Source organism: Dermochelys coriacea, chromosome 20 (assembly GCF_009764565.3).
Source record: "Dermochelys coriacea isolate rDerCor1 chromosome 20, rDerCor1.pri.v4, whole genome shotgun sequence".
Lineage (NCBI taxonomy): Eukaryota > Metazoa > Chordata > Testudines > Dermochelyidae > Dermochelys > Dermochelys coriacea.
This window is the reverse complement of record NC_050087.2, coordinates 996,635-1,115,882: the sequence shown is the minus strand read 5'-3', so window position 1 is coordinate 1,115,882 and position 119,248 is coordinate 996,635. Positions and strand designations below refer to the sequence as shown.

General features: G+C 52.5%; 3 protein-coding genes across 5 annotated transcripts; all 3 read right to left on the bottom strand.

Annotated features, from left to right (window-relative positions):
- Window positions 1–26,154: 26,154 nt before the first annotated feature.
- On the bottom strand, window positions 26,155–46,599 carry TAMALIN (trafficking regulator and scaffold protein tamalin). Its single transcript, XM_038378965.2, has 8 exons — window positions 46,413–46,599; window positions 36,732–36,781; window positions 31,117–31,171; window positions 30,194–30,296; window positions 29,343–29,436; window positions 28,617–28,683; window positions 28,464–28,530; window positions 26,155–28,211 (listed from the first exon to the last, which is right to left on the bottom strand). The coding sequence occupies exons 1-8, from the start codon at window positions 46,590–46,592 to the stop codon at window positions 27,748–27,750; spliced, it is 1,080 nt and encodes a 359-aa protein (XP_038234893.1). The 5' UTR covers window positions 46,593–46,599; the 3' UTR covers window positions 26,155–27,747.
- An 8,389-nt stretch (window positions 46,600–54,988) lies between these two features.
- On the bottom strand, window positions 54,989–86,726 carry ACVR1B (activin A receptor type 1B). The gene is made up of 9 exons (XM_038378795.2): window positions 86,393–86,726; window positions 66,993–67,232; window positions 65,025–65,273; window positions 62,873–63,103; window positions 61,910–62,077; window positions 60,982–61,138; window positions 59,836–59,960; window positions 59,028–59,158; window positions 54,989–58,134 (listed from the first exon to the last, which is right to left on the bottom strand). The coding sequence occupies exons 1-9, from the start codon at window positions 86,505–86,507 to the stop codon at window positions 58,009–58,011; spliced, it is 1,542 nt and encodes a 513-aa protein (XP_038234723.1). The 5' UTR covers window positions 86,508–86,726; the 3' UTR covers window positions 54,989–58,008.
- A 4,265-nt stretch (window positions 86,727–90,991) lies between these two features.
- ACVRL1 (activin A receptor like type 1) lies at window positions 90,992–118,254 on the bottom strand. 3 transcript variants are annotated; one of them, XR_006278329.1, is made up of 11 exons: window positions 117,621–118,254; window positions 107,794–107,865; window positions 106,009–106,233; window positions 105,152–105,366; window positions 103,025–103,124; window positions 101,999–102,145; window positions 101,634–101,909; window positions 100,816–101,013; window positions 97,701–97,831; window positions 93,673–94,372; window positions 90,992–92,743 (listed from the first exon to the last, which is right to left on the bottom strand). XR_006278329.1 is itself a non-coding variant. In XM_038379248.2 (10 exons), exons 2-10 carry the CDS (start codon window positions 107,858–107,860, stop codon window positions 94,238–94,240), a joined length of 1,494 nt encoding a protein of 497 aa, XP_038235176.1. In that variant the 5' UTR covers window positions 107,861–107,865; window positions 117,621–118,254; the 3' UTR covers window positions 90,992–94,237. The 3 variants fall into 3 exon arrangements, 2 of the variants coding, with proteins under 2 accessions (XP_038235176.1, XP_043362362.1); XM_038379248.2 differs by having other exon boundaries at window positions 90,992–94,372; XM_043506427.1 differs by lacking the exon at window positions 117,621–118,254 and adding an exon at window positions 117,148–117,569 and having other exon boundaries at window positions 90,992–94,372.
- Window positions 118,255–119,248: the final 994 nt, after the last annotated feature.

The following is a 119,248-nucleotide window of genomic DNA, read 5'->3' as shown; positions in this document are numbered from 1 at the left end:
GACCTGGGGAGCCCCCCAGCCCCCCTCCCTGCACGTGACTGGCCTGATCCTGGGGGAACCCGCAGCCCCCCTCCCTGCACGTGGCTGGCCTGATCCTGGGGAGCCCCCCAGCCCCCTCCCTGCACGTGACTGGCCTGATCCTGGGGGAACCCGCAGCCCCCCTCCCTGCACGTGGCTGGCCTGATCCTGGGGAGCCCCCCAGCCCCCTCCCTGCACGTGACTGGCCTGATCCTGGGGGAACCCGCAGCCCCCTCCCTGCACGTGGCTGGCCTGATCCTGGGGGAACCCGCAGCCCCCCTCCCTGCACGTGGCTGGCCTGACCTGGGGTGCCCCCCAGCCCCCCTCCCTGCAAGTGACTGGCCTGATCCTGGGGAGCCCCCCAGCCCCCTCCCTGCACGTGACTGGCCTGATCCTGGGGGAACCCGCAGCCCCCTCCCTGCACGTGGCTGGCCTGATCCTGGGGGAACCCGCAGCCCCCCTCCCTGCACGTGGCTGGCCTGACCTGGGGAGCCCCCCAGCCCCCCTCCCTGCAAGTGACTGGCCTGATCCTGGGGAGCCCCCCAGCCCCCTCCCTGCACGTGACTGGCCTGATCCTGGGGGAACCCGCAGCCCCCTCCCTGCACGTGGCTGGCCTGATCCTGGGGGAACCCGCAGCCCCCCTCCCTGCACGTGGCTGGCCTGACCTGGGGAGCCCCCCAGCCCCCCTCCCTGCAAGTGACTGGCCTGATCCTGGGGAGCCCCCCAGCCCCCTCCCTGCACGTGACTGGCCTGATCCTGGGGGAACCCGCAGCCCCCTCCCTGCACGTGGCTGGCCTGATCCTGGGGAGCCCCCCAGCCCCCTCCCTGCACGTGACTGGCCTGATCCTGGGGGAACCCGCAGCCCCCTCCCTGCACGTGGCTGGCCTGATCCTGGGGGAACCCGCAGCCCCCCTCCCTGCACGTGGCTGGCCTGACCTGGGGAGCCCCCCAGCCCCCCTCCCTGCACGTGACTGGCCTGATCCTGGGGAGCCCCCCAGCCCCCTCCCTGCACGTGACTGGCCTGATCCTGGGGGAACCCGCAGCCCCCTCCCTGCACGTGGCTGGCCTGATCCTGGGGGAACCCGCAGCCCCCCTCCCTGCACGTGGCTGGCCTGACCTGGGGAGCCCCCCAGCCCCCCTCCCTGCAAGTGACTGGCCTGATCCTGGGGAGCCCCCCAGCCCCCTCCCTGCACGTGACTGGCCTGATCCTGGGGGAACCCGCAGCCCCCTCCCTGCACGTGGCTGGCCTGATCCTGGGGGAACCCGCAGCCCCCCTCCCTGCACGTGGCTGGCCTGAGCGGGGGGGCCCCCCCGCCCCCCTCCCTGCAAGTGACTGGCCTGATCCTGGGGAGCCCCCCAGCCCCCTCCCTGCACGTGACTGGCCTGATCCTGGGGGAACCCGCAGCCCCCTCCCTGCACGTGGCTGGCCTGATCCTGGGGGAACCCGCAGCCCCCTCCCTGCACGTGACTGGCCTGATCCTGGGGGAACCCGCAGCCCCCTCCTTGCACGTGGCTGGCCTGACCTGGGGAGCCCCCCAGGCCCCCTCCCTGCACGTGACTGGCCTGATCCTGGGGGAACCCGCAGCCCCCCTCCCTGCACGTGGCTGGCCTGACCTGGGGAGCCCCCCAGCCCCCCTCCCTGCAAGTGACTGGCCTGATCCTGGGGGAACCCGCAGCCCCCTCCCTGCACGTGGCTGGCCTGATCCTGGGGGAACCCGCAGCCCCCCTCCCTGCACGTGGCTGGCCTGACCTGGGGAGCCCCCCAGCCCCCCTCCCTGCAAGTGACTGGCCTGATCCTGGGGAGCCCCCCAGCCCCCTCCCTGCACGTGACTGGCCTGATCCTGGGGGAACCCGCAGCCCCCTCCCTGCACGTGGCTGGCCTGACCTGGGGAGCCCCCCAGCCCCCCTCCCTGCAAGTGACTGGCCTGATCCTGGGGAGCCCCCCAGCCCCCTCCCTGCACGTGACTGGCCTGATCCTGGGGGAACCCGCAGCCCCCCTCCCTGCACGTGGCTGGCCTGATCCTGGGGGAACCCCCAGCCCCCTCCCTGCACGTGGCTGGCCTGACCTGGGGAGCCCCCCAGCCCCCCTCCCTGCAAGTGACTGGCCTGATCCTGGGGGAACCCCCAGCCCCCCTCCCTGCACGTGGCTGGCCTGATCCTGGGGGAACCCGCAGCCCCCCTCTCTGCAAGTGACTGGCCTGATCCTGGGGGAACCCCCAGCCCCCCTCCCTGCACGTGGCTGGCCTGACCTGGGGAGCCCCCCAGCCCCCTCCCTGCACGTGACTGGCCTGATCCTGGGGGAACCCGCAGCCCCCTCCCTGCACGTGGCTGGCCTGATCCTGGGGGAACCCGCAGCCCCCTCCCTGCACGTGGCTGGCCTGATCCTGGGGAGCCCCCCAGCCCCCCTCCCTGCAAGTGACTGGCCTGATCCTGGGGAGCCCCCCAGCCCCCTCCCTGCACGTGACTGGCCTGATCCTGGGGGAACCCGCAGCCCCCCTCTCTGCAAGTGACTGGCCTGATCCTGGGGGAACCCCCAGCCCCCCTCCCTGCACGTGGCTGGCCTGACCTGGGGAGCCCCCCAGCCCCCCTCCCTGCAAGTGACTGGCCTGATCCTGGGGAGCCCCCCAGCCCCCCTCCCTGCACGTGACTGGCCTGATCCTGGGGGAAACCCCCAACCCCCTCCCTGCACGTGACTGGCCTGATCCTGGGGGAACCCGCAGCCCCCCTCCCTGCACGTGGCTGGCCTGATCCTGGGGGAACCCCCAGCCCCCTCCCTGCACGTGGCTGGCCTGACCTGGGGAGCCCCCCAGCCCCCCTCCCTGCAAGTGACTGGCCTGATCCTGGGGAGCCCCCCAGCCCCCCTCCCTGCACGTGACTGGCCTGATCCTGGGGGAACCCGCAGCCCCCCTCCCTGCACGTGGCTGGCCTGACCTGGGGAGCCCCCCAGCCCCCCTCCCTGCAAGTGACTGGCCTGATCCTGGGGAGCCCCCCAGCCCCCCTCCCTGCACGTGACTGGCCTGATCCTGGGGGAAACCCCCAACCCCCTCCCTGCACGTGACTGGCCTGATCCTGGGGGAACCCGCAGCCCCCCTCCCTGCACGTGGCTGGCCTGATCCTGGGGGAACCCGCAGCCCCCCTCCCTGCACGTGGCTGGCCTGATCCTGGGGGAACCCCCAGCCCCCCTCCCTGCACGTGGCTGGCCTGACCTGGGGAGCCCCCCAGCCCCCCTCCCTGCAAGTGACTGGCCTGATCCTGGGGAGCCCCCCAGCCCCCCTCCCTGCACGTGACTGGCCTGATCCTGGGGGAACCCGCAGCCCCCCTCCCTGCACGTGGCTGGCCTGACCTGGGGAGCCCCCCAGCCCCCCTCCCTGCAAGTGACTGGCCTGATCCTGGGGAGCCCCCCAGCCCCCTCCCTGCACGTGACTGGCCTGATCCTGGGGGAACCCGCAGCCCCCCTCTCTGCAAGTGACTGGCCTGATCCTGGGGGAACCCCCAGCCCCCCTCCCTGCACGTGGCTGGCCTGACCTGGGGAGCCCCCCAGCCCCCCTCCCTGCAAGTGACTGGCCTGATCCTGGGGAGCCCCCCAGCCCCCCTCCCTGCACGTGACTGGCCTGATCCTGGGGGAACCCGCAGCCCCCCTCCCTGCACGTGGCTGGCCTGACCTGGGGAGCCCCCCAGCCCCCCTCCCTGCACGTGACTGGCCTGATCCTGGGGAGCCCCCCAGCCCCCCTCCCTGCACGTGACTGGCCTGATCCTGGGGGAAACCCCCAACCCCCTCCCTGCACGTGACTGGCCTGATCCTGGGGGAACCCCCAGCCCCCTCCCTGCACGTGGCTGGCCTGACCTGGGGAGCCCCCCAGCCCCCCTCCCTGCAAGTGACTGGCCTGATCCTGGGGAGCCCCCCAGCCCCCCTCCCTGCACGTGACTGGCCTGATCCTGGGGGAACCCGCAGCCCCCCTCTCTGCAAGTGACTGGCCTGATCCTGGGGGAACCCCCAGCCCCCCTCCCTGCACGTGGCTGGCCTGACCTGGGGAGCCCCCCCAGCCCCCTCCCTGCACCTGACTGGCCTGATCCTGGGGGAACCCGCAGCCTCCCTCCCTGCACGTGGCTGACCTGATCCTGGGGAGCCCCCCAGCCCCCCTCCCTGCAAGTGACTGGCCTGATCCTGGGGAGCCCCCCAGCCCCCCTCCCTGCACGTGACTGGCCTGATCCTGGGGGAAACCCCCAACCCCCTCCCTGCACGTGACTGGCCTGATCCTGGGGAGCCCCCCACCCCCCTCCCTGCACGTGACTGGCCTGATCCTGGGGAGCCCCCCAGCCCCCTCCCTGCACGTGACTGGCCTGATCCTGGGGGAAACCCCCAACCCCCTCCCTGCACGTGACTGGCCTGATCCTGGGGAGCCCCCCAGCCCCCCTCCCTGCACGTGACTGGCCTGATCCTGGGGGAAACCCCCAACCCCCTCCCTGCACGTGACTGGCCTGATCCTGGGGGAACCCGCAGCCCCCCTCCGTGCATGTGACTGGCCTGATCCTGGGGGAACCCCCCAACCCCCTCCCTGCACGTGATTGGCCTGATCCTGGGGGAACCCCCAGCCCCCCTCCCTGCACGTGGCTGGCCTGATCCTGGGGAGCCCCCCTCCCTGCAAGTGACTGGCCTGATGCTGGGGGAACCCCCAGTCCCCCTCCCTGCACCTTACTGGCCTGATTCTGGGGAGCCCCCCAGCCCCCCTCCCTGCATGTGGCTGGCCTGACCTGGGGGAACCCCCAGCTAGGGTGACCAGACAGCAAGTGTGAAAAATCGGGACAGGGGGTGGGGGGTAATAGGAGCCTATACAAGAAAAAGACCCCTAAAGTGGGACTGTCCCTATGAAATTGGGACATCTGGTCACCCTATCCCCAGCCCTCCTCTCTGCACAGTGGCTGGCCTGACCTTGTTGGGGCCCCCGCCCAGCGGGGCAGTCCCTGGCACCCCTGGGGCCAGATGGGGAGAAACCCCAGGGCAGCGGTAGTGGGGGAGGAGCCCTGTGCACTAGGGGGCCAGCCAGGGTCTTTCTTCTGCTGCTTGGGATTCACTTGGGGGGTTAACACAGAGCTGTCTTACTGCTTTGCTTCCAGGGGGGTTGTGCCAGGGCCACCCCAAACTCCCTGTGGGGCTCTCCCGGGGCAGAGCATGTGCAACTCCCTCTGTTTTTCACTGTGGCCTAGGCTCACCTCAAAAACATGAGCTATGTCTCCCCCACATTAACCCCCCAAATCAGGCTTGTCCCAAACTGAGCACCCTTAGACTCACCCTCAAAACTCAGGGACCCCTAACTCCCCCGGCCTGCCCCCAAAAACTCCAGCACCCCCCATATCTTGCCTAATGGCTCAGACCCTCCCCAGCCTGAACCAGTCCACACAAGAGATCCACTTCCTGGACACTACGGTGCTAATAAGCGATGGTCACATAAACACCACCCTATATCGGAAACCTACTGACCGCTATTCCTACCTACATGCCTCTAGCTTTCATCCAGATCATACCACTCGATCCATTGTCTACAGCCAAGCGCTACGATATAACCGCATTTGCTCCAACCCCTCAGACAGAGACAAACACCTACAAGATCTCTATCATGCATTCCTACAACTACAATACCCACCTGCTGAAGTGAAGAAACAGATTGACAGAGCCAGAAGAGTACCCAGAAGTCACCTACTACAGGACAGGCCCAACAAAGAAAACAACAGAACGCCACTAGCCATCACCTTCAGCCCCCAACTAAAACCTCTCCAACGCATCATCAAGGATCTACAACCTATCCTGAAGGACGAGCCATCACTCTCACAGATCTTGGGAGACAGACCAGTCCTTGCTTACAGACAGCCCCCCAATCTGAAGCAAATACTCACCAGCAACCACACACCACACAACAGAACCACTAACCCAGGAACCTATCCTTGCAACAAAGCCCGTTGCCAACTCTGTCCACATATCTATTCAGGGGACACCATCATAGGGCCTAATCACATCAGCCACACTATCAGAGGCTCGTTCACCTGCGCATCTACCAATGTGATATATGCCATCATGTGCCAGCAATGCCCCTCTGCCATGTACATTGGCCAAACTGGACAGTCTCTACGTAAAAGAATGAATGGACACAAATCAGACGTCAAGAATTATAACATTCAAAAACCAGTTGGAGAACACTTCAATCTCTCTGGTCACTCGATCACAGACCTAAGAGTGGCTATACTTCAACAAAAAAGCTTCAAAAACAGACTCCAAGGAGAGACTGCTGAATTGGAATTAATTTGCAAACTGGATACAATTAACTTAGGCTTGAATAGAGACTGGGAATGGATGAGTCATTACACAAAGTAAAACTATTTCCCCATGGTATTTCTCCCTCCCACCCCACCCCCCACTGTTCCTCTGATATTCTTGTTAACTGCTGGAATTAGCCTACCTGCTTGTCACCATGAAAGGTTTTCCTCCTTTCCCCCCCCCTGCTGCTGGTGATGGCTTATCTTAAGTGATCACTCTCCTTACAGTGTGTATGATAAACCCATTGTTTCATGTTCTCTGTGTGTGTGTATATAAATCTCTACTCTGTTTTTTCCACCAAATGCATCCGATGAAGTGAGCTGTAGCTCACGAAAGCTTATGCTCTAATAAATTTGTTAGTCTCTAAGGTGCCACAAGTACTCCTTTTCTTTTTGCGAATACAGACTAACACGGCTGCTACTCTGAAACCGGTCAAAATGAGGCCTCTCAGTCCTAGAATTCATCCCAAGAATTAAATCTTCCCCACACAATATCCCGTTGCAAACAGTCTGGTGAAGCTCCATCGGGGATATGAGTGTGTGTGAGAGGTGGGGCAACTGCCTGTGTGTGTGCATGGAGAAAGCGTGGGGGTGCAGGGAAGGGATTGTGTGTGTGGTATGCACGGAGGCAGGATGTGCTTGGGGGTGGGTGGGTGCACGTGGAGGTGATGGACGTGTCTGTCTGTGGCCATGTGGGGTCAAGGTGTGCGGGTGAGTTCCTGTGCCTTCACAGCCCTTAGCAGCCTGGCCACAGCACAAGTGCCAGGAGGGGAGGGACTTTGTGCACACTGGCCTGCAGGAAATCGATCTGTCCCACAAACGTGGCAGCGCGGTGCCAAGGGCTCAGGCTGGGTTTATATTTTACTCCCAAATCCAGGCTCCTCCTGCTGGGCAGACCCCTGCCAGATTCCCCTCTCGGTAGAACACCCCGGTGACTTGTGTGCCAGAGAAAGCTGGTGGCAGACAGCGCTGGAGACAAAACCCTCTGTCCAGGGACACTCCAGGCAGGAGTGCCACATACTGCCCTGGTGTGCTGTTGCCCTAGGGGCCCCTCAACCCGGACCTCACTCTTCCTGGCCCATTCAGTCCTCGGTCTCGCTCCTGGGACTGCCAACACCAGTGAGGGTGGCTTCGGTGATGTGGACACGCCTGTTCTGCAAGGAACTGGTCTGAGACCCATCAAACTCATTGCATGCATGGGCCATGAGAAAATAGCCCATTTCAGCCACTACCAAACCAGGCTGGATTTGAACCAGTGACTTAGAGGCTGGGGGGAGGGGAGGGGTCAGAGACTCCTAAATCACACTCCATAAATCACATTGTTAATTTAGTAAGAGACTCCGGGCAGCTTCTCTCCAGAAAATAAACCAGTTAATATTTTGGGGGGGGGTCGCTCATGAATTGGGACCCACCATCCCAGAGCTCACTAGCTCCCAAAGGGTTAATATGCACCATCTCCACCGGTAGCAGCCTGCATTAGGCCCCTGAGGTTGCATGGATTAACTGTATCTCCAGTCCCGGCTAGTTACTAGGAAACCAGCCGTCTCCTAGGTGAGAGCAGAACAGGTAGGGTTTCCTGCTAATAAACCAAACCTTACCACCCTGGCATGCCATAATCCAGTTCAGTCCTCTGGTGACACAGGCCAGCAGCACCCCCTGCGCCCCATGGTAACAAACACCCAGTTTGCCGCAGCAGAAGAGTAGCCTTGAGACACAAACCACTCACAAGCCTCTGCTCTGGAGTGATTCCCGGGCCCCCACCCTGCACTGCCCTAGGCTCAGGACTACACGGGGTGCAGGGCAAGGCAGCTTCAGCTACACAAGGAAGTTGCTCCAGTTTAACTTTCATATGAAACCGGCGCCAGCATGGGTGGACACTCTGAGTTTGGTTCCAGGAGGGGCTTTGTTGGGTTCAGCTTAAGCCAGTTCCAAACTGATTTGAGTTCAATGAAAATAAGCCTCATTTAAACCAAGAGGAGAGTGTCCACATGGGAGGTGGCCTGGTTTGCCGACACTGGTTTAAAACCACAGGTGCAACTTCCTCGTGTGGACAAGCCCAGAGGACATGGCCTGTGGGGTCAGGGCTGTGCATGCAGGGAGCTGGTCATTGGAACATGGAGCTTCTGGCTTTTGCAGCACCTGTTCCAACCTAGTCCAGGTCAAGACCCTTGCAGTGCAATGAGTTTGAATGGTCTCAGCTCAGGCTTCTTTGTTGACAGCCCCAGTGGAGGGGTCCAAGGGCTGAAGGGCCACAGTGGCTGAGAGCTAGGAGGAGCCCATCCCCAAGGTATCATGGCAGCAGGTAGAGGGAGGATACCGACCTCCAGGCTGGCTGTTCCACCAGTCCCCAAATTACCTTGGGAGACATTTCATAATTAAAAGACAGAAAGGGATGGAGGCAGCTGCACCCGGAGGGAGAACACCAGGCTGATTACAGGGCTGCCCACTGCCTAGCATCCTGCCCAGAGCTCTGCACTCCCTGGCCAGTTCGGGAGGCACCGTGGCTCCTGGCACCATCTCCATGGACATGGGCCTATATTTGTCTGTAATTATGGGTTCTCCGAGCTGGGGAGCCTGGAAGCCTTTTGTGTGGGACAGAGGGGCGTTCCCAAGGTGCCATGCCAAGGGCCCAGCCATGCCCATCTCCCTGTGAGGGGCCAGGGCAGCTGCTGACAAGGGACCATCCACACCACTGCCATCCATATAACCCTCCACCTTGAGGTCCCTCTAACTTGGGCATTCAGCTCCGTGGGGCAGGTGGGACCCAGGAAGAGGGTTGGAACTGGCTGGGTGCAGGGAGATTCCTGGGTCCCAGTGCCGAGACACTGGAGATGCTGACTGCCAAGGAGTCCCCGGGCAATGCTCTGGAATTGCTCCCTATGAAGCCAGTCAGGACTCTGGGGAAATCTCCTTTCTGTGAGCAGACTGACTGCAGGGCAAAAAGCTCACCCGGCTTCCACCTTCCTGGGTCTGACCTTGGAGCATTCAGCATCCTCTGCCCCTCCGTGTGCTTCCCACAGCGAGTCTGCTCAGACGGGGCTCCTGGGGAAGCCAGAGGGTCCTGCCCCCCAACTCCGCAGTCAGACGTGACTCTCAGCCAGCCAGTAAAACAGAAGGTTTATTAGACGACAGGAACATGGTCTAACACAGAACTTGTAAAAAGAAAAGGAGTACTTGTGGCACCTTAGAGACTAACAAATTTATTAGAGCATAAGCTTTCGTGAGCTACAGCTCACTTCACGAAAGCTTATGCTCTAATAAATTTGTTAGTCTCTAAGGTGCCACAAGTACTCCTTTTCTTTTTGCAAATACAGACTAACACGGCTGCTACTCTGAAACCTGTGATTATAACAGAACTTGTAGATGCAGAGAACAGGACCCCCCCCCCCCGGAGCCTTGTCCCTTTACCCGGGCCAGTAGGTCACCGGATTCCTTTGTTCTCCAACCCTTTAGCTCTCACCTTGCAGGGGGGAAGGGCCCAGGCCATCAGTGGCCAGGAAACAGGGTGTCGGCCATTCTCTGTGTCCAGACCCCTGCACACACCTGCCCTCTAGGGCTCTGCAAGGATCATACACCCTTATCCCACTCCCTAAATACTTAAGAACTGCATAGGGGAAACTGAGGCACCCCCACAATATTCAGAGGAAACATGAAGAACAGTCCCACTTCGTCACAGGCAGGGCTAACCACACTGGGCCAGGTGGGCCCACCAGGCCCTCCCTGGGGATACCCCAGCAAGGCACCCCTGCTGCTAGGTGAAGGCCAGCTCTGGACACAGCCCCGGGCCCGAGGAAGGGGGGCATAGTGGGGCATGTGCCATGGTTTCCTAACATGACCTGCTGCAGAGGAACAGATAATGGTGTCCTGACCCGGCATGGGGGGCACTGAATAGGGATCCCTGGGCTGCACCAGGGGGTTTTCTAAAGGCTGGTTCTTGGGATTCGAACTGCCTTTGTCACTGCCCCGCATGACCGTGCACAGAGGGTGCGCGCCTGGCTCGGATTGCTACCCCAGCGACAGCCCTGGTGAGCCCTGGGCTACCCTCGGCCTGCAACTCACCTGCAGTCCCAGAGTATCTCCTGGCCCCATGTGATGGGAGGGCAGCACGCCTGGCTTCAGCCATGTGCTGCTGGTACCGTCCTGTCCTGCTCCTGGGACCCTCCTGTTGCCTCTGGTCCTGGGGTGGGTGGGGGACCTTGGGGAGGGGGCTGGTTCTTTGCTGAGCACCCCCAAGGGCACTGCTATCCCCACCAGGTTCGGAGCCAGACCTGGGCAGGCTCCCTAGCCCATTATCCCTTGAGTGCCAATGTGCTGCTGCTTCCAGATGACAGAGCTGGCCTGCACCCCCACACCCCACACTGACAGCAGGGGCTTCTGTCTGGTGCATGGCCCCCTCTTGGCTCTGTGCCTACTCCATCTCCTTCCCACCTCTCCCTCACTGCTCCAGCTTCCCCATTCTGGCTATCTCCCTGACACATACACATAGCCTTTCCTGCCTGAAATTATCCCAGCACAAAGGGTTCAACTCCCCACCTGCATCCTGGGCTCCAGCTGGCAGGCTGGTGACGCTGCACCTCCAGGACTCTCACAGTAAGAGCCCCAGCTCCACCTGTACCAGGAGCCCAGCAGGTGCCTGGTGAACCCATTCACTGATCTTGAATGAATTAACCTCACACCCACCAGCCCCTCCCTGGGAGGCAGCGGAGACGTTGGAGAGTATTAGGGGATCACGGGGGGGCTGCTGACACAAGGTCACTTGCAAGGTCAAGCAGTGTCAGTGGAACAGCAAGGAGCAGAACCCAGAGAAAGCTTGACTTCCAGTCCTATTGCCTTCCACTCAGCCTCACTTCCTCCAGGGCTGGGCTAGACCCCAGGAGTCCTGCACCCCAATCCATCTCTGATCTAACTACTACACCCCCTGCCTTCCCAGGGCTGGGGCTAGAACCCAGGACTCCTGCGGCCCCCGTTCTAACCACTCAGCCAACGCTGCATGTGACCGGGGAAGGGATTGGGCAGGGGGCAGCCAAATTACACTTTGCCTGATCTGAAATCCCGTCTAATAAAAGCCCAGCCCCTTATCGTGACAGGTCACCTGCTCCGAAGGGAAATTTCCATGGAAAAGCCCTGTTTAGAAGGGGTGCAGTATAATCAGAAAGGTATCTGGCAGGGGGGAGGGAGCTGCCCCGGCTGGGTCTGCTGCTTGGTGCCAGCAATCAGGTTCTGCTGGGAGTCTTGGCAGGAAAATGCCTGGCTCTGGATTTAGCTGTGCCCTTGACTGTGAAAAGAACGTATCTGTAACCCATACCATAAATGTCCAGCCACACAGCCATTCTGGAACCAGTACAAGCCGTAAGAGCAGCCCTGAGCCCGTGCGCTCAGACACACACAGAGCAACTCACACAGGGGTGTGCGTGTGTGCGCGCGCACACACACACACACACTCTCATGCATATCCACAGCCCTTCACCCTGCTCAGCTTGGGCTCGGACTGATCAGCAGCAGCCCTTGGCTCAGGGGCTGGGAGGGGGGCACCAGCCTGTAATGTTAGACCCCTAATTCCACACTCAGGCAGCCGCTGGGGGAGCTGACGCAGGAGGCCAGTTCCTGGGGGAGGAAGGCAGGAGTTTCTGTAGGGACTCACTGGTTGCAGGAGAGCCGAGCCCATCTTGTGGGTGATTTACCAGTGGGGGCAGCGGTGTCCATGCTGGATGGGTCTCCCAAGGCCGGGAAAAGTCACCTGTGAACTGAGCTTTAATAGAAACCATCTCAGCAGCAGGCCTGGCTGTCAGACCTGAGGGACAATCCCAGGCAGCTGGGTGCTCTGGGGGGGAGTCACCCCGCTCCCTGCCCGTTAGACACATGGGGAGTGACGTGCCTTGTGCCAAGCCCTGGCGGGGATCCAGTCCCTAGTGGTTACAGCCCTGCGGTGCTGATAGTCGGATTAGCATACCAGCAACACTGGGGGACCCCCACTCATGGCCCCGGCATTCCAGGTGCTACACAGACACAGTGCCAGACAGTCCATGCTCTGGAGCTCATAAGCTAAATAGACAAGGGCCAGAGGGAAAACTGGGCACAGGGAGGGGAAGGGACTTGCCTAAAGTCTTGCAACAAGTCAGTGTCAGAGTAGGAACAGAACTCAGGTCTTCCAGGCCAGTATCCCATCCACTAGACCACCCTGCGTCCTAGCCCAGTCCCGCCCCCACAGCAGAGGTGGATTAGGGGTTTGTGAGGCCCTGGGCCAAAGCAAATGGGGGCCCCTCCCCACCCCTTCTTCCTGCAGCCCCCCCCCCCGGTGCTCCCACCAGGAAGTTGGATCAGGGCATGGGGACTTGCCCTGCTCTGCCTGCCCCGCGCTCCTGCTGGGTAGTGAGGTTGGGGCACAGGGGCTTCCCTCGCTCCTCAGCACAGGTGCCAGGCAGGTGAAGTGGGTCAGGGACAGGGACACCCATGTTCTGGGGGGACCCCCAATTGGCTGGGGCCCCTGGGCACTGGCCCGGTTGGCCCAGTGCCTAATCCACCACTGCCTAGCAGGGAGTGTATTTTATTGGGCAGAGCAGGCAATTGGGAGCCAGGACTCCTGGGTTCTATTCCCAGTTCAGCCTCTGACTGTGTGACCTGGGGCAAGTCCCAGCTTGACTCTGCCTCGATTTCTCCTGCTGTAAAATGGAGATTGTGACACCTTTGCGTTGGGGGCTCCCCTGCCACATTTCTCACCAGGGCTCTGGAACAGCCAAGGCCAAGCATGGGCCCAAATGTCTATCCTGGGTTTTATGTTGAGCCAGGCACTGGCTGGGATAGACACAACCCTGCCCTGGGGCGGGGCAAAGGGGAGGCCACACCTGCCTCCCTCATTCAAGGACTCTGGGGGATGGTGCATCCTCGGCCTGCCCTGGACCTCCCCACCACACACACCATGATGCAGACCTGGTGCACAGGGCAGTTCCCTGGGCGGTGAGTGAGGTTTGCCCTGCAGGCCCTTTGCCCCAGTCTAGCCATCGGGTGTGGAGCAATGACCCGTCCAGACGGGAGTTCAGCCAGGGGTGCGTGGATCCCTGTGCAGAGCAAATGTGAGCCACAAAGCTCTGCCAGGCCCCAACCTGCTGAATCAGGCCCCAGAGGCGCCTGGCAGGGATGATGTCCGGCCCCCTGGGCGCTGCGTTCTGAGTGCGCTCGGTGAAAGGTTGCAGAAAGGGCTACCCAGCAGCAGTGTTACCCTATCCCCTCTTCTCCCCACCCCAGCCAGGAATGGGTAAAAGGGACGGACATGGAAAGGCTGGCCAGCCCCCTCGGGGCATATCTGCTGGGAAGGGGCAGTGCAGCTCCCCAAAGCACGTGTCTGGGCAGGGACAGAAGGGTGGCCGCAGTGGAGGATGGATCCAACCCAGCTCACTGCATTGCCCCCTGCCCCTCTCCCCCAGGGCTGTATTCGACTCACAGACCCCTGTGGTGCCCTATGGCAGTGGAGGCGGCTGGAACAAAAGCCAAGGTGCCAAGCATGGGGCTGCCAGTGCCCCCGCTGTACGGGTGCAAACCCCTTGCACAGATGTGCCGCACTGGTGCAAAAGCGGCTTGCACCGGTGCGGCTCAGCCCAGCACGTCTGCACCAGCAGGTTGCAGAGGGGTGAAGAGCCCCCCTTGGGCCAACGAGCCCAGAGCCCAGCAGCCAGCCCTGTCATGTGAGGCTGCAATGCCCTCTCGTGGGCGGTCAAAGGCAGCGTGTAACTCAGAGCTGTTTATCCGGTGTCTTTACTTCCAGGGGGCGTCGGGCCCAATCCCTAAAGGCCGGGGCTGCTCCAAACAGCTGCTCTGCAGAGATGTGCCAGGGGCCAGATCTGCTCGATTTACAAGAGGGCAAAGGCTAAGGGGGCAGCCAGCCCCACACTTACAGCTGGGCTGGTTCGAGGGCTGCAGCATCACCCATGACAAAGGACGCTGGGGGCTGACGCCTCCTCGTAGGCCTCTACTGCCCCCCTGCCTTCAGCTTCTGCCCCTATTGGTGCGCTGGCAGAACCTGCCTGCTGTCCCAGGAGCCCCCTAGAGCCCAGCCCCCTCTCCCACCACAGCAGGCGCATCGAGAAGAAGACCCCAGCACTCACTGAGGGCTTGGGTCCATTTCTTCTTACATGATTAATTGAGGGCAATTGGAAGGAAACAACAGAGACACACCTGCAGCCCTGTGGCAAGGCCTCGGAGCAGCCCTCTTCCGAGTCTTGGGGGTGGGGGTGACGTCTTGTTTGGGTGCTTCAGAGCAGCCCAGTACTGCACGGAGCCGTCCGGCGACCGCCTAGCACTGCACAGAGCCGTCCAGCAACTGCCCAGCACTGCACAGAGCCATCCAGTGACTGCCCAGTGCTGCACAGAGCCGTCCGGCGACTGCCCAGCACTGCACAGAACCATCCAGTGACTGCCCAGTGCTGCACGGAGCCGTCCGACAACCACCCAGCACTGCACGGAGCCGTCCGGCAACCGCCTAGCACTGTACAGAGCCATCCGGTGACCGCCCATCACTGCACAGAGCCATCCAGTGACTGCCCAGTGCTGCACAGACTCATCCAGCAACTGCCCATCACTGCACGGAGCTGTCCGGCGACCGCCTAGCACTGCACAGAGCCGTCCAGCAACTGCCCAGCACTGCACAGAACCATCCAGTGACTGCCTAGTGCTGCACGGAGCCGTCCGGCGACCACCCAGCACTGCACGGAGCTGTCCGGCGACCGCCTAGCATTGTACAGAGCTGTCCGGCGACCGCCCATCACTGCACAGAGCCATCCAGTGACTGCCCAGTGCTGCACGGACCCATCCAGCAACTGCCCATCACTGCACGGAGCTGTCCGGTGACCGCCTAGCACTGCACAGAGCCGTCCAGCAACGGCCCAGCACTGCACAGAACCATCCAGTGACTGCCCAGTGCTGCACAGAGCCGTCCGGCAACCGCCTAGCACTGCACAGAGCCGTCTGGTGACCGCCCATCACTGCATAGAGCCATCCAGTGACTACCCAGTGCTGCACGGACCTATCCAGCAACTGCCCATCACTGCACGGAGCCGTCCGGCGACCACCCAGCAATGCATGGAGCCATCCGGCGACCGTCCAGCACTGCATGGAGCCGTCCGGCAACCGCTTAGCACTGCATGGAGCCATCCAGTGACTGCCCAGTGCTGCACGAAGCCATCTGGCAAACGGGACCAGGAGGACCAAACCTGCCCATTTCTCCATGGTACGATACACGGGGGCCTGTCAGTCCCTTGGCACCTGTGCAGGCAGAGGCACCCGGAGGCCTAAGCTGGTGAGATTTCCCGCCCCTGGTTCAGAAGGTCCAAGGAGAGGGCTGATCTGAACGCATCCCACCCCCATCCCCTCAGCTGGTTCAGGGTCCTCATGTCACCCCCACTTTCTCCACTAGATGGGGCCAGATGCTGCCCCCCCAACGCCCAATCCAGCACCACCAGGGCTCTGAGCTGGGCCCAGCCCCAGTCTGGGAGCGGGTGGCTCTGGGCACAGAGTCCAGAGCTGCGGACTGGGAATCTGGGACCCGGATCAGAACTTTCCCAGTGGCTGAGGGGCTTTGTGTCTGTAGTACCAGGCCACGCCCAGCTGGGCCTTTCTACAGGGTCGGGCTCGCCCTTCACGCACCCTTCCCCCCCATCTCACCCACTGCAGGAGGTGGGGAAGGGGGTCAGTCCGCGCTGGCCCCAGTGTGCTGCTTGGGGAAAACCAGGGCATTTTGATTTCCTAGCTCTCACATTACTGGGAATGACAGCGTGATGAACGGGGATGGTGTTTCCCGGACTAAAGAGAAGAGACTTGCCCACCCCCCGGCCACATCTCCCCCCAATCCTCGCTGCACAAAGAACAGCCATTCCGGCTCCAAAGTGCTTTAAAGACATTTTTAGCAAACCCAGCCCCTCGGATTCCCGTTGGCTGCAGCCCCTTGGAGGACTCCACTCCACTGCAACCAGGGCTCGTCCTGCAGGAAAGGCGCAGGGGTGGGAACCTCCTTCAGAATATTTCGCAAGATCCCAGAGGAAGCAAGTCAGGAAAAGGGGCTGGAGAAGGCCCAGAAAAACTCTCCGCAAGTTCCAGGTGCGGCCTCAAGAGATGGGACACCCCATCAGCTTCGCTCCAGGCAGAGCCACACGTTGCCTTCTGGACACCTGGATGGGGAGGGAGGGGAGACCCAGTAACAAACCCCAAATAAATGGAGCGTCCGGCTGTGCGGGGTAAGACCCACCCGGGGAGCGATTGGGGAGCTGCTGTTGGAGTGCACCGAGCAGGGGGGCTGCTCAATCCACCAGGGCCGGATTCTGCTCACTGGGATCGCTAGATGTGTTGGAGTGAGCGAGGGCAGGAACTGCCCCATAACACACTGAGCACCACACACAGTGCAAACAATTGCCTTGCAAAGCCCTGCCTCCTGGCCCCAGCACCCACATTGCAGTTGGGCCCACGGATAAGGGGCTTGTTTAACATCATGCAGGACATCTGTGCTGACAGAACCCAGCAGCGCTGATCCCCTGCCTCGCCCCTGCTCTCACCACTAGCCCCCACTCCTCTCCCAGAGCTGGGGTCCTGGCTCCAACCTCACCCTGCTCTAACCGCTCGTCCCCACTTCCCTCCTGCACCTGGGAGCGGAACCCAGGAGTCCCCAGTTCCACCTACTGGCGTGCTCTCTGGCTGCCCCCCAGGGACCCACCGCGTGCTGCAGGAACCCCACCTCCTGCTGGGAAGGCTGCCTCGTAGCCACCCCTGTTACAGAGGAAGCAAGTTCTTTTGGCTGCCAAGAGCAGCATTTCCTGTGTCTTGGTGTGCCCTCCCCCTCTCCCTCCTCTCCAAGCTCCTCCACCCCCAGCCCCCCAGCCCACGGAACAAAGGCTTGGACCGAACAGACACATGGGGTCCATTCTCTGCCAAGGTAGCTGAACCTGCCCCAGGCTGAGCGTACGAGCTAAGGGCTGGATCGGTGCTAGGACAGGAGGCCTCTGAGGAAGACCTAATGATGCTGAGTCAGTCGGAGGGGCTCTGCCCTCTAAGCCAGGCAGGAACCGATGCCCTAATGCACAGTTAGGGGGCACTGGAGGTGCTGCCTTTCTCGTGAAATGTAAAGCCACGGTCCTGATCATCTGACTGGCAAAAGCCCAGAGCATTTCATTGCGCAGGGAGGTGGGATGTGAACGCTGGTGTTCTGCCAAATTCCAGTCCAGCTAATTCCATTCGGCGTCCTGAATTCCCTTTGCAGTTTCGATTGGATGCAAGCTTGTCTCCTTCACTTCCTGGCCTAAAACTGGCGTCTCAAGTTGCTGTCAAACAACTGCTGTGTCCCACCCCAGAGGTGGTAGCATTTCAGTGCAGGGCAAAGACATCCCAGTATAGCTCTGTTTAACATTGTAAAGTGCTTTGGGTGATGAATGGCTCCCTGGCAGCAGACTGACACCTCAGGCTGCCAGCCCACCTTCCCTCACCTGCTCAAGGAGGCAGAAAAATCCTTCTGTGTGAAGCTGTTTGCAGCTCCCTGAGCTAGAGCAGAAGCACAGCCGCAGCTGCACTTGGGATTAGGGCACCTGCAGGCTGCAGCCATCAGATGGTGCCACCCTATACCAGCACCCATGCGGGTTTGACATCACCCGCCAGGGAGAACAGTGAGATCACAAGAGCTGCTCTCAGAGAAAGGAAGTCAGGATTCCTGGGTCCTATCCCCAGCTCTGCCACCGACTCACTGGGGAGCCCTGGGCAAGTCGTCCCTCTGCACCTGTTTGCCCTCTCTAAATGGAGCGCGTGACCCGAACCTGCTCCAGAGTGGGTGTGAGTATTAGAGCCCATAGGTGCTGTAGGGCTGGGGCTGGACAGGGGTTTTCTGCAGCCGGGCTTCTGGGTTATTGTGGCTGGTGAGGGCTGGGGCATTGCGCGAGGGAAAGTCACAGGCTCGGAGCGGCTAAAGCCTTTGAACACACACAGTGCCGGCTCCTCCAGCCCCGCACCGTGCGTGCTAGCCGTGTGCTTGTCTGCCACCTGCACGCACTGCACGCTAGCAGGCCGCTCCACCATATGGCCCCAGCCCCCCACCGCCAGCCGTTCTCCCCAGCCCAGGGACCCGCTATTGAGCGGGGATAAGGCCTCACTTAGAGTCAGGTGCCCAGTGACCCTGGCCCACTTGCTGCCCCATTCTCTCTTTGCCTGGTTTAAGTTACCCCCTCAACCCTCTGCCCAAGGTACTGCCTCCACCTCAGCTCCCCGGGGGGCTGCCAGAGGCTGCTCCAAAAGATCCCTCTTGCTGTGGGGGCTGAGCCTGGCCTGCCCACCCCCTGGCCGCCTCCCTGCTCCACCTGCCCTTGTAAACAGAGCCAGTGCTGTGGGCAGAAGGGCCGGGTCTGGGCACAGGCCGGGTTTTGGTTCAGCCTCCTCCAGAATCCCCCTGTTGGTATTTGGGAGATTCAAGCACAGGAGTGCCCCGTTTTCCTCTGTCTCTCGCCCAAGTCTGCCAGGAGACAGACCCCACGTGCCCGGCCCGCCCCCCCCCCGATTGACCCCAGCCCTGCAGCAGTGCAGGTACCTGGCCTGACCCCAAACGCTCAGCGGCGCCCCGCTAGAGACACAAGGACATGCTTGCCTTGCACACGCACCGGGGCGCATGCACAACTAGACGTGCCATGTACACAGTCATATGCACTGTACGTGCCGGGCACCCCCAGCGCTCTTGGGCTAAGCAACCTTGAAAATCAGCCACTCCATAGAGAACAATGGAGAACCCCCCTTCCCCCACAGAACAATGGGAGTCGCTGGCTACTGAGCTCTTTGAAGCTCTGGCCGCACACGTGCAGCCGGGCTCTGTGTTAAAGCCCAGTGAAACTGGAGGGGGAGAACTGCTGAGCTGGGGGGGGGGTTGCTTTCTCTGATCACCCCCCTGCCCAATAGCAGTCCTCCCCCAGCCCATCCATGTACACACACATACACGCCTAGATCCATGCAGGCTGTCACACAGAGCCACACCCACTTGCACACCCCCACACCAGAGACTTGCACAAGCGGCAGGCTGGGATCTATTCCTAGCCAGTGCACTTGGCTGGGTGTGCATGGCCCTCAGCCCAGAGGCAGCTGTGCAGGGGATTAGACCGAGCCGGCCCCCTGCACCAGGCCCCAGGGGCAGGACTGAGCAGTGAGGGGCCTGGGAGAGGAATGTACAGCTGGGGCTGGGTGGGAGTGCAGGAGACAGATGGGGTGAGAGGTGGGTGGCAGCCCCATGCTGGTGCCGCCTGGCCTGACAGCCCCTCCAGGAGCTGCCCCGCAGCATGGTCCCCCCTGGGGCAAGTCAGTACCCCACTGGGGTCACCCCGGTTCCGTTTCTTTCTGCTTCCCCAGAACCTCCCCGTGACAGCTCCTGCCCTGACACGCTGGTTCTTCGGGGGGCCTCCCACCAGCCTTGCGGTTTCGTTGCTCTCCTCGCCTCCTGGCTTCCCCCGGTCTTATCTTGCCACAGTATCCTCGGCAGCAGCAGTGCCCCGCGCCATGGCACAACGGAACCAAGAGATGAGCAAGAGGTGAGGGGAGCCACCCCACTCTGGCTTTCGGGCTTGGGGATACCCAGAGCCAGCGGAGACGGGCCACTCCAGTCCCCTCCAGCACCATCCCCGGGGATTCTGACTGGCCACAGCTCAGAGCACTGGGAAACACCTGCCCCCAGAAAAAACACCAGCTAAAAAATAATCCCAGCTTTCCTGGGTTTGTGCCTTAGAGCGACTGGCCTGGCCAGGGTGGCTCTCCAGGGCGGGCGGCTTGCACCCATACAGGCCAGCAAGACGCCTGGGGGTTTCTCCTCTACCAGGTCTGCGCGCCATGAACTTCACGGGAGGAGCCCAACCTTGCTGGACATGGAATGTGCGGCCCAAATCGAGGCTGAGTCTGCCCCATGCCCCAGCGCTGGGGTTGGACCCCGACAGACCCTAGAGCAGAGCCCACGGAGCCAGTCTCAGCCTGGCTCACGGCAGGTGGCATCTGCAGCCGTGGCTGCCCATATGTTCCGCTGCTTTGCCTGTCCTCCAAGAGTGTCATTTCCCCCCCCCCATGTGCAGGGTCCTGGTGCATCTCTTCATCTGGCATTACAGGGCCAAAGGACTAAACTCTTCAAGCCAGGGGCTGTGCTTTCCTGGGGGTCTGTACAGTGGCTGATGCTCCCGGGTGACAGTGCAAACCCAATCAGCCCTAGAGGCAGGGCTGGGCCAGCCCACTTTGCGCTTACATTGCATGCCATGCACACAGAGCAATGCTGATCCAGGCTAGAACAGCAGGACAGTTTATGAAGCTGCAAACTGATGGTTGCTTGGTCTGATTAACCTTTGAGGGGTGGGAAACGCAGGTCAGCAGGGAGGAAGCCAGTTTGCAACAGGGTTTCGCTTCTTCCTTGCTTGGATTTCAATCTATCACTTTACGGAGCACCGCAAAGTCTGGCTAGGGAGAGGTTTGGCAGCAAAAGACACACAAGCCATTTCCTGTCTGAAACAGGGATATTCTAGCTCTTCACTTACACATTGGGTCTTGCTGGGGTGCTTGCTAGAGCCTGCTGGCTGTGATTTGGCCAGGGAGGGCGTCTCACTCAGTGCTCTGAGGGGGCCAGGAGCTGGGATTACAAAAAACAAAAAAACTGAAACAAGGATACATAAAATCATGGCTCAGATTTACTTTTCTCATTAAAGAGCGTTTGCACATGAGCCTGTTCTGCCAATTCAATTATCTCATCTTTCCCATTAGTCATTTCATGTCACCCTCCTACAGCGTCAGGAGACACTCAGCAGACTTAATAATGCAGGTTTCAGGGACCCAGGTGATGAAGGATTTTAATATTCATGCTGGAGGTGCCACAAATAAACCTCTCCAGGATCATTTTGTTCAGTGCACGAGCTGCTCTTGATTCCCTTGTTTCATTTCACTGCAGTGGGGAAGCCGTAGGAGGATCTGAAATGGCTCCAGGTGCAGAAGGCTCCTGGGAGAGGATGTTGGGATGCTGCTCTGGTGGATCAGACCCCTCGTCCCGCTCGTCCAGTCTCTGATAAGGACCAGTGCCAGATTAGTCAGAACAAGGTGCAAGAAACCTCCTCTTCCCTAGTGTTCGAGATTAGCTAAAAACCTAACATTTAATCACTTCCCAAACATACCTGAGCATTAACTCCAGCCAGTTGTGTGACCCCTGCTACAATGTGTTCAATGCTTCTTTGAACCTTGCTCCATTCTTGACTTCTGGGACATCATGTGGCAAGGAGTTCCACAGGCTAATTACACAGCGACATGGGGGAGAGGGAGTATTTCTCTATTTTTTGTATTTGCTATCTTTTAGCTTGAAGGATTATGTCCCTCCTCTCCCCCTGATTTCCCCCAAGGACGTGAATGGAAGCAACAGGAAGGCGCTCTCACCCAGCAGACCCAGCTCAATGCTGCTACTAACGTAACCAGCCATGAAGCACTTACTCCTAACACTAGCTAAAGCCTTGCCCCTGAAGCTGATTTCACCCACCCAGGGCTCAGGGCACATTTGGGAGCTGGAACTGCCACCATTAGGCTCCCGATTCATCACCACAAGAAAGCCCCGGGTCGCACGCCCCATTCTCCCTGGCCAAGGAGAGAGAACGAACCCTGCCCTAAGCAGCATGACTAAAGCTGTCCGGTGCAGCTGGAAGGTGCTCCCCTGCTTAGGACTGGAAAGCCCCTGTACTGGGGAGAAGGGCTGGTCCCTGCTGAGACCATGGGCTGAAGCCCAGCACTATAGCGGCAGGCAGCTTTCTGAAGACTTACAAAGCAGCTCCCAGCAAGGCAGGGTCCTACCCGCCCGAGTGCAGCATAGCAATGGCCCCATCCTCAGTGCCCCAGGCCGGGCAGAGGGTCTGCTTCCAGCCAGGCCCCTAGGCCACGGAAAGCTGGTGCTTAAGCCTGCTCCTTTAGCTGTCACCAGGGAATGAGCCTGGATAGCATCATGCACCATCCTAGAAGCATCACAGCTCTGTGGATACGCCAACCTCTCTATCCTCCAGCAGGACCAGAGGCCCCAACTTGGTGCTGTCAGCACAGCTGATGAAGGAGAGACATTTGTCATGCTCAGAACCCTCTAAACCACACTCCAGCTGCTTGCAACAAACTGAGGGGAAAATTAGCCAGTCTGACATTTCTAACAAGCCTTCAGCCCATAGGATTCCAGAGCATGGTGTCCAGCATCTAACTTTGCACCTACCACGGAAATACAGCCACCTCAGGGGAGGATAAGTCACATAGCTGTGGACTACAACAGCTTAAGGCAGGAAATCTCCTATGCAAACTCCAAGGAGAAGTTTAGGCAGGTAGAATGTAGTTACTGAGATTTGGCCAGGACACCAAGGCCTTGGCTATGTTATCATTACATCAGCTTGAATTTTCTTCGCATAGAGAGTATGTTACTTATAATTTTGCAATAGGGTCCAATGAGCACAAGGACCCAGGGCTTCTGCACAGGAAAGATGCTCCAGAAGCTAAATGCATAAAGGAGGCAGAATAGCAGCAAGCGCATTTCCCTTCTGAGAGCCTGGAGCGGCTCCTGGTAATATATTTAGCCCCAGCCAGCGACATGGCTACTTCCAGTGGTTTAGAAAACAGATTAGAGGTCAGAACAAATCTGCAGCCTTGTGGCAGCTGCAGGGCCAGAATTCAGACTCTCCTGCTCCAAAAGCACAGCCCTGTTAGCACCTAAGCTGAGGGGGAACCTCCATTAGCAGTACAGGGGCCATGACCCACACTTGAGTTCTGCTTCCATCTGATCCAGGGCAACGTAAGCAATATCTACCTAGCAACTACTGCTAAACCCTTTGGAGGCGTTGGGCCAATGGCTGCAGTTTATTTGCCAAGTCCAGTATAACTCCCCACCCATTAGAGGCTGCAAATTAGATAAGGTCACACAAGCATCGCCCTTGTCTGCAGGGGGAGTCAGCTCAGACTCCCACCCGCTGCCATCTGATCCCAGAAAGACCCAGTTCAGCACTGAAGGATCTGGAGAGAACATCAGACCCAGCAATTCTCAGCTCCCCCCTGGGCAAAACCTCTCTGTACAAAAGGCTTTCTGCCCCAGCCGGCGCATGGCTGCCTTCCTTGCTTTGCACAAGGCCCCGCAGCTGTAAAAACAACGGGGCAGCCAGCGTGTGAGGATGGTTTTAACAACGAACCCCTGGGAACGGCAGGGCCATGGGACACAGTGTGTGCACGGGCAGGGGGGCACCAGGGAGAGGGGCCCTGCTGCAGCAGGTCATGTTCCCCTTTGAGAGAGGCCTGAAGGGGGTTTTGAGGGGAGGGGTAATTCCCACTCAGGCTGCTGCTCGCTTGGCTCAGGCCCCAAAGGGAGGTTGGAGTGTCAGGCAGCCCCAGGCAGGGAGCCTGCAAGCCTAGCGTTCACAGGGTGCCGTACATGAAGCTACTCTGACTCCAGCAGAGAAGCCAGGGGCTGCAGCATGGAGCTGGCTGCTGGCGGATTCGTGCCACGCTGCGCAGTTTGGGAATAAATCCACCCCCCGCTCGGCCTCGGGTCTGCGCTGCAGCAGGAGGCAGGGCGACCGTCTGCTTCAGGAGCTCAGACCCTGCCCCTCCACCTGCAGGGGGTGCTGTTAGCAGCACAGTGCCCATGCCATCGAGCGGAGCAGCTCGGAGCCTGCACCAGAGCCACTGGCTGCAGCCCCCTGGCTACGTGTTGTACCCGCCCCGGGCCGGGGAAACGCAAGCAAGGCCTTTTCCAGAGAGCTCCAAGGATGCTTCCCTAGGCACCAGCCCCAAAGGCCCAGCTGAGCCCAGTCTGGGGGGGTTCACCGCAGACATCTCCAGGCTCATCCCGGAGGGATAGGGCAGGCTGGGTGTTTATTCCCTGCAGAAAGCCTGGGAACAGCATCAGCTAGTGGTCAGGAGGGAGTCAGGATTCTTAGGCTCTAGGCCCAGCTCGGTCATTGACCTGTGACCTCAGGCAAGCCCCTTTGCCTCCTTGGGACTCAGTTTCTCCATCTACTTCCCTGGCTCCAGCACTACAGCATCTGCTAGCCTCACACCCCCTGTGGGGCAGGACACCTGTCCCTGCTGTACAGAGGGGACCCGAGGCCGGGAGAGGCAGAGTGGCTGGCCCAGCAGTAGAGATGGGGACTCCATGGCACAGCAAGGAATTTCCCAGCTCTCCCCCATCCCAGGACCCACCAGGAGGCCCCCAAACTTGAAACTCTCCCAGTGGGGTTCTACGCCCACCTCTGCCCCAGCAGGGTGGGGTGGCGCAGCCCCCAGCCAGGTGCGTTCTGCTATAAAGACAGGGCAGGCGCTCCCCACACAGGCAGTTGGTGCTGCACCGTCATTCACCGCCCACCCCTCCCCAGCACTGCGTTCCCAGGCCTTGGCCAGGGAGTGAGCCACCAGAGCAAACAGGAGCCGCAAAGAAAGCGGCCGGGGGCTGGCGTGAGCAGGAGGGACCTGGGCTGGTCTCTGGAGAGTGCCACACGGATAGGATGGCTCCGGGGGCACCACACATCACCAGCCCTGGTTGGATCACCATTGCGCCATCTGCAGCAACCCGCCCCTGAACCGCCACTGCTGGGGCTCACTGCTACCTCCACCCTGCCCCATAAGACGGCCCCTCCCCCTCCATTCCCCCCAATTACCAGCTGTACCTCCAGCAGGAAGTTTTCCACAGAGGGAGGCCCATGGCACTCGGGTGCCTTGCTGCAGCGGGCTCTGATGAGCCGGGGTGGGCCCCAGCCTTCCCTGGGCAGCTGCGTGCCCCCCCCCCCCCACACACACAGCCGCGTCCCTGCCCCAGGCTCTTCCTCCTGCTGCCTCAGGGACTGGCGCTCCGATCCAAAATCAACTCCCAGTCTCCAGGTGTAACCCTGGGCAAGCTGCTCAGTTCCCCACCTGGATGTGAGGGGGTTATCCCCCCCTTTGTCTGTTCAGACTGGAGCTCACTGGGGCAGGGCCTGACTGTGCATCACCTGGGCCCATGGAGCTTGGCTTTCAGCTGGGCCCTAGAAGCAGGAGCAACATCCTTGTTACCACCCATCCCCCCCGCCCCCAGGTCTGTGTCCACCCTCCTGCACATCACTAGCCCTGTGGAACCCCCATCCAGGAGCTGGAGCAGCCTAGTCTGTGTCCAGCTGAGTGCAGGGCTGGCTTGCAGCCCCATCACGATGGGAAGACCTCCCCAGAGTCCACTCCTTGCCCTAACATTAGCTGGGTTGCTGTGGATGCAGGGCTATTTTAGGGCACGGCCCACATGCAATTAGACCGTTAGCCACAGGAACACCGGGTCCCAGCTCCAGGCAGAGCTGGAGGAGAGCAGCTCCCAGCAAGGGGCTGGCCTGAGGCACCTGCAGGCTGGGAATTCGGAGAGCAGACCCCACTGACAGTAGGAGGAAGCCTGTCCTGATCAGCAGGATCCGCCTCTCCCACCCGCCTCCATTTGATTTCATTTACAGTGCAGGAAGGGCTGCTGCACATTGTCAGTTTCCATCCCGTCTTTGCCCCCCAGTGTGTGGGGGGGTGACTGTGCTGGAGAGCGCTTATCCAAGGGCTAAGCTTGGCCCCCCCATAGACACAGACACTCATGGGGGGGTTAACAGAGAAGCTTAATGGAGACATCCTCTGAGCCACTCAGCCCATGCAAAGCTGACAGGTGCATGGGCTGGGAGTCCGGACACCTGGGTTCCATAGCCAGGTCTGCCACTGACCCCAGGGGAGCATCTTCTCACCTCCCCGCTCCTCCGACCCACCCCATCCCCCTCAGGGGCACAGAGGGTTCCCCATCTCTGGGAGCAAGCAATCCAAGGTGAAAGTACAACAGCCACACGCGAATGCAAAACAGTCTCATTGTATTGATCAGAATCCGTGCCAAGCATTTTAACAGTGACATCCGTGTCTGTACAAAACCTCACTTCCCCCCACCACAGCTAACCACACCCGTGTCCCAGCCGCAGCCCTGCCCCACTCTGCTGTCTAGTGCAGCTTGGGGGATGGGGACTCCATTTTAGAGCCCTCACTTGCTGAGCCACCCTCTTCCGTGGCTATTTCCTGAGATAAGAACCAGCTTTGCTGGGAAGTTCCCCTCTGCTCCGTGGAACCAATTTCTCTCCCCTCCCCCTGCAAGAGGGACTGAGCACATGAGGATGGAGACATAAAGCCTTTTCCTGAAGGGCTGCAAGTCACCAAGAACCCAGAGTCCCCCTCAGCCATACAGCCCCATCCTGCTCCCAGGCCAGGGCTGTCCCTTTGCGCTGACTCCTCGGCCCAGAGAACAGACATGCCCCAGTAAGATGCTAGCTTGCCTCTGGGCCAGCCATCCCCAGGGTCTGATCCTGCAGGGTGCTCAGCAGCCTGGGTATTCTCTCCCGGCCACACAACAGCCTCCACACTGCAGTCTAGCACGTCCCAGGCCAGAGTGACTAGCAGTTCTGCTGGCGTCAGGAGGTTACAAAGGGATCTTCCATCTCAGGCCTAATGCGTCACCGGGCTGAGCGGTGTGGTGGAGAGACACGGACAGCCCCACGGTTCAGTCACCTGTGGGCCGAGAACCGGTGCCAGAAATGGGACTGACAAGAGCACCAGACTTCGCAGGAAGTCACGCAGAGCCCTGACGTTGCAGAGACAGGAGGAGGATGTGGCTGGAACAGAGCAGAGCTGCTGGCTGCCTTCCAGGGGACCCCACACTTTTCTGGGCCAGGAAGCTCCCTGCTGCGTCAGGGGAAGGGCTGCCTGCTCCGAGATCCCTCTGACTACAGCTCCATTTGGAGCACTTGTCGTGGCTGCTGCGAGCCTCTGGGGTAGCACCAGGATCCCCCTCTTCCCGGGACAGCCCTGGCCCCCTGGAGACACAGGGCAGGGGCACAGCCAGCTTCTCCCACGCCTCATGCCGGAGGCGCTGCCTGGGGAAGGAACAGTTGCTCTCTCCTCCCACAGCCTCCCTGCCTCAGGACAGAGCTTGTTTTGATGCAGCTTCAAACAGGCTCTGACCCATCAGCACATCTGTTCCCCACTTCCCCCCAGCTACTGGAGGGGTTTGGTCACATGAGGCCTGGAAACAAAGGGCCCTTTCCCCCAGGATACCTGAAAAATCACCCCTAACCGCGCAGTGGGGCCCAGCTCCCTCCTCCAGCAGTTCCCACGAGCAGGCACCCAGGCTGCCGCTGGGGCTAGATCCAGCTCCTGCTGTCCACCCATCCCCTTACGCGTTTCTCCTTTGGGGTGGGGGGAGCGAAAATCCCCTCTGCCCTTCACAGCAGAGCCTCCCCCCACCAGCACTGAAACCCAGGCCCTGGCCCCACGCTCTGCCAGGGCGCTGGCACCACTCGGGATAATAAATAAATAAATAAATAAACCAAACTTCTTAAAACTTGGCCACTCTGTGGCCCCCCATGGCCTCTGTGTCCCCACCTCTGCAGCCAGCACCCCCTACAGGTGGCTCTCCTCCTCCTCGAGAGAGCGGTTCAGTCCTGGGATGAACTTGAGGAGCCTTTTCCGGAAGCTGGTGTGTTTGCTCTTGCGGGGCGTGACCAGGCAGTTCTTTTGGTCACCTGGCCGGTCCCAGAAGTGGCCCACGGCCCCATGGCTGCTGCTGCTGCATTTAACGCTGGCACTGCGGGTCAGGGCGGGCCGGCGCTGGGAGAGGGCTGGGGGGGCGCTGCCCCCATCCTGCCCAGGGTGCCCATCCAGGGAATCGGCCGAGTCAAAGAAGCAGGCCTGGTAGACAGAGTCCTCGCTCTCCTCGGTGGCGGTGCTGACGCAGCTGGACGTACTACCTGCGTCTAACAGCATCTTCCCAAAGGAGATGGAGCCGCTCGTGAGCCCAGCGCTGTGCAGGCAGGAACGGACGGATTCTAGCGTGTCGTAGATACTGGGGTCTTTTGCCACGATCCCTGGGGGGACGAAGGGCGTTAGAACAGGCCAGGCACTGGGACGCACAGTGCAGCGGCCAGCCCAGGAGCCAGGCAAGAGATTCGGGGACTCGGCCACCAGACTAGTCCCCTCCCCGACTGGTCTCAGCAGTTCCCAGATGGTCCCATTTAGCCAGCACTCTGGGTATGAGAAAGGGGAGGTTCCCACCCTGCTCCAGCTGCTTTCCACTCCCACAGCAAAACATGTACCCACAGCCCAGCACCCCCACTCACCACGCACCAGCCTCTGCTCCTGGACCATCAGCGAGCGGTACTCCCCCCACTTCTCATACAGGCTTTGCTGCAAGACAGACAGGCCAGTTAGAGCCGCCCGGTGGGGACCTGGCTGCGGATGGGTGGGTCACTCACTCCAGGTCACAGCCTCACCTTTAGGTACTGCAGCCGAGCCTCCAGCTCTGCTCTCCGAATGGACGTCCCGTACAGCGTCTCCAGCCTGCAAGAGACAAGCTTCCAGTAGTGATCAACTGAATCGCAGCTCCCCCTGGAGAAAGGGGGTCCCCCTGCCAGCCTCCCCCGCCCCACGACAAAGGGGGTGTTCTCTGAAGACGCCTCCCCCAAACCCCTGCAGCAAAAGGTCATTTGACGTTTTTTCAGCTCTCCAGAGTTCAGGCCAGCACAGGAAACCTTCTCACCAGGTGGGGTCCTTGGGCTGTCCTGGGACCAGCTCATCCACCTCCTGCCCCCTGGGCCTGACATAGTCCCGCAACAGAGGGCTCGTTACCAGGCAAAGGGGGCAGAGCTGGAGCAGGCTCCCTCGCAGCCAGGGGCACTCCAAGGGTGGCCCATCCCCCGCAGGCTACGTGCCCCCCAGTCAACAGGGGATGAGCGGGAGCTGCTCTAAGCAACATGCTGGGTTCCGGGAGCCAGGCCACACCAGGGCAGCCCTCGGTCCCTCTGAGGCAGGGGTTATTTTCTGAGGAAGCCGGTTCCCGTGAGCACTGGCTGCTTCTGCCTGTCCCCCTGGCCTGGCCCCATCTCCGGTACAAGCCAGCCAGGCTCCAGAGCACTGGGGCAGCGGATCCCCACCTCCCACACGGAGCATGGGAAACGCACCCCAGGCCCAGCTCTCCGGGGTGGCTGCAGGCATCTCACCTGAGCACGTTCCCAGAGGCCTTGATGATTTCCACGATCTCACGGTGTCGGACACCCTCCACGTTCAGCCCGTTCACCGCAGTGATGGTGTCTCCTGCGAAGTAGACAGAGCATAAGAGCCGCCCACACCTGTGGGCACGAACATCAGCTCAGTGCCCCCGCAGGGGACTGGCTGACACAGCTGCACCCTTCCCAGTCCCATGGATCTCCAACACTAACCCCGAGCTCTGCACAAAGGGGGTAGGGAAGCCTGAGCCACATGGCACAGAAGAGACTTTCCCCAGGTTAAACTCAAGGCACAACTGGACAAGAACCCACAGTCCTGGCTCCCGGCCACCACAGCTCTAACCACTAGCCCCCAACCCCTTCCCTGGGCCAGGGACAGAACTCAGGAGTCCTGGCTTTCAGCTGGAATCTGGCTGGCTGGGAGCATCACAAGAACCGGCCCATGGCAGAGCTCAGAGCTACCCCACCCCAACCTGTCTGCTCCTGGAAGGCCCCATGCCCCCAATGAAGTTTGCAGAGTCACTTCCTGCGCTGGGCTGCACCAGGCAGTGGCATGTGTGGTGACATGATAAGGTGGGGGACACTGCCTGTGTGCCTGGCACCCGCCAGGGGCTGCATGCAAACAGGAGCGATTGCGAAGGGCAGTGCTTTTGACTTTCCCCTCACACCTGCCCCTGGAAGCCAGGACACCTGGGTCCCTCAGGCTGCTGGATGCCTTGGTCCTACCCCTGGTTTGGACAGGCCCCCCGTGCAATCATGGGCTGGCCTCCCCCAGCTCCATATCTCATCCTGCCCTGGTGTGAGAGAGGGGACCGAGCTCCGAGGAGCTGCCGCGACGCACTTACCGGGTATGAGCCCTGCTAACTGGGCTGGGCTCCCCTCGTGGACCCGGCAGACAAAGGTGAACATTTCCACGCTGTTCTTGTCTTGGTGGTGGAGTCCATAGGTCTGGAATGAGCAGCCACCACCAGTTTGTTAGTGGGAGGGGCTGAGCGAGCCCTGGCCGGCCAACTAGATACACAGGAAGCCTCCAGCCCCGAGGTTAGCACCATCCATCTCCCAGCGCCACGTTACCTCCCCAGGTCTCTACTGCTGAGGATCCAGGGGCTGCCTACGCTCCCTCCCCCAGCTCCGCGTCCCTACACCAGCCTCCTGCACGTCAGGAGCCACCACCCCAAACGATCTGTATTTAACCAGCATTTGCATAGTGCTTAGCAACGCACAGCAACGGGGGCCCCCACATGGGCCCCCAAACCCAGTCCGCTCCAGATGGCTGCTTTGCGTGAGCTGCCGGCCCCCTCCTGCCATCTGAACCGTGACTGAATCGGGGGCGGTTTCTGTAACTTCGGCATCATCACAGCTAAAAATAAACTCTGGCTCAGAGGCAGTTTAAAAATACTGTAAATGCAGAGCATGGTCTGAAACCAGGGCAGCTCCTCCACCCCGCGAGCGCGCTACTGCTCTGGGGAGCAGCACTGCCTGCAACAGCCGATCACGGCCACAGGGCAACCCCACCCCCATGCCCGAGAGCTCTGAACGGCTGCGCACTGCTCCGCTGGGGCTGGGCACCTACACCGGGCCGTGTGGCACACTAGCTGGCCCCCAGCACCACCAGCCAGGAGAAGTGGCTAGGAGAGGCAGCCTTTGGTCCCCAGGGGGCCTGCCTGGCCAGCGCTGCCTGGTAGAACCATGATCCGAATCCCACTTCGGGTCGATTTTCTTAGAGCAAGTGCCAGCTGATTTCTCTGCCCTCGGGGAGGGCACTCACCTGGATCTCAAACCCAAACGTCTCCTCTGCCTCCTTCTCCAGCGTGATCACCCTCCTGGGGAGAGAACGGGTCATCAGCAGCGGCCCGAGACTCCCCGTTCCGCCCTGCCCCGCCCCACCCATGGCCGCGTGCCCAGAATGGAGCCATGGCCCCCAGGGCAGCGTCTCACCCATGTCACTGCTACTGTTCACTGCAGCACCGGGGATATCCCTCTGTCCCCCAGCGGCGTCTCGGTGGCAGGGAGCACCGCTACCAAACTCAACGCCCCTTGTCACAAAGCGCATTCAAATCCCAGTGACGCTTCCTCTCTCCCAGGGGCCTTGAGCCAGTGCCTGAGGCGCAGAAGGGTTAAGTGACTTGCCCAAGGTTACACAACAGGTCAGTAGCAGAGCCAGGACAAGGACCCAGGAGTCCTAGCTCTTGGTCCCCCTGCTCCAGGCACTGGACTGCAATCCTGCCAAGAGCAGGGGCTAGAACCCAGGAGTCCCAGCTCCTGGATTTAAAGCAGGAATGATCTATTTGAGGCCAGGGCCATGTTTAATTGTGCAGCTTTCCCAGCAAGGGGCGGGCGGAGTGGTGGGGGGGAAAGAGACAGCGACACAGATGTGATTACTTCAGCATTGGCCCAACCCAGAGCTGAACCCCCCCCACCATCACCACGAAAGGGGAATCCACCCTGACTCTCCCTGCCAGGCTCTGTGTCCCAAGCCTCAGGCCGCACCCCGCAGGCCACCCCGTTTCATAGCTGCCCCTGGGTTGGCCCCACCGCTCCCCAAAGCGTGTTATTTAACAAGCTGCGTAAGCATCTCCTGCCCGCAGCTCAGCGATTACGGCCCAAATGGGTTTATTCCCGTGCTTCAGAACAATGCAGCAGGCAGGCGGGCAGCAGGAAAGCGCGTCGTGCCCCTTGGCCAAGCAGCTGGTTCAGTGTTTTCACTGAATTAAAGCCGTCACAGAACACCTCCCTTCCGAGATTCAGTGCGAGTCATTGGCCTTCTCCGGGGCTTCAGGGGGTGCACAGATAAAGGAACTATCCGCAAACCTGGAGGAGCACCGAGGATAATCGCTGGTGTCAGGAAACAGAGTCTGACACTGTCTGGTGCTGTGATCTTGGGAATGTTCCTTAACCTCTCTGCACCTCATGTCCCACCCCCACCACTGAAAATGGGGATAGTGGTGCAGCCCTGGCAGAAAGCCTTGGAGGACATGACATGGGATGGCTCACAAGCCCTGCCCCCCCCATGTGCTGCCCAAGGGTTACCATCCTAGTCTCTGCTGGAAGGAGCCTGGATTGATGGCAGGTTTCTGCTGGTCCCATTTCTGGCACCCAAAATAGTGGGGCTGTGATTGGTTTTACTTTCCCCAGGAGGCGACTCGTCTAGGGCACTCAGGATCTCTGTTCCAGCGTAGCTACTAGGGCAAACCCCCGGTTTTGACACTATACTAGTGTAACACATTTATGAGGGTAAAGCACCACTCACACTAGGGCAACAGACCGCCCCCATGTCTGGGCTCCCAGCGCGGACACGTAACCCAACTGCAAGCCCCGCTTTAAAGCCAGCGGCTCTGTGTCGCCAGCAGAGATTCCCAGGCTCCTAATGCAGACAAGCTCTTCAGTTTAGAATTAACCCAAGGTGCCCCTTCCCGAAGCGGATGCAGCTTTTCCATGTGTAACCGGCAGGAAAACAGCTGCACTTCCAGCCGTCCCATTGATTCTATCGAATGGCCATGCCAGCCCCACCGAGGGGACAGCCCGAGCCCCTGGGAAGCAGCAAGTCTGCGGGGGTCGTGTAGGGTGAGTTAGGACACCACTGCGTACAGCCGGTTTGCAGCCTATGACAAATCAGGTCCCAAGCACCACCTCACACTCCAGCAGGACTCCACGCTGAGGAGCCTGAGGGCTGAGATTTTTCCAAAGCCCTCTCAGAGTCCATGTGTGAGAGACAGTGACTCAGCTGCCAGCTGAATCCTTCTGGTACTTGGATAATTAAAGCCGGCTTTGAATTTCTCTTACATGCACCACGGAGGCAGGAGAGGAGAGACCTCGCTGGGTCAGAGCCCAGCCCTTGCAACAGCAGGAGTCAGAGTCCTAGGAGGGGAAAAGCCCCCATCACACACCTGGTTTGCACCGATCAGGCAGGACAGCAGCAGCCGCCACCAGCACAAAATCTGAGGGGCCCTTTCCCAGCTCTGGTGTCAGCCTTGGAAAGGGAAATGATCCCCACACCATCAGGTTGCTGGCAATCCAGAGACCATTGACAATCTCACCTGCGATGTGTCATGCCTGCCCCATAGCAGGTACTTAACAAGCTCTGCTAGAGGGCCCCCAGCCACTCATCTGGCTCATAATGGGTCTTATTTAACTTGGGAGAATTTCACCCTCTGGTAAAGAAAATTCATCATTTCCCCCTGCCCCCATGTAATCACCTGCCACGGCTAACTGCTCAAAATAGCCTTTATTTATAGACTCCTCTTTGTGGTTCAAACAATGCTTCTGCAACTCGTTCATTGCTGTCACGGCCTTGCTAAAGGCCCAGTCCTGAGCAGAGCTTGCAGCTTCCAACCTGGTGGGACTGAGTGGTGAACAGTCACCCTGAATCCCCAGGAAGGCAGAGAGAAAAGCCAGCAAGTGAGCAAATCCAGCGCTCAGAGAAGCTGCAGCCTTCTGGGGCTTTTCAGCTTTTTGCCCGAAGCCCAAAGGTTAATGGATTTTCCTGGCACGCAGCCTTGGTTTTATGATGCAGGCTGGATTTCTGGGCATGCTGGGGATCCACCCTGTGGAGTGTGTTCAGATCCTCTGACAGTCAGGTCCTCGGCCCTGCAAGGCCCCCACCCTGTGTGCTCTGATCCCTTGCTGACTGCATACCTTTCCAACACCTTGGTGTGCAGAACTATCCCACTGCGTAGAAAAGATAGGAAGTATGGCAAGAGACCACCCTGACTTAACCAGGAGATCTTCAGTGATCTAAAGCTCAAAAAAAGAGTCCTACAAAAAGTGGAAACTCGGTCAAATTACAAAGATGAATGTAAACAAAGATTAGAAATGGACAAAATTAGAAAGGCCACGGAACAAAATGAGATCAAACTAGCTAGGGACATAAAGGGTAACAAGAAAACATTCTACAAATACATTGAAGCAAGAGGAAGACCAAGGACAGAGTAGGCCCGTTACTCAATGAGGGGGGAAAGACAACAGAAAATGTGGAAATGGCAGAGATGCTTAATGACCTCTTTGTTTCAGTTTTCACCAAGAAGGTTGGTGGCGATTGGACGTCTAAGATAGTGAATGCCAGCGAGAATGAGGTAGGATCAGAGTCTAAAATAGGGAAAGAACAAGTCAAAAATTACCTAGACAAGTTAGATGTTTTCAAATCACCAGGGCCTGATGAAATGCATCCTAGAATACTTAAAGAGCTGACTGAGGAGATATCTGAGCCATTAGCAATTATCTTTGAGAAGTCATAGAACACGGGAGAGATTCCAGAAGATTGGAAAAGGGCAAATATAGTGCCCATCTATTAAAAGGGAAATAAGGACAACCCAGGGAATTACAGACCAGTTAGCTTAACTTCTGTATCCCGAAAGAGAATGGAGCAAATAATTAAAATTCAATTTGCAAAACACCTAGAAGATAATGAGGTGATAAGTAACAGTCAGCATGGATTTGTCACGAACAAATCGTGTCAAACCAACCGCTAGTTTTCTTTGACAGGATAACAAGCCTTGTGGATGGGGGGAAGCAGGAGATATGGTATATCTTGACTTTAGTAAGGCTTTTGTTACTGTCTCGCATGACCTTCTCATAAACTAGGGAAATACAACCTAGATACCGAGATGGAGCTACTATAAGGTGGGTGCAAAACTGGTTGGAAAATCGTTCCAAGACAGTAGTTATCAGTAGTTCACAGTCAAGCTGGAAAAGCGTAACAAGTGGCGTCCCACAGGGATCAGTTCTGAGTCCAGTTCTGTTCAATATCTTCATCAATGATTTAGATAATGGCATACAGAGTACACTTAATGTTTGCGGATAATACCAAGCTGGGAGTGGTTGCAAGTGCTTTGGAGGATAGGATTAAAATTCAAAATGATCTGGACAAATTGGAGAAATGGTCTGAACTAAATAGGATGAAACTGAATAAGGACAAGTGCAAAGTGCTCCACTTCGGAAGGAGCAATCAGTTGCACACGTACAAAATGGGAAATGACTGCCTAGGAAGGATACTGCAGAAAGGGAGCTGGGGATTATAGTGCATCACAAGCTAAATATGAGTCAACTGTGTAACGCTGTTGCAAAAAAAGCAAACATCATTTGGGGATGTATTAGCAGGAGTATTGTGAGCAGGACATGAGAAGTAATTCTTCTGCTCTACTCCACGCTGATTAGGCCTCAACTGTAGTATTGTGTCCAGTTCTGGGCACCACATTTCAGGAAGGATGTGAACAAATTGGAGAGAGTCCAGAGAAGAGCAACAAAAATTATTAAAGGTCTAGAAAACATGACCTATGAGGGAAGATTGAAAAAAATTAGGTATGTTTAGTCTGAAAAAGAAGACAGGGGACATGAGAACAGTTTTCAAGTATATAGAAGGTTGTTACAAGGAGGAGGGAGAAAAATTGTTCTTAACCTCTGAGGATAGGAGAAGCAGCAATGGGCTTAAATTGCAGCAAGGGCAGTTCTGGTTGGACATTAGGGAAAAACTTCCTAACTGTCAGGGTTAAGCACTGGAATAAATTGCCCAGGGAGGTTGTGGAATCTCCATCATTGGGGATTTTTAAGAGCAGGTTGGACAAACACCTGTCAGGGATGGTCTAGATAATACGTAGTCCTGCCATGAGTGCAGGGAACTGGACTCTCAAGATCCCTTCCAGTCCTATGATTGCATGAACTCCCACAAGGCCAAGCTACATGTTGGTCCCCAGCCCCAACGGCCCCTTAGCAAATCCACCTGCCTCCAGCCAGGGGAGCTAGTAACAAATGGTACTCTTCTGAGGCACTAATTGACTTTGCAGCTCAATGCTGGTTCACTCCTGGCATCCCCATTCAGCTTGGCCCGTTCCCAGGGGTTGAGAGCACAGAAGGAACTAGCGTTCCTGCCCAAGCCCAGTGCAGCTGCGTTTGGGGCGCAGAGGGAACATTTAAACTTCCCTGAAGCTTTAGGAATTCATGAAACTTCTCTGATATTAGGCTGTTTGTTTTTTTTTGTTTTGTTGTTAGTTTTTTGTTTTTTTTTAATTAAAAAAAACCCACACACCACACAATTAGCCTCCCTCCCTGGCTGGCAGGCCACCATGGGGTTGTTTCCCTTATCCCCTGCCCTGGCCCAGCCCCACAGACCACAAGCTGGTTTGCATGCCTGATCTGGGACAGCTGAGGAATGGGCACCACCTGGCATGACAGCCACAACCGGGGGAAGTGCCCTTGATTGTTAATGGCCGACACCCAAGAGCTGATCAGAAACCAGAGGCTGCTTTTTATGAGCCTGTTGAGATGCTAACGAGTAGCCAGAGGCTGGTCTGACTGGGAGAGGGGGAAGGAGGCTGCTGTGCTCAGAGGTCAGAAGAGACTTTTGCTGACCCCGGTTATTGTTTGGGCTATGGAAGCAGTGTGGCTTACCGGTGCTGCTCCGGGGACTGGCTCAGAGGTTTCCATCGGAATCCAGAGCCCTAGGAGAGAGTGAGAAAACAGACCAACGTTAGACAGGCCAATCCCTTCCTCCCTGCGCTCGGCGTGCAATCGCAGACGCTTCCACCATGGGACCCCAGAGCATTGCTGCAGAACTGCCAGGTGACAGAGCACATGGCCCTTCCATAGCACCTGGCAGGTGAGCCCCTGAGCCCCCTAACCCCGCTTCCCTGCCCCCGGGGAAGGCAGCCAGGCTGGGGCTGGCAGAGAGTGAGTGACCTGGCCCAGCGATCATGGCTAACAGTGTGGCAGGGATATAAAGCCCAGCAAGCTGGGGGATGACCTCAGTCTTGTTGGCCCCTGCTGGAGCCAGGACACGGGACTGAAGGGACCCTCAGGTCTGACCCAGCCCAGCCAGTCACAAAGCTAGTCAATGGCTGGGCCAGGCACCAGGGATCCCAACTGCCAGATGGAGAGCCAATGCCATCCCGGGCCCTAGCTGCAGGGCACGTGTGAACGTGGAGGGAGGGGCGGCAGGTTCTGCCTTCCCACAGGGCTGCCACCCAGCATACAGTGAGGTTCCACGCTGTGACACGTCTCTGAGTACCCAGGGGACCTGGGCAGAGCTCACCTCTACCCAAGGCCACCAAAACAGCTCCCCTGTGCCCCACCTTTTCCCAAGCCACAGATTCACCAGGGCACAATCACTGCACCAGTGTCAGGCGCAACCAAGCGTAAAATCTGCCTCCCCTGCAGCTCCAGCGGGCTCTTAGAAAGGGCTCAAGGGGCATTGGGAAGAGAGGCCAGGCTCTGCCCCTATGGAGCTGTTCGAGGTCAGGCAGCCACCCCCTGCCCAGCTGCTATGTCCCAGGTGGGCACCAGCAGACACTGCCCAGCTCAAGCAGGTGTTTTAAGACCCCTCCCAATGTGGAGCCCCCTGCTCTCCAGCATCCGCCTCCCATTCCATGACCAGTGGAGCCCCTTAGCGGCTGCCCCGATGGGGAGTGCCAGGCTGCAGCAGCAAGACAAGACACAGCTATTTACTCCTGAGCCCGGGTCAGCTGACACCCGTCGGCAGGGCTCTGGCTGCGGCACCAGACTGAGCAGTGCAGACCCAGGGGCTGTAGCCCAGGCTCTCCGCCCCAGGCCCTCTCATGGTTTCAAAGCCAGGGCCTGACCCTGATCAGTTCCACTACAATGTTCAATCCTGCAGCTTGAGTCAGCTGACCCAGCCAGGGCTCTTTTACTGCAGGGTACATGGACCTCGAACACTGCAGGTACTGCCCGAGCCTGCGACCTGCCAGTGTCTCACAGTATGCAGCCCAGTCACTGCTCGCATCACGAGACTTGCCAACTGCCCCAGGAGGTGTCAAGCCAGCCACGTCCTGGCTCCATTCCCGCCCCAGCCCGATGCTAGGAGCAGATCTCGCAGCAGGGGGCACTGCCCCTTCGGTGAGATGAGACACCAAAGTCCCGCGGTGCTTTCAGATCCCATTGTGCCTCTTCACAAGAGGGACAGCAACCTCGGGAAATTTTAGCTGGGCAATTACCTGCCCTCCTCCCCCCCCAGCTTTCCTAGTCCTGTCTGCAGGGAAACGGTGCACTGGATTCCAGAATGTGCAGTGCGGATGGGTCATTTCAACAGTGGCTGCACGTCACCCCAGACGCAATTGCATTTTGGTAGCGGAGCAAGTGTCACCTTGACAGAGTTCTTGAAGCACTTGGGAACGAGATGTGCTACAGAGGACAAACAGCAGGCCCTGCTCTAGCCACAAGAAGACCCGACCAGGCCAGGGCTGCACCAGGGGACAGATCAAATCATGCTTTGATTAAGGCTGGAGCTTGCATCTGTTTAACACTTGTCCCCCGTTCTGACGTCAAACGGAATCGCTGGATCCTGTCACGTTCTGTACATTGCGTGCCATGGCAAGCGCTTTGTGGGGCTGGAAGATGAAAGCCCCGTGGACAGAAAGCCCTCTTTGTTTTACTCTAAAGTCAGATTTTTAATGCAAAAATTCAACAATCCCCCTCATTGTTGATCATTTAAAAAATGGGGAACCAACGCCTGACAGGAGGCAGTGGCAAGGCAGATGAATTAGCATAAATGGATCCCTCCAGAGGTGGGCGACCCCAGGACCCATTTCATAGTCAGCCGTAAGAATTTCAGATATCTTGGCTGAGGCACAAACAGCGGCTGACTATAAAGACGGGGCTTTGTCACCAAGTGTCTTTTTTTTGCTGCTCTTTGGTTCAACCCGATCCCCACTCGCAGCGGCCACAAAGCAGACAGCAGGTTTTTATTAAACTGCCTTTGAAAAGCCCAGCCGCCCCCCACCCCACACAAGTGGAATTCGGTTTGAAAATAAACACGGGCTAGAACGTTGCCCCAAGCTCCCCGGATCGCCGGCCAAAGCCTCTGTCTTCCCCCGCAGCTTGACTGTACCCTCAGCCCAATGTACCTCTCCCACTTAGCACCCTCGCAAGTTGGGCTCATCTTCCTTTCTAACAGGTTTCAGAGTAGCAGCCGTGTTAGTCTGTATTCGCAAAAAGAAAAGGAGTACTTGTGGCACCTTAGAGACTAACAAATTTAAATTTGTTAGTCTCTAAGGTGCCACAAGTACTCCTTTTCTTCCTTTCTAAGGCTGGGTCAGAGAGAAGGGCTGCCCCACGGGCTCTGCTGGCTGGGCTGCCACCTACCAAACGCCACCCTGGCCAATTCCATGGTGCTAGCGGGCAGGATGGGTACGCACAGCCAGCCCGGTCAGGGACGTCGCTAAGACGCGAGCTGGTCAGCCAGCTGAAGCCCAGGGAGCCCCTGCAGCCACCAGATTCACCAAGCTCCTGCATCACGGGAGAAAAGAGCACAGAGAATAAATAAATACTCCAGAGGCCTGGCCACAGCCCTTTCTGAGTGGAGCAGAGCGACGCAGCTTCAGACGGCAGCCAGCTGGGAGCTGCTGCTTTATCTCCAAAGATAAAATTTACACACACACCCCCATTTGGTCCCTGGCAGAATCAAACAATTAAGCAGCGACCATGGACCTGGTGTTGCCCCACGTAATTAAACCGACTCTTGTGTAAACATGTGCTTCCAACATGTAGCCCAAGGCAGCACGGACAGACACCACGGCCTGGGGGTGGGGGGCCATTGTTACTTCTGCTGGGCAGGCATGCGGGTAACCATCATAGAACCATAGAATATCCGGGTTGGAAGGGACCTCAGGAAGTATCTAGTCCAACCCCCTGCTCGAGGCAGGACCAATCCCCAACTGAATCATCCTGGCCAGGGCTGTGTCAAGCCTGACCTGAAAAACCTCGAAGGAAGGAGATTCCACCACCTCCCTAGGTAATGATGGGTCCCACCTGCCAAGTCTATTCTCCCCAGCTGGGACATGCTGGAGTCAGAGTGGAAATTTAATCCCTTCCCCCTCTCTCCCCCCCCAAAACAAGGGAGGGAGCTCTGTGCTCCGAGGAGCCAGGTGCTGATAAATTTACATCAAAACTGACCATGCAAATGGCTCTGCACCTCCTATTGAAATCCAGGTTTTGAAAGTGAAATGGGCCAGTCCTGCTTCCCGACAGCTCCATAAACAAACCACACGGTTCATCCACTCGCCAGCAGAGCTGGTTTCCTGCCTGGGGCTAGAGGCAGCAGCGCCTGGGTGGGGCCTGGTTTGCCACTATCCGGCTTTCTTCACGTTTCTGCACAGCTGAGTCTCAGCCTGGTATACCCCAGACCATGCACACAAGAGCGCTCACAAGCCACTGGAGTGCAACTGGCTCAGGGGTGACAGGCAGCGTCAGGAGGCAGAACAGTGCGGGGGGGGTTGAGTGGGGGAGATTTGGGTAAAGGATCAGGGGAAGGCAGGCTGTTATCATTAGCATCCTAGCAGAGAAGTGCTGGGTCTTCCCACTGTGACCTGCCCAGAACACACATCTCTGTCCTCCAGAGGTGCTGAGGAGCTAAATGGCATAGACCCAATGCACTGTGCAGCCAACCCCCTGGACACATACCCCGTGCTCTGGGGATTAAGCCCCAGACACACTGAAACCCTGTTCTGGCTGATGCTTGCTAGGTTGTATTTCCCTCTGGCACCAACAAAAGGCCTGCTGTCCCCTTTGCACTTTGGCAGCCTTTTGACTGTTCCTTCTGCCAGCTCCAGGACTCTGCATTGAGTCAGCCCTCCTGGGCTTGGAACCCACTGCTCCAGGAAGTCCCACCATTTCAAACATGATGATCAGACCATGAAGCCATCCCCTCCAGCAGTGACCCCCCCCGCCCCAGGAAGTTTGATGTGGAAACTATTGCACCCCACCCCTCCTCACCAGGAAGCTAAGAGTGCAACTCCGCAGAAGCTACATCCACGACCTCCTAGTTTAACTTCGAGTTTCTTGGCAGAGCATCAGCCTCTAGATTCACTTCTCTTCTGAAGATCTTTGCATCACTGGCCTCTCGGTTCCCCCTCCCTCTGCCCCATCTAGCCCCAAGCCACTTTCAGGAAGTTTCCTCTGAGACTGAAAGTCTCACTTGCTTTGAGGGATGGCTAGGAAAGTTTGTGCAATGCCTCTGAGTGACGTCTGTCTGTGCCCCGAGCGCCAGCCTATGGCTCAGCATGGAAGGGGCGTCCCCCACAGCTTGAGCTGCCAGGAGCCTGAGTTACACCCAAGAACGAGTGCGTAAAGCACACAGAGTCCTAGAAAGAGAGTCAGAGTGTAAGGCCAAGAGCTCCCACGCTCCGGGGGGACCATAGCATGGCCAGCTGAAGGCAAAAGGGCCAGTCTGCCCTGCTAAGTCAACACCCGCTGCCTTCAGAGCCCTCTCGGGTGCCTTCCCTCCTGGCCACACGAGTCAATACTCCAGTGACTCTCTCCTGCCGGCCTCCAGCACATCCTGTCTGATCTGCCTCGCTCAGACTTGTGGTCCTGGCCTAGTGCTCAGAGCCGGCACCAGCAGCCTGCACCCAGTAACACCCCACTCCTGTTGCACTCTTCACCCAGGGGGGCCAGAGGAACATGCAGAGTGGTATTATCCTGCTTTCCGGCTGGGGAAGCTGATGTGAAGGGGACATGCCCTACTCAGGGTCACAGCCAGTCAGCAGCAGTGCTGGGTGCTGACCTGAGAGCCCTGACGCCCAGCTCTGCACCAACGCGCAGCCTGCGCCACGGGGGGCTGGAATCTGAGAAGATGCTGTTTGAGCGACAGGTTGGTGCGTCTGTATCATTCACTTCCAACTGGTTCAGCTTGTGACACAGGAGTTCTCAGCTAGGGTTGCAAACTCAGCTTTCTACGTGGGCACCGAGGGGGGGAACAGCATAACTTCGCGGATACATAAATCCCCCACAACCGCATGAGATTCCAGCATCCGTATTTAGGCGACAGATTTTCTGTCTTGGCAGGAGACAAGAGAATCCGCTTTACTCTTCGGCAGCTCTTGACATCTCCGACTATACAGAGAGCGCCTAAAAACCACCCCCACCTCAGCAAGTTACATTGATGTGGCTTAGTCACAGAGATCAAAAATGCAACTAGACATGGCTTCCACACCTCTGTTCCTGACCTCACACACGTTAGCCACCTCATTGAGAAAAGCTTATTAAAAAAGGGAACCTGAGAAGTCATTTGTTTTTGTCTCCCCCACCAATTGTTTCATGATGTTCCTCACTTCCTGGACAATTGCGTCACCGTGTCCTGAAGCGGTGGTGACACTCTGATACCCAGAGCCAAGCCTGCTGCGCCATCACAGGCACCCCCAAAAGATACAATCACATGCTCCCAAAAGTTGATCGCTTAAGAACTTGCAGCCTCTGAGAGAGGACTGCATTCACAGCTCCTGGTGATCAGCAGCTGAGTGTTTCCAGGCTGCCATGGGGGTGGGAAAGCTGGGCAGGAAGCGAGTCCTTATTTCTCCAGTAATGCCTTTTTTCTCTCTCTCTCACTCACTCACTCACACACACACACACACACCTCCAGTGCCTGCGTCTCACTCTGTAAAAAGCACATAACTGACAGGTGAACTCCCCGCTAGAGGATATTACTAAGGGAAGCAAGTGGTTTCAACAGCTGTCAGAAGAGGACTGAACACTGGACTGTAGCCAACAACCCCAACAAGGGGTGTTCACACTAAAAACACAGCCTGTGTTCTGATCCTAACCCCCATCCCATCCTGTGCTGGGTCTAACTTGGTGGGCATTTTTTTGGACCCGTCTTTGCCTGCAAAGCACTAGTGCTGTAGGAATGGTATGAAAAACAGCATCCATTGTCCCAAGGTGACTTAGGCGAGCGTTAGAAGTGTTCTCGATCCTCATGCTTCTGGCCATGGCTGCCAGCAGGGGTCAGGAAGGAATTTCTCCTCCTCTGCTTGTCACTTGGAAATCTGCACAGCTAGGGGACGTTGTGGGGTTTTATGGCTTCCCCTGAAGCACTGGCCACAGGAAATTGCTCCAAAACAGGTACTAGCTTCCAGTTCCTTTCCAGGTGGAATTTAAGGGGTTTGATGTGACCTGACTAAAACCCTACAGGTTGAGGGATATCAAAGGCAACTATTGATGGCAAGTTGATTATAGGTACAATTTATATTGTGAGAGACAGCGTCTGTTTTGGGGCGGATGGGAGAGAGTTATGGCAGCTTGTCCCTATGCTCATTGACTTCTAGCACGTGCACAAGCATCCAGAGCCCTGAATAAGTGCTTTTGACACAAATACATGCTGAAGAGATAGGAATGCTCACACTAGAGCAAACTGTGGGCTACGCTCCCGTAGTTCTGCCGACTCGGCCCTTTCTTTCCCACTGACAGCCAGTTCTCTCTGGGCAAAGTTTTGATAACTTGGTTCAAGACATAGCAAACTTTTTAAACTAAGACATTTCAAACACTTCACTTGCCAGCACCCTAATATTTACTCTCCCATCATGCCCAGCAGATTAAGCCAGTTACCAACTTAAACCCCAGTTTTGGAAGCAATCCTTTAACATGGAATGCCAGGATTTTTTTCCAAGGACCAGCCTAAGTCAGTTGACAGCCTTAGACAGAACGTCTCTCATGCCACGAGGGGCGAAGTTTCTTAAAATTATTTTCCTCCATGTTGTGTAAAAATTTTCAGTGACCCTGGCCACATAACGAGCCTAAGGTGTTCTCTTTCCACTAAAACATGTCATGTCAGATTTAAGCCCCACACTTAAGCATCATGTATAATCAGCTTTTACAGAGGTCAGTGGAAATTTTTTTTTTTTAAAAAACATGAAAAGAGTTTCAGTGAGAAGTTAGGTTTAAACCCAAACAACTCCCTGCATTGTTTGCAACCCAAGCATTGTGGCACTGGGCTAGGGCATGAAAAGCTGGTAGCGAAATGACCTAGAGATGACTATAACAAAAGGAAAACCAACCAGTTTCTTCATTGTCTTTGTTACTGGTCCTTTGTTACTGGTGAGAGGCAGGCAGGAAGGAAACCAGCAGAGAGCCAGAACTGTTTCAGATCTTTGTAAAGCTTTATATCTTGAGTTTAACCCATCAGCATCTCTTTAAGCATTAAGTGGAACATGCCACTGATTTATATGCAAAAAAAGTTACCCTCCTCCCCAAGTTACACAGAACTCCAGCCATGTAGAGTCTGATGATCAACAAGGGGGACAAGTTGTCTGCATTGACCATCTGCTCCCAGGAACTGCCCGCTCAGAGCAATGGCCCTTCTAGCCCAGTGTCCCATCTCCAGCAGGGCCCAGCAGTGGCTGTTTTCAGAAGACACGAGAAAGCCTGTAGGGAGCAGGTACAGAGAAGCCTGCCCTGTGGAGGCTGCTCCTCCCTAATGCCCACCCTTCTGGGGTCAGTTCAGACCCTAAAGCAAGAGGATTTAAACGCACCCATCTCAGTGGCCCCAGCAGCCCCACAGGTTCCGGATGCTCTTGAAGGGCTGAGTCTCAGTTAGGGGAAACTTGCCCTGGGGGTGCCATAGGGCCAGGGTGGCACCACACACAGGAGGGACGTGCCCAAGAGCTGGCAGGTCCCTGGGGGCCGAGGGGAACCCATGGCCTTTCCCTACATCCCACACACCGTGGGTGGGGAGGTGACGCATTGGGACAACACAAGGTGCTGGCTGCATCCCAGGGAGGAGACAAGTCAGGGAGCGTCACGCGGGGTTTGGTCCATAGCTCATGGGCCCCGTGGGGTAGGAGGTTCAGGGGCAGGGTCCATTTGTACCTAATGGGTCTGGTGGGGTGGGGGCTGGTCTCGGTCCCAATCCTGGGAGGGGGTGCTCAGGAGTGGGGGTGGGGTTCAGTCCCAGAGCAAGTGGGCTCCAGGGCAGGGAGGTACCGGGGGGCATCAGGGTGTCAGTCCCTACCTAGCAGGCTCAGTGAGGTGGGAGGCTTGGGTGGCAGAAAGGGTTCGGTCCAGGGGGGATTTCGGCTTGGTCCTGTTCCCAGTTCGGTCTGTACTTAACAGGTCTGGTGGGGTGGGAGGCTCAGGGGCAGGAGGGTCTGGACCCCAGGGGCTCGGTCCCAGCTGGGTGGTGGGGGTGGAGCTTGGCCTCTGTTTGGTCTGTATCTTGCGGGCCCAGGTGGATGAAGGGGCCCTAGGTGGCAGGAGGGTCCAGACCCCAGGGGCTTGGTCCCAGTCGGGGGTGGGGGGAAAGGAGCTCAGTCCTGATTTGGTCCATACCTAGTAGGCTCGGTGGGGTGGGAGGCTCAAGGGTAGGGTGGGTCGAGACACTCTGGGGCTCGGTCCCCAGACAGGGGGGCTCGGTCCCAGTTCGGTCCGTACCTTGCGTGCCCGGCCGGGGGATCCAGGGGGCAGGGAGGGTCTAGACACTGTGGGGCTCAGTCCCAGTTCATTCTGTACCTAGCAGGTCTGATGGGGAGGGAGGCTCAGGGGCAGGAGGGTCCAGACACTGGGGGGCTGGGTCCTAGTCAGGGGGTGGAGCTTGGTCCTGATTCGGTCTGTATCTTGTGGGCCCGAAGAGTGGGAGGCTCAGGGGCAGGAAGGGTGCAGACCTTGGGGGGCTCGGTCGGGGGCAGGGTCTAAGAGGCAGGGAGGGTGCAGACCTTGGGGGGCTCGGTCCCTGTCCCGGGGGTGGGCGCTCAGTCCCGGTCCGGTCCGTACCTAGCGGCCCGGTCGGGGAGGGATCTAGGGGGCAGGGAGGGTCCGGACCCTGGGGGGCTCGGTCCGGTCGGGGAGGGATCTAGGGGGCAGGGAGGGTCCGGACCCTGGGGGGCTCGGTCCGGTCGGGGAGGGATCTAGGGGGCAGGGAGGGTCCGGACCCTGGGGGGCTCGGTCCGGTCCGGGAGGGATCTAGGGGGCAGGGAGGGTCCGGACCCTGGGGGGCTCGGTCCGGTCGGGGAGGGATCTAGGGGGCAGGGAGGGTCCGGACCCTGGGGGGCTCGGTCCGGTCCGGGAGGGATCTAGGGGGCAGGGAGGGTCCGGACCCTGGGGGGCTCGGTCCGGTCCGGGAGGGATCTAGGGGGCAGGGAGGGTCCGGACCCTGGGGGGCTCGGTCCGGTCCGGGAGGGATCTAGGGGGCAGGGAGGGTCCGGACCCTGGGGGGCTCGGTCCGGTCCGGGAGGGATCTAGGGGGCAGGGAGGGTCCGGACCCTGGGGGGCTCGGTCCGGTCCGGGAGGGATCTAGGGGGCAGGGAGGGTCCGGACCCTGGGGGGCTCGGTCCGGTCCGGTCCGGTCCGTACCTTACGGGCCCGGGGCAAGGTGCCCCCGGAGGCCGCCAGCGCCCGGTACATCTCGGCCGCCCGGCAGCCGCCCAGCGCCGGGAAGGGGCCGCCCCCCGCGGGGCCCGGGTCCAGGGCAGCTGCGCCCCCCGCCGCATCCTCCTCCTCGGGCTGGAGCCGCCGCAGGCGCCGCAGGGTCATGGCCGCGCGTGGGGCGCGAGCCGCCGGCGCACGAGGCTATATCGGCCCGGGGGGGGGGCGTGGCGGCCGGAGGACACGCCCACGGGGAAGGGGACACGCCTCCTTCCACACAGGCCCCGCCCCTTTCCACGGGGAACCCCGCTGCGCCACGCCCCCTGGGCGGGGAGACCACGCCCCTTCGACCACACCCACGATCCCGCTGCAGGGGGAGGCCACGCCTCCTTCCACGGACGCCCCGCCTCTAAATATGGGAGGCCACGCCCCCATCCTGTAAAACTCCACCCTGTGGCTCACCGCGCCCCTTCGGCCAGTAAAGCCATCCCAGGAGCCCACCTGAGATTCCATCCAGGGAAACCCCTCCCCATTGCATATAAACTCCACCCCCTTCAGGACACTCCTCCCCTAGACACATAGACCCCACCCTCAATGTTTGCAATTGCGAAGGCTAGAGGCTGGGGAGCAGTCATGTTTATTCCCTGAGCCTGGGGCATCCGGGTTTCCTCCTATTTAGGGGAGGAATCCAACTCCGGTGGCCAGAGTGTGATCCCACGGCTGCTCTCTTGCCACCCCGTACGTGGCAGCTCATGCACTCTTGGACAAGAGTGCTACTGGTCTTTAGCTATGCACGGACGAATCTCAGCGCTGCCAGGGAGCCAAAAATCATGTCCTTACAGAGTGGAAGCCTCAGTGGTCAAGAGTCTAACTCGCTAACCTCAGGAGCCCATCACTGCACCTGCTTCCTTGTCCACTTGATTGTAGATCCTGGACCAGGCTCAGCAGCCCACTCGACCAGGCTTTGCCTGGGTTCCTCCGCACATCGTGACAGCATCACAGACAATAACCCAGCCCGAGAACTGCAGCGCCTAGCCTCCAGGATCCAGAGGCCAGCCTGTGGTTACAGAACCTGGATGTCTAAAACCGAGCTCAGCCGGTGACCGTTTTACTCAAGTCAGACATAGGCCTAACCACAGTGACCCTTGCACTAACAGTGCAGCACTGAGCTAGCTTCTTTATAGGAAGCATCAAAAAGGAGAAGTGAAATACAGAAGTGCAGAGCCATGTTCTCCCCCGGGACACACACACGAGGGTGTGAGCTGCATGCGCCCATTGAACTGGACACTTGCTGACACACTCGTATAACCTTATTAAGGGTTATAGTGTGTGAAGGGGACACACACATGTGCCCCCTTTTGGACAGGTGGGGAAACTGAGGCAGAGAGCACTTGGCAGCCAGGTGTTCAGAGATGCCGAGCATCTGCTGCACCTCTGAAAGTCCGGGGTCTGAATGACTTGCACAGGGCACACAGCAAAGCGATGCCAGCCAAGAAGAGAAGCTGGGTCTCCCATCACCTAGGCTGGTGAGCTAACCACAGGAGCTGCCACTTCTGTAGCTTTAGTCGCTGTCCTGGACTCCTGTGATGGAACCCAACCCAGATTTTTCTAAGGGACACCAGGGCTATGATAGCTGACCACCCCGCTGCTCTTCCTGCTTCCCCAGCACTAGTCTCAGTGGTCACTCTGTTTTCTCTCCCACCTGTGCACAGGCTATGCAGTGCAGAGAGTGGGTAGAGCCAACCGTGTTATCAAAGCCAATCTGGGATCAGACATGGGAACACCCTTTGCATTTCTGTGGTGCCTTTCATTCCCAGGGCTCAGCAGACATTCACTATGTAGGCCTTTCCACATCCCTGTGGGAGCAGGCCCGGGCTAAATTCATAAACCCTCCTGCCAGACTTACGCTGTGCTTTTCAGCCAAGTGGCCCAAGGACCTTCCCCAACACAGGTATCCCCTCTCCACAGCGGGGAGGGGACTTGCTGAAGGTCAAACAGCAAGTCAGGGCAGTGGAACCAAGATCAAACTCCCAATCTTTAGCACCATGCACTGGACTATGCTGCCTGGCATCTCCCCTACCCCACTTCCTGCAGCGCTGTCTGCTGCTCCCCAGCTTCGTACTGACCCATGCCTAGCCTGCCTGGCTGCCTATCCTGTCACTGAGAGTCACTTCCCCTCGCTGTGCCCCCATTTCCCCATCTGTAGAATGATACCTTTGCCATACAGCCCTTCTGAGACATCACCAATCGATCGTGGTAAAGTGCTTTGAGATCCTTGGGAGAAATAGGCGGCAGAAGGGAAAATACGTGTTTACTGACGGCCCACTGGTGAGCTCCCTCCAGGACAGAAGAGCCTCCATCGGAACACAGGGTCCAAACACAACAGGAGCTGAAGCTGCAGCTCTGGCTTCCTTTGGTTGGAGTCAACTTATCTGCAGGCGGGTGTTGCCCTCTGTTGTCCATCTTGCTCAATTGCAAAAGTAGTTTCCTGCGCAGTAAGTCGTGTCTATGTATTTACACCCTCCCAACCTTGGGTTTGTGAGCCCCTCAAAACACATCCAAGAGCAGCCTTGTTACGTGATGTGAAGAAGGAACTGAGAAGAAGCTACAGACCCTAAATTACCAAACTTTCTAGTTTCCTCCTTCCCCTGTAGATAAGCCTAAAACACCGAGGTTTTACATGTGTTGCATTACTGATTATAACTTTGTATAGCACCTTGCAGGCCATACTGAACCAGGGAATAATGGGGAGCAGAGTGGCTAGCACAGCCACTTGCAGTCTGGACATCTGGATTCTGGTTCTGGATCTCTATGGTTGTTGTTTCTAGTACTGTCCCCAGTGTGCTAGAAGCTGTACAAACAGAACTCATGGTCCCTGCCCCAGCAGCCTTACAAAAGCCTTGATCCTGAAGCTAACCCCAGGGAGAATTCTGAGTACAGGAGCTCACCCCTATGAGGCAGCTATGGGATTGCAAGATGTATCTCTGACACCCTCTGTGCAAATCATGTAAACATTCTAGTCCTCACCCATCTGCAGGAGTAGGGATAACACCAGAGTACAACCAAATCTTGGAGACATCAGAGCTGCTCCACTGAGCACAAGTGGGTGTGATCCAGGAGTAGGGAGGCTGGCAGGTAAGGGATTCCTCCTGGAGGACTTAGTCAAATCTAGGCAAACCTACTAGCGATCCCCATGCTTACAAGCTCGCCCCAAGATGAAATTCAATAAAGACAAGTGCAAAGTACTTCACTGTGGAAGGAAAAATCAAAATACAGAATGGGGAATAACGGGCCAGGTGGTAGTGCTGCTGGAAATGATCTGGGGTAACAGTGGATCACAAGTCAAATGTGTGTCAATGTGACGCAGCTGTGGAAAAGGCTAATATTCTAGAGTGTATTAACAGGAGTGTTGTACGTAAGCCCTGGGAGGTAATCACTCCACTCTACGTGGAAGTGGTTAGGCCTTGGCTGGAGGACGACGTCCAGTTCTGGATGCCTCACTTTAGGAAAGTTGTGGACAAATTGTAGAGCACTGGAGAAGAGCAACGAAAAATATAATAGGTTTAGAAAACCTGACCTATGAGGAAAGCTTGGAAAAAAGACCCTAAAGGAGGATATGATCAATGTCTATAAAATCACAAATGGTGGGGAGAAAGTGAATAAGGAAGTGTTATTTACCCCTTCACATAACACATGAACCTGGTGAAGGGGTAAATAACACATCACATTTGTGATTTTATAGACATTGATCATGTCCCCCTTTAGTGAATGTCTGCTGAGCCCTGGGAATGAAAGGCACCACAATATTAATAGGCAGCTAGTTTAAGACAAACATAAGGAAGTTCATCTTCACACAATACAGTCAACCTGTGGAATTCACTGCCAGGGGATGTTGTGAAGGATAAGTTCATGGAGGTTAGGTCCATCACTAACTGTTGACCAAGATGGTCAGGGATACAATTCCATGTTCTGGGTGTTCCTAAACCAGAAGGTGGAACTGGACAACAGGAGATGGATCACTCACCAATTGCCTTGTTTTGTTCAGTCCCTCTGAAGTCCTTGACATTAGCCACTGTCAGAAGACAAGACACTGGGCTAGATAGACCATTGATCTGACCCAGTATGGCTGCTCTTATGAAAGATTAACAAAACTGGGCATGTTTAGTCTTCAGAGAAGAAGACTGGGGGGAGACCAGAAAACAGTCTTCAAAAATGTTAAGGGCTGTTACAAAGACGACAGGGACCAATTGCTCTCCACGCCCATTGGCGGTAGGATGAGAAGCAATGGGCTTAATCTGCAGCAAGGGAGATTTAGGTTAGATATTAGGGGAAACTTTAACTCTACAAGTAGTAGGCCTATTCCAGAGCTTAACAAGGGAGGTTGGAGGTTTTTAAGGACAGGTTGGACAAACACCTATCAGGGCTGGTCTAGGTTTACTTGGTCCTGCCCCAGTGCAGGGGGCTGGATTTGACTTCTTAAGGTTCTGACGTTTCCATGACTCTGATTCTATGCTTACAGTCTAGCTAGTGCTGCCCCGGTTTTGACAGTAGCATAGACAGGCCCTAAAACCAACTGCTTTTCTGCAACTTGGCCTGGCCTGAAACATCTTCAAGAAAATATTTCCAGTGTGTGTGTGGATTGGATCCAGCAGCTGGCTTTAATTTTTAGCAAGGAATGAACTGATGCACTGTTAGCTGCAGAACATTTCTCAGTGAGAATGAACTCAAAAGCCAAGTGTCTGGGGGCAGATGGCTGGCAGCTGAGGGAGATTTCAAAACAGCTTGACTCCAACATTGCAGGAACTTCTTCTGGAATGATGCAAGTTATGTAGAGTTCCCTCCTTTTGCTGGGTTTGTTCTTGGAATTGCCAGTTTAGGAGGGGTTGGCAGGGATCCGCTCCTCACCCTCCCAGTACTGAACAGAAACAGCTGTTCCCAGAGAGGGTCAAACCTCTCATAAGTGCATGGGGCAATATCAAAAAGCATCATCCTTGGAGGCTGGGGAGAGACCAGCCAGGTTAGAGTCAACAAGGAGCAGCACTCAAGCCCCAGTTCCAAACACCTCTGGACTTTGAGGCAGTTTGGAGCCAGATCCGAACACAGGGCATGAACCCCTCCCGCAGAAGTGGTCATCACACAAATACCAGGTCAGGTTGCCACACCTTGAGCTTCCAGAGCATCTTCGAGCATGGGATCTCAAAGCACTTTTAACAGGGCTGAACGAAGGCCTTGTTTACACAAAGTTGTATCATTGTAACTAGGCTGGTACAACCACCCTAGCATGGATGCAGCTAGGTCAATATACAGTCATCCTACATACTGGGATAGCTTATTCCCCTTCCCATGTGGGAAGAGCCATACTGGTGTAAATGTGCCCATGTAAGGGGGATTGTGCTGCTTTAACTAAACAGGCACTATCTGGGTGCATCGACAATGCCCTAAACTTAGCCAACAGAAGGCAGAGACTAGGAGAAGTGTCTGTCCAAGGGGGCTGCACAGATTAATTACATCAGTGGGTAGACAAAGCCTCACGTGTCCTTTTGGAGGGGAGTTGGTTTAAGACATTTATCTGCTACCCAAAGGCATCTTTTTAGTGTTTCCAGCTGTTACCCCACAGCCATGCTGCAGCATCCTTTGTACCTCTCTAGAGGAGGCTGCAGTCAGAGTGACAAAACCAACCAGAGATGATCTCTGCTGTCGTTAATAATACACCACACAGAAGCTTGTAAGAGGCTTATAAAAAGCTCAGGAGTTGATCTTATGGTTAGAAAATGAGGCTTAACAGGATGGGATATCAGCACAGGACATAGCCAAAATCTCATCTTGATCAAAAAAACTCAAGGTAATAAAAAGATCCTGCATCATTTTGGTTTTAGGAATTGTTAAAATTGTTGTAGATTAAGTTGATAAAAGCAACCAAGACCCTGTGTCTGCTAGTGGAGCACTAAGGCAGGCATAGGAGAGGAGGAAGGGTGATATGGAGTAAAAGCAAAGAATCTAGGTCAATACTCCTGCTTTCCGTAAGAGACTTGCTGTACAGCCTTGAATAAGTCACCTCAGTCTGAGCCTCAGTTTCAGCCCCTGAACAATGGGAACAGGACATACTCCTGAAACACTTCAGGGAAAGGGTTAATTCAATTTGCAGATCTACCAACAGGGGGCAGCAGAAGCCCTTAGCCTCAACTGGTGATTTAACCCGCAGTGGAAGCTCGCAGTTTAGACGCTTTAGCCACTGGTGCAGAAAAGCTATTGCAAGTTTTCAGTAGAGAGGCACTCAGAGGTCAAGGCATTTACACAGAGAGAAACCACAACCGTTGGAGAACAGGAACAAGTGGGAATTTGCCCTTCTGATTTGGCGCAAGTGTACTAAAAATTGATTTGTTTCTCCAGTTATAAGGAGCGTTTACAGAGCCTGGCCCAACACAGGGTTTGCTTTCCCTCAGCCAGGATTGGGAAGTCAGGATTTTGCCCACATGTTCACATTTTTAAAAGTCACACACAGTAAAAATCAACCAACCATTACTTTGTAACCATCCCAATTGTCTTACACACCTCCTCAAGCTGCCACAAGAGTCGTTTGAGTTCTAGATCCTCGCCTTAGATAAGGACTGGGCTGCACAGTCACCTGCTTGTAGATCTGCAGCCTGGCAGGTATCTGAGCAGTGTGACTCTCTCCCAGTTACTCCTGAGGACACCTGGCTGTCTAGCTAGGATATGGCACCGCCCAGGGTGAGGTAACGTACACCTCCCCACTCTGCCCATGTCACAGCCTGGGATTACATTTTGACCAAGAGCAACATCCTGAGCAGGGGGCAGGGCGTGCAAGAGAAAGGCTATTGTGGTTTAAAATCAAGGGCAAGGCCCAGATGGCAGCTTTCCCAGAGCTAAATCCATTAGTCTGACCTCACAGGGTACTCAAGGCACCATAATGTTAGGGGAGAATTGGCCCCTTTATCCTTTCGCGACGTGCTCTGTTCAGAAGGGGTGCTAATCAGAAATTAGTTCAGGCACTTTGAACGGCACACACAATTGAGGCCTAAAATTTACTCCACTTTGAAACAGTCAGTCTGGAGGGAGGGGGCCCACAAACCTTCCTTGGGGTAGATTTTTAGTAATAAACCATCCAGAGGCCCAGACCAGTTACATCTGTTACCACCATTTAAAATTCCCCCTATCAAAATTCCCCCTTTTAATGCAGGGCCGTAGTGACCTAGTGGATGGGGGTGAAGGGCTGGGACCTAAAACTTCTAGTCCCAGCTCTGCCATCCACTGGGCTTGCCTAGGCTAGGCCAAGAGGTATTTTTTTTTTTTTTTTTTTTTAAAGTGTGGTAGCCAACGAAGGTCAATAAAGCTGTGGTTTCACTAAGAAAAAAAGAGGGTTTAACTCCTATGAAGCTAACCCGGTAACTGATGTTAAAATCCTAGTGCAGTTTTAAGACATTGTTGGCTGGCCACAGAGCTGTCCAGCTCAGTCTTCACTGGAAAACACAGTGAAGCCACTGTTGTACGATTCCCTTGCTGTAAAAATCATAGGAGCCAAAGCACTGCATTTTTAATAGTGTAGGCTAGTGGTTCCCAAACTTTTTAGAAAGGTGACTCACCCACCGCAGTGTCTTTTCTGCAACCCTCCCAGGGTCCAAATTTGTGGGTGTGGGCCCAAAACCATAGGCCACCAGCTCCCCTCCACCAGGCTATATCTTCCATTCCAGCACTGCAAATCTAATCCCAGCCTGGTGCAGAGGGGAAGCACCCCCTGAATGGGAAGGAGGACAGGGGACAGGAGAGCAAGCCTGCCCTGCATTCACCCCACAGCTCCCATCCCACAGGGCTGGACCTGACACCCCACTCCAGGAAATGTTACCTGGTGCACATGATCACAGCCCCTCCCCTCTGTGACAGAGGTGGCCAGTCCAGAGCGGAGTGGCACTGTCACACTGTTGCAATGTGAGTGGGGTGGCCCCCTCTGGCCATGGGCCTGCTGTGGAGGGGAGATACCAGTTTACAATCTGGTTGTGACCCAATGTTTGGGAAACGCCAAGCAAGGTAAAGTTAAGGTGCATTGCCCAAGGGGGAAATACAGCTGATGTAGACTCTAGCAGGTGGATGACGTGTGTGTGTCACTGGCTTCAGGCTAGCAGACCTGGGTTCAATCCCCACTGCTGAGAAGCCATGCAGACAGATCATGTGATGCACACAAGAAAAAAAACTAGACCACACTCACCTATTAGAGTTTACAGTAGGAAGAGCCCAGGGTCATTCCAGGTGAGCTCCCGGGGATCAAGGCAGGGCCACCGTACAGTACAGGTTCTAGGATCCTGCCTGTTTTAAAGTGTCCCACAGCATTGGCGCTTTCCCATTTGGCCCTCGAGACTGCTTCACAGTCTGACATCTCCCCTCTCCTGCTATTCTAGTTTATTTTTTCCAAGTACCAAGTACTGCTGGTTACTCCTCCTCCACTCCCTTCCTGCTCCTTGTTTATACACAGCTACACCCACTGGCCAGGACTAACCCTTTGCAGGTTACACATAGCAAGCTGGGTTTGAGAGAAAGAGTCCAACAGTCTGTGTGAATAAAACAACTTTAATGATGTACAGCAGAAATTGGACAGCTTGTTCTTATATTAAACACAAGATTTCCTATATTACAATGTATTTACATTTGCATACTGAAGAGGTAAAGTGTCTAAGTGACTATTTTACAGTCCTTTTCTAATAAAATGTACGTAGAAAGGGGGCAGAAAGATCTGTTCTGAAGCCAGAGTACCATCCATTCATCTTGTGTCAGAAACTAGAGGCACAAACTTTGACCTGAAACCCCTCCCCAGTTTGATGCCATTGATCAACCTGAAACACCTCCCCTGATTGAACCAAATGCCTGATCCCAACTGTTTAGTTACTGTATGCCGTTAAGACAGCTGGTCTGTTTTTCTTCAGACAAGACTGCATTTCAGTGCCGGGAAAAGGGATTCCTAGATTTGCTACAAGTCAGCTAAGTAAGGTTTGCACACCACTCTGGCACATTTGCATGAAAAGTGCTGTGTAAATGCTACATTGTTATTCCCATCTCAGAGGGTCCAGTGAGGGTTTGACCGCTCTTATCCGTACCTATGAACTGAGTGTTTCAAAATCCTTATCATAAGGTGATGCCACCCCCTTCCACCCCACCCCTTTTAGACATTCAGTCCAGTAAAACTCTGGCATGTGCTGTTTGGTATGGTATTGAGGCAGGTACGTGTGTCTACTGTTGTGGGGTGGTGGAGCAGATCAACCAAGGAATTAAATTGCTGAATTAGTGTCATAAAGAAAGTCTCTGGACAGCTAATGGAACAGGAGATCTTGTGCTCCGAATGGGAATTTTCTTAATGCTCATGGAAAGACCAGATGGCAACCCCTACTAATTAGTGTGATGGGCCTCTCTGTGGCAGTTTATTTCAGTCGCTCAGACCCTCCCCAGCCCCTGCACAAGTCTCATTCGAAACGTCCTGCTACAGTAGCTGAAGAGTCTTATAGGTATTTTTAAGGCACACACCACCTTGGTTTCTCAATGCAGAAGAAGGGTTCAGTAAGTAACGAGTCACATTGGAGATACAGTAATTTCTGGCAGAGAAATTATCAGAACGAATCAGAAGGGGAAGCTGTACATTGACCAACCCTGTATGCTGCCCCGGGAACCCAGGGTCTAAGATGCAGACCGCTGCAGATAGGGAGGCAGCTCTGTCCTGCCTTTCATTTAAAAGCAATGGGAGAATGCAAAATGGCTCCAAACACAATGCAAAAGACTCCTCATTTAACAGATATAAATCACAGATGGGATGGGGGCCTGAGGGAAGAGAGAGACAGACAGACAGTGAACAGAAAGTCCATTAAACCTGCGAGCCAGAGAAGAGATGAATGCTCACCTTACAGAGCAGGCTCAAGGTTCGAGTAGAAAGTTCCAGTGTAAATTCAGCTGTGTGCATTTGGATTTTTTTTTTTCCTTTTTTGCAGTGATTTCTTTACAAACAAAGAGGTTGAGAGGTAATTATAGATTGTTTCTCTTCTCTTATAAAAATTAACAATATTAAAAAAAGTTAAAATCCAGACCCTCCCAATCAAATAAAAAATAATCAAATGCACTCCAGTTAAAAGTTATGGCTTCAGAGTTACATAGCACAGATAACGCCCTAACCATCACACAACCCAGCCTTCTAATGTTGCCTTTAATGCTGCACTCAGTTCAGATACAGGACTCAGCCCTGGGCTATTTCTAACATTCACTAGGCAACAATCAAATCAATTCTATTTCACCCTGATTGGTTATTCAATTAAGATAAGATTCATGCAGTTACCCCCTCCCTACCCCACCCAAAAAGTTATACACAGCTGCTTCCAGAATAGGAGACATTTATATATGTATATTTAAAAGATGGACATGTATTTCCAATCCCAGTCACCAATGGTCAAATCCTGCAATGTGCAGAGTGCTCCTTGAGAGGTGCTGTGCACAATTGTTTCCGTGGACACTAAGCTCTTCACAGATCAGACCTTAAACGCTTAGCTCCAAGTTCTAGAGCGTTTCTGCCAAAGCTCTTTGAGAGATCCAAGGGTTATGTTCCTAAGAGGCTGATGTCCTGCATGTCCCTGTGGCCTGGTCCCCTCCACCTAGGGGTAGCGCCAGCTCCAATCTCAGACATGCTTCTTGTCTCCTTTGCATCCCTCCTGCAGATGGCTCCTCTGGCAAGGCAATCTTTCCATACTACCACACATTACAAACCAGGGTTTTCAAAACCAAAAGCTTAAATTTCAGGGACAAAAATCAGTACCCTGCTTTAAAAAAAAGGAGAGGGATGGCAGTGAGACAACTTGACAAAGTTCCTGCAGCTGGCGTACAACTGGCAGGATAGAGGCCTGCTCTGGGAGAAGAAGGATCTGGCTGTAAGTAGCCTATTCACGCTAGATAATGCTCACTACTGGACAGGCAAGGCACCAGCACGCGTAGCTCAGAAGAGGACACTTTAGATTTGCACATGCACAAAGAAACACGAACAGGAATGTGCCAACCTACAAGCAGATACTCTGCACATCTAAAGGGGACTGATCAGGCACAGGGCACACACTGTTGCACACACTAGCAGCCAGTCTGGCTTTTTGAATTTTTCAAGCTCAAAAGAAGGAGAAATGGTTTTATGAAGCTGATGCCTCTTCTGTGTGTCTGTGCCAGTCCCTGGAAAACCTGCAGGTATGGCAATACAACCATCCCTTTCCCTCCCCACTCCCAGGCCCTGAACGCTTCCCAACGAACGTGCCATATTCACTGGACTGCACAGGGATTTCCATCAAAGAAAAGTTAAGGTCACAGCGAGATCCATCCGCACAAATCTCTCTCAAGTCTCCACGCTGTCAAGAGGTGGTTATAAAAGGTTTGTTTGTTTCATACCCAAACCAGGAAGAAAACATTTTAATAGGCTCTGTCATCCCTGGCTAGCAGCCCACAGGTCACATGGTCTGGTTGGTAGCAGTAGGTTGGGTAGAAACACGAGGTAGGCCTCAATCCTGTCGACTATCATGGCAGCTTTTGGCAGCTTCCTCATGCTGCAACTTGTGGGCTAGATCTTCACATCTTCCTGGACGCTGAGCTGCGAGAGCGTTTTCTTAATGCGGAGGGCCGTTAGCCGAGCTGCACCATTGGCATACCAGCACTCACGCATCATCTTGCCCATCACTCTTAACGCCTAGCCAGGAAACGGAGAGAAACATCAGCCCTGTCCCTTTCAGAGAGTTCAGTTCCTTCTGCTAACACACCAAATCAAAAGCTTTAAAGTGAATCCAAAGCTTGTGGAAGGTAACTGTGCCATGACTGAAGCCCTCTGCTTCTCCCCAGAATAGGCACAGCATGGGCAGCAGCAATGCAAGCTCCCCATGCTACCCTGTCAGCATACTTTACCCGGAGGGATGTCCCTTCTACAGATGAGGTGAGAGAGTCTCTTCATGGGCCATCTGATTCTTAGCCATTCCACCAACATGGGAATGCATTACTGCTGCTTTTTATAAGGACATGGACCATTAGGAACTGCACGAGATCCAACTTTTTCACCCCATCTGTATAATGTGACAGCGAGGTTGTTCTGAGCATTCGTTAACATTTGTATAGTGCTCTGAAAAAGTCAAGCATTAAGAGGTAGATGTTTCACAGCTCCAGAGCAGTTACAAGGTAACAAAGTTCACTCACTATTATTAACATGGAATTATTAACCACTCAGATTTTCATTATATGCAACATAGATGAGTGCAATGGACTTGAAACAGACCTGCTATCCAAGCTCTGGGAGCACACATCTGGCCTTCTCCACCAAGCGGAGTGCAAGAGTGACCACCTACTCTCTAGCCTCAGATGGGATCCTCAAGTCTCCATGTTCGCTTTCCCACTGGACTTCCCCACACTGATTCTGTCCATGGACCCCAAACCTGCCTTGGAGGGACCAGTCACTCCTGGCTGGAGTAGGGAAATCCAGCCTCCATGCTTACTGAATCTGGAACTCAGTGTCCAGGACTGAATCTAATCTTTACCTATTCAGTGGATAGTGCATTTCCTTTAGGCTCAAAGGAAGACTATGACATATCTTACCTCATAACTCTGCCACCAGTTAGGGATGTTGGGGCGCAACTTCTGATCACACACCACCTTCCGCATCTCCTCAATGGAGGGGTCAGAGGGCACAAGGTCATAGTATGGGAGTTGATATTCTTCGTGGATACCTAAGCATTGGAAGGGAAAAGGTCATTCATAGAGAACTGAAATCACTACCACTCTCACCAGAGCCACAATACCCCCGGCCTGGATGACATGACTTACAAATGTGAAGAGAGTCAGCAATTTAGGGAAGCAGAATGCAGTTAACTGGGATTAGGCCAGGGCACTGGGGTGGGCACCTCCCCTTTCCTGGGAAAAGGGCCAAGATATGTTTACTGACCACAAGTGCTCAGGACTTAGTGGATACAAAAAGATGGCACTTCCAACAACAGGATGCCCATCCCTGCTCCCATCCACTACTATATGCTAGGACACTGGTTCAGTACTGATTCATAGGAAAGCAACCTATGTACTGAATCAGCAACACCACTTCCTGCACTAAGGTTTGGCTAAAGAAATAGGTGTGCCACCAACAGCACAGCTACCTATTACCTCTCACGTGCCTGGTCTATGAGTAGTCTTGAGTCTCTTCCCCACGCCACCACCATCTTGGTGGCCATACTCTTGGGTGACATTGCATTTACCCCTGTATCCTGGGACTATAGCTGTCTCCACGACTGCCTGAAGGACAGGTTATTCTCTCCTAGCTCCAGGCCTCAGTTAAGTCAAAGACAAGGATTGTGGGGTTTTTTTGGTTGGTGGGGGGGGTGGCAGTGGGGAAAAGAAGCTGAAAACACATTACCTCCTGAACTGCACCTACGAGCAATCTCCCAATAGACCAGGCCAAGGGCATAGATATCAGCACATTTAAATGAATCAAAATGCTTCATGTTAATGGTTTCATCCAAGACCTCAGGGGCCATGTATCTGCAGCAAAGAAAAAACAATGTTATTTTCTTGTCAGAGGGACTCTCTGGAAGACCATCAATGATGAATTCTCCATGTTTATTGTATACAACGTGTGTTACCAGATACAGTGCTTGGATGCTGCACAGAAGTTAAACAATGAAAATAAAAACGGAGCCCAATGATGCGGACAGAAGCAGACACTGTGTTAAGAGAGCAAACAGAATAATGCAAAACAAAACACCAGAAAGAAAGAGGGGTGAAAGGAGGAGGCGGGAATGGTCAGAGGTGCACTGAGCCAAAGATAGCAATGACCCCTGAGGTGGGGTGGAGGTGAGGGCGAATTGGCAAATTGTCTGAAGCAGAGGCCATCTAGTCAACCTTAGCCTGGGAAGGACATAAGTGGAGGGAATAGGAAGTAGGCTGTGACTGCTCAAGTACCTCAAACCTAGATTTATTTATAAACAAAAAAGCCACTAAATATTCTCCTTCAATACTCTGGAAACCCTGCCAACACTTAAGATAGAAACTCTACCAATCCCCAGTAAGGCTCACATGTTTTCTATACCAGTGGTTCTCAACCTATTTATCATTGTGGGTCGCAGATTGAGAACCAGAGCGCCTACCCTCCTGCCCCCCCACAGTCCCCTACGTCCAGCGCCCCCCACCCAGAGACACCTCCACAGAGCAGGACCAGACAGCAGGGACCAGAGTCCCAACCCATGGCCTAAAACCTTGGGGTGCCGCAGCATCCCCACAAACTCCAAGTTCCCAGTGCCTCCCCTCCCCATAAGCCTGCCCAGAGACCCACTCTCCCACACCCTGCCCCCCAGCAGCATTCATCAGCCCCCTGTTGGCAAGAGGGCTCCAGCAGGCTGCCAGATGCTGTCTCCCACTCAGTTAGCCCTACCCCCTTTCAGACCAGAGCAGCAAAAATTTTTTTTAAAAAGCACACCACATGTGGCCCAAGAACTGCTGGTTTATACCCTCATTCTGATAGCACTGAACCTTGACCAGGAGTACAGCTGAGCCCGCTCCCTACCGTTTGGTTCCAACCCTTTGATTTGGCGCAATATCAATGGTATCGGTAACAGAATCATGCCGGACAGCCAGACCCAGGTCAGCAATGGCACACATGCTGTTCTTCTTCACCAGGATGTTCTTGGATTTCAAGTCCCTATGTGCAATCCCTGGTTTTCCTGGTGGAGTAAAATAAGTCTCAATAGCAGATTTTCCTCTCTCACCTTAGTGGATCTGATCAGTGCAGATGAGCTGAACACAGAAAATGGAGGGACTGAGGCGGTCATCAAATCCAGAGGTACCCTGTGCATCATACAAGCCCCATATTTCTGTCTTCACCTTTTCTGATTTAGTCTCTCCAAAGAATGTCTAGTTCATGTTTAGGATACTTTGCTAGTAGGATCTGCAGCCCTGTTCTTCCTCCAGTCTTATTTAAATTAAGCTCTGTACAAGTGAAAGGTGCTAAAAACACTAAAGAGCTTCCATTTAACCTCCAAGTACTATTATTTGAACTGCAGCAGATCCACTGCACCAGCTGTCTCATCCACACACAGACATGATCCCTACTCTGAAGAGTTTACAATCAGTTTTGCTCTGTCATTGCCTATGCTAATCTCTTCTGTGCTCCCCATCCCAACCAGAGCCAGCTGAGAGAGAAAGAGAGAGAGATGCGCACACACCCCCACCCCCGCCCCGCCATCTAACAGGAGCTGGACTAAGACTAATTCATTTCAATTACTTTTGCTCAATACCTAACTGGCCTAGATTCAGTCCCCAGGTCCTTAAGGAACTTTTCCTCTTTCATTTTATGATTAAATTCCATCTCTCTCTCAGTACAAGGTACCCTGTGCATCATACAAGCCCCATATTTCTGTCTTCACCTTTTCCGATTTAGTCTCTCCAAAGAATGTCTAGTTCATGTTTAGGATACTTTGCTAGCACTCTCTTACCCTGGGTCCCCACAATCTCCATGTGTAGGTGTGCCAATCCACTGGCAGCAGACAGGGCCAGTTTAATCATTCCCTCAATGGTCACTGTGTATCTGTTGAGGTAATCAAACAGAGAGCCGTGCTCATGGTAATCAGAGACAAGCCACAGCTGAGTCCAGGTCCCGTTATCTGTAGCAAGAGAAAAAGTGGAGAGAGCAGCATAACATCAGCACTTGCAGGGCATTTTGTTTTTGAACAAACATAGGAAGAGCTGCCAGATTAGACTGCAGGTCAGCAGCAAGTCTGAGCAGAAAAGGGAAGAACTACAAGGCAAAGTGTAATGATTACTTATAGCACCTTAGTGCTATATTATCTATCTATCTCTATATCTATATGAGAGAGAGAGAGAGAGATATCTATCTATATGAGAGAGAGATATCTATCTATATGAGAGAGAGAGAGAGCGCGCGCATTTCCCAAACAGCTTTTCACATTATTGAAGCAGTGACAGGTAGCTTTGTACTATGAATGACGCAATGTCTCTGCTAGTGACAGCAGCAATTTTACTGATTCTTCTCAGCAAGGTGAGTTCTGTGGATTAAGCCCATACTCAGGGACAAAGGAAATACTGCTAAGCCTTTCGGTGCACAGGTCAGGCTGTACTCTATCCCTGTTTTAATGAAGTTAAATTATTAGAATTATTTTGATCTAGCAAATACTTGTATTAACTGAAAAAAGTGAAGAACATAACTGACCATGTTAAGAATGTTATGTCACACTGACAGCTTTAATAGTTTTTAATGATAGCTAGCTATTTTTATAATTTGGGGAAATGATCATAACACTTTACAAATATACTGATGGCTTTCTTTATTTCATTAAAAAAAAAAGACAGAAAAAATAGATTCTATTCTAGAACGTGGAACTCCGAGGAACCTATGGCCATTAGTACTTTGATCCTGAAGGCTGAGACAGCATTTTTACCTTTGTTATCTGCAGCAATAAACCCCAAGATGTTCTCATGTCGCAACATGACAGTCTGGTATATTTCTGCTTCCCTAAACCAGGAGCGCTCTTCCCGTGAAGAGAAGATTTTCACGGCCACATCACCTCCACGCCACCTGCCACGCCACACCTCCCCAAAGCGGCCTTTTCCAATGATCTCCTGCAGGACAATGGTTCGAGCCACAGTTCGCTGGACAAAGAGTGGCAAACCTGTGGGCAAGAGATTGAAAGAAGAATTCAGATGAGGGACACTTGAGAGATTCTACAAGGTTTAGAACAGAACATCCAAAGGGTTGTCTTGGTTGGATTGGATTGTATTTAGCAGTCCAAATAAAAACCCAAGATCCATATCTTATTCTGCTAGGGATGGAAGCGCTTTGGCCCACAAATACAAGTTTTCACAACTAGAAAATTTCGCCTCCCTCTTTCAAGAACTGATTTGGGAAGAGTGATTGGAAAAGAAAATCGTTCTCGTCCTTTGCCCTTCTTCCAACATATGGATCAGTTTGTTTTTGTTCTCTCCCCGTTGCCAGTCATTCACTGTCACTCACTGACCACTTCCAAACGCTTCTCTGTGAGCTCAGTTTTTATTCAGAACAAAATTCTGGAGAACAATCCTGCCCCGTGTTCTGAAACCAGTTATTCTGACTGGATTCGAAGTACTATTCTATACAGGTTCTTCTGCTGCACTCATCAGTACACTATCTGAGCAACCACATGCACGTTGCACATAAGAAAATATATCATTTCTAACCAAAGTTACCCTGAACCTGCTACAACAGGACCAACATGTAAGGTCTTTCAACAGCAGTGGCAGATCACCAAAACCACAAAAACAGCAACAAAATCAAATGGCTAGCTTTCTCTCTACAAGGAAATCAATAAGTCAACACACACTGATACAGACCTAAAAACATCTCAATGGATTTAGACCACAAGAGTCCTGCAATTTCTTAACTGTTCCAAATCACTTTGGGCCAAGACCTGGCCCACCACCTTGTGCTGTGATCCCCATCAGATCTTGTAAGCTGAGCAGAGTCTGTGCTCACAGGGAGAAAGTTCTCCAAGGAACATCGAGAGGCTACATGTAAGCAGTGGAGTTGAAGACAGAGACAGCACTAAAATAAGCAACACCCCAGCTTTTGTTAAGGGACTATTGCATTGCTGTAGATGCAGTCTTTCAAGTAAGACACAACGCTGGAGTCCTGACTAGCTCCGCTCATTAAAGACTCCACAGCACTTTGCACACGAGACACAGCATTTAATGCTTATGTCCTGGCCAAATGCCTACTTGTGTAAGTTGCATTGCAGGGGCAATCTGTGGAGGCAGAATGTCAACTGGATATACAATTCATTTTTTGTCCCAACTTGTTGACAGTGTTGTGTGCTATTAAACCACACAATTCCACCCCATAGAGGATTCACATAAGTGCCCAGGAAGTTAACCTTGTGGGTAGTTCATTTACACCTTTCTTTGGGATTCTTTGGGTTGAAGGGTGCTATATAAATGTAAAATCTATATACTAGTTTCTTAACTCTGATGCAATTTCTATAAAGAGAATCTGCCATTTCTCCATCAGCTCTGATGGAGCTAGTGTCATTTGAAAACTGGTAACCTGTAGATGTGCAGTGAAGTTTGTTAAAAATTCAAAAATGGTACAGAACCAAACACCGATCACATGAACCAGATGCTCTGTATCCTGAGTCAAGGGAAGGTATCAAATTCACAAGAGAGAGCAGGGACAGCTATATCTGATGTTGCATTTACAGGTAGATGGAATTGTTTCCTGGGTATGATCTAGATTTTATACACTGAAATCCACAAAGCCGACTTTATGTAAATGCCAAATGACTCAATGATGAGAGAGTACAGTATCTCTTATGTATTCTACAGTTCCCATCACCAAAGTATCCAAGTGCCGATATTGGGCCACTGGCTTCACTGTCTAATGTACAATTGGATTTAGAACGAACACCAGTGACCTATTACCACTCAGACTGTACATAAGGAAGGATAGCCAATGGCCTTATATTAGAACACTGATACCACGGTGATGAGCACTTCAGAATACAGGATTCCATTACAATTACATGACATTTATTATTTCCAAAAGCAACGGCAGCTTAGTACCTGAGCCAGAGCCAGAAGTGGAGAGATCATAAACTAGATCTTGCAGAGTCTTATCCTTGGACAGACACATTTCACAAGAGGGATCTTCCATGTCCAACCGCTGACGATTGTGATAAACTCGTTGGTGGTGATGAAAGACGAAAACCACTACGATTATGACGACAAACAAAAGGAAGACAGGCCCTGCAATCACGGCTACTAACTCAACAGGGCCCCAACTAGACTGAGGTTCGTTCTCTTTCACGTGACCTTTAGTGGGAGGAGGGAAAAACAAACATTTTAAGCACAACCCGATTCCTTTATTTTTTATATATATATATATATTATATATATATATTTCGAAACCATGTAGACAAGAGTCCCTAATCCCTTCTCTTACAGCCCCAACTACTTTAACTCTGTCTCAGGACTTGTACAGGACACTCCAAGCAGCAAAATTCACTAGCTATTGCAAAGCAGGACAGGTAAACAGGCTGGGTAGGAACAGATAAGGAAGGGCATCACTTTTACTGTAGCTGCAAGAAGCAGTTGATGACCCCAGTTGAGCGCTCAGTTTAGGGTTTACGATAGCGTATTTTAGGTCCTGAAGTGAGACTAAGAACTATAACCAAACACTTTCAGAAGACCAGTCTGCAGTGCATCTTCCATCTAAGTTGAGAATTCACCTTACATGAGGAATGGTAGCTTTGTTTATGGGGGCCCCCCCGTGTACTCAACTTCCTTTTTATTCTTGCCCAGGAGGCTCTTGGATTAACCTAGCTTTCTGCCCTAGGCCTGGATGTGTTGCTCCCTCCCAACACAGTCACTACTGCGTAATCAGCCAGATGATCACTTAAGCTCAATGCAAAGCACTCCTTCCCACCTTCCCCCAAAATAAATTGGTCACTGCCTTCACATAGCAATGTGGCTAAAGCAGTAAGTTGGCTACCATCAAAGCCAACTTTCTTAATAAAAATTATAGTGAAGGAGGAAGGAATTATCCCCCATATGCAACAGCCAATGAGTCTTTAGCTCAAATCTTTAACCAGTTGTTGATTTTAGCCACACAAAATAGAATTCCCCTCCTACCTTGATGGATGATGGTACCATTCTGCAACTCATGAGAACCTAGAGAAACTGCCCAGAATGAGGGAGATAAGCAGCATGTGCCTTCTCTGCCACAAGGACTGTGACTGAACAGGTGGTTGGGTTTAAGTGTGTGGCTGCCGAGCATTACAGGAGGTCAGATTAGACAATGTGTGGTCCCTTCTGGCCTTGAACTCTGACAAGTCACTTTTCTTCCAGCACCCTCATTCCAGGACAGGCCCTGTCTCTATTGCACTCACTCAGAGTTCAAACATCTCCCTTATTTTACTCTGAAGTGTAAAACCACACTCAGAGCTCATGACTGAAAGAGGAGTTTCAGTCCCATAGGAAGCAATTCTATCAGATAAAAAGCAGACTGCAGTGCCACTCAATGCCACAACGGGGCACTACTCCCACGGACTGCTCCTTATCCTCAGGCCATCCTGGGCCTAGAGCACTGGGCAGAGGCAGGACATCCATGACTGAGGGGCAGCATGGAGAAAGAACCTAATTTTCAAAGGACTCTGTGGGGGGCACTAGGGGTAATGCCGATGAGGTGGGAGACTTGTGCTGTCTTGATCACATCAAACATTTGAAGGTGGGTGAACCAAATGGGAGATCAGAGAAAATCCAGTTTAGAGGCTTCTTCCCACCCTACAAGCTGAATGGTACAATTTGATAATGTTTTGCCTATCATCAGAGGATCTTAAACTGCTTCACAACCCTCTGTGAAGTAGATCATCACTATTCCCTTTTTGCAGATGTGAAGGAATTGCCACTGTTCACAAATCAAGTTAGTGGCAGAACTAGGAACAGGATTCGGGAGTCCTGGTTCCCAACCCTGCTCTAACTATTAGACAATACCACATCTTCGATGAGATAACAGAGGATTTCTTTACTCACCACTGGGCACCGTTAGGTCAATTTCATTGCAATAATCAGAATAGCAGCAATGTGTGTTTCGCAGATCTTCTGAACTCAGGCAATAGAAGGGTTTTCCAGCAGGAATCAGCTCTGCTTTAGGGATGCAGGTCCGGATGTGGTGCTCAACTCCATCCAGGTTGGAGATGGAGACCATGCAAGCCCCATCTGTTTTGCATGTGGAGTTTGCTTGATTGCAGTTGGAGCATGAACAGATCAAAGCTGCAGAAATCAGGACAGAGAAACCCCCTTGAAACCGACCAGAGCTGTGAGCAGGAAAACTCATCTACCATTGGGTAGGACACAGATTATTCTAAGGCTTTGCTGAGACAGAACTGGCTCTAAAAAAGGACCAATAATATTTGCTGAATGTTTCAGACAGAGGGAGTTTGGGGTTTTTTTTGGAAGGCAGTGGGGAGTGTAGATTCCCCATCCCCCTCTATGTCCATAACACAAAGAGCCACCCATGATAATCTGATCAACTTTCAGGCCATGCAATAGATAACATGCATTCAGCTACAGAAGACAGTTGCCACTGAACAATGCTGGAGTCTGCCAATGTGAACTAGGCCAGTCCAGCCCTCACCCCCTAATGAGGCACTTTAAAAAAAAAAGGGGGTAAATTATAAATGGTGCATAAAATCTGAAAGATTAGGGTCTTAGAGGGCAACTATCCTGCCAATTCCATTTCCTGACAAATATATTCATAACAGCTGGGTCTCTATCTTAATTATTAACAAGGAGGAGGGGGAACTGAAAAATTGGGTCCGTTTTTCTGGTAGCATCCAATTATTAAGCCATTCCCCTATTTCTGAACCTCAACTCATGAAGAGTTTTTCTAATTGAATTTATTATTCATTAAAGACACTGCTGGCATATCAAGACCTGTCACTCCTTAGAACAGGTTCTGCATCAAGGCATACCACTCCACCAATTTGTTCCAAACTTGACCCGGGAGCGGGGGGGTGCCACACTAGGGCTGAGAACAGTTCAGTGCCCTTAGTTCTTGAGCCTCCACTGAGATTACAAACTAGTGTCCCAACTGTAACATGGACATCCATCCACTACCAATTAGACTGACACTCACTAGCTCATTTCACATAACAGGCAACTGTTCAGTGACTTAACATGTGATTTTCCTAACCAAGATTGCATTCAGATTGGTGATAAGAGGCAAAAAGCTCTGCATCCCATTAATGTTCTCCCAAATCAGTTAATTCTTCAGTAGCGGCTTTCGGATTTGACAGACACTCAGGTTAAATACGTTTCTGGCTTCTTGCTATTGATAAAGACCCTTTACTCTTTACCCAAGCACACTCTAAAGTCAGACTCTCCCAGCTGTCACCGTTTCTCTCAAGCTGCCTGAAAAGCTGCAGCCAAATCCCCAGCCAGTGCCATGCTAGGAAACAAAAGGGAATTTAACCACATTAGGGAGAAGGGTGGGAACTGTTTAATATCATGCACTATTTTCTTCATCTTTTAGATCCCGTCTCCCTGGAGGGATTCAGAAACATGTACATACCCGCTGCAGAGATGGTTTAAGGCAGAACATTTAAAGTAACATTTAAAGTATCTAAATGAGAGCAGCGGTTAACTCTCCCCCACTCCAACAGAAAACTCCCCCAAGTCTGTTTATTTTCTCCCCCACTTTACAAATAATGTGGATGAAAAGTCACCACACTGGAATACACTTCATTTTCCACATTCCAATATCAGTCACCTTCCTGAAGTGTCACTGGAACTCTCAGCCTTCAGTTATACCATCTTGGCAGATGAACAGATTTAAGCCAAGCCAACCAGGTCAAGATTAGTCTCAGGGGTGGAGGAGCCTGCGGCTTGGCCCTGGGAGAGAGAAGGACTTTTGCAGTAACAGGGTTCCCCTGGGGATTGCAGCGAGCAGTCCCACGGGCGGAGGAGTCTACAGCTCAACCCTGGCAAAGAGGTGGTGACCTCGAGAAGGGCTGGCACACTAGGGGTTCTCCCTGAAAACCGTGGGGAGCTGAGAGCACACAGACCTGTGAGTCCACAACAACTTGGGAAGAGCGAAGTGAGGGCCTGTCACCATCTCCTTAAGAAGGACATAGTAACCCTATGCAAAAAAAAAGAGAGGGTTGAGCATTGGAAAGTTCACCAAAGCACAGTTAATCATGCAGCTGGAGGAGGATGACCACTCTAAGGAACAGGTTCCTGACCCAAATGGGGCTATAGTAGGATCTGGGAGCAGCTGGAGTGGTAGCCAGGCATCCCCAAGACTCCTGTCCCCAACCAGACGAGGGTCTTCACGATCGGGTTCCCCATCAGGGGATCAGAGACGGAGGGGATTGGAGCCGAGTCCGAGAGAGCAAGAGGACTGTGAGAGACACTGAGAGCCCGAGAAGGAGCTGCAGAAGCAGCAGCAGCATGAACTGGCGATGGTAGAGCGGAGAGGCAGAGGGGACCTCCCGGGGTGAGCGGGGATAGACCCTGGGGTGCCAGTTCCGCAGGGACCCTCAATACTAAATTGCTGCCCCTGGTTAAGGAGGGGGGGATGTGGATGCCACCTTACTGCCTTGGAGCAGGCTGGTGATTTGAACAAGGGGGACTCTGCAGAAAAGCCCCGGTATCTAGCTCCCTTGCTGGGTCCCAAGGCCATAGACTCCGTCAGCCAGATGGGTGGGGAGGTGGACAGGCTCCCACTCCTGACCCCAACCTATATGTCTGTGTGGAGTCTCCTGGGCTCAGGCCCCTCGGACCTCCAGTGGGAGCGGAAGGTGTTGGTCAATGGGGAGACATGCCTACGGTGGAGAGATCCTGGACACAGAACTATTGTCAGGCCCTAGGTGGTGCAGCCTCAGATGCTGAGGGGCTGTGTGAGGGTCCCAGGGATGAAGCCCCTGCCCTGCCTATAGCCCAGATCCCTGTGCAGACCCAGGAGGGGTGGGGCTGGCTGGTCTTTGGGGTTCTCCAGGATATCAGCTGTGAGACCCTGTTGTGGGGTGACTGTCTCTCTTTGAGTTTGCCTGGGACTGGTAAGTATCCGAGTGTGTGTGTTTGCTTGCTGAGGAAGTATCCGAGCGTGTGTTTGCTGGGAGGGCAGGGAGAGAGCCTGAGTGAGTGTCTGATTGGCTGCTAGCCTGCAGGGGGCGGGCATTAGGGTGTCTGTGTGTTTGCGTCAGGGAAGCCTGGCTGTTTGAAAATAGCCGGAGCCTCGCGAACCAGCGGAGCAGCGGGGACAGCAGAGCAGCTCACAGCAGGAGTTTGCCTGGGAGTTCGCCTGGAGTGAGCCCAGTGAGGCTTACATCTTGCCAACGTCTCTGAGGAAGCTCATAGTAGGTAGGTGATATGGAAGGGGGGGGTTCAGCTGTTGTGACCTGCACTGGATGTGCCATGTTTGTCTTTCTTCCACAGGACAGAAGCGACTTTGTCTGTACAAAGTGCAAGCTGGTCTCCATATTGGAAGAGAAGATTGAAGGTCTGGAGCAACAGGTAACGACCCTGCGTTGTATACGAGAGACTGAGGATTTTCTGGACCAAACTCAGGATAGCCTTCTAGGGGCACAAAGCTCTAAAGATGTAGAGCAGGTTGCACAGAGGGGCCAAGAGGCCAGTGAAGAAGCTTGGCAACATGTGACCTCCAGAAGAGGTAAGTGGAATGTCCGGGTTCCAGTAACACAGACACAGGTAACTAACCGCTTTCATGTTCTCTCCACAGGTACCAATGCGGAGAGTGGACCAGATGATAGGTCTGGGGGGAGAAAGCAGAAGGAGACTCCGCTGGTTGGGAGGCATGAGATGCGATGTCCTGAGGTTGGGGGTTCCACGACCACCACTCCCAAGAGGAGAAGGCGGGTGGTGGTGGTCGGGGACTCTCTCCTCCGGGGGACTGAGTCATCTATCTGCCGCCCTGACCGGGAAAACCGAGAAGTCTGCTGCTTGCCAGGGGCTAAGATTCGTGATGTGACGGAGAGACTGCCGAGACTCATCAAGCCCTCGGATCGCTACCCCTTCCTGCTTCTCCACGTGGGCACCAATGATACTGCTAAGAATGACCTTGAGCGGATCACTGCGGACTACGTGGCTCTGGGAAGAAGGATAAAGGAGTTGGAGGCGCAAGTGGTGTTCTCGTCCATCCTCCCCGTGGAAGGAAAAGGCCTGGGTAGGGACCGTCGAATCGTGGAGGTCAACGAATGGCTACGCAGGTGGTGTCGGAGAGAAGGCTTTGGATTCTTTGACCATGGGATGGTGTTCCATGAAGGAGGAGTGCTGGGCAGAGACGGGCTCCATCTTACGAAGAGAGGGAAGAACATCTTTGCCAGCAGGCTGGCTAACCTAGTGAGGAGGGCTTTAAACTAGGTTCACCGGGGGAAGGAGACCAAAGCCCTGAGGTAAGTGGGAAAGCGGGATACCGGGAGGAAGCACAGGCAGGAAGGTCTGTGAGGGGAGGGCTCCTGCCTCATACTGGGAATGAGGGGCGATCAACAGGTTATCTCAAGTGCTTATATACAAATGCACAAAGCCTTGGAAACAAGCAGGGAGAACTGGAGGTCCTGGTGATGTCAAGGAATTATGACGTGATTGGAATAACAGAGACTTGGTGGGATAACTCGCATGACTGGAGTACAGTCATGGATGGTTATAAACTGTTCAGGAAGGACAGGCAGGGCAGAAAAGGTGGGGGAGTAGCACTGTATGTAAGGGAGCAGTATGACTGCTCAGAGCTCCGGTACGAAACTGTGGAAAAACCTGAGTGTCTCTGGATTAAGTTTAGAAGTGTGTGCAACAAGAGTGATGTCACGGTGGGAGTCTGCTATAGACCACCGGACCAGGGGGATGAGGTGGATGAGGCTTTCTTCCGGCAACTCACGGAAGCTACTAGATCGCATGCCCTGATTCTCATGGGTGACTTTAATTTTCCTGATATCTGCTGGGAGAGCAATACAGCGGTGCATAGACAATCCAGGAAGTTTTTGGAAAGCGTAGGGGACAATTTCCTGGTGCAAGTGCTAGGGGAGCCAACTAGGGGGAGCGCTTTTCTTGACCTGCTGCTCACAAACCGGGTAGAATTAGTGGGGGAAGCAAAAGTGGATGGGAATCTGGGAGGCAGTGACCATGAGTTGGTTGAGTTCAGGATCCTGACGCAGGGAAGAAAGGTAAGCAGCAGGATACGGACCCTGGACTTCAGGAAAGCAGACTTTGACTCCCTCAGGGAACAGATGGCCAGGATCCCCTGGGGGACTAACATGAAAGGGAAGGGAGTCCAGGAGAGCTGGCTGTATTTCAAGGAATCCCTGTTGAGGTTACAGGGACAAACCATCCCGAAGAGTCGAAAGAATAGTAAATATGGCAGGCGACCAGCTTGGCTTAATGGTGAAATCCTAGCGGATCTTAAACATAAAAAAGAAGCTTACAAGAAGTGGAAGGTTGGACATATGACCAGGGAAGAGTATAAAAATATTGCTCGGGCATGTAGGAAAGATATCAGGAGGGCCAAATCGCACCTGGAGCTGCAGCTAGCAAGAGATGTCAAGAGTAACAAGAAGGGTTTCTTCAGGTATGTTGGCAACAAGAAGAAAGCCAAGGAAAGTGTGGGCCCCTTACTGAATGAGGGAGGCAAGCTAGTGACAGAGGATGTGGAAAAAGCTAATGTACTCAATGCTTTTTTTGCCTCTGTTTTCACTAACAAGGTCAGCTCCCAGACTGCTGTGCTGGGCATCACAAAATGGGGAAGAGATGGCCAGCCCTCTGTAGAGATAGAGGTGGTTAGGGACTATTTAGAAAAGCTGGACGTGCACAAGTCCATGGGGCCGGACGAATTGCATCCGAGAGTGCTGAGGGAATTGGCGGCTGTGATTGCAGAGCCCTTGGCCATTATCTTTGAAAACTCGTGGCGAACGGGGGAAGTCCCGGATGACTGGAAAAAGGCTAATGTAGTGCCCATCTTTAAAAAAGGGAAGAAGGAGGATCCTGGGAACTACAGGCCGGTCAGCCTCACCTCAGTCCCTGGAAAAATCATGGAGCAGGTCCTCAAAGAATCAATCCTGAAGCACTTAGAGGAGAGGAAAGTGATCAGGAACAGTCAGCATGGATTCACCAAGGGAAGGTCATGCCTGACTAATCTAATCGCCTTTTATGATGAGATTACTGGTTCTGTGGATGAAGGGAAAGCAGTGGATGTATTGTTTCTTGACTTTAGCAAAGCTTTTGACACGGTCTCCCACAGCATTCTTGTCAGCAAGTTAAGGAAGTATGGGCTGGATGAATGCACTATAAGGTGGGTAGAAAGCTGGCTAGATTGTCGGGCTCAACGGGTAGTGATCAATGGCTCCATGTCTAGTTGGCAGCCGGTGTCAAGTGGAGTGCCCCAGGGGTCGGTCCTGGGGCCCGTTTTGTTCAATATCTTCATAAATGATCTGGAGGATGGTGTGGATTGCACTCTCAGCAAATTTGCGGATGATACTAAACTGGGAGGAGTGGTAGATACGCTGGAGGGGAGGGATAGGATACAGAAGGACCTAGACAAATTGGAGGATTGGGCCAAAAGAAATCTAATGAGGTTCAATAAGGATAAGTGCAGGGTCCTGCACTTAGGATGGAAGAATCCAATGCACCGCTACAGACTAGGGACCGAATGGCTCGGCAGCAGTTCTGCGGAAAAGGACCTAGGGGTGACAGTGGACGAGAAGCTGGATATGAGTCAGCAGTGTGCCCTTGTTGCCAAGAAGGCCAATGGCATTTTGGGATGTATAAGTAGGGGCATAGCGAGCAGATCGAGGGACGTGATCATTCCCCTCTATTCGACACTGGTGAGGCCTCATCTGGAGTACTGTGTCCAGTTTTGGGCCCCACACTACAAGAAGGATGTGGATAAATTGGAAAGAGTACAGCGAAGGGCAACAAAAATGATTAGGGGTCTAGAGCACATGACTTACGAGGAGAGGCTGAGGGAGCTGGGATTGTTTAGTCTGCAGAAGAGAAGAATGAGGGGGGATTTGATAGCTGCTTTCAACTACCTGAAAGGGGGTTTCAAAGAGGATGGCTCTAGACTGTTCTCAATGGTAGCAGATGACAGAACGAGGAGTAATGGTCTCAAGTTGCAATGGGGGAGGTTTAGATTGGATATTAGGAAAAACTTTTTCACTAAGAGGGTGGTGAAACACTGGAATGCGTTACCTAGGGAGGTGGTAGAATCTCCTTCCTTAGAGGTTTTTAAGGTCAGGCTTGACAAAGCCCTGGCTAGGATGATTTAACTGGGACTTGGTCCTGCTTTGAGCAGGGGGTTGGACTAGATGACCTTCTGGGGTCCCTTCCAACCCTGATATTCTATGATTCTATGATTCTTTGGGACAGGATCCAGGCCCTGCTCCTGTAACTGCCAAGGGTTTGAATTTGAATCCAGGGAACCAATCGACAGAGAGGGAAATGGTCAGTGAAAATGCAGATGACCTGGCTGGCAGCAGGAAGGAGCTGCTAGACTCAGGCTACCTGCCTGCCTGTAACCAAACCCTTCGGGCTAGGTGGGACAGAGAGATGCTCCCCGCCCCCTTGCACACCAGAGAGGGGGCTCACGCTGGCTCTGATGCAGCGAGGAAAGCAGCGAGCTCGCTGCCTACCCCCACTGGGACAGCAAGGGCAGCGCTGAGCACAGTGGGAGCTGAGACCCCAGCTGAGTGGGGGGAGACACAGGCAGGGCAGGGGATCTGTTGGGAGTGGCAAGGTGCTTGGTAAGGAAAGTTTGGATGAGCCTAGGCAGCCTTGTGAGCTGATGACTGTCTAGTCAGCAGGGTGGGAAGGCCAGGAGAGTGGAAGATGAGTGTCCCTGCACCTTACCTGTTAGCTGGGTGGAGAATTGGGACAGCGAAGGAAACGTGCCTGTGTCTGTCAGGGGTATTGACTCGCCTATGGAGGGAGCTATCCCGGTCTCCAAGCAGTTGTCTGTGTACAGCCCTGTGTGCTGGGACAAGGCAAATGAGATCCCGAGCTGTGTGTCTGGGAAAGGAGAAGGTGTCTCCAGTTCTTTGTCTATGGAGCGGACAGAAGGGGCCTTTCAGCCTGGGATGGTTGAGAATAGTGCAGCTGTCTCAGAGTTGGTTCTGGATTCAGCTGAAGCCCGGGAAGGAAATGGTCCTAAGTTTGTGTCTGCTCAGGAGAATGGCCCTGTCACTAGGTCTCATCCAATTAGTGTCTATGTAAAATACTAGAGACCAGACAATTCTGGTGCTTGTATTTTGCCTGTTGCTAGTGTGTGGCTGGGAAAGGCTGTAGCAACTCTGTCTAGTCAGGGTGAGATCCTAGCCAGGGCACAAGGAGAACGGAAAGGTGATTTGATTGTGTTACCTACTGAGGGTGCGGAAACCGGTAGCAAGAAGGAAAAGATTCCTGAACTGGTGTGTGGCAAAGAGAAGGAGAAGGCTTCTAATCTTTTATCTAGGAAGTCTGTGAGTTTGCCTGAAAGGGGATTGTGTAGGAATCCGCCTGATGGGCCAGAGGTAATTCTGGATGTAAGTGAGACCCAGAAAGTCTGTTGTTGCTCAGGAAAGTGTTCCTCTAGAGCAAGCCCTAGGTGAAGAGGGTAAGGGCAGAATTTCTGTGAGGGGTGAATTGTTGCATAGAAAAGCCGCTAGGGAAAGGAATCCTCATGGTAGACTTTGCAAGCAGTTTACTGCAACTGAAGGATGTGAAAAAGTGATTTAATCAAGACAGGTTTCAGAGTAGCAGCCGTGTTAGTCTGATTCGCAAAAGGAAAAGGAGTACTCGTGGCACCTTAGAGACGAACAAATTTATTTGAGCATAAGCTTTTGTGAGCTACAGCTCACTTCATCGGATGCATTCAGTACTGTGAATAAATAAATTTGTTCGTCTCTAAGTTGCCACAAGTACTCCTTTTCTTTAATCAAGACAGTTTCAGTTCCTAATAGCCAGAAAGTTTCTGTTTTGAATGAAGCCACTGGCTTTCCTGTTGAAGGATCCAGTGTGGATGGCTTGGAGAAGGTCTCAGATGGAGTGAAAGCTGTTAAGAAAGTTAAACAGTCCTATAACCAAGTGGCTGTGTTTGGCCAGCCTGTTGGGGAAACAAGGTTGTTGAGAAAGGAATGTCTCCATGCTAGTTCTGTAAGTGAACAGTATGTGGCTCAGGTCAAGATGGGGGCTCTTAACCAAGAGAGCCCGAATTGCGGGCCTCCAGACTGGAGCGCTGGGAGAAGACCCGATCCCAGTTTGATCCCTGGTGGTTTTGGGGTGGCAAAAGGGTACAGGCTGCATAAACTTTCCCACATGCGGCATGCGAGTGCTATCAACCACCCCTGACCTAAGGGAGGGTGTAAACTGGATGGGCATAAAACTGGAAGGGCCTGGTGTAACTCTCACCAAGGAATGGGAGAGATGCTGGGGCATCCATGGGAATGTTGGTGGGTTCGAACTTCCCCAGGTCACCGGCTAAAGTGACCCCACTCAGTTCAGTCTCGAAAGGGGGAAGAGATGTGACGAAGTGGGACTGTTCTTAATGTTTCCTCTGAATAGTGTGGGGGTGCCTCAGTTTCCCCTATGCAGTTCTTAAGTATCTAGGGGGTGGGATAAGGGTGTATGATCGTTGCAGAGGGCAGTTGTGTGCAGGGGTCTGGACACAGAGAATGGCCGACACCCTGTTTTGTGGTAACTGATGGCCTGGGCCCTTCCCCCCTGCAAGGTGAGAGCTAAAGGGTTGGAGAACAAAAGTCAGGTGACCTCCTGGCCTGGGACAGGGACAAAGCCCAGAGGAGGAGGGGCTGGAGGGGGAGGCAGTTTGGGGCTGGCTGGGGACATGGAGTGAAGTTCAGATGGGGCTGTCTGGCTCACTGCCCCCCAAAAAGGACCCAGCTGAGGGGTCCTGTTCTCTGCACCTACAAGCTCTGTTTTAGACCATGTTCCTGTCGTCTAATAAACCTTCTGTTTTACTGGCTGGCTCAGAGTCATGTCTGACTGTGAAGTTGGGGGCAGGACCCCCTGGCTTCCCCAGGACCCCGCCTGGGCGGACTCGCTGTGGGAAGCGCACGGAGGGGCAGAGGATGCTGAATGCTCCGAGGTCAGACCCAGGAAGGTGGAAGCCAGGTGAGCTGTGTATCCTGAAGACAGTCTGCTCACAGAAAGGAGACTTCCCTAGAATCCTGAATGGCTTCATAGGAAGCAGTTCCAGAGCATCACCTGGGGACTCTGCGACAGAAGACATCTAAGAAAATCCAGGGTGCTGCAAGAAGGATCTCTTCCTTCTGAATCAGCACTGAACCCAAAGCTCCAATGTACTGGACAAGAATGTGAAACAGGTCCTGGTCACTTGTGATCATAATAATTTCATCTCACATTGAGCCAGTGTCCTGGCTAAATCCTAATTTAGATAATTACATTAGAAGTCCCTCTATTTTCCCTGAAGTGTCAAAAGGACACTGTTAATTTTCTCTTTCAAACTGTTGCTGTGAGCTATTAAACAGCTGTCATATTCCACCTCAGAGGCAGCTATAGCAATTTAGATAGATTAAACTGGATACTGATTTTATGTGAACCAAGAGCTATACAATGTAAAATAGTACAAGAGATTGAAGACCAGTTAAATACTAAAAACAGATGATTGGAAGAAATGTCACTTCTAAGAGCACTTCATAAGTGGTAAACATAACGTAGTATTTCTGTTCTGGGTCTAGTACAGGGATATCCACAAGCCTCATTTCTATATTAGGAGTGGGAAAGAGAAACTGAAGACTTAAAGACTGGACTATTCTCAGATGGGCAAGAAGCACTGTTTCTATAATCTGCTTCTGAAAGGGGACCTGCTTTTATTATAAAAAAAGGCAAAACAATAGCTACGGCTTGACAATGGCTTGTCAATGGCTTGACAAAACAGACTTGAGTTCCCGATCTTCATTTTCCACCGCTCATTAGAATACTGTCTCATTCTAAGTGAATCACTTTTGAGGACTGTACCCATGCAGACCAAGGTTTGTTATTACTGGGTTGTTACAAAAACATTGTAGAGAAGATGACAGGTTTCAGAGTAGCAGCCGTGTTAGTCTGTATTCGCAAAAAGAAAAGGAGTACTTGTGGCACCTTAGAGACTAACAAATTTATTAGAGCGTAAGCTTTCGTGAGCTACAGCTCACTTCAATCCGATGAAGTGAGCTGTAGCTCACGAAAGCTTATGCTCTAATAAATTTGTTAGTCTCTAAGGTGCCACAAGTACTCCTTTACTTATTGTAGAGAAGAGAAAGCAGAAGGGACACATTCCATCTTTCAGGTATCATTAAAAGGACAATTAAATATAATCTTTAGGAAATGCTTCCTTCACTATGTTACCAATAAATGACTGATTAATAATGAACAGAGAATTTAAACACACTTTTCGCCTTTCATGCTATTTCTCTTTTACATTTAACTCAGCTTGGACACAGAACTAAGCCATCAGGTTTACTCTATTTCTAGTTAGTTTTGTTCCCTGGTTCTTCTACAAGGCTGTGATGTTTGTGTTTCCAACAGCAGAGGGAAATATTTAAATAGGTCCGCTCCATTCTGTCTGGAAATTAGAGGTGCTGTGGCATTTCACTTTTTAGAAGTAAAAAGGTACGCCCTAATGATGCTGGCCAAGATTTGTCCACATGCTGATTGTCCAGCTTGGCCGCAAACTTCCTCACCAGAGATGGCTGTTCATTTTAATGGCATGTGACATGAAGGGATTCTTGTGTTTACATCCTGGGAACCTTTAGAATAAAAGGAGCAGTACAAGAGTAGGGAAATTATTTCTCAGTGAACAAAGGTACATACTTCTATTGCATCTTTCAGTAGAAGACCTCAAACTTTGCAAACATTCAGCTTCACAATCCCTATGCAGCAGATGACCCTTAACTCCATTTTATAGAAAAGTAAATGGAAGCAGAACGCCCCAGACCACACAGCAAATCAGTGCCAGAACTGGAAATAGAATCTGAATTCCTACCCCTCTGTTCCAAACATTACACTATTTTCCCTTCCTAAATGTCTGAAGGGCTCTCCTTCTCTTTTATGAAAAAGTCCAGTACTTGCATATATAGACACATGCGGCTACCCTAGAGCAAAATGGCTAGCTAAAAAATCGTTCTTCTGCAAGTGCCCCATACTGGCCAACTGTAGGAGCTGCAGCAATAACGACTCAAATGCAGTTTTCCAGGGCTTGGGCGATTGGCTGTTTTCCAGGGTTTCTCTGTATCAATGCCTGGAGGGAAATAGGAGAATTAAGGGATGCCAGCAAAAACAGAATTACAAGGCAACTCGTGCAGTTCTAGCATTTCAAGTTCTGATTAACCAGAAGTGAAAGTTCTTCTTACATCAATAAAACCAGAAGCCAAACCCATATTTCTAAAAGAAAAACTACAATTCTTTCACCTTGGATAGTGTTCAAAACCCAACAGGTATTTGAAAGCTGAACACAAGCTCCTTTCATAGCAAGATTCTGAGAGCAGCTGGGGATGTTTGGGCAAGTCAAAAGAAGAAATGACTGAATAAAAGAAATTTTCACACTAACAGCTATCTTTTTCTGAAGAAAAAGCTCTTATTGAGCAAAATATATAATCTACTTACAGAGGAGAATTGACTGGGCTAAAGAAAATTGACTGGACAAAAGAAAAAGTGACAGTTCACACAATTGGTGTCTTTAGTTCCACTAAAGTGCCTAGGGATGAGTTTGCATGAAAGGTGCTATAGAAGTTGGCAGTGGATTCCGTTCTACCTGCTCAGTACACTGTCTTTTTGACATTCTGCTCAAAGACAAACCCAACCCTAAAGAAGCTGTTTAAACAAGTGTAACATTAAGCTGCAGATCCTCAGAATGAAAGCTTTGTTCTCACTCTGAAAGATGGATCAGATCCGTATTTATGCTGAAGTGAACTGTCACTGTGATTTAATCCAAGACTGAATGTTGGTGGTCATGACATCAATTGGAGGGGTGGCGGAGCTCCTCCAGTTCCATTCCTCATTACTTTTTTTTTTATTTTAATTGCACACGGGCAGTCAATCAACACTGAAACAGGAAGATTTAATAGAGAGTTAAGGAATCCTCCCTTTTTATCGCTTGGTTTATGAAAGGAATTTTAATCAAGAGCTTTAGCAGCACTGTTGGAACTGACGGGCTCTGAGCAACAACTCTCGTGTTCTCAGGAGGACTGAATGATGTAGGCAGAACACCACCACACTTGAGACAGAAAGGTGGCAAATGATACCTGGCTGGGAGAGGCTGCAAGCACTTCAGAGGACAGGATTAGAATTCAAAATGATCTTGACAAACTGGAGAAATGGTCTGAAATAAACAAGATGAAATTCAATAAGGATAAATGCAAAATACCACACTTAGAAAGGAATAATCAATTGCACAAATACAAAAATGGGAAATGACTGCCTAGGAAGGAATATTGCAGAAAAGGATCTGAGGGTTAGAGAGATCAGAAACTAAATGGGAGTCAACAATGTAATACTGTTGCAAAAAAAGCAAACATCGTTTTGGGATGTATCAGCAGGAAGTTGTAAGCGAGACAAGAATTCTTCCACTCTACTCAGTGCTGATAAGGCCTCAACTGGAGTACTGTGTGCAGCACTGGGCACCACACTTCAGGAAAGATGTGGACAAACTGGAGAAAGTCCAAAAGGAGAGCAAGAACAATGATTAAAAGTCTAGAAAACATGACCTAGAAGGAAAGAGTGAAAAAATTGGGCTTGTTTAGCCTGGAGAAGAGGAAGAGGGGGGGACACAACAACAGTCTTCAAGTACATCAGGGATCTCAAACTCAAATCACCATGAGGGCCACATGAGGACTAGTACATTGGCCCGAGGGCTGCATCACTGACACAGTTTCATACAAAGATACAAAAGACCCCAGCCCCGAGGCCCCACCCCTTCCCCAAATCCCCACCCTGCCTCTTCTCCGCCTCTTCCCTTGAGCACACCATGTCCCCGCTCCTTCCCCCTGGAAAGTCCTAAGCACCGCCAAACAGCTGTTTGGCAGCAGAAAGCACTGGGAGGTAGGCAGGTGGAGGAGCGGGGACGCGGTGCACTCGGGGAGGGGGTGGAGGTGGGGAAGCTATGGAGGGCCACAGGAAATAACTCTGTGGGCCATGTGTTTGAGACCCATGAAGTACATAAAAGGTTGTTATCTTAAAAATAAAAATAAAAAAAAAAAGGAGATAAGTTGTTCTTGTCCTGTCTTCAGTGGATAAGTAGTAATGGGCTCAAACTCCAGCAAGGCAGATTTAGGTTAGACATTAGGAAAAACTTGATGACTATAAGGGTAGTTTAGCACTGGAACAAAATACCTAGGGAATCTCAATCACTGGAGGTTTTCAAGAACAGGTTAGATAAACACCTGGCAGGGATGGTCTAGATAATACTTAGTCCTACTTCAGCAAAGGGACTGAACTAGATGACCTACTAAGGTCCCTTTGAGTCCTACACTTTATGATTTTATGGGCAGCAGTAGTGCCATCCCTGGTATTGGCAGGATTGTTTTGTCAATCCTGCCCACAGGTCTACTCTACTCTTTTTTGCTAATGTAGCTCCACCAAGGAGAGGGCTAGTGTAGACAAGGCTCTTGCAGCATTTTAATAAGGATGTCATTTCTCAGACCATATCTACATAACACGAGGGCTAACACACCAGCAACCACTGGAACCTTATCTACTCTAGAATGCCTACTAAAAGAATTAAGCCTCACAGTATCTGTATGAGGTAAGCAGGCCTTTACTATCACAGTTTCCCACCCACTCCAGCAAACTGAAGCACACAGGCTAAAGTTGACCTTCAAGGAAAACAAAGGTTTGTGCCCTCTGTTGCTTCTTTATATTTTATGATGGAGAGGCATATATGCATGCACGCACATCAGAGAAAGAAATAAGTGCCTTTCAGGCCTTCACTATACACTACAAAGAAACAAAAATGGGATACAAAAATCAATGTGTCACCTGTAACTGACTTGCCCAAGGTCAGTGAGCGAGTCCACTGCAGAACTAGGAACAGAATCCATCTTTCCTATCTGCCAGTCCCATGCATAAATTGCAAGACACCATCTGTGTCATGCATGGGGCAGGATGACAGTGGCCTCAAGTCTAGTGGCTGTTCAAGGACACAATGAGGGTTTCATTCTCAAAACATAAGGACAAGGGATACTCAAGACTAATCTAATAGATTGCGAAATTAACTACACTTTGCTAAAACACAGTGTTCAAATCAATAAGAGACAATTATGCCAGATAAAATTTTGGTCACTTTGTCATCGAGTTGGCCAGACCTTGTTAAAGTTATCCAACAACTAGGCAGAAGACACTTTGTGGTTTTAAATTTAAAAGTACAGAAAAATCAGTCTAAAAATCAAGCTCACGTCCATGCTAGTTCCTGATACATCCCACTACTTTCATCCCAGCACTGAAACTCTTTTCCCAGAGCAGCCGGCATTACCACGTCCAAGTTCTAGAGTCTGGTAGGTACAGAACGCAGCTGCTCACCCCCTCTCACGTACTATGAAACAGTAGCACATCATGCCACCTCACCTGTTCCACATTAGAACTCAATTCTGAAACAAATTTTTTTTAAACCCATGTACCCATTCCAGCCTACTTCACAGACCTTGTTTCTTTATTCCTGCAGCAAGAGGCTGAATTTGATATTAAAGCAATACCACTGAATGGAAAACATACAGGGGAAAAATGCAGTTGGCATGCACTTTCTATTACAGTGAGCAGTTGTCACTGTGCAGTACCAAACTCTATTATACAAAGTGACTGCCTCTGAGCTGACTGACTTATTTCAATTCACTTCACTTCATTGTTATTTGAATACATTTAATGTTAATTAAAATAAGTCCTGATGTCTCCGAGATTGCTGCTCCTCAAGTCAGAAAACAAATGCTGGATCTGTGTTCCCACCCCCCACTCAAGCCTTGACACCTGTTTAAACTTATTGTTCTCATAACAAATTTTAAAAATGTAAAATTAGTTAATAAAGCCCAAATCTGTGCTTCAGTATTAGGAAAGCTTCTTCAAAAAGTCAATTCTATAGCAAAGCAAAGATGTTCATCAGTCACTGACAGTTCTTAGGGCCCAAACTCTGACAGTTATTGATGTGATATATTAAAAATATTGACAGGTTTCAGAGTAGCAGCCGTGTCAGTCTGTATTCGCAAAAAGAAAAGGAGTACTTGTGGCACCTTAGAGACTAACAAATTTATTAGAGCGTAAGCTTTCGTGAGCATCCGATGAAGTGAGCTGTAGCTCACGAAAGCTTATGCTCTAATAAATTTGTTAGTCTCTAAGGTGCCACAAGTACTCTCTTTTTATTAAAAATATTGTTCATCATTGTAAGTAGGCCCAGAGGCTTAGGCAACAAGCATACGTCTTTTGTGAGAATCTAAATAAAAAGGTTATTCCTGAAATAAATAGGACCAAAGAGCCATCCTAACCTGCACATCTACCCACATTCCATGACCTGACTTACAATATTCACTATTAGTGGGGGTTTCATCATTCCCCCATCACAGCTTACTCCACTGGAATGCACAAACAAAAGAGAACTTAATTCAATTGTTTCACTCTGATAACTACTCCCTGGACACATGGAGAGAAACCATTCCCACTAGTTGACACCCTGTGAACTTTGTTTGCTATTACACAACTGACGTTTCACTTTACTCCTTTCGCAACAGTGGTTTCCGGTGCATCCACTGCTGGCAACAGATTGCATACCTACAGAAAAAAAGGTCTGAGTCGTCTGGCCAATGGTTTAAGAGAGTTCATGAATGCCTGTTGGCCAGTTTTTAATTTCCAGTTATAAAAAAAAAAATCTTTCTTGAAAAGTTCTAAAATATGAATTATGTACTATTCAGAGCTAGTCTGATTTAATTGGGTAAATATATACTTTAAGCAGGTGTTAGTCACAGGATCTACCTGTGGAAGACTGTTTACTGCAGAACATTTTAGTGCTTTAAAGGAAAAACAAAAAATCCCACATAACGCTACACTACAGAGATAACCAGGAGGGAGGAGGAGGGTATTTTTTTTAAGTCTTATTTACTAATGCAAATAGCACTTCACATCTTCAAAATGCTGTGTGAACTAGGATCTTTTTACAATGCACAATGAAACAGGAAGCTGTTAGACTCTCAAGTAAAACACATATAGGGTGCAACAGAAAGCTTCTGAGACCTTGTTTGTTAAGGCACAGAGTTTACATAATGGCTTCTTAAGCAGCAAAGGACATCAGATTCTACACTCCCTGCCATTTCTTATTCCACCCAGAAAGACTGTCTCCGATAACCTATTTGTGCTGTTCTACAGAATTAGTTGCTTGTTCACATAATTATCCTTCCACAAACACCAGGACCTACTCTCACCTTCTTCCCTGTCCACAAGACCATACTGCACTGACACCTTTCACACACAGTGTGAATGAAAACACAAAAGATGCTTAATGGAAACATTAGCCAACTATACAAAGTACAATATCAAGGCTACAGATAATCAGCTTAATTTCCACAAAACACAGGAAGTCAATTATCAATTTCCTGTTTATTTTATATACACAAACTTTATGCAAGATGAAGATTTCAGAACAGAACTGAGAGGGGAACCTCACCTAGATCTTTGATGGCTTTCAAAAGGGTGGCTGATGCAAATTTCTAAGGCTATATGTCATTCTGAGTTTAAAAATAAATATATATATATATCCTCTACCCAAATGCATCTATATAAACAGCAATTTCATCAGAAATGTCAATTATCTGCTGCTTCCCAAGTTAGCAACACATCTGAGCCAGTAAAGACCCAAAGTTTTACAATCTGACATAGGCAAAATGAGCTGTGGGTCTCAATTCTCATTGGACACCTGTTCAAATTACACAAGCAGCTATCCCTATTAACATTCTTGTGGGCAATTTTCCAGAGGCCAAGGACTGAATGGGCCATGAAGAAGCAGCTACCCTCTGCCCCAAGCTTAGAGGCATCCAGGGCAGAGGCAGATTGGCAGGAAAGCTAGCATGACACTAACTCAGTGAATAAATAGACTGCTGATGCTTTTCACCAGCACAAGTTTCAGTTTGTTTATTTTTTAAAATCAAAGCAGCAGCACTTGGCCTTAAGTACAAGGATCCCCAGCAGTTAAAAGAAGCAGTAACACCTGCTAAGACCACACAGAATCAAGAACTGAGAATGTGTTTCCTCCAGCCCCATAGTGGACATTTACAAATGTTGCAGTACTGAAAGTGGTTTGGAAGCTTCTGGCCTCCTCTACAAAGGTACCACTTCTCCTACAATTACTGGGAGCTGGTAACCAGGAGTGTGATGCTTTGGAGAGGAGCCATTTTAAAATATAATTCAAGGGAAATAATATTAAAACCTCTCATTTTAATTCCTAAAATAATAAAGATGCTGTGCACCTTAATTTGCATAACAATCAGACCACCCCACACACACTGCACAGACTCTAGAGGAACACGGTGGTATTCCCAGATACCAGCAAGCCTCTCTCTATTCATGCATCGATCCTGATGGGTCACCAAACAGACCCTATAACCCAAGGCAATACAAGCCCTAGAAATTCCATAGATCACAGACAGAGACAACCCCGAGACCCCATTAGCCAACCATATGAGGGCGAAGGAGTCTCCTACCCATAAACATCTGTCCACTGACGACAAGAGAACCCATCCCCTGCACAGCTCCCCAAATTCCCCGTCTCTCTAAGAAAGAGTAATCCCTCTGGTGAAGCATTTTTCCACACCCTGAATGAAGACTACCATGGGAGATTGGGGGGCTGAGTCCTGTAAATCTTCATTTCCCTTCCGTGCTTCCTGAGACACAAAGGGAGCACTCCCAACCTCCCCACCACGAAGAGGAGAAGCCATACCTTGCCAGAAGGTCCCCGATACACACACACGCGCCGTGACACATCCAATTGCCCATCCCCTACCTGGGCCACGTAGCTCCCCAAAGCGCCCCTTGCAAAGTACCCCGAGCCCCCCCCGCCCGCCCGCCAGGCTCCTGCCAGCCTCTCAGACAGGGGCTTCCAGAGTCTCCCCCGGACCGCCATGAGAACTGGGCTCCCTCCCCTAAATACTGCATCTCCCCAGCCTCTCTGTGCCATGCCCACGTCTCACCTGGCAGAGTGCAGCCAAGGTCCCCAGTGCGCCCCGAGCCTCGGTTCACAGCCCCCACCCAGCACCCCCGCGAAGCAAACGAGCGCCCTGCAGCTCCCTCAAGGGGCCGGTGGAAGGGGACCCCGCAACCGACCCCGCCACGGCACCCCCAAGGAAGATCACGGCAATGCCTGCGCCCCCGGAGCCCCTCAGCCCTGAAAGGGGGCCCCGCGCCCTCCAGCCCCTCACGCGCACAGCGGGGGCCGCCCGGCGGGGCCCGGCCCCCGCACTCACCCCGGGCTCCCCCGGGCCCGCCCAGCAGCAGCAGCAGCAGCAGCAGCAGCGCGAGCGCAGCCGCCGGCAGCGGGGCGCGCGGGAAGGGGCCGGCAGCGCGAGCCGACTCCGCCATAGCAACCGCCGCAGCCTCGCTCCCGTCCGGGCCCGGCCAGCGCGAGACACCGAGCGCGAGCGAGCGAGCGGCGCTCCTGGGGCCGCCGGGCCTTAAAGGGGAGGGGCGGAGGGCGGGGCCGCGTCCTTAAAGGGGGGAGGGGGAAAGCAGCTGTCCGCCGACAGTAAACAGAGCACGGCTAGGGCAAGGGCCTGAGGGTGGAGGAGCGTACTGGGCGTGCGCGAAATGGGCGTGCAAAGGCACATGGGGTGCCGAAGGGAGTGCAATGTGTAGGAAATGTACGAGGGGCAGCAATGGGTAGACTCTGTGTGTGCGCGCGCGTGTAAATGGATAGTGCACATGGGGCTGTGGGTGTAAAGATGGACATTGAGGCCATGGGTGTGCAAATGTACACGAGAGCGTGTGTTCAGAGGTACATGGGTGTGCAAATGAATACGGGAAGCATGGTTTAGGCAAACGACATGGAACGAATGTGCAGTGGGTGTGCAAATGGTGTACAATGGTTGTGCAAATGCATACTGGGGCCATGTGTATGCCATGTGTATGCAATGCACCCAGAGGAAAGCCTGTGTCCTTCCACATGGCATTCAGTGTATATGGTGTACATGCAGTGTTGTGCGGGAGAAGCCAACACCATTCTGTGTCCAATGTGCATGGAGTAGTGTGCAATCTTTGAGCAATGCAGGATGGGTGTTACGTACTAACTGAGAAGTATACCTGGAAGGAACTAGTGTCGTGTACAAAGAGGGAGAGGAGCGATAGGTGCGCACACAGACATGCAATGCACATAGGGAAGGCTGTGGGCAACCTGTGGGCAATCCACAGGGGGATACAGCAATCATCTCTGCAATGCATATGGGGCAAATCTGCAAATCTCGTGTCCTTGGAGGGAGTTAATGTCACCGTATGCAATACAGGGGGAGAGGATGCATTACAATGCATTATAGACACAGTAATATTCTGTTCCCCCCCCCATACTACATTGCAGACACAGTGATGCTGGACCCCCCCGTCCTTGGCCAAGAAGGGCTATTTTCAGACCCCAGCATGCAGCAAACCTGGCAGGGGCACATGCTAAATTCAGGCAGACTCAGCCATGTAAGCCTGAGACTGGCTGGCTGGACATCCCAGACAATTCCATTGCTACCCCAGAGAGGCACCAGTGGAATCTCTGGCATTCCAATTAAAACGCATTTCATTGCAAACTGCTGGGCTCTTTTTCCTTCCCTCCTATATAGTGCACATGACTGGATCTATGGGTCCCTGGGGACTTGGTGTGCTGGGTTTACTCTACCAATTGTTGCATTCCAGAAAAAAAAAATTCCATCCTAAACTCTTGCTGGAGGCTGAGCCAATGATTAATTTGCTGAGTTCCTAAAGCATGTGTGTACGTGTGTGCAGACACACAAAGATCCCAAAGCAACAGTAATACAAAACTCTGATCCCATAAGATGCTGAGATCCCCGCATACTGCAGGCTCAGGCCTATAAGCAGAACATGATCGTAAAACCATAGGAAAAAATGTATAGATGAGGGTACTGGGCAAACCCATCTGCTGGTTGGGGACATTATAATGAATGTTTACACACCAGGAATAGATCATTTGAGGAGTTAGGGGTGAGTTTCCTTTAAGTCATTCCCTATGGCTGACTTTGGCTTGGAGTCAGCTAGCTGATCTGCTCATGCTGACGCCGGTGCTTCATGCAGCTCTTTCAGAACGCACGGGGCTGCTGGACCCGAGCACTTGAAAATCTGACCCTTCTGTACAGGGGCCAGATAAGAGCTGAGTCTTTTGAAAGTCTGGCCTCCCGAATCTTCCTGAGATGAGATGAAAGAGGAGCCAAGGCTAGGAAATTACAAAGGAATATGGGGGCTGCATTTAGCTAGGCCCAGACCTGTACAGCTCTTGGACCTCTTTCACTCAAGGGTCCTTAGGTTTCTACCTCCCACAGGAGTTAGGCACCTAAATATCTTTGAAGATCTGGGCCCTAGCTTCTTTTCTGGTTAGTGAATTGCTTGTGGACCATTCTGGGTTGCTATGAATAGTGGTTGGTCCTAAATCTATGCTGAAGAATTGCGATGACTTATTTTCAGTCTATCGGTCATTCTTCAACCGTTCAATAATGGGGGAGTCTGGTTTAGCACCTCAGTTGCATAGTCTTGTTACTCCACCTTGATGGAGACCTCAATTCACAAAATTTCCTGTCACTGAGGAAAGCATTCAGGTAGATACTTGCTGACCAGGGTGGGGATGGATTTAAGCAGGCACTTAAGTGCTTTCCTGGGTGACGGAAAGTTTATAAACGGGTGAATGATGAATGCCGAGCAATTGAACATTCACGACAGATTGTCAGACCAATCATCGTTCAGCCTAAAATATGTGACATTTGGAGGATTAGGGAATGTTTGTACGAGTACTTGGCTGTTGGCTGACTGTGAGCAGCGGGGAGGGGGCAGTTTGCAGAAGTTCCATTGTTATTTATTTCTTTGCAGCAACTCCCACTACATGCTAGGGGCTGTCCGAACTTTTAAGGCCAGTCCCCTCCCCAAGGAGCTCGCAGTCTAGATGGGGAAGTTGGAAAAGGGGAATAAATTGGTGATTTATTGGCTGAGCTTGCTCAGTTTGCCTCTTTAGCTGTAACATTATAACTTTTGAACATGGCATCCAATTAAGTCTGAAATTGAAGGGAACATTTTAAGCATCATTGGATGAACCTTAATGATTCTCCCCTAAGAGGGGAAACAGGGAGCCCCTGCCATCTGTTTAGCAGAGCCACAACTTCAAGCACCTTGCACTTGCCTACAGATCACAATAAAGTGGGGAGTTGGGGGGGACAAACCGAGCCTATGCTATGGCGAGGAGAATGGGGGACCCAGGCACAGTGGGAGGGAAAAGAGGGGCACACAGTGCTCCTGTCATGCTGAGGAGAGCATGTGAGAACATGAGACCCTGGTATGGTGGGGAGGAGGGAATGGCAGGACATACAGAAACCCTGATACTGGGGGCACTAAGAGATCCTGAGGGAATCTGCTATAGGGGAGAAAGGGAGGACAGCAGTGATGACAAATTCAATGTCGGCCTCGTTCACTATTTCTGTGAATGCAACAAAACGGGGATGACCCTATCATGCAGATCAGTAAAAACTGGTCTGATGTTGGGCCATGAATGGGTGGAGCTCGACTTGTGGGTGGATCATAGGAGTACATCACAAGCCTGATAGACCAGCCAATTGCTTGGTGCATGTTTCGCAAGGCTACCCGTAAAAACCAAAAAGAAATTCCAGGAAAGGTCAACCCACCCTGTGGATTTTTAATCAGGGAGCGGAAAAAAAAAAATGATTGCAACAAAATCTCCTGAGCAAGTTCCTCTTTCATCTGTCTCCGGGTTTTTGACTTATGTGGTGTTGCTATCAGCAGGAAACTCCTGCGTGCTAGATGATGTGGATCTGCTGATAAGGAGCTGGGTGATGCAGGCTAAATGAGCCTTTAATATCCTGTTTAAATAATGTTATTATAGCCATTTCCAGTTGTCGCAAACAAGACCTGGATTTTGTTGGTGCATTTTTTGTCCTTTTTTGGTGTAAATTCCTAGGAACAGTAATGCTCACAGCAGATCTGATTCCAGGGGCCAGATTCTGCTCTTTGTAAAGGGGATTTTCACCCAGGCATAAAAAGAGAGAGGCTAGATCTTCTCCCTCTCACTCAAGCTGGTGTAAACCAGAGGTAACTCTGTTGGCCTGGTTCTTCATTGCCCTTGGGTAGCCATTTACAGCCACTTCATACTGATCTAAATGGGGGTGAATCAGGCTCAGTGCAGTTACACCGGTGTAAAACAGGCATAGGTGAAAGCAGAATCAGGCACAGCATGTTTATATAAAAAACCACACACCCATGGTCATGATTTGCTGTGATACTGCTCTAAGTTAAGGAGCCGTTAACCAGTCTAGTACATGGATGGATGTGTATGGGAAAAGGGAGATGCCGCAGGAAGTTGCATGGGGAGATGGCTGAGTGCAGCCCTGGGAGTTGGGAAATCCAGGTTCTGTTTCCAGCTCCACCACAAACTCATTGTGTGACCTTCAGCACATCACTTTGCCTCTCTCTGCCTCTGTTTGTAAAATGGAGATAACAATGGGCTCTTCTCCTGAACATAGTGTGTGGGGATCTTGGGATGAAAAGCGCTAAGTAAAAGTATTCCTGGGTAGGTGATGCACTGAAACAGAACTGACCCAGTCCATTGCACAGCCCTCATGGTGTAAAGCCAATGTCTTGAACACTCATGGATCATTAAAGATCTTATGACAGATTTTTTTGTAAGAGTCAGGGCATTAGCGCTGGTCAAATCCTCCCTTGCTAATTACACTTTGACACCTTCAAATCTTTCCAAACCTGGTCAGGCAAATCTCCTGGGGGTTCATTTTGTAGCCATGTGCTGCAGCATCAGCCCCTCCTCCCACTAATCTTTAATAAGAAAAGATTATAAATGGGTTGGAAGCAAGGTTTATTGTAGGATTTGGATGCAAATGAGATATATGACGTTATTCACAGGAGTTGAACACTTTGAGCATAAATAAAGACCATGCATGAGCTCTGGACAGCAGGGCTTTCCCTGTCTCCTGACATCTCAAGTTGAGCAAAAGGCAGAGATTTTGTAGCACTAAGGAGATAAAATCGCTTTACATTTTATTCAATATATTACATTTTAACATATAAATAACTATAGAATAGGGCCCAAAGCTGTTTCTCTGGGCACTGTTTAAACTGATGTTACAGATGAGACCAAACTGATCCCCAAGATCTGAACAGCCTTAAGTTTTGGAGAATTTTTTGGATCCGGGTCAGAACTTTAGGGGCTGGCTTCTTTAGCTGAAAGCTCTCTGTGCTGCTGCCTCCCCGGGAGGGAAGGAAGGAGGGAGAAGAATGTGGCAGGGTATAATGACTATTTTTCAGCCTTAAATATAGTGATGGCTACCAGGTGAGCATCACAAGAGAGGTGACAAGAGGAAGGTATTTCAGGCCCCCATTCAACAAGCACGTGCCTGTCTTTAAGCATGTGAGTCCTCCCGTTCCCCTGGGGTTTAGGAGAGTCAGCAAATGTACCTTTCTCTTATCCTTATACTCCTGAGGCAGAGAGAAAAGCTCCTCAGGGGCTCATTAACACATGAAATCCATGATATTGTTGTACTTCAATCAGAGCTACTTTGGGTACACAAAGACAGACATGTATTTCATTAATATATGCCTACGAGCCACTGATTTCAATAAGGGTTGGTCAAAGTACTGTGCTGATAGGGCAGTTTATGTCCCAGCTCCAGGAACCACTGAGCTGTGTGAGATGCCCAAACTGGGGGAGAAAGGTTCTTGGCTGCACTGCCAACCTGCCAGGAGGCTGTGGGCCACAGCTGGGGCTCAGTCCCGCTGCACCCCATTGAAAGCGGTTGTAAAACTGCCCATGGACTGCAGTTGGAGCATGCTCACGCCCTTAATTTGCCAATATCTGTTCAACAGGGGACCTGCCCCCGCGAGTCACTCAGCGCCCTCCGCTCCAGGCGAAGTCAAGAGGAGCTAAGAGTGCTTAGAATAGATCCGGGCTGAGCTCTGTTAATCAAAAACAAACACAGAGAGCCACAATATTTTCCTCATGCTTGTATCTTTCTTGATAACTGGGCAGCTGAAACCACCCGCAATAAAATCCCGCAGCTGTTCAGCTCTGTCCTTGCACTCGTGTGACAGCAGCAGGGCAGTTGTGGGCAGCATTAGGGAGTTGAGTGTCCCCGCTCTAGACAGTTCAGGATGTGGATAAACCAGAGAGGGACCCCAATCAAAACATTGCTTCCAAACAGCCCCCCAAAGTCTGATGCGGCTCTACAAGGTGGCTTACATTGTGTCCTTTACAGACCTGGAGTGTCCCTCCGGGATCCTCTGTCTATAACAGACAAGGGAGTGTCAGGTGGGCCCCTCCAGTGGCTGGGAAGTCTGGGCTGCCTGTAGGGGAGACCTGGGGTCTTATTCTGCCCCGCCTTGCACCTTGTGTTTTCATTGCCGCTTGTGCCAAATGCGTGGAAAAGACACCCGTCAGAACGGCCACATTGCACGGCCAGTGTGCACAGGTGGAAAGGCCCCCACAGGAGACAAGGCCAGGGCTGGACACAGCGGCTCAGACCCATCTTTAGCAGGTCTGCTTGGAATATGACGACGTGACTCCCCTTCCCACTGAAGCAAATGCATCCAAGTACCTATGGGAGGAAGATACGGCAGGGAGGATCTATGAGCTTGCACAACGTCTGGGATCTGCAGCAGTGAGGTGGGGTGGGGACGCTAACCTGGATTTAACCCAGTACTGTCCTTTACAGGATACAAGAAACATGCTGCACATTGCACCCGTCGGGGAATTCCTGGCTGCTGTCATGGGGGAGCTGTGGGTGGGGAGCCCTGCTGGTGCCAAATTCACTGTGGAAGCTCAGGTCTGAGCAGATCCCAGATTCCTTCATGCTGGGCTGTGTCAGCAATGAAGGAGGGGGCAGGAACTCATCTCTCCAGTCACAGGTAGCAGTGAGATTAAGCCGGTCAGGGCAGTTTACCAGCTAGGGGGGATGGAATAGCTGGATGCACTGGGGAAATGAGGGGGACCCACTGAAAGAGGGGGTGTTTCTTGCCCTTCTGCACCTGCCCCTGGGGGTGGGAGAGGGTAGATCAGGACAACCCAGGAAATGTCAAGTTGACACTATGGCTGCTTGCACCAAATTCCTGCCTGGTGTAAACAAATGGAAGTAAATCCAAAAACCCCCGGGCCCACCTCCCACCCAGAGCTTTGCCTGGCTCTGAATGAGGACGAGTAAAGGGCCGGTGCGCGTGAAGGCCAGAACTCCGCCACAGAAGGGAGGAATGACACCTGCAGCCCCAAGGGGGTTTCAGCACCAGGGTAGGGTGGCAGGCTGTTCCCTGAGGACTCTCCACTGGGGTATAGAGCAGCTTTGGTTCTCAATAGGATGCTAAATTGGTGCATCCTACAGTGGCTTTGGCTGCACCCCCTGATTGAGCACGGAGCGTTTATCACAGCCCAGTTCCAGTCACTGAGCTGCTGCCCGGCTCCTGGTGATTCCAGGGTGCATACTGTGTTATTTTACACGTGTCCTCAGATAGACACGCGTGCATGCACACTCACCTATGTGCAAAAGAATCCCAAAGGCTAAACTGAGACTCCTGCTTTTCACATGGTCCTGATGTGGCGTTCAGAGTCAATGCCCCACTCTTGTGAGGAGGACGGGGCGTGGGCTGCTGCTCTTGTTCCTGTCTGGCATGCGAGACAGGCTGGCGTCAGCTCACGGACCCCGCGGGTATTTTTATAAATGGGCTGGGAGAATTATTTTTTAATTAAAAAAAAACCCTCCAAAAAATCAACTCCGAGGACACTGGAGAGCGACTGCGAAAGACATGCCGGGGCAACTGGCAGCTGCTGAGTGGGGCTTTTCTGCAGCAGGTTGGAATAGGAGTGGTGGCCAGTTAAAATCCTGGGGAGTGGTGGCCAGTTAAAATCCTCCTTCCACAACGGGGCTGGACTTCGAGGGAAAAACCGGTTTGTTACATAGTCGCGCAAAGAGCCCCGGCACTCTTCCTGAGCGCAGCATAAACTCAGTGACCTTGAACCTCTTCGGCTTCTCTGCTGCTTTGGAATCTGAGCAAGTGAGTCAGAAACCCGATCCCAGTGCTGTCGGGCCTGCTCCCCGGAGTTAATAATCTTGTTTGGGTTTTTCTAGGGAGCTGCTCAGTTTCTTTAGTGTCTTTTTAATCCTCAGGGCTGTGAGCCGAGCAGAGGGACTCTGGTACCAGCATTCCTTCATGACCTTAGCCAAGGCGGACAAAATCTGGGTGGGGCCGAGAGAGAGAGAGAAAAAAAAAATTACCATCAAATGAAAATAACTGAGATCCAGGGCCAGATCCTCCCTGGTGTAAATCAGCAGTGTTTCATTGATTCTGTGGAGCTACGCCCAATTACACCAGCAACAGATCTGGCTCCCCGATATTAACCAATGATCCCCCCAGCAGAATGCTGCTTTGTCTCCCCCAATTGGCAGGCCCCATAAAAAAAAGTCACGAGCAAGAACGCTGAGCAGGAGAATCCTGACCAGGTGGGTGAAGTAAGAGCTTTTCCTGGAAGCCTGTCATTCAAAAGCTGTAATATTTGGTCAACTTCTCTGACCCTCCATTTTCCCATCTGTGAAATGGGGATGATAAAATGTAGATGCCTTGTAGGAAGAGCTTTAAGTCTCCAAGCAAAAGGCCCCTCTATTGGCAAACACTTATGCACATGCTGGACACTAATACCATGAGTTAGACCCATGACTGCTTGACCCATGACTTACACCCGTGTGTAAGTGTTTGCAGGATCCCCTCCTCATGGATCAGGTGAAGGCCATTTATTTAAAAATTGGAAGTCAAATCCTACAGAGGAAAATAGAGAGGAACACAAACTCTGGCAAGTCAAGTGTAAAAGTACAATTAGACCGGCCAAAAAAGAATTCGAAGTGCAACCAGAAAACGACACAAAAGCTAAGAGCAATTTTTTTTAAATACATCAGAAGCAGAAACCCTGCCAAACAATCAGTGGGGCCACTGATTAAGGTACTAAAGGAGCCCTCAAGGAAGACAAGGTTGTCGCAGAGAAACTAAATGAATTGTTTGCATCCGTCTTCACTGCAGAGGACATGCAGGAGATTCCCACACCTGAGCCATTCTTATTAGGTGAGAAATGTGAGGAACTGTCCCAGATTGAGATGTCAATAGAGGAGGTTTTGGAACAAATTTATACATTAAACAGTAATAAGTCACCAGGACTAGATGGGATTCACCCAAGAGTTCTGAAGGAACTCAGATATGAAACTGTGGGATGTAACCTAATGCTCAAATCATCCTCTGTACCAGTTGGCTGGAGGATACCTAATGTAATGCCCATTTTAAAAAAGGCTCCCGAGGTGATCCTGGCAATTACAGACCAGTAAGCCTAACTTCAGTACTGGCAAATTGGTAGAAACTATAGTAAAGAACAGAATGATCAGACACATAGATGAACACAATATTCTGAGGAAGAGTCAACATGGCTTTTCTCAAGGGAAATCATGTCTCACCAATCTATTAGAATTCTTTGAGAAGGCCAATAAACACATGGACAAGGGGGATCCAGTGGATATAGTGTACTTGGACTTTCAGAAATCTTTGATAAGGTCCGTCATCAAAGGCTCTAAGCAAAGTATGCAGTCATGGGATAAGAGGGAAGGTCCTCTCATGGTTCAGTAACTGGTTAAAAGATAGGAAACAAAGGATAGGAATAAAGGGCCAGTTTTCACAGTGCAGAGAGGTAAACAGTGAGGTTCCCAAGGATCTGTACTGATAGCAATAATGTTCAACATATTCATAAATGATCTGGAAAAAGGGGTAAACAGTTAGGTGGCAAAGTCTGCAGACAATACAAAATTACTCAAGATAGTTAAGTCCAAAGAAGACCGGGAAAAGTTACAAAGGGATCTCACAAAACTGGGTGACTGGGCAAAAAAATGGCAAATGAAATTCAGTGTTGATAAATGCAAAGTAATGCACATTGCAAAACACAATACTAACTATACATACAAAATGATGGGGTCTAATTTAGCTGATACCACTCCAGGGGACAATCACTACGTAAAAGAATAAATGGACACAAATCAGACGTCAAGAATTATAACATTCAAAAACCAGTCGGAGAACACTTCAGTCTCTTTGGTCACTCGATTACAGACCTGAGGGTGGCTATCCTTCAACAAAAAAACTTCAAAAACAGACTCCAACGAGAGACTGCTGAATTGGAATTAATTTGCAAACTGGATACAACTAATTTAGGCTTGAATAGAGACTGGGAGTGAATGGGTCATTACACAAAATAAAACTATTTCCCCATGTTTATCCCCCCACCCCACCCTCCCACCACTGTTCCTCTGAGACGTTCTTGTCAACTGCTGGAAATGGCCCACCTTGATTATCACTATAAAAGGTTTTCTTCCTCCTCCCCTCCCCTTCCTGCTGGTAATAGCTCATCTTCTCTGATCACTCTGGTTACAGTGTATATGGTAACACCCATTTTTTCATGTTCTCTGTGTATATAAATCTCCCCACTGTATTTTCCACTGAATGCATCCGACGAAGTGAGCTGTAGCTCACGAAAGCTTATGCTCAAATAAATTTGTTAGTCTCTAAGGTGCCACAAGTCCTCCTTTTCTTTTTGCAGATACAGACTAACACGGCTGCTACTCTGAAACCACTCCAGAAAGAGTTCTTGGAGTCATTGTGGATAGTTCTCTGAAAACATCCACTCAATGTGAAGCAACAGTTCAAAAAGCTAACAGAATATTAGGAAACATTAGGAAAGGGAGAGATAATAAGACAGAAAATATCACAAATCCCCTATACAAATCCATGAGATGCCCACACCTTGAATACTGAGATCTGGTCACCCCATCTCAGAAAAGAAATATTAAAATTGGAAAAAATATGGAGAAGGGCAACAAAAATGATGAGGGGGATGGAGCAGCTTCTGTATTAGGAGAGGTTAAAAACACTGGGGCTGTTCAGCTTGGGAAAGAGTTGATGGGGGGGGGGGGTTATGATAAAGGTCTAAAAAACTATGACTGGTGCAGAGAAAGTGACTAGGGAAGTGTTATTTACTCCTTGACATAACACTAGACCCAGGAGTTATCCAATTAAATTAATAGGCAGCAGGTTTAAAGCAAATGGAAGGAAATACTTCTTCACACAGCACACAGTCAACCTGTGGAACTCATTGCCAGAGGATGTTGTGAAGGCCAAAAGTATTACTGGGTTCAAAAAAGAACTAGATCAGTTCATGGAGGACAGGTCCATCAATGGCTATTAGCCAAGATGGGCAGGGACACAACCCATGCGGCGGGTGTCCCTAAACCTCTGACTGCCAGAAGCTGGGACTGAACAACAGAGGATGGATCACTTGATAATTGCTGTGTTCTGTTCATTCCCTCTGAAGCACCTGGCACCGGCCACTGTTGGAAGACAGGATACTGGGCTAGATGGACCTTTGGTCTGACCCAGTCTGGCCATTCTTATGTTCTTATTTATGGGTTTATATGGTGGTTGAGTTAGAGAAGAGTCACTCCACTGGAGTGGATCTGCGCCCTCTGCTGCACTTACCGAGTCAGAGTACAGCCGATTAGGGACACTGGGTGTCTGCTGGTCAGTGCAAACCACCTTCTTCATATCCTCGAAGCTGGGGTCGCTTGGGACCATGTCAAAGAAAGGAGGCCTGTAGTCCTCCACTATCCCTGCCGGAAGAAGAGAGGGCAGTAGGTGAGGAAAGCTGGCATGGTCACAGGGGCATGCAGCACAAACTGCCAGCACTATGCACCAGTGACCGTAACTCATCAGCAGCCACAGGACAAACAGCAGGAGCGTGCACCACTCAGGCACGTGTGCATGTGCGTGTGCACCCATGCACCACAGGAACCTGTGTATGTGTGTGCGTGCGCACGTTTGCACCACTGCCCTCTGCTGGATGGACCTGGACCTGCTGAGTGCTTGTTTATAGGGAGATGAGCCTTGCTCCTAGCACTGTACTAAGGACATGAAGAACCCCTAATAGCTCCAGTGTCAAACAACGGACTCGCATTAATCACATGTATTATGGTGCCTGAGGCCCAATCAAGACTGGGGCCCCTCGTGCTAGGTGGTGTACGGAGTATAGACTGCCGCGTCTCTGGAGGAGTTGAAGTACAGGGATGAACTGCTCACACTGATGCCAATGGAAGTTTTGCCATTGATACCAGTGGGGCAAGGATTTCACTCCAGGGATCCTTTCCCCATGCTCTCTGTACTGACAGTGGTACGTGTGGATGTGGCTGCAGAGCGCTACAGACCCTCCTCATGGTATGAACATGTCTGAACCTGCACGGGCATAGCCAGTCAATGGGGCACTAACACCAAGCTATACATCCTGGTGGGCACGAAATGGGACGGGGGTATGTAACGAGAGCAGGCGTGGCACCGATACACAGCGCAAGAAGGATGTGAGACACGAACGTGCTCACACACCGGGCACAGTGCTAGCACACTGTGGGAGCTGACCCACAAACTACATCGCCCTTACTCCAGATTCACGCTGGCGTAGCTCAGATCAGGTTCGGCCTGTGCGACTTGCATTGCCAAAGCAGACCCTGGGTGGAATCCTGCCTTGGCTACCAAGTGCTGCAGAGGAAGATGCACCAAGCCTGTAGCGAACACCTCAGTGCTGCTCATAGGGAGGGAAACCCCCCCGACCCCAGGTCTCCCTTTGGAACTGGTTGCAATTGCAGGAAACCAGGGGCCAATTCAGATCATCTGGGAACCTTGTCTTAGACGCAGCCCCCACCTAGTGGTGAACTGGAGGCCAGGCAGCTGTTCACCGCAGACCAGCTAGCAGCTGGCCCTGGCTAATCCATATTCAGTGCCTCCATATGTCTTTGTGCAAGAGATTTAACCCTTTTTGGCTGCCAAAGCCCTTCCAGTGTCCCATCAGCCCACTGCAGTGAGAAGTTCCTATTTGGCGCCTCACGAGCCTCCGTCAAAAAGGGATCGGAAGCCTTGGGGCAGAGGGTGTATCTCCCACGTCACCTTGCGCCCCCCTGGATGCAGTGCACAGTGGGGAGTTTCCCCTGCACTGAGCGTCTTCTGGGAGAAAGGCCTTCGGCCCCGCAAGGGTTAATGGGCTGCCAAGGCAAGGGCATTGGGTTAGTTAAGTGAAGTGTTTAATCTGAGAGCGATTAGCCCAGCCAGACTGCGCCTCGTGGGAGCTGCCACCTTGCCCCCAACTTCCACCATTTAATGAACTTTCCTGCTGGTGAAAGGTGCCAACTGGACACCCAGGAGACCGCAGGCCTCTGTGTGTCCACCTGGGTCAACCTTCCCCCCTGCCTATGTCCCTTAGCCCTGCCCTGGAGGGAGAGATGGGCTCTGTGGCGTTCATCCAGGCCTGGGCCCGTCTGCTGAGGCCGCCACAATGAGCGTGTGTGTATGGCAGGGGGCATTCCATTGCCAGGGATATGGACTGAAGACACCACATCTGGGGCCAGGCTCACTCTCTGTGGAGCCCCAAGCTGCTAGAGGGTGAGAGGACTGTACCTGGGGGATGTCCTAGCTGCAAAAGCTAAGCCCTCCCCCCATTCTGACACTGCTACTGCAGGGGGGGAATGGGGCAGGGGAGGTGAATTCCCAAAGCCCTGGAGAAGGAGTCGGCATCTGGCCCATTTGCTCTTGGGTGATTGCACAACTTCAGCCCCATTGTCCTCCCCCAAGAAGCATGCCCTCCCTGCCATATCCATCCCACAACAGCTGCTTCTGCCCAAGGCCAGCACTGGCCAACCCCTGGCTGTGGCAGGCCATGGGGGAAATACACTGGGTTAACCAGCCCATGATCCAGAGAAGCTGGAAGTCCCCTGGATGTGGCCAGGTTCCAAGCAGTCCTCTGATGCTGCTTGTTTTCTAATCAGTGTTGAGCAAACAAAGTGCTGATTGAGTCTAATGGGCCCTTTAATCAGTGAGCCAGGCGCTGACACTAGATTACAGTGTTTATAATTTACAGCTAATCTTCGGGCAAAAACTACCCAGAGCAGCCGAAAACCTTCATGGGAACAGCCCTGAGCAGCATTTATTTCTGCATTGGGAGCCTCGCTAACTCACGGGAGGATGCGGCTCTCACTCCAGCCTGCTGCTTGCTCAGCCACTCCACTGCGGCTGCAGCCACAGGCTGTGCCAGGCTCCGAAACAGACCAATTTACCCCACTGCCATCTGTTGCAAAACTAAGGACATGTGATACTGCCAGCTTCCTATGAAAACAGGCAGTCCCAGCCTCAGCCTGTCCAGTCAGAGCCCCAGATCTTTCTCTGCAGGTTAGGATGTATTATCTTTTGAGGTCATACGGGGAGCCCCAGTTATGGCCCAGGAGACCAATGTGCTGGGTGCTGTACAAACAGAACAAGGAGGCTGTCTGTGCCCCAAAGAGCTCACAGTCTGGGTATAAGACAGTGAATATAGAAGGACAGCAGAATAGATAGGACCCTCTCAGGTGTCTGTGGGCATCAAGATATTCTGTGCATATATACAGACCAGGGACCCCAGGGCAGTCTCTGGGTACTCTAAAAGGACAGACAGCTGTGTACATATATATAGAGAAGGGTCCTTGTATCACATCTATATTTGTGTGTCTGTGCATGTGGAGAGAGAATTAGGAGCACTGTGTCTCACTGCCCAAAGCCCCCCCTGACTGCCCCTTACCGTTAACAACTGTCCTCCGGGTGATTTCCCAGAGCACCAGACCATATGCCCAGATATCTGTCTGCTTATAGGATTCGAAGCAGTCGGTGCGGATTTGTTCGTCCAGGACCTCGGGGGCCATGTAGCGTTTGGTGCCAACCCGTGGGTTGTTCCCAATGTCCAGGTAGTCGCTGCCCTGGGAATGCATGACCGCCAGCCCTGAAAGGAAGCAGCATCACGCAGGCTAAGATGGAGGACATGGAGGGCCTGGGTTTTCAATCCTCTCTCTATGAGGGAATCTGGGTCTGGCAGAGTTTTCTGCTTACAGCCCAGGGAAATCCATCTGAGATCAGTACAGCCTGTGTGTACCTCTGTCTCCCATGGCAATTTGTTCTTTCTTTCCTTCCCTGGCTTATCCCTTTTGCCTCCTTTCTGCTGATCACTGGGGCTGCGAAGGGGCGGGGGGGGGATATTTATTGTCACATGGGAACTGACGCCTCCTGAAACACTACCATTTTGTTCTGGGGAAGAAAAAATACCCTGGAGTTGACCTCACTTGCATTTGAACCTGTGACTCCAGGGAATTAAATATTTAAGCCCCGATGAGCAGACCATCCCCTCCACTGGCAGAGGAAACAGCCTTTGCTTTCATCACTCCTTAGAGATGCACCTGCCCTTTCACCACAAGGAGCGCAGGTGAAAGGGAATCCAGACAGTGGTTAGGGGCAGATGGGACAAAGGTCTGATATGGTTAGTTCCTCTGTTCCCCAAGCAAGATGACATGCAGAGCTGGGTTACAGCCCTGACTCTGGCCCCGTAGATCGATCCCCCTTCCTCACCCAGGTCTGCAATGCAGCACTGCATGTTGTTCTTCACCAGGATGTTCCTGCTCTTCAGGTCCCGGTGCGCAATGGCTGGTTTCCCCTGAGTCCCGAAGATCTCCACGTGCAGGTGGACCAGGCCACAGATGATGGAGCTGGCCAGCCTCAGGCAGGTCTGGGCGTCCAGCACTGTCCTCTGCAGGTAGTCATAGAGTGAGCCATTCTCATGGTAGTGAGTGATGAGCCAGAGCTGGGTGCTAGAGTTCCTGGACGTCATGTCAGAGGCGATGAAGCCTAGAGGGGGACAAAGCAGAAGGGGCCATGGAACGGGGTGCACCAGCAGACTGGACGTCACATAAATACCCTCGTGGGCTGCTACTCACCCAGGATATTGTCATGCCTGAGCAGCACCGTGTTGTAGATCTCCGTCTCGCGGAACCACGACTGCTCGTCCCTGGAGGAGAAGATCTTCACGGCCACGTTCTCCCCGTGCCAGATGCCACGCCACACCTCCCCGTAGCGCCCTTTCCCTGCCATAACACGGACACGGCGTCACGCTGCCCTGCTGGTGCTGAGCGAACCCTTATGACAGGCTCAGGTGGTGCACACCTGCCCCACTTCAGCCACTCCTAGGATAAGGTTTTATGTTCTTTGTGGATCAGTAACTAGAGGCAAGCTGGTTCCATGGCTGAGCCAGTGCACTGCACCCTCTGACAGCCACTGGGCAACCCAGCAGCCTCAGGCTCTCTGCAGTAGCAGAGAAGGAACCTCGTCACCAGCAAATTGCCAGAACTTTTCTTTGGCTTAATAGGGTCTAGTCTGGCCAATTAGGGGCTAGGACAGGTGACTTCATGCCCACGCCTGGCATATACAGTCATGGGGATAAGCTGGGTACCTCCGTTCCCAGGCCTGTCTGCTAAGGGAAAGGCCAGGTCCTGCCAGGCCAGGCCTGGTCTGTAGGGTTGGGGGTCAGGCCAGGTCCCTCAGGGCCAGGCCTGGTCCGTAGGGCTGGGGGTCAGGCCAGGTCCCTCAGGGCCAGGCCTGGTCTGTAGGGCTGGGGGTCAGGCCAGGTCCCTCAGGGCCAGAGCCCAACCCATCGGATATCAGGGATTAGGGGTTAGGAAGAGCCCAGCTCCAGTCCAATACCTGCTTGCCCTTCCCCCTCCTATACTAAGCATCTCCAGAGGGCCCTGGGCTAGCGGGTGGGTAACAGAGTCGGCCTTAACCAGAGTCAAAAATTTGCCCCGAGGGTCAGGATTCATGGTCTCATCTCCAGCTGCTCCTGGGATGGGAGCTTGGGACATGCCTGGCTCACTGGCTGAAGGAATCAGGTGATAGCCGAGCCAGGGGGATCCTCCTTCACCACGTGCAGATGTTCAAAGGCAGACACGGTGGCTGGGTTTTCTTACCTACGCATTCCACCAGCGTGATCTGCCGAGCCACAGTTCTTTGAACAAGAAAGGGCAGCCCGGAGCCGCTGCCCGTCGTGCAGTCCTCGTTCAGCAGGTCCTAAGGGACAGATCACTGGAAGTCAGTCACAGAGGTTGCAGCAAGGTAACCTTGCAAATGGCTGGTGGCACATTAACCCCTCAAGCAACATTAAATCCCTCCACTTGGTCATTCAGTCTCTTCGGTTACCATGGCAACCAGGCACGGGGAGCTTTGAGATAGTGGGGTGCACAAGGGTGGTGAGGCTGTCTGGTGGCGATCTAGAGCAAGAGATGGGGCACATGGGCACAGTGATGGGGGCAGATGGAATAAATTTATAAATTTTGAGCGGGGATTGGTGCATCGCTGTCCAAATATGTAGTATTCAGTCTGTTTATATGGAATATGGGAATTGGGTGAGGAGCCATTTTAGCATATGTATGACTGATTAAAGGATAAATTTTAAGTAGAACTGTATCCTAAACTGTTTTATGGTATTGTACCTAAACATTGCATTTCAATGGGGGATTCAACATCCTTTATAAGAACAGAACAGACTCCTGAAACTCTTACCAGCCCACAAAAATGGTCCATAGTCATGCAACTAGTCCCATTGCCTTCAATGCGATTGATCAAATGATTAAGGGTTTACAGGATTAGGTTCCAAGTTTGTAAATTGTTCTGGATGAAGGGGACAATGCCTGGGCTGTCAAATCAGAAGGGGTGTCATTCGAATAGAGGTGGCAGATATGTGATAAGTCTTAGCTCCATTGCTAAGATGAGGCACATATGTTCAGCAAAGTTCTTGGCAGATTCCTGAGGCAGCTGGTTTAAGGCCGTCAGTGTCCAGCATTATCATCTTCACTTATAGTTCTCTCACCCACAAAGCTGGAAAAGGAGGCATTTGTTTTCTTTGTTTTGCTGCACCAGTTCCAGTTAACAAAATGCATGTTAGACTAGTTTGGCTGCAAAGAAGAATTCAGTGTACACTGGGGACAACACCTGATTCTGGTCAGGCTGCAGAACTGGGCTGACATCAGAATCCAAACATCCGCTGGTCAGGGCAAGCAGAGGCATTGCTTTAATGATTTGGACTTGATGTGATGCAGTATGGACGTGTAGTGGGATGGCTGTCCCACTCCAGGAGAGCAGGGGTTAAAAGCAGCCCTTGTTAAGGCCTAAGTAGGTATTGGGACTGCAGAGGTGCAGCCCGGTGATGGACAGAGGCAGCTGATCCATCCCTCTTGCCAATGATGAGTGGCCATGACAGGCTGCAGGCTGCCCCAGAGAAAGGGAGCTAGATGACGACTGGCGGTAGCCACTGAGGCAAGATGGGCATAGGGAGAGGGGGGTTCCCCTGGGAGGGGAGATCCAGAGTGTGGGGGCACTGCTGTGGGCAGAACACCAAGGTAAAGGGCACCGGGGTCCGGGAGGGACACGGGGAACTGAGGCAGAAGAGACACCGGCCAGCAGGGGGCGCTCCGAGGGCTGGAATTGAGCTAATTCCCAGACAACCAGCCGGAGGCGCCGTGCCGGTGAGTGAGTGGCCTGCTGCAGGATGTCATGGATAATTCAGACCAATGGGGAGCAACAGAATAAAAAACGCTGTTTAAACACCTTCCATCTCCCCTACCCCTCCCCTCTTGAGGACTCCTGACCAAGGTAACAGCACAATACATATGCTAACAAACTTAAACAAAGCCATTGTTTAAGTTTGTTAGCATATGTATTATGCTGTTAAAGCCATTTAAAGAATGAATGCCCTCCCTAGCCCCGTTCTGGTTCTGCTCCTTTAAGGAGCGGAGCGCAGTCCAACCTCCACTCCGGAGGAACGGGCTAGCCCCAAGGCTTTCCGGTACCCCATACTGCTAAAAATCTTTTGCTAGTACTGCATACTGGAGGGTACCGCCCTACTTGCCCTTCTGAATGTAATATCCTCTTAGTTAGGGAGACAGCCCTTGACCGTGACACAGAGATGGGCCCTGGCGGCAAAGTTTGGGTTTGGATCCAACCTCTCCAGAATTCTGGGGCATTCGGATCTGGGGGGTTTGCGGGGTGGGAGCCTGTCTGTGGCCGTCTCTATTTCAGGCTGTTCACGGCTCACTCACCTCTAAGGTGCTGTCTCCGACCATGGAGGCTTTCAGCATGATGTCTGTGTCTCCCAAGTCATCATGTCTGATGAGAAGCCGGTTCCTGCGATGCTGAGCCAGCTTCCAGAAGGAGAGCGTGACGAGCGTGGCGAGCACGAGGAGGGCCAGCACGGGGACGAGGATCATCAGGAGAAGGTTCCTCAGAGAGGCAGGTTCTTTGGGCTGCTCCTGGCCTGAGGGGAAGAAAAGGACCAGCTGTGGAGGAGTCCCGGGGCAAATGCACTATGCATGGAGTCAGAGCAGGGATCAAGTCTGGATGGAACAGGCATTGGGGTCTGCAGCTTGGTTTCTGTGCTCCTGTGCTGGGACAGGGAGGGGGCTTCAAGCCACCTTTCTCTTTCTCATATTCTAGAGCCATGCAGGGCCGTGGTATAAGTTAGAGCAGCCTCGTGGCTGCTAGGAGCCTTCCTCTCTGTGGGTGTGAAAGGGCCATTCAGGGACAACAGTAGAGAGCCACAGAGTCCCAGTTGTCTGGAGAGTGGACAGCAAATGTCATCCCAGTTCCTGCTGACAGCTCTCCTCCCACTGAAGGAGGGGGACAGAGTCTGCTGGGCTCCAGTGAGCACATGCTGATGTTGGGGCAGAGATGCAGCAGCCCAGGGCCTGAGCTTGGGACTGGGAGGCACCTCAGCTGAGGGGCAAGGCCAGAGGGGCACCAGGGCAGCCTCAGGGTGATTTCCGGGGAAATTCCTGTCTCCCCAAAGGCTGTCGGGGGGTTCCCCAAGGAAGGGGGTGGGAGCCTGGGACAAAGTGCCAGAGAGGGGAGCCCCCTGCACCCAGCCATACCAGGGACCGAGGACACGGCTGGGCTCTACCTTTCAGGAGGACACTGATGTTCTCATTGCACATGTTGGAGCTGCAGCAGCTCATAGCGTATTCTTCCATGGCTGCACTCTGGCAGTGCTCCAGGATATGAGAACTCAGGCAACCCTTGTCCTGGGTGGCCTTCCCGTTCTCCAGGCGTTTGCTCACAAAACACACCTTCCCCAAGCAGGTGGCATTTTCACACGGCTGCAAGTCACAGGCGCACATCAGCTCCTCTGTGGGACACAAACGAGACGGCACATTCACAGATGGAGCCAAGCCGGGCTGGGCCCACAGGACTCTCCCCACATTACATCCGCCGCTCCCCGAAAGTCATGGGAGGACTCTGAATGGGCTGGGAGACAGGTCATTAGTAAACGCTGGGGGACACAAACCAGCTTCTTTTAACAGCAAGTCTCACATTGCTGAGGACTGGCTAGTCAAGGCCGGGCCATGCAGGCCAGATTTTCAAAGAAGCCAGCACACTGAGGGCAGGTCGAGCGCTGGGCACTTCTTAAAAGTGACCCGAGTTTTAGGGGCTGATCACCAGAAAATCTGCCCCTGAGATCTTCTGAAAATCCAGGCTCATACTGGTAGATAAATAGCTAAATAAATAGCTAGATAAATGTGATGGATAGATGAGAAAGAATTTGGGGATGGGATCAAACCAGGATATTTGTCCCTGGGGCTTTAACTTCAGGAAGGTCAGGGTTTTTTGATACAGCTGTTTTTGTTCATCCCATTGCAATTTCACATCTGAGTTTGGACTCTGAGCCCCACTCAGGGGAATTTGAATCTGGCAGGATCTTGATCCTGTTTCTAAACCTGGGCCCTAAGGTTATGCCTGGAACCTGCACCCCAGAATCTAGGCTGGGGCCAATCATCATCATCAAGGCGTTCCCCAAGGTCGGAGCAAAGTCAAGACCTGAACCTGGACTTCACCATTTTGGGGTGTTTGGCCCATCAGAATCAGGCTGGAGCTGCAAGCTCTGACCCCGAGCAAGGTTTCAGATTTGAAGCCCCAGTGCCCCGGGTAGGCTGTGGTCGGGATCTGGCCTGTTTCACAGCCTGGGGCTCATCTCTAATGCAAACCCTCCAGTGTCTCACTCTGCACTGAGCTCTCTCACCTGGGCTCTCCCATGGTGCTGGCCCTAACAACGGGGCCTCAAATAGCTCCTCCTTGCTTCAGCCCTGGGTAGCTGTGAGCAGGGTGAAGAAGATACCCCCAGGTTGGGGCTGAGCAGTGGCGGAGATGAACACTATCCCCAGCAGACTGGGGTTACCGGAGGGGGTGAGGACACTGTGAGAGCTGCCCAGTTAATAGCCCAAGACAGCATCTCCACCCAGAGGAGACCACCCCAGGGAAAAGCTCGAGGTATTGAAGGAATACTCCCTGCATCCCATCTCTCATTTCATGTCTCCAGCCCTTTCCATCCAAGATCTCAAAGCACGTTATGAACCATTGTGAACTAACCCTGGCGGGAGGTCAGTGACACGTGAGGAGAAACAAGGCGCCCAAGGTCACATGGCCAGTCATTGGTACAGCTGGAATAAAACCCAGGAATCCTGATTCCCAGCTCTTTCCTCTGGCCTCTAGGCAGTACTGCTTCCCCAGGCAGACACACGGGGTATGAATAAATTGCCTGGGATGGTGACTTATTTTGAGAGGCGAGTATATAAATAAATCTCCAGATCTCCTGCCATTTATTTCAGTTTCCTGCACACTACAGAAAGAAACAGCTGTGCTCTGGGAACACTGCACTGTCGTTAGTCACTCTGGCTATTCTGCTACCTACCAGCTGGTAAGCTCCTTGGGACAGTCAGAACGGCCAGGAGAAAGCTCCCGATGGCTCCTTGCAGCATTTTCTCTGGAGAAAACAGAATGAATGAATAGCGCAGTCTCACAATTCTGCAGCCTCTTTCACCTGGAGGATCCGAAAGCACTTCGCAAATGCAAATGATATTATTATCATGCAGCTTCATTGTATATAGGGGGTCACTTCATGCATCCCTGAAATGCAGCCACATCTGGGCTGGAACAGGTCAGCTACTTAACAGTCGCTCAGCAAAGCTACACAATGGCTTTGGAGAGGAAATAAAGGATTCTGTAGTCAACTGAAATTGCCGGGGGGGGGGGGGGGAGGCAGGATGTAGGTAGGTAGGATGGAATTATCCAGAGTGGAACTTGGCCAGGATATCACAGTTACCACCTCTTCCTGAGAGTGATTCCAGGAGATCTTTACGACACACAACTGCATGAAAACCCATTCCAGCTAAACTCAGCCTCCAGAAGCTCAGTCTGCATTGGTAATGCATGTAAATACAAACTCTGCACTGATTGACAGCAGTCCATTTGCATACAGAAGGGTAGCAGACAGGAATAGGGTAGGTTTCAGAGTAGCAGCCATGTTAGTCTGTATTCGCAAAAAGAAAAGGAGGACTTGTGGCACCTTTGAGACTAACACATTTATTTGAGCATAAGCTTTCGTGAGCTACAGCTCACTTCATCGGATGCATGGTTTGTGAACCCGTTAGTGCCGTTTACTGCGTTTGGGGCTGGAGAAGCCACCAGAAACCAGCCAGAGCAGCAGTGTGTTTGTAGCTAGGCCTGCACGTGTGTAGTAAGCATGGTTCCCTACTTGTGACCCAGCTGTGTCCCTGCGGTGCCTTCATGTTCTATTGTCGTGTGAAGAGCAACAGACACATCAATCAGCCTCTTTTCACTCTAGCAACGTGTGTTGCTGCACTTCCTCCCATCCCTGGAAAAGCCACACCAAAGCATTTTACAGCCTGCGCAGGTCTCACCACCACTGACATGTTGCAGCCATCTCTGGAGTGGAGCACAGCGCCCAACTTGCACCAGCACAGCTTCAGTTTTAAAACGGGGAGCCAAGAAGTTCCACACGACCTGATCACTAACAAAGCGGGGGCAGTGTCGGTGGCAGGAACTAAGGGGGACCTAGGAAGTTCAAAGGGGGAGCCAGGTAGTAACAGACGTAACAGGATGCAGTGGGGCCAAAGCAGGGGAGTGCAGCTAGTGGGATTTAACTAGATCTAAGCAATAGATCGCACAGGATCAAAGAGCAATGGCTCTGAAAGGTCTGATGAAGATGGGCTCACCTTCCCCTCCCCCAGGCTCCCCCAATTGCTGCTGGGTACCCCGCACCTCTCTTCTATGTATCAAAGTCAGAGCTTCTAAGGCCAGAAGGGACCCCTAGACCACCTAGGCTGACCTGCATATTGGGCCATGAAACCCCACCCAGTGACCTTGGTACTGAGCCCAGTAATCTGTACTAGACTAAAGGAGACCAAAGGGTGGTGTGCCACAGGCATAGAAATACGGGGGCTCATGGCAATGGCAAGGAACTGATCTGGCGCGATGTATAGCTCCATGAGCCTGCTCCGAAGTATACTGCGGGCCAGCTGTGCTTTATGGAGACTCACAGACTGGGTCCTCCAGCGGGCTTTGGTATCAGGCTTATCAGTTTTCAGAGTAGCAGCCGTGTTAGTCTGTATTCGCAAAAAGAAAAGGAGTACTTGTGGCACCTTAGAGACTAACAAATTTATTAGAGCGTAAGCTTTCGTGAGCTACAGCTCACTTCATCGGATGCCATCCGAAGGCATGATGAAGTGAGCTGTAGCTCACGAAAGCTTATGCTCTAATAAATTTGTTAGTCTCTAAGGTGCCACAAGTACTCCTTTTCTTTAGGCTTATCAGTGATACAAATACACTTGTCACAGGCAGTCAAAAGTTTCCCAGCTGCTCCTACGGAGAAGGAGGGTATTTTTGTTTTTTAAATTCTTCCTTGTAAAAAGGAAATTCTTGCCAAATTAAACATGATGAAGACTTGACCTCACCACTGTCCCCAAGCCTCCCAGCCCCCTTCCTCCCCACTGTGCAGCCGTCTCCTTCGCTTCTGGATCCCTTTCTAAATGGACGAGCCCCTGGGTCCTCCACCCACCTCCGTCTGTAATTTCTACATAAACAGGCTGATGGCTCCGTTTCCTGCAATTCACGGAGCCCTGCCCATTGCCCGCCGCTGAAGCCAGAACAGGAATCAAGATTGTTTAGATTCTGGCCTTGATGGGAAAGGGGAGTCACGCAAACACACACAGCTCCAAGCCGCACAAACAGATATCTGGCCCAGACAGCAGCTCCGTGGCTCCAGCCAAAGGGCAGCCTCGCAGGCACCTTTCCTCCCCGAAATACCTCGCTTTGTTGTTGCTCCCGGAGGGGAAACAGAGACTCAGCTCCAGTGGGACACAGGGCTGGGAGCGAGAGCCACCTCTGGCCCAGGGAACCTGCGGCTTTTGTGGAGAAAGCACCAGCAGGCAAACATCCCTTTCAAGGCTGAGCGAAGGGGTTGGATGCATTTTCAGGCCTAACCCATGTTGGGCGACTGGGTTCTCTAAGTCCCATCCCCCAAACACTGCCACAGACAGGGCAACGTTCCTGGGGGGGAGAGTTAGGTGCTCTGCAGCAGCTGCGCCCTGAACCAAGGACAGTCACATGGGCTGCACCCCAATCTCACCTGTCCCACAGCCCGGACCCACTGCAGACACCCATGGCACAGATTCAGCCCTGGTGTAAGCAAAACCCACTCCTGATGAAATTAAAGTGCTAGCTCACTCCAGGGTGGCCCCTGATTCTTCATCTCAGACAGTTTGGATCCCCCCGGCTGGAGGCAGGATCCTGGAATAGTAATTGCAACCTCTATCGTGCCCAAGTTTGGACGGCTGCTGTCCTGGCAATCTAGGCCCCATCCAGAGCTGGGCCTTGGACTCCAGCCTGGAGACAAAGGAAGCTCCCAGGAAATGGGCTTTGGGCCTAGAGGCACCTCCAAAGGGCTGAGCCCAGTTCTGGTTCGCTCCTGTGATCCATTTCCTTTCTCTTCCTCCCCTCTTCCTGATCTCATAGACTCAAAGGTCAGAAGGGACCATTGTGATCCTCTAGTCTGACCTCCTGCACATCGCAGGCCACAGAATCTTGCCCACTCACTCCTGCAACCTCTGACTATGTTAGCCAAGTCCTGAAATCATGATTCAAAGACTCTAAATTAGAGAGAATGCACCACTTACTCTAGTTCAAACCCGCAAGTGCCCCATGCCCCGTGCTGCAGAGGAAGGTATAAAACCCCCAGGGTCTCTGTCAATCTGACCGAGGGGAAATTCCCTTCCAACTCGGCAATCAGTTAGACCCTGGGCATGTGGTCAAGACCCACCCTCCCAGACCCCTGGGAAAGAAGTCTCTGTCGAACTCAGAGCCCGCCCCAGCTAGAGTCTCATCGCCAGCTGCTGGAGGTATTTGCTATTGGCAGATGCAGATGAGCCATATGCTATTGATCTCCTTCCTTCCTTCCTTCCTTCCTTCCTTCCTTTTTGTCCCTACTCTTTCTTCCTCCCTTCTCTCCTCTTCTGTGTTCTCTGATACTTTCCCTCCCTTCCCGCAACTCTATCCCGCCCCCCCCTTCGTTCTCTTGCCCTCTCTCTCACACACTAACAGAGATGGCTCACGGGTTCTTTAAGATCCACAGTTTGGATGTTGTAACATTGCTCCAGAGACCCAAACCATCTCTGTCAGAAGTAGCCTCATGACCCAAGCCTGAGCTCTCTGGTTCTCATCAGTAACAGAAACACAGTCTGCAGAGGGGAGGAGGGGGTCCTGAGAACTGCTGAGAACTCACTTTATTCTGCTGCTTTCCAAACAGCTGCTTTTAGAAGGAAGCTTCTACTCCAGAAACTGAGATTTAATTTCCTGCACCCTCTGCCCTAGTGACTCACCATTCACATGTTCTCTGTAGCTCGCTCACCTCATTAGGTCTCCACACCACGGCCTCAGCGTCTCTGTGCCAGCTGGTACTATGGCCCCTCAACTCAGAACCAAGTGCAGGGCTCGGGACAGATAGCCTAGCAGTAGAAGTCAGTGTCACCGATCCCAACAGTTCCAGAATCAGGAGTCAGGCCCCAACATATTACGAGACTGGCTTACGAATTGTACGATTTTCAAAGCTGCTGTAGTTGAGGCTTGTTACCTTCTGGTTTGTGAGCCCTTAGAGGGGCACTTGAGACACATTTCCAGGCTTTTCTCTGCAACCATGCAGGCTAGAAATGTACTTTTTTCATTTTAATTGGAAATTGAGACTCCTCCATCATCATTCTCCTCTCAGAGCAGGGGCTCAACATGAAATCTTGGCCCCCACTAAAGTCAATAGGATTTTTGCCATTATAGTCAATGGAGTCAGGATTTCACCCTAAATATTACAAGACTGGTGAAAAAAGTGGCAAGACCTGATTCTTAGAGCCGAACTTCATCTCTGGATTGTTTCTAGAATCAAGCCCCTGGATCCAAGCACCAAAACTCAATGCACCGAAATTCTTGAATGTCACCCCGCAGACTGTCCCGCAAACATGGGGAACCGAATGAAAGTGCCTGCCCAGGAGCAATATCCCCATCCCAAGCCAACTGAAGCACAAAAGGGTCCAACAGATGGCAAAAAAGAAAAGGAGTACTTGTGGCACCTTAGAGACTAACAAATTTATTTGAGCATAAGCTTTCGTGAGCTACAGCTCACTTCATCGGATGCAACGAAAGCTTATGCTCAAATAAATTTGTTAGTCTCTAAGGTGCCACAAGTACTCCTTTTCTTTCTTGCAAATACAGACTAACACTGCTGCTACTCTGAAACAGATGGCAGCATCAGTGGTGGAATTCAATTTGAAGTTTCAAGTCCTTTCAGTTTTAATAGCCCTGAGAGTTAGTAACACAGGGAAGAAGAATTTTTAACAATTGTTGTTTCTCTGGAAGGGTTGATGGCTACCATTAATCACAGACCTGGTTAAACCTGAAGGGTATGCTGACCACCTTTCATTCACGCTAAATGCAAGAAATGAAACCCCTTTTATGTAGTGATAGTTGGACACAATAGAAGCCACCGCCCAAGTCACTGGACTGCGTGGCAAAGTCTGATCAAGAAGGAACCCAGGGAGAATAAATGGGGTTTCTCTATGACAGACTGAAAATGCAGGGGCTAAAGGATTTTTTGACATGTAAGAGAAGCAGAGAGTCCAGAAAACCAGCAGACAGCATGAGAAACAGTCGTGAGACAGAGAGACAGAACTCCTTGGGGCACAGGACTGGCTGGAGAAGCTGGCTTGGAAATTCTAAGGAAACTTCCTGCTCTTTTTTCCTTATGTGTTTTGGGAAATAGGACCCTGTGTTCATTCACTGTAAATAAACAGGATTACGCCAGAGAAATACCTGACTTGTATCATCAATTTCTTCTCTAATGGAAACAACTAGGCAAGGTGCCACGTATTGGCAAGCTGCTCAGGGCAAAAGAAGCAAGGCAACCGTATCTTGTCTGTGACCCTTTGAACCACAAATAAATAAATAGTGGGACCGGATTCTCTGCTTCTGTAAATCGGAATAGCTCCAGTGAAATAAACAGAGCTACATCAGTTTACACCAGCCAAGAACCTGTGTGGGGATAATCAGAATTAAAGCAACTTTAATTCCACCTCTTCCCCGCATGTGCTATTGATATGATTTATAATGCAACAGCATGCCAAGCATTTAAGATGTTATGCTACGGTGTCCTACATAATCACATAAGAAAGCAGGCCGATGTAATGATCTATCCAAGATGCTTCTATTAAGAATGTGGGTGGAGAATGCACAGTTAACATTTCTTTGAAAATGGAAGTGCACTCGGAGCTGCAATTCCCCACAGGCCACTCTGGCACAGAGCATACAAGGAAGCAGGGCGATGAATGCTTGCAGATGTGTCGCTGTCTTTCCTTGCCCCCCTTTCCCCCACAGCCTCCTCTTGCAAACAGCGTGCCAGCCCAGGATGCCACTGTAGCGGCCAACCCCTCAGCACAGAGCCGGTCTTAATACACTCTGGAGTGTGTTTAGTGCTGGTGAAAGGCATCAGAGAGAAAGCCCCGAGATCCTCTCTGCACAGGACCAGTGACAGTGCTTGTAGGCTCCCCTCCTCCACTGCTCCACCAATAAGCCCTAATGGTGCCTTGGCAGGACCATCTGAGCATGCAAAGGTTCAATCTTGGTGGCCCATTCAGGCCTTGGTCCATCTGCTGAGGCTGCCAGCAAGTGCCTTTCATGATGGTGGTTTCTGGGCTGTGGACACGTGTCCGGAAGGAACTAGATTGAGCCCCACCAAACTCCTGATGCACAGACCCCCGAGCAGTAACTACGTTCTGGTCCTTTTGCGCTGGGCTGGATTCAAACCAGCTCCCTGGGCTCAAGACATTCATGCCTGGTGCCTCCTGCAGCAATCCACAGGCTCTGAATATCAGAAAGACAGCCCCTTGCACTTGTGTAGCTAACCGTCCAGAGCAGCCATGAATTGTCCCCAGAGGGCACTGCCTCACTGCGATAAAAAACCCACCACGCTGAATCTCAAACCCAGCTCAGCTGACTCGGGCTCATGGGGGGTGGACTGCAGGGCTAAAAATAGCTGGGCAGATGCTCCACCCTCGCAGGGTCTCAGAGCCTGGGCTCCAGCCCAAGCCTGGAAAGCCTCACTGCAGTTTGATAGCCCAGAACCCCGAGTCAGCTGACCCAGCCAGTCCTGGCTGTGCCGCAGTCCTTTGATCGCAGTGTAGGCACAGAACAAGACCAATGTTTTCCAAGGGGGGCATGGAGTTTGGAAGCTTCAGTTTTGAGGACCATGATCTTGGGTCTGATTTTCAGAGGTGCAGAGCGCCCATAACTTCAACTGAAGTCACTGGGAGCAGCAGAGCTACCATTAATGGCTACCATTAATCACAGACCTGTTTAAAACTGAAGGGTATGCTGACCACCTTTCATTCATGCTAAATAGAAGAAGCTTTGCATGCTGTTAACTTTCAGTGGTGATGAAATTGACCATTTCTTCATAATTATAGAAAATGGTAGAGAATTTGAATAGATTGGTGAATGTGGTTTTCCTTTTCAGAAGCCGTGCTACTTTGACCCTATCATATCGTTAATTCCATCATTTCAGCTAATTTACCAGTCTCTAGTCTGCAATTTACTACATTTCCCCAGCGCCCAGCACTTCTGAAAATCAGACCCCAGAGGATACTTTTGAAGATTGAGACCTAAGCCCTTCTCCTCTTCCCAACACCCTGCCCTGCCCTAGGTACCAGGGCCCTTCATGCTGCTTGGTTCACATTGCAGAACAGTTTAACTAGCTGACGTGAAACCAAACCAGGAAAGAGAATCATCAACAAAATTATCACCATGGTTTGCACAGTCACACGCTCGCATGGGAGAGATCTAGGGGTTGTGCCCAGCAAACCACGCGCAGAAAAGCCTTTTTTGGTTTTTGATTGCCAGGATGCATCTCATGACCTGGTTCCTTATTTTTGTTCCCTGAGAACCAGCAGCTGTACAGACGCCCCCCTCCCCTCCCAGGGCACATGAGCACACGGCCAGGAGCAAGCGCTATTCCTGCCTGGGGAGGCAGCAGATTTAGGCAGTTTCCAGGACACTGCCGCTCTAGGCTGGTTGTCAGAGGTGCTGAAGTTCCCCTTGAGGTCAGAGGCAGCTGTGGGCACTCACAGTCCTCTACAAACCAGGCCATGGGTCGCTAGATCGAAATTTTACTTCAATGGGCTTTGAACCTAAATTGGGAGAGCTATGGAGATTCCCCTCCCCCATCAGTTCAGAATTGGCCAGGTGCATTGGGCAGTGACATCTTCTGCCACTGAAGCTTTCAGGAGCTGACCAGTGATCTGATCCAGGGAACATGCTGTTATTCCTAGGGCTAGAGAAAATGTAGAGCTGAGAGCCAGAGATCAGATTCGCTTGGCTCGGGGGTCTCCTTCAGGCCCATTTTGAAGCCGAACTGAGCCTTGGAGCCTTCCAAAGGTTGCTCCGGGGACCTTGGCATGCCTGGTGCAACGTGCCCAGAGCCAGCAGATGCCTTGAGCAGCCGTATTGCACAGCATGGGCTTTGTGCTACCCTGCGCTCGAGGCAGTCGCTACATTAAAAATCAGAGAAACAGGTTTTGTTATTTAAAAAAAAGTCAGCCCAGACGCCCCCTCCCCACCCACGTGTTTATTTTCTCTCAAATTCTGTGTGTTAGAGAAACAGGAGGGCAAGGTTGATTTTCTGTTTGTTTGTGCCAAGAACAGCAAGGGTTTTTTTTTTTTTTCTAGCCTGGAAGCTTTTTAGAAACACTAAAAAACGAATCCTGTGAAGCATCTCTGACCCCCTCCTGGGGTGTGAGTGTTTGTTAGAACTGAACACCTCATTCCAGTCCTGAGTATCCTACTGAGCTACAGGATAACAACAGAATACTCCCCACCCATTCCTTCCACACCCCAACATTGCATTGGCTTTCTCTGCTGGTACAGCACATCGAACTAAGGCCGAGCTACCTGGCTCCTTCTCCTGAGCAGTTTAGTAATTCTGTGCAGCGAAGGAGCAGTTCACGGTGTTCCATCCCACGCTGAATTTCATTTCCCACCATGTTCCCCTTAACTTGTTTGGGCCCTCTGACGTTCCACAGTCTTGGTGAACCAAAATCATTTTGTGTTATCTGCAAATTTTGCTTCCTCACTGCTCATCTTCTTTTCCAGATCATTCATTAATATCAGCCCCAGCACAGCTCTTGCTGTTAACTTTCGATGGTGATGAAATTGACCATTTCTTCACAATCTGTTTTCCATCTCTTACCTAGTTCCTGACCCGATATAGCCCTTTGCCTCTGATATCTGGACTACTTAGCGCCTTCAGCAAGCTCTTATGAGGAACTTTGAAAAAGGCCTTTTTGAAAGTCTAAATTAATTGTGTCCACTTGTTCTCCTTTATCTGTTCTGTTATAGAAAATGGTAGAGAATTTGAATAGATTGGTGAACGTGGTTTTCCTTTTCAGAAGCTGTGTTACTTTGACCCTATCATATCGTTAATTCCATCATTTCAGCTAATTTACCAGTCTCTAGTCTGCAATTTACTACATTTCCCCAGCGCCTTTTAGAAAAATCTGCAAAACATTTGCTACTCTCCAATTCTCCAGTAAGGCAGATGATTTTATTGCACTACTTGTCCAGCACTAGATCTATTGCATATTATATAACTATAGTTTACATATTGTTTCATCTTCTGAAAGGGGACACAAGGCCAGATTCTGACTTCAGTTACCCTTGTGCAAATCCAGAGTCATCCCACTAACTGCATTTGAGGTAAACCCAGATTCTAATCTCAGTTGCACAAGCATAAATCAGGAGCAAATTCTGCTGGCTTCAGTACGGTTACTCCACTTTACATTCAAGCAATGGAGTGGTTCTCAGTGGCAAGTAGTGAGATCTGAGGGAGATCAGAGTCTTAAGAGGCGAGGGATGCCCCTTGCTGTGAAAGGGGGACCCAAAGAACCGTCTGTTCCAATGTGTCATAGAGGGGGCAAATCAGGAACAGAACAGAGGGGGTGAGGAGTTACAAATATGGGGCCAGAGTCTCAGCTGCTGTAAGCCAGAGGCGCTCCAGTAAGATCAGGGCTAGGCCACTAGCTAAGGAGTGGGCCCATGACGAGATCTCTGGTAGCGCACTTTCTGCTTTGGGTAGCAGCCTAAGAAACATCCCGACACCCACAGAGGGAGCAGTTCATTGCAACTCACCTACGGCTTTCCCCCTCTCATTGACAGCACCGGCCCCGAGGAGAGGCTGCTTGTGAGCGGGTGGGTTCTGCAGAGCCTCTGGAGGCAGAAAGGAACCCTGCCAGACCCAAGTCTGGGCGTCCTGTCTCCGGCTCTGCGTCTGCTGCCAGCGGGGCTGTGGTGACCCTTTCCCAGGGCCAGAGGCGATTCTCCTTTGGTTGCAGTATCTGGATCCTGGGTTTCGACAGACACTTTTCTAGCTCACCCCAGGCAGCTCCCCACTGCACTGCAAGCTCCAGCCTGAAGCAGATTCATGGGTCAGCCTCCGTTCTCCCCACCCCACACACCAACCTTCCTAGATTCGCAAAGGGATACTGGCAGGGCAGTGCTTTGGCTCCAGTGTTAGTTCCAGCCGCTGTCGCCTGTCCCAGCCGGGGAGAGGGATGTGTGCGTCTAGGTTCCCTCCCCAGTCCCGGGGGCTCTCCCCCTGTTTCCCAAACGCAGCAGTTTGGCAAGATCTCTGAGCTCTGGATGTGGGAGAAGTCAAAAAATGTTTCTTATTACTGCCTCTTCCTGCCTGGCTTTTCTCCACCACTCCCAGCTAATAAAGCATTTCCTATTGCTGAGCATACAGCCACAGCCTAGCTCCCTTCCTCCTGCACACACCGGGCCCCTGCTCCATCCCGATTGTTCTCCTGCCCGCCCAGTCCCCGTCCAAACAATCCCCCACGCCAGGGTGTGCGGGTGGGCGGTGTTCCTGGCTCTTCCTCAGGCTCCCACCAAACCCGTGTCTGGACAAAGGGAAATGCACCCTCTTCACAGTCTCCTCACAGAGCAGCCGGGGCCTAGGGGTTTGGCAGCCATCAAGCTGCCTCAGTTTACTGGGCTGGAGTAGGAGCAGACGAGAGACATTCCGGGAGCGATGCTGGTAGCTCAGGTGGGGCCAGTGTCGGGGCGACCAGTGTGTGGGGCTGGGAAGCAATTGAGGAACTTGTTAGTACCGACTGATTGGGAAGAAGCCCTGCTCCTTTCAGTCTGTGCTGATCCCAGTGCCCAGGGCGGCGCTGGGGCTGCTGTGTGGCAGGCAGTGATGCAAGTGACTCAGTAGGGGCCGCTCTGCCTTCACTGTCAGTGCTGACCCCAATGATCCCTAGGGGGCGCTGTGCTACACAAAGGTGCTCGGGTGCTCGCCCAGAGCTCCAGGGCAGTGCAAGGGCGCACGGTGCTGCAGGTGCTCTGCCCTTTGAGAGAATGCTGCCCCCAGCTGGATGCTAACAGACACTGTTACTGCTGGGGGCTGTCTTTCACATGGGATGCCATGTCCTGGTCCCAAAGGCCCCCGAGCCCTTTTTGCAAGAGTTGGGTGTTAACCCTGGTGTTCAAATTCCCACAGGGGGAGGAGAGAGGGTTACTTCCAGCCTAACCGCAAATGTCTCTGGAGCTTCCCTGCAGCGACAGACTTGTGAGGCTGGCTGGCATGGCTGGCAGGGCTCTCTGGGGACCGGAAACAGCACTTCCCCTTTCGCCTTTTTTAATTCATTCTTCTAGGTCATTCTCACAGTCAGCTGATTCTCCCTCTTCCTCTCTCCCGTTCAGGGAGCTCTCCTCCAGCCTCAGGCCTCCGGCAGGCTGCTTCTTCTTGGCCTCTT

Bases quoted from the DNA above. Each gene is read 5' to 3' on its own strand.
- ACVRL1 (XM_043506427.1), bottom strand. From the start codon at position 117,223: ATGCTTGTGCAACTGAGATTAGAATCTGGGTTTACCTCAAATGCAGTT. The intron at 107,866-117,147 runs GTAACTGAAGTC...TGTTTTCTCCAG, and splicing joins GACTCTGGATTTGCACAAGG to AGAAAATGCTGCAAGGAGCC. The intron at 94,373-97,700 runs GTAAGTGCAGCA...GGCCCCACCCAG, and splicing joins ATCGGCTGTACTCTGACTCG to ATTTTGTCCGCCTTGGCTAA.
- ACVR1B (XM_038378795.2), bottom strand. From the start codon at position 86,507: ATGGCGGAGTCGGCTCGCGCTGCCGGCCCCTTCCCGCGCGCCCCGCTG. The intron at 67,233-86,392 runs GTGAGTGCGGGG...TGATTTCTGCAG, and splicing joins CGGGCCCGGGGGAGCCCGGG to CTTTGATCTGTTCATGCTCC. The intron at 65,274-66,992 runs GTGAGTAAAGAA...CTCCCACTAAAG, and splicing joins TGACCTAACGGTGCCCAGTG to GTCACGTGAAAGAGAACGAA.
- TAMALIN (XM_038378965.2), bottom strand. From the start codon at position 46,592: ATGACCCTGCGGCGCCTGCGGCGGCTCCAGCCCGAGGAGGAGGATGCG. The intron at 30,297-31,116 runs GTGAGTGCCCTC...TGCTCATTCCAG, and splicing joins CGTTTGGGTTTGAGATCCAG to ACCTATGGACTCCACCACCA. The intron at 28,212-28,463 runs GTGAGTGGGGGT...TCGTCCCCCCAG, and splicing joins GGAGCAGAGGCTGGTGCGTG to GGATCGTGGCAAAAGACCCC.